The following is a 121896-nucleotide window of genomic DNA, read 5'->3' as shown; positions in this document are numbered from 1 at the left end:
TGTGCCCGACACTATTCTTGCATTGACAAGTACAAACAGTCCTGGCACTGGGCTTCCCCTCTTCAGACCACCCTGAGCGGCAGAACTCCTTGGGCTCTGTCCCTTACGGGTTAGAGACTGGGGGTATCTCTGACGGACCCTTCCAGGGCCTCTTTTGGACGCACTCCCGGGATCAGAGTCCGGGACGGGCACGAACTGTCGGCCTTCTGATGGAAAGGCAACAGTGTCCCCGGCGAACCAGCGGCGGGGGCGGCAGCTGGGTGTAGCTGATGTCTGAGGGGACGGCCAAGTACAGGGGTGGACGCAGGAGTCAGGGTTGCGTGGGAAAGGAAGCCTGCGCCGGCCGGACAGAGGCCGGAGGCAGGGCCGGCAGGGCAGGGCAGGGCAGGGAGCGGAGGGGCGGCGCTGGTGCCAGGAGTAGGTGCCCAGAGCGCGGCTTCTTCTCGTGCTGCCGGATCCGGGGCTGAGCTGAACTGAGCCAAGCTAGGCGGGGTGACGGGCCGGCCCGGGGAGGGGACTGTCTGGGGGAGGGCAGGGACGGCTTCTCTGCTTTCCTCTGCGTCTCCGCCCCGCTCACAGCCAGCCCCCGAGCCCGAGCCCGACCCTGGCAGAGGCTCTCCGCGCCATCCCACTGCCCTGAGCTCCATCAGAAGCGGGAGGGGCAGGGGGGGGCCCGTCCGGTGCCGCCTTCCCGCCCGGTTCCCCAGGCCCGTGAAGTGCCCAAGCTGCCCCCCCCCCTCGGAGCCCATCGCCCCCCGAGCTCGAGCCCGTGCCGACGGCACCATGTACGCTGGACGCCGACGGAGGAAGCCCGTACCCAGGACGTGAGTGCCAGGCCAGCCCGAGGGCAGGGAGGGGAGAGGACGACTCTCCAGAGTGGGGGGTGGGGGGGCAGGGTGGATAACTCCGCGCGGCCGCTCATTCCGGGGAGGCGGGCTGGGAGGCCCCGGGGAATAGATGTGGCCCCTCCACATACCGGGGCCGAGGTCGGTGTGGGGCCCCGGGGTGAACCTCGGGCCCGGGCATAGGCCCCTCTCGGGAAGCAGAGGAACACCTGAGGCCTCCGAAGGGGTCGAGAACAGCGGACCAGAGTCGGCGAGGGGGAGAGGGACTTTCTACTGCCCTGTCCATTCCCCCAGTCTCCAGTTCGTTCAAGTCCATTCACGATCCTACTCCTTACCAGGTGTATGACCTTGGACAAGTCCCTGCCACTCTCTCCGGACCCCACTTTCGTCTCCTGTAACGGGAAGGGTTGGGATGACAGTACCTTTCTGCTCCCTCCCTGAGCTGCATCTTTATTCTTAACTCACCCTCTTCTGTTGGGTAGTAGGAAGACGTCCCAGCCTCACAGTCCCGGGCTCTTTGCCTGAGAGTCGGGGGTCCGGGTTTGGAATGTGACTCTGACGCTCCCTGACTGGGGGACTCTGCTCAAGCACCTTCTCCTTTCTGCGTTTCAGGGTCCTCCCTGAGACTGGCGGGGTTTAGGGATCTGGGGATCCCAGACCTGCGGCGGATCCAAGAAGGAAATGTTTCTTGTGCCTTAGCGGGCTCCTGGGGTGCAGCTAGGATTTCACTTGGGGGTAATAGGGGCTCAAGAGACAAAGGATGCGAGATAGGGAGGGAGAGAGAAAGGGAGGGAGGATGGACGCTCGCCCCAGAAGCGCCTCCCCCTCCTCAGTCACCTCTGAACCGTAGCTACCGAAAAAGGCTCTGGATTTGGCATCAAAGGAAGCGGGTGCAAATTTAGTGGCTGCCACGGGGTTACAGGGGTGACTTTGGGCACCTGTCAGAGACTCAGTTTGGGATTGGACCAGATGATGGCTGATATTCCCCTTGTAGTAAGACATGGTTTCAAATACTGACTCTACCCATTACTTCTGTTGGGCTTTGGGCAAATCCCTTCCCCTCCCTGGACCTCAGTATAGGGATCCATGAAAAGAGGCTGTAGGCCACGGCCAGCTAGGTTTTGGGGGTAGAGTTGCAGAAGCCTCCTGCCACTGTTCTGCTTGTTCAGCGGGGCCTGGCCCCTGCTTGGCCTAGGTGTGGGGGGTCCTGTGCTCTGCTCCTCTGGGAGGAGGAGGCGCTGGGAGAGAAGCTGCCCCCTCCAGGGTTCACCAGAGGAAGTATTCACCACTATCTGAACCCTAGGTTCATAGGGTTCAGTGACAGCAGCAGCACCACCAATGCCAAGACCAGCACCACTGCCCATTTTCCTGAGAGGAAACTGAAGACTAGGGGATTTTCCCAAGATCACTTTAGCTCATCAGTAGTAGAACTGGAATTTGAACCAATATCCTGTGTTTCCAGCTCTCCAGCTCTCTACCACGTTGTAGCCATTCTGCCTCCTCCAGCTCTCACAGACTGTTTCTTGGACCGAATACATTCAGGCCAGTTACCATTCTGTGAGAGAGGTAGATGTTTCTCCTGTTCCATCACCACTCCCCTTCTCCATCCCTTTCTGGACTGAGTATGTAATAGCTACCATGGAGCTAGCATCTTCTCCGCCACAAGAGAGGGAAGAGGACCAGGAGTCACTTCTCTGTCCTCAGCAGAAGGCCTAGGCTGCTGCTCCCATTTCAGAATGGATTGGCTTGGATTTTTCCAATAGAAGGCTCCACCTGGAAGCTTTCATTTCAGAAAGAATATTTTCTCTCCCCACCTTCACAACATAGTCTGCCCCCCTGAGAATAAAGACAACTATTCATCTATGGCATCCACAGCAGGATGGAATCCAAATTCAAATTTTCATTGTCATTTGATTATAGAGCAGACAAAGGAATATCCAGCTCTGCCCAGATTGTGTGTGAGACCCACATGATCTGGCCATCTCTGCCCATGACCGGCGCCATAGGAAAAGTCTACAGCTTTCAGAGAGGGACATGGAGCTCCAGCCTTTGTTGGTCTTCACTCTGAAACCGTGGGGTCTTAACATGGGAGAAAAAAATGGACAGGTGTAGGGACAGAAGGTCTTGGCTCTGCCCTGGGCCTTCTTGGGAGGGGGTCTTGGTGATCTTGGATTTAGGAAAGGGACACTCTAGGTCCCAGTCAGGCAGGCAGTCCCTCAAGAAATGCCGTTTGAATTGAACTGGAACCCTGAGGAAAGCAGGCCATTTCCCCGTAGGAAGGGTGAGCTTCCCTATGATCCTTACTTTGGATCAGAGGACCCAAGATCAAAATAACCTGACAAACTAAACACCCAGCAGCGTGCCCATTAGACAGGGCTTCCCAGGCCAGATGATTTAAAGAAAGTTTGGGGCTGTGTGGCTTGAAGCCCACTAACAAATACTGGGTCCTCCTCTCCTCTTGTTTCCTGAGGACTAGCAATGGTTGGGAGCAGGAGGGGGAAGGCCTACCATTGTAATATGTCTGCCTTTGCCCCTCCCACCCCCCAACTGCAGGGCCAAGTTGCCTCCCTCTGAAGGTGTCAAGGCAAACCCATCCAAGCGGCACCGGGAGAGGCTGAACTCTGAGCTTGAGTGCCTGGCCAGCCTGCTGCCCTTTCCCAATGAGGTCATCTCCAGTTTGGATAAACTATCCATCCTTCGGCTTACTGTCAGCTACCTGCGGACTCAAAGCTTCTTCCAAGGTAAGCTCTGGGCCCTGCTTCACTCGAGATCTTGTTCAAGGGGAGTAGAAGGGGCAAGGGGGCAATCTCCAACAAGGAAAACTTGGTTGAAAACGCTTTGTTTTCTACTTTAAAGTGCTTTGGAAGTGGCCACTATGATTGCTATAACCATCATCATCTGTATTAAGCCCTCCTCCCAAATAAGACCTTCCTGCCTCATGGGAGCTTAGTGGGATTCCATTTCTTGTCCTCAAGAAGAACAAATTCAATTCTTTTTCCATCATGTGAGAAAAACATGCAAGGAATTCTGGAATTGCTGAGGCAGATCAGTTTCCAGTGTGAAATAGGGGACCCTGGACTATTCCAAAAAAATATGGCATGGAGATGAATTCTGAGTCCTAGCTCTTGGTAGTAAGTTGAGCGCAACCTTGCTGGAAGGCTAGCGAAAGCTTCAGAACCAATTGATACCCTTGCAGACAATATTTCTCCAGTCCAGTTATGTTCCATCTACTAGAAATGTTCACCTTTTGGAGTGTACTTTCTGTAATCCTAGCTTTTCAAATGAGCTAGAAGGAACAAGAAGAAGGAGGAAACCCTGTCTTAGGGGTTAGGGATTTCTCTCCCGAAGGAAAAAGCAATTTCAACTCTGAATGTCATAGATCATTTTTTTAAAAATCCCTCTCTGGAGGAAATCTAGATTACTAAAACAGAAAAATATAAATCCACCTATACATCTCCTCAAATAATGAGGCTTGCTTAGAGCTGGCAGCTACAATCCTAGCTACAAGATAGTCATTGTCTTGCCAGGCTCTTGTCCTTTCCGTTTTCACTTAAACTCCTTCTATGATCTCTTTATTTACACCATGCAGTCTATTTTCATACAAAGACAAACAGTTTTTTTTTATCTTGCTGATTCTATTTTCAGATAGCTCTTGTTTTCATTTTAAAAGAGATCTTTGTTATTTTGGCTGTACCTAATGTTTTCTCCATTTGGAAGTTATTCAGATAAACAATCAAAAATATTTATCAAGCATGCTTCCATTCATTGGTTTGAGGAGCATCTGTTTGTTCTGGGATGTCAGCTGTTCCTCCAGATGTATTTTGCCTGCTTGTACATATTTATATGTATTTGTCTATATGTGCATTTGTGTCAGGGATAACAACATTGGTAATTGGAGCTTACCACTTCACACCACAGAAATATAGAAAGTAGGTCTTCCAGGCATCGATCATTCCTCAATGTTTAGCCTATATAGTGACATTTGGCAAATATGCTTTCATTATCACCTCCATCTTCTTTTCCATTTTATACCTTAATACCTTTCCAGATCTTTTCCAATTCTTCCATCATTGACAGAAGTTCTGCCGTGTCCTTTGTCATACTTTGGTATAGATGATTTCAAGAATTGTATTGAAATGTACATGTGGCTAGAATGAAGGTCGAAGAGTGCTACTGGAAGTCACACAACAGTCTAAGGAGGCTCTTCTTTTCTACTTTGAATTGGTCTTTTGACATTGATTAGGAATCCCAAAACAACCTGTTATTTAGAAGAGCAATTGTTTTTATATTTTTCTTACATCTTTAAAAAATACAATAGATTTTGAATATTTTTATTTCATATCGGACTTCTGCATTGTATGAAGTGAACTTTAGAGCACATCTGTTTATTCTACGGTCTACATTCCTTCTCCAGGCATATGTTTGTACATATATTTTTGGCTCTGGGTGATGGATTTGGTAATGTGTACCAATTCATATTAAAGAAATATGGAGAGTGGGTTTGCCAGGGATTTTATTATATGTCCTATCTAGCGACATATTAAATAAACTTTCATCATTACCATCACCTTTATAATCCTTTCCTTTTTATAACCCTTATAGCTATATAAAATGATATATATGTATATATCCCATATAACCCTCATGTCTTTTCCTACCCATACTCATTTGATAAGATAACTATGCAGGGTCCTTTGTCATATTTCAGTTTCAATGACAAAGCGAAATTGAAAAGTCTTTTGCATAAAACATCTAATAGTAATATATAAAGTCAATACATTATATATCTCATGGCAGTGGAAATTTTATTGTCCTAAATTTCAAAGAAACCAAGTATGAACATAATTGGTTGGTAAATCTCTCTTTTTCAGACTTACTTAATACAATTATCTTGAGGCCATCAATGTATATTCCAAAAATATGTTCTTGAAAAGGATTTGTATTTCTGGCTGGAAAATTCGGCTGCATTTGATATCTCTTCATTTTATTTTGAATATTTTATCTAAATGGGAACTGAGCTGAAGACACTCCACTTCTAGAATGATTAGAGAGGCTTTTTTTCTTTAATGATGCCCATTTAGCATTTGCTTTTTTTCCCCCTAATAACAATCTAATTCCACATTTGGTAGGCTTTATAAGCTTGAACTCTTCTCCGAAATTAGTAAGCAGACTGCTGTCAAATGAAGCTTTTCCTTCCCCAACACTATTTCAGAAAGCATGTCTGAAGAATCAGAAATGAAATAGGAAAAGAACATGTGTTGAAAATAGAAATAATAGGAATTTATTTTTTGTTGTTGTTGAGTCATTCAATCATGTCCAGTTCTTTGTGACCCTATTTGGAGTTTTCCTGGCAAAGATTCTGGAGTGGTTTGCCATTTCATTTTCTAGTGGGAATTTAATAGAGAAATGCAATATTGGGATTTTGTAAAAAGTGTGTTTGGAACCATCAGTTATTTTTTTTTGTCTTCAAAAACCCATATGTGCTTTTTTTTTTTTTGAGTTGACCATGTTGTTTGTTGGAAGTCAGTGGTGCAGTGCGGCCATTGGGCTCTTCTGGGGCATTAATAATGTAAAACTTGCAGCTAAAGAATTACTCAAAGGGAGGAGGGGAGGCAGGGATGCCTTAAAACAACAGCTTTGAAAAGCTTCCTCAAGTCACTAAAAATCTCAATGTGCTTATTTTCCAATGGAAATGAAATTCATCCAAGATAGCCATGCATCCAACTAAGCAAAATGGAGACCAAAATGGATAGATCTAGGAAAGTTAGTCCTCAGTAATGGGGATCTGTAAGAATAAAGGATTTTTTTAAAAGCCCGTAGAGTCTTTAGATGAACAGATGCTATTTTTGTTTGATCAAATGAGAGTCTCTCCCAGTCTTGGCTTAAGGTTAACCCTCTGTAAGGGGTATCATATCCTTTAGCCCTTGTTTCCTCATCTTTAAAATGAAGAAGTTTGACTCTAAATTCCTTTCCAACTCAAAATCTACAATCCTATGATTCTAAGTATGCAGCCACATGAACAAAGGAGAGGTGATTGTGGATGAATCTAGGATGGAGTGTCTTGACTGATGAGGGTCTGAGAAGGAAGGAAGGAAGGAAGGAAGGAAGGGAGGGAGGGAGGGAGGGAGGGAGGGAGGGAGGAAAGAAACAAACATTCATCGAGTGCTTACAATGGGCTAGGCACTTATGCTAAATAATGGAGATACAAATACAAGCAAAAAGAAAGCTACTTCCTCTCCTCAGGAACACAACACATAAAAGGGATCTCAAAGGGGAAGGAGAAGGAGGTAGATGAAAGTACCTAACTCAAGTCCATGCTACTGAAGCCTGGAAAGTCTGGTCCACCTGGGTCCTTCCACAGAATAGGGACTGTAAAAACTTACCACTGGGAGAATGTTAAATCATTCACTGACATGAAGCTATAGATACTCGGAATGAACAAATAGATAATTATTCTCATTCAATTGATATAATGCTTTCTTCCCAATCATGGGGTAATTTGAAGGTTTAGACTCTACCTCCCCTCATTAATGGCACAGATAGGAAACAAAATATGCTCCTTGGATGACTAGCAATGTAAAGCTGGTTAGGTGGCACAGTGGATAAAGTGTTCTGTCTCGAGTCAGGAAGACATCTTAAACTCAATATGTCCAAAACTGAACTCATTCTTTTTCCTCCTAAACACTGTCCCCCCACTCCCAAACTTCCCTATTACTGTAGATGGCACCATCAACCTTCCAGTCCCTCAGGTTGACATAGTAGGAGTCATCCTGGATTCCTCACGGTATCTCACCCTGCCCCTCCTGTGTATCCAATATGGTGCCAACACCTGCTGATTTCTTCTCCGCAAACTCTTCAGAATATGCCTCCTTCTCTCCTCTGACACTGTCCCCACTCTGGTGCAAGCCCCCATCATCTCACACCTGGGCTATCTTAATAGCCTTCTGGTAGGTCTGGCTGCCTCAGATCTCTCCCCATTCCAATTCATCCTCCATTCAATCACCAAGTGTTTTTCCTGAAGTGTAGTTCTGACTATATCACTCCCCCTACTCAAACTCCAGTGGTCCTTATTGCCTCTAGGAGCAAGATGCTCTGTTGATCAGCTGTTAGGCATTCCAAGTTCTTCATAGCCTAGCCCCCTCCTCTCTTTCCAGTCTTATTAAACCTTACTCCTCAACACTCTGATCCAGAGATTCTGACCTAATGGCTATTCCATGAACAATGCCCTCTATCTCTTGATTCCAAGCACTTTCTCTGGCTTCCCCTCATGCTTCAAATGCTTTCCTTCCTCCATTCCAAATACTGACCTCTCTGGCTTCCTTTAAATCTTATTTAAAATCCCACTTTCTCCAGGAAGCATTCCCCACCCCCTCTTAATTCCAATGTCTTTATTCTGCTAAATATCTCCTATTTATCCTGTATATCGCTTGCTTTGTGTCTATGTTTTCTCTCAAATTAAATTGCAAGCTCCAGGAGGGCAGGGATTGTCTTTTGACTCTTTTTGTATCCCCAGCTCTTAGCGCCGTGTCTGGCACATGGGGGCATTTAATAAATGTTGATCAGTGGCTTGATAAGAAAACTGAATTCAAATCTAGCTTTGGACATTCTCTAGTTGTGAAATCCTAGGCAAGTCACTTAATCTCTGCTGACTTAGATTTCTCATTGGTAAAATGGGGACAATTATAGCCTTTAGTTTGGATAAAATGAGACACATAATGTTTATAAAGTGCTATATGAATGATGGCTATGATGATGGTGGCAGGTATTACAACTCCCATTCCTACTGTTGTTGTTCAGTCATTTCAGTCGTGTCAGACTCTCTGTGACCCCATTCAGGGTTTTCTTGGCAAAGATACTGGAGCAGGTCTCCATTTCCTTCTCCAACGTATTTTACAGATGAGGACATTGAGGCAAACAGGGTTTAGTGACTTGCCCAGGACCACACAGCTAGTAAGTGTCTGAGGACAGATCTGAACTCAGGAACATGAGTGTTAGATAACAGGATTCAGGCCATCCCCCCCCCCACCATGTTTTGCCACCCACAATGAGTCTTCACAGAGGAGTGAACATGAGGCTCCATGTAAGGCATTGGTTGGGAGGAAGGGTACTATAGAACCCAGTACCTTTTGAGCTCATTGCCAGTAAAACTTTTGAAACTAAAAAGTCTCATGGGCCCTGGATTCAGGAGGACCTGATTTAAAATCCTGCCTCAGACACTTGACACCAGCTGTGTGACCCTGGGCAAGTCACTTAACCCTCATTGTCCCACAAAATAAAAAACAAACAAACAAAAAGAAATTAAAAGGCTTATAACAGCCCAATCTACAAAACTGGATGAGGTTCTGGAGGGCAGGGTACAGAAGCAGTTTATTTTGTTTTGAAAAGAAACTCAAAAAATCCTTTGGAGAAACAAGGGAAATAGAACTGAATTGTTTTCATCCAGTTATTTTTCTCCTGTCAGTCAGATTCTAAGTATTTCCTGTTTGGGGGCTACATGAGGATAATTCTTTTGATGTATGATTTTCTAAGATCTCCTTCCTCAAGACTGAAGCCGCAAATAAGGTGTGTTGGGGAGGATACCTCTGCATGTGGAGTGAGCAGTCCTCCTCTAGCAGGAAGGTAAAGAAAGGTGTGGAATTTCATGGATGAAGGTTTGCTGTGGATGGTTAAGAATAAGTCCCTGAGAAGAGCATTCATTTGAGGCCCTGTGCACTATTCCTCTCACGCTGAAAGTCCATTTCTTTCAGATGGAGCCAAATCAGAAACTTCGAGTAAAATTAAAATTCCCCTTTTGTACTTTGGACCATGAGTAAAAAGTAATGAGCATCTCCTAAGGTCCACTATTACTCCTCTGAGCCAGTCCCCAGAAAAACCTGGGGTAGCCAGAGGACAGCAATCCAGGCCCATGATTCAGGATTCCACTTCTTTCTTTCCAGCCAAGTTCATGGGCATGGCTGGGGTGTGGCCACAGTCCTAAGGATTCTTGTTGAGGCATGAGATGGGGAGAGGTTGTTATCAAGAGAACTGCAGTCCTTAGCTGAATTGTTCCAATTTGATCAGCCATGGTAGGATGAAGGGAAATTGATCCACTCTGGGCTCTTGGACAGGGGGATGGTGGTTAGAAGACAGTCCATGGGATAGATAAGAAGCAACTGGGGCAGTGGGAAGAATGTGAACTGGAAGCGTGGGAATCTGGGGCTCTACCACTGACGGACTCAGTAACTACCTATAGGAACCTTGGAGAGAGACACCTGGAGTCAAAGACCTGGGTTTGAGTTCACTCTGACACTTGCTCACGTTGTAATCCTGGACAAATCATTCCAATTCTCACCTCAGTTTCCTCATCTGTAAAACAAAGGGTTGTATTAAATCCTCTTTAAAGCCCCTTCTAACTGGGAAACCAGGAACTCCAGGGCCCAAAGCAAGAGTTCAAGGTCAAAATCGGAGAAAATAAATTTGGAGTTGGAAGGGACCTCAGAGGCCATGTAGCCCAATCAACTTGTGTTACAATTAGGAAACTGAGGCTCAGAGAAGCCCAGAGTGTGACTTAGGAACCTCAGAGGTCGTCTGACTCAAACAGACCATTTAACAGCTGAGGAAGCAGACTGAGGAAGAAGTGATTTGCCCACATTTATAAGGTACGTCAGAATGGAGACTTGAATCTGGTCCTCTGACTTAGGGGCACCTTTTGCCAAGGTCACACAAATGTGTGTCTATATGTATGCATGTACACATACACATGCAAACACATATACACATGTGCATGCACACATGTGCATGTATATGTGTGCACATTTATACAATGCATGTCTATACCTAGGCATATGTGTGTATAAACACATGTATCATACCAGAACATATCATGTTTGAATATCAGAGTCAGGATTCACACCCAGATCTTCTGAAGAAATGCTTTCCTATTTTATTGAAATAAGTTTCTTTCAACATCTTTGCTCAATAAAAACCAAACCAAACCAAACCCCTGAGCTAAGAAATTGAAGGTCTGACAGGCATAATTGTCCTGGGAGAAGATTTGACTGTTTACCCACATTCATCTTTAAGTGTTTGTGGGTGGTAGAGGGCAGTGATCTAACCGTGCCCCTGGCTAGCTCTGAGACGCTGCTTAATTCCTGGAGCCCAAACACGCTTTCCTGCTGTTGTGCGCTGGATGCACTCACTCATTCTCCAAGCCCGGCTGCCTCTCGGTGGGAGGCCTCCCATGTCTAGAATCCACTTTTTGTGACCCCCTGGAGTGAGAGATGTTGTATTTTGGTGTCCTGAATAATGAAAGACAGCAATCTGGGCATGTGTGACAGCGTGTCCTGTCTGAGGTAAATTCTCAGCATGTAATGTTAACAGACAGGTCAGCCTGAGAGCTATTGACTAGATCTGGAGGCACTAGTAAAGAAATCATGTTTATTCCACAGAAAAGAAATAACCAAAGGTTTATTTAAAATTATGTTTAAAGCCCCCTTTTGGGGGTGCTCATACACATGCATCTCGATGTAACATCTCTTTTGCTCTGTTGCTGGGAGTCGAGAACGTCAGAGTACAGTGAAGGGGGAAATGAAGAGAGGTCTTTCCATGATTACTGTTGTACCTTGATGTATCTGGGATCTCCTCAGTGTAGATCGCAGCCCATTGATGGCTTCTCTTCCTGTATGACCTTTCATTGTGTCCTTTATGGAATCTGAAGTGGGGCAGGTGGGTGGAGGATGCAGTAATGAAGGCCATTTTGTCTTGTTTGTGGATTCCTGAGTGGTCATGGCCAGATGCTTCATCAGAAAGTGGCTAGCCTCCTGGTCACTCAGCACCAGAGTAGACCAGACCCTGGACAGTCTTACTTCTGGGAGGGAACAGAGAGCTTTTCCAGTAGGTATTTCCTGAGCTTGTGTTCATCTCAAGAGGGCCCTCAAGAGCCCACATCAACACTTCTTCTCCATTCACAATGAGCGAGGTGTGGGAGAAGTGGCAAAAGATGGTCATTATTGTGCCTAATCAAATATTTCTAGCCATGTCTTTGGACATCTCCTTTTAAGTATTAATGGTTTATAAGGAAGACACAGCCCTGGGTGGTTACAAGCAGATGTTTGGGGATTTTCCTCCCTGAATGTGTGAGTGTGTGAGGACTACAAAAGGGTCAGTAAGGTCAAAACCTTTAGGAAAAGGGCAAAAAAGGCCTTTGACAGGTCACTGGGTTTGTAAGGAAGACTCTTCCAATTAAAGTTACAGTCCCAAATAGCATTCACAGCGAGTTTGTATAGGTGCTCCACAGCGAGGTCATGGGACTGAATGTCAGGCAGATGACCCCGTGTGCTTGACGGAGCAGTCTGACATGGAAGGGGAGGACAATCAATGTTTGTGGAGTTTAAAAGACAGGTCTTAATAGCCCAGGATGTGCTGTTTCTTTTCCTGATAACCTCTGGCATGCCTCTCCAGAGGAATAGCTCAATCGTGAATCTCAGGACCACTCAGTCTCAGGGTAGGGTAGGGGTCTCAGAGTTCACTGGGTTTCACCCATATTTGACTAATTCAATTCAACTCAACAATCATTTATTAAGCTATTTTTATGTGTACTTGGCCCTGAAAATGGAAATAAACAAACAAAAACCAATACCTTCCCTCAGGGAGATCACATTACTAGCTAATCATCCATGTTCCATCCCCTTAACTTTGGCTGTCCCCCAAGGCCTGTCATGGACTCTTTTGTCTTCTCCCTATATCATCATTTCCCACGGACTCAACTGTCATATCTATATAGATGATGCCTAGATCTAAATAACCAGTACTAGTCTTTTTCCCTAGCATCAGTCTCATGCTAACTGTCTGAGATGAAGACATCTCAAACTGGGTGTCAAACATAAGGTAAATGTCTAAACCAAAGTTTATTATCTTTGCTCCTGAATCTCTGCACTTTTCAACTTCCCCATTCTTGTCAAGGACGCCATCATCATCTTTCCCCGTCACCTAGGCTTACAGTCTCAGTGTTATCCTGACTTCTTGGACTCATCTGGCATATCTAATTATTTGTTAAATCTTATTTTTGGGTGTGTTTTTTTGAATCTGTTCACTAGCCCCTTTTATTTTTTTAAGGTAATTTAGAGCATTTACACTTGAGGTTGTCAGGGCATCATCCATCATTCTTTATTAACATACTTATTTCGTCAGAAGAAGATACAAGATACAATCTTCCTTATAAAATTTATACCAAAACTTTCCCAAAATTTCCCATACTTTATGCATCTTATACTTTATACCTCAAGTTTAATAAGAACTCAAATCCTATCCCTATGCTTATTTAAAATAGGAATTTCCTTTTGGAATTGCCTATTCCCTTACCTCTCTACCCTCATTATTCTGCCCATTTTAATTTTATGTGCATTATACCTACAATCAATTTATTCATTCATTTTTAACTTCCTCACTTCTGTTCTCCTCAAGTCAGAGAGCATCATTTCACAGGTAATCTCACATGATAGTAATGCTGTGCTCTTAATCTTCCATAGCTAATTACATGAAAATAGTTCTTAGGTCATCACAACTGTAAAGCAGTTAATGATTAAAGCAGATTTTCATTTCAGAGTATTTTTTTTTGCAATTTTTCTTTCTTCCTTTAATTCCTTCAGTGTGTCCATTATCCATTTTATTGCATCTTGGAAAAAAACTTCTGTTTTTCTTTCTTTTGCTCTGCACAATATAATTTCAATTAATTTTTTCTACCAGAGTTTTGAATTTGCATCTTTATATCTATATTTTTTTCATTATGTCCTACTGCTTCTTTGTTCTGCACTGGTTTGCTTTTGATATGGTTTCAGTGGTGTTTTAATTTTCTTTCAAAGATGTATTGTAGCTTTATTTTTTCTCTCTTTTTTGAGTGGTATTTCTACTGCCCTTTATGAGGGAAATATAGAACACAGGCTCCTTTGAATTTTCCCACTTTTATTATCTTCCTGGAATTTAGAACTGCATTTACCTAAAAAGATGTCATACATCAGTATTCACACTCAGTTCCTATAATGGAGTTTAGAGCTTTTTGCATCAATGGAGGTTTATATAAATAATATTTTTTTCATTCATTATGTTGAGAGAGAGAGAGACAGGGAGACAGGGAGACAGAGAGAGAGACAGAGAGACAGAGATACAGAGAAAGACAGAGAATGAATGTGACTTTAAAAAGAAGTACACTTTTCTGCATATCCATTTCTTCATAGGCAAAATAGGGGCAGTAATACTAGCACTAGGCGCCTTACAATGTTGTTTTGAGGCAAACAGCCTTAAAACCTTAAAACCACATAGAAATGTAACTCCTTATTGTGATACAAACATTGCAATATGAGATTTTAAAATATCGCATGAGATGAAACCTCTTGTTGCCTTTGGACCCATGATAAAAGCCCCTGTATCAATCTCTTCATTTGCTTCTCTAAGAACCTATGGGGGGGGAGGGGCAGCTAGGTGGTGCAGTGGATAAAGCACCAGCCCTGGATTCAGAAGGACCTGAGTTCAAATCTGACCTCAAACACTTGACGCTTACTAGCTGTGTGACCCTGGGAAAGTCAGTTAACCCTCATTGCCCTGCCAAAAAAAAAAAAAAAAAAAGGACCTAAGAACCTATGAGGGGCCTTCCAAAGACCTACAACTTCTTTCTATTTTCTGGGTTCTGATATAGTGAGAATGTCCAGATTGATGTAATTCTGCTCTTCTAGAAGAGTATCCACTTGCTGCCCCTTGGAAAGCACTTCAGAGTTGGAAGACCAACAATGAAATTCCTGTTTAAAGAGGTTATAAAGACTGATTCTTAATATGGAGGCAAACAGAGAGGGGCCCTGTATCTTTCCACTTGATGTGAGAGGCTCCAACTTGTAACCAACTTCCATTTTAGTGTACATCAAAATCCATGCCTTCTCCCTTGTATTTGTATTTGCCCTCTACCCTTTTGAAAGGCTGGCTCTCCAAGGAGGAGAAGGAATTCTTGAAGCTGGCAGTCATTAACAATTTCCTGTTCCCCTTCCTTAAAAACAACACTGTCATTCTCCAGGTGAACTCAAACATCTTGTTTTCCAGATTCTTACTCCTCATTCTTGCTTACTACTCTGGTAAACCAGGAAAAAATGACTAATTTACTTGAATAAAATAGGAATGCTGACCTCTCCAACTCAAGACTTGTGATAACAGTAAAGCTTTTCTTTTTAAATGAGTATTTCTTTAAATTTAACATTCTTTTATTTTTAATTTTTGAGTTTCAAATCAATTCCCTTCCATCTAACCTCATCTACTGCTAATAAAACAAGCAATATGATGTAAATTACATATGTGAAATCATGCAAAACGTATTTCCATATTATCCATGTTGCCAAAAAAAGCAATACTTCAATTTGCACTCAGTTTGTCAATTCTCTTTCTGGTGGTATATATCATTGTTTTCATCATGAGTCTTTTGGAATTATCTTGGATCATTGTATTGATCAGAGTATCCAAGTCTTTCACAGTTGATCATCATTACAACACTGCTATTACTGTACATAATGATCTGATTCTCACATCACTTTGCATCAGTTTATATAGGTTTTGTTATGTGTTTTATGAACCCACATTTCATTTCTTATGGCAAAATAGTGCTCCAGGACAATCATATGTCACAACTTGTTCAATCATTTCCCAATTGATGAGCATACCCTCCTTTTCCAATTCCTTATCAATGCAAAAAGCTGATATATATATATATATATATATATTAGTCCTTTTCCTATTCCTTTGAACTCTTTGGGATACAGACCTAGAAGTGGCATTGCAGGGTCAAAGGGTATTGACAATTTTATAACCTTTTGCGTATATTTACAAATTATTCTTCAGAATGAATGGACCAGTTCACAATGACAACAGTTTATTAATGTATCTATTTTCCCATCATCCCTCTAGCATTTGTTATTTCTGATGGGTGTGAAATGTTACTTCAGAGTTCTTTTGTTTTGCATTTCTCTAATCACTACTTATTTAAAGCATTTTTCATATGACTATAGAGAGCTTTGATTTCTTATTTTGAATACTGTTTGTTCATATCTTTTGACCGTTTATCATTTGGGTAATGACTTTTATTTTGATAAACTTACTTGGCTCAGTTCCTTATATATTTGAAAAATGAGGCCTTCATCAAAGAAATTTGCTGTAAAATTTTTTTTTGGCATTACTTTATTGTCTATGGTGCCTTTTAACCAAAATATAGTTTCCCTGATTATCTCTTTTAATTGGGTCTATTTTTACTTTTGCTTTGTCTGAGATTATGATTGCTACCCCTGCCTTTTCAATTCTGTTCTAGACCTTTATTTTAACTCTGTGTGTTTCTGTTTCAAGTGCGTCTCTTAGAAATAATATATTGTTGGATTCTGGTTTCTAATTCATTCTTATAGCCATTTCCAGTTTATGAGTGAGCTTATTTCATTCACACTTACAGTTATGATTACTCTGTATTTCCTTCCATCCTATTGTCTTCCTCTCTTTTTATCCTCTCCATCCTCAAAAATCTGTTTTGCTTTTGATCACTTCCTCCCTTAATCAGCTTTCCTTCTCATCAGTGACCCTCCCCCCTCCTCTTGTCCCCTTCCTTTCTTATTTCTCTATTTGGTAAGATAGATTTCTGTATCCAACTTTCTCTCAATATAAATATAGATATAGATATAGATATGGATGTGGATGTAAATATGGATAGATATAGGGATAGAGATAGAGATAGATTTATATATAATTTCCTTCTTTGAACTAATTCCAATAAGGTTTAAGCATTTCTTATCACCCTTCCCCCATTTTTCTCTCCACTTATAAAAGGTCTTCTTTATGTACCTCTTTTATGTGAGAAAAATCTCTTCATTCTACCTCTCCCTTTCTTTTTCTCCCAATGTCTCTCTTTCTCAATCTTTCATCTTTTAGAGATCATCCCAACATAATTGACTCACATTCATGCTCTCCATTTATGTAGACTCCTTTTAACTGCCCTAATAATAAGAAAGTTATTAGAAGTTACGTAAATCATCTTACCATATAGGAAAGTAAACAATTTAATCTTCTCAAATCTCTTATGATTTCTCTTTCATGTTTACATTGTTATGCTTCTCTTGAGACTTGTGTTTGAATATCAACATTTCTATTCAGCTTTGGTCTTTTCATCAGGAATTCATGACAATCCTCTATTTCATTTTTAAACATTTTACAATTTATTATTATTTTTATTTTTATCCATTTTTTCTTCTGAAAGATTATACCCACTGTTTCTGGGTAGGTTATTCTTGGTTGCAAGCCTAGCTCCTTCATCCTCTGGAATATCATATTCCAAACCCACCAATTCTTTAAATGCAGAAGCTGCTAAATCTTGTATTTTTCTGACTGTCTCTCCATGATATTCGAATGTTAAGATCAGAGTCCACAAAGTGAATACAATCACCAAGTTGTCTTCTGGCTACTTGCAGTATTTTCTCTTTGACCTGGAAGCTTTGGAATTTGGCTGTAGTAATTCTGGGACCTTTCATTTTGGGATCTCTTTCAAGAGGTGATTGGTGGACTCTTTCAATATCTATTTTGCCCTTTGGATCTAAGATAGTGGAACATTTTTCCATTATAATTTCTTGAAATGTGGTATCTAGACTGTCCCCCCGCCTCATACACATTAGGTAGTCCAATGACTTAAATGACCTCTGTTCAACCTGTTTTCCAGATCAGCTGTTTTTCTGGTAAGATATCTCACATTTTTATTTTTGCAATCTTTTGATTTTATCTTATTGTTTCTTGATGTCTCATGGAGTCATTAGCTTCCAGGTGCCCGATTCTAATTTTTAAGGAATCATTTTCTTCAATGAGCTTTTGTACTTCTTTTTCCATTTGGCCAATTCTGCTTTGCAAGTTCTTTTTTTTTTTTTTTTTTTTTTTTGGTGAGGGGATTTGGGTTGTGACTTGCCCAGGGTCACACAGCTAGTAAGTGCTAAGTGTCTGATGCTGGATTTGAACTCAGGTCCTCCTGACTCCAGAGCTGTTGCTCTATCCACTGCATCACCTAGCTGCCCCCAAGTTCTTTTCTTTAGTGATTTTTTCCTGCCTCTTTTACCATTATGCCATTTCTGGTTTTTTAAGGTGTTATTTTGTTCAGTATATTTTTTGCCTTTTAACAAGCTGTTAATTGTCCTTTCATCATTTTCTTGTATCGCTCTCATTTCTTTCCCCAATTTTTCGTGTACTACTCTCACTTTCTTTAACTTTTCAAGGAATTCACATTGGCCTTGGATCCAGTTAGCATTTTTTCTTTTAGGCTTTGCTTGTAGCTGTTACCCCATTGTTTTCTTATGAGTTTATGTATTGCTCTTCCCTGCCATCTTAGTAGTTTTAATGTTTAAGTTCTTTTTTGGTATTATTTGTTAATTTTCCCAGCCTATTTCATTACTTTGGCCTTTATGTTAAAAGTTGGGCTCTGCTCACCTGGGGGTGGAGAGGCACTGTCTCAAGGTTCAGACATTTTTTTGTACTCCTGTTTTCAGTACCATTTTTTGTGGTTTGAAAATTTTTGGTACTTTCAAGGTGGTGTGATCCAGGGAGAGGTGTGGTCACCTAGTCTGTGCTCTAGCCTTTAACTATAAGATCTTTGGTCCCCTGCAGCCCCAAGCAGTAGCACTCTTCTCTGTCTTAGAACTGTGACCAGGGCCCCTGATACCTTGTGACAAGCTAAAGCACTCCTATTCACCCTGGAACTATGACACAGAACTGAGTATGGGCAATAGAGTTTCCAGTCAGTGCCACCTTCATCCCCATTCCAGCATAGGGGCCCCTGTAATCTGTTTTTGACCAATTGTCTCTTACCCTTAGTGTCTCTGGGCTGCAAGTTCTCTAAACTGCTGGTGCTGCTGCTGTCCCTGCTGACTCTAAGGCCCACTCTGGGTCCTGCCCCAACGTGTACTCTAGGCTTTAGTATCACAGACTTCTCTTGCTGACTTTCTGAATTGTCTTGGGCTGAAAAAATTTCTCTGACCTTTTGTTGGCTCTGCCACCTCAAAATTTGATTCAAGACATTGTTTTGATGCTGTTTAGAGGGGAATATTGGAAGGGTTTGATTAGGTTTGCTGCCTCTCATTCACTATCAACAACCATCACCCCCCCACCCCCCACCATAAAGCTGTTTTATTGACCAGACTTTGAGGAATGAGTCTTTTTATCATCATCTGAGTATATACACTTCTCCCCCCACCTTTTTTTTTTTTGCCATATTGCCACCATCATTGTCCAATAGAAAGTCATCTTCTTAAGCACGAGGACTGTTTCATTTTTTTCACTGAATCTCCAACTCTTAGCACAGTGCCTTGCACATAGTAGGTGCTTAAATGTTTCTTAAATTAGTGATTCAAAGCAAAGGCGTGTTACTCATTAACTTAAAATAAACCACCTAGAAGAGCTTCAGTCCTGACAAAGGACACAGTAGAAGCACATCCCTGAACTCAAATTCTTAGGAATTTGTTCTTTATAGTAAGCCTAGCTATGTCTCTATGCATCTTCTCCCCCTTGTTCCTAAACAGCCAATCTAGTTCCAAACAGAACAAGACTAATCATCCTGCTCCATGCCAAACCTCAAAATATTTCCTATGGAACCTCATTGTCCAGAGCAAGCTGGCTATATTGCCTAGGTAGTATTCTAGGAGTATGTCTGGAACCAGTTACATAATATCTCCATGTCCTTCAAAGTCCAAGTCAGGGTTGCATCAGCCAGGAATGCTTCACCAGCTCATGAAGACTGGGCTCATTGGTCAGTTTGGTCCTAGTAGACTCATGGTTTAGAGCGGGAAGAGACCTTAGAGACATCCTAGTCAAATCCTCTCATTTTACAGATGGGGAGACTGACTCCTAGACAGATGAAATGATCTAGCCAAGGTCATACAGTGGCAAAGCTGGGTCACCCAATCCCCTAACTTCTATGCCTCCAGAGCCAGTCTGCTTTTCCCTATACTATACTACATTCTTGACTACTACCATCTCCCTTTTAAGCCTTCCCTTTTCCAGCCTAATCAACCAAGATTCTATTTGCACTGGGGTAAATAGTAGAGACAGGATTCAAATCCAAAGCCTTTGACTAGACTGCATTACAAATGTCAATATAAAATGCCCAAATAGTGCTTTAAATACTGGGGTGATCTTTGGTTCCATATGGCAATAGAAGCCCATATATATGATGCCTGGAATGAATTCATACTCTTTACCATTAATGAGCCAAATTAAACCTCTTCTTATGTAGCCTTGCTGGGAATGCATCGGTCTAATTTTCTGAATTCCACAAGTGTGCAACATTATTACACACATTTGAATCTTCCTTCCTGACCCCGCCACCTGCCAGTTTTTTCTGCCATCAGTCAGCCTGTTTATCTTGGCCGGTGAAGGGCCTTCACCTCTGAAACCCCCTCATTGTGCTAGAAATTAGCTAAGGATTTGGAGGGAGGCGGCAGGAGGAGCTGGCCCATTGCGTGCATTGGCTTGAGCTCAGGGAGTGCCCCCGTGCCAAGAGAGATTACACAGGGCTCTGTAATTGGGCCGCCAGATTGCCTTAAGTAAACTTTGTATGAGGCCAATCAGTGATCCTGGGAAGGAGCTCAGTGGTGAAACAGAAACCACACAGCAGACCTCCAGGTGAAAAGTTCCCTGCCAGGCTGGTTTCCTTCTGTGGCTGATGAGGGGAGTTCACTCTGCACACAGAGTGGCAGGCCACCATTGAAAGTGCACTGAATGCCACTCAGGAAGGATTGCAGCAAAGCCTGATATAAAGGCTCTGATAAACCTCTCTGCTGGTAACACTGCTCCCTCCCCTTGGCTCAGGAGTGCGGTCACCAAGAAGACCTCAGCAAATACATCAGCCATAGAAACTCAGAGGAGGAAGGGTACCACAGGGCATTGAGTTCAAGCCCCTCCCCCCACCATGTAGATGAGGGCCTGAAGAGCCAGGGATGGGAAGGGGCTTAGCTAAGATCCCCCAGAGAAGGGGATACGAGGTCAAAGATTTGTTACGGCGATGAGGAATGGTAAAAGCACAGAGTTACAGGATCCCAACCCCAGTGACCATCCAACCCAAGCCATCCCTCAATAAGAATCCCCTGTAAGACATTACTCCTAAGGGGCCATCCAATCTCTCCTTCAATATCTTCAGTCAGGGGGAGCCTACCACCTAATCAGGCTGCTTAATCCACTTTGGGACAACTCTCACTGTTAGGAAGTTCTTCCTTAAACTGAGCTTCAGTTCTCCTCTTTGTGGCTTCCACTGATTGCTCCTTGTTTTGTCTTCAGGCCAAGGAAAAGTAGGCTCACCCTTCCAAGTGCTGTCCCTTCAAATACTTGGGCATGGCTACCAGGAGCCTACTGTGTTCTCCAAGTTAAACATCCCCATTTCCTTTGGTTGATCCTCATTAGCAATGGTCTTCAGGCCCTCTAGCATTTTCGCCACCCTTTTCTGACCACTGACTCACTGAGTTCTCTCCTTACCACACCATGGCAAAGTCCAAATTCTCAAGAAAAGCTGGCCTGTGTCATTGGGGCGTGGGAGTTGAATTCATTGGTCATCATTCAGTAGTCTTGATAACTTCCTGGTGTGGATTCAAACACCTAAGAGACTTAACCAAGAAAGCCCCTAAACAGCTTTGAGCCTGTTATTCTCCACATGGGCACACGCAAATATCTATGCTGTTCACATGTACACACACATACATATCCAGATGTTTTTACAAAGACCATTTTTAACCTGGTTAACTCTGGTTTCAAAGGAAAATGTTTCTAACACCTCCTTTGCTGAAGCTACGTCCACTTTCCCTGCCTGAAAATGTGAGAGATTTTCCCACACCACCAGCTTTCACTCAGCTCACACCCTAAACTGAACTGGCATCTTTACATGGGCTTCCATCAAACAGTGAACTGGAAGTCAGCTGAGTCTGAAGCTAGGGCAAACAGCCAATGACTGAAATTTCTGAAGACTTGGCTGACCATGAGACTGGCTTGATTTGGGCCACATTGATGTTAGAAGACTTTGATGGACTGGCCTGTGACATTTGAGGTTAGAGTAGGAATCATCCAGTGCCATCACCTGAAGGGCTAAGCCACTGTTTCAGTGTGAAACCAAGAAAAAACTTAGGAAAGACTTCATGGTGGAACAGAAACAGAATAATGGGAACTCTCATTTCAACGCCTGGCCACAAGAGGAGTAAGACTAAAGTCAGGCAGACTGGGGTGCCAGGAGATGAAATAGGTGGCAACATGCCCCTCAGAGTAGTCTCAGTAATTGGGTGAGAGAAAAAAGGTAGATATCATGGACAAACCTTAAGACCTGCCTGTGTAGCACCAGCTGTTTAAATGCACATCCATCTTTCTGGCTGCTAACCGACTCGTAACAATGAGCGAGCACTTGCCATTCCTGGCACACAGCTCTGTTCTTAGGTAACAAGGGCAGATTGTAGACACAGCAGAGAAGACAGGAAAATGAAGAGGAAGGAAGAATGGCAGTGAGAGATTGAGAGAAGAGGGAAGGAAGAGAAAGAATGAAAGAGTAGAGAGAGTAGGAAAATGGGAAAGATAAGGTTTCTGGTGGGGAGCACCACCAATGATTTTAGGGGGCCCTCAGGGCCTCTAGTCCCCTCTTAGATCATCTATTGCTGGGAGAGAGAATGTCAGGCTCTGGGGACAATTCCTGTGAGACCAGTCTACTAGACTCAAAGGCCAAAGGAGGCAGCGAGCCAGCCTGGGTTCAGAGGATGCAATATTTAGAGCTAGAAAGGACCTTAGAGGCCATCTTTAGTGACCTCATTTCACAGAGAAGGAAACTGAGGCCCAGAGAGGAGAAATGACTTGCCAAAGGAAACAAAGGAATTAAGTGGAAGAGTTAGGGCTTGAACTCAGATCCTTTGACCATAAATTTTTCTTTCCTTCCAGCCTATAGTATTTCCCAGCACCTGGAAGAATTCAGGCTTGGTCACCTACCTCTTTTACTCCTTTAGTTTAATAAAAATATAGAAAAGAGGAGATGAATCCATCTCCACCCCCAGGGACCCTATTTCTCCTTGGTCTTTGCCTTGCTCTCTTGGTCCCTGGTGTGTGTGTGCTGAACTCCAGGCCATGCACCCGATCTATCAGGGTGCTGACAGATCTGCCTGCCTGGTGGTGCCCAGCAGACTGCTTAATCCCTGTATAATCCTCTCTCATTCATTCACTTGACACTACATGCCCTTTACCCAGCAGGTTCAGTAAACTTTCTTTCCTAGCAGGGTTCATGCTATTCTCCTCAGACTTTGCTTTACTGGAAGAAGAAAGAAATGAGGCACCAATTATTATGAAAATGATTCTTTGCCCCCACTCATGATTTTTTCCCTAAATCTGTAAGAAAGCCACATTAGTCAGGGGTTGATTTTTGCATGCAAGGGCAGAAACAGAGATTCTCTAATCTCACCTGTAGTGCCCCCAACCCAATAATTTTCTCTACAACAGCACCTCATGCTTGGGTTATTGCAATAGCTGCTAGTGGATCTGTCTGTCTCAAGTTCCTCCCCACTCTAGTCCATCCTCCATTAAAGTTTGCCATATTATCCCCTACTCAATAAACTGCAGTGGCTCCCTATTACCATCAGAATCAAAATAAAATCCTCTGTTTGGATTTCAAAGCCTTTTTTTTTTTTTTTACATAGCCCCTTTTCCCTTTCTAGTCTTCTTACACCTTAATCTCTTATGTGCACTCTTTGATCTAGTGACGCTGGCCTCCTGGCTGTTCCACCAACAAGACATTCAACCTCTCTGCTCTGGGCAGGCATTCTGGCTGCCCCCCTTCCTAGAATGTCCTCCTTCCTCTGCTCCGACTCCTGACTACCCCAATTAAAACCCCACCTTCTATAGGAAGCCTTCCCCAACCCCTCAATTCCACTGCATTGCCTCAATACTTTCCTACTTATCCTGTACATAGCCTCGATTGTTTATATTTGTTTGCATGTTGTCTCCTCTGTCTTTTGCCTCTTTTCGTATTGCCAATGCTTAATGATGTGCCTAGCATATAGTAGGCACTTAAGAAATGTTTATTAAAAAAGAAATGTTTACTGATTAACTGAGAAGTAGCTTCTGCTCAAAGACCTTTAACGAAGAAAATCCCCATACACTATCTCCCAAGAAAATTCATTCCACTTTGGGACAACTCTAATTGTTAATTAATTAATTAATTTTCTTTGGAGATCCTGACAAAATATTCCTTATTCCAGCTTTCACTCATTGCTTCTGGGTAGGTTCTATTCTTTTGGTTATAAACCAAAAATATGTTTAATCCCTTCTCCTATGACTTGGAAATAGTTGCCCTTTCCTACCTGAAACCTCTCTCCCACAGACAAAAAACAAACATGGCTACTTGTTCCATGAAGTGCTAATGCATGCCCCTTTGCCATCCTGGTTGGACACTTTCCAAATTATCAATGTTCCTCCTAAACTATGGTGCCCAGAAGCTAACATGATATTCCAGATATGGCGGTATCAGAGTAAAACACAAAAGAGAGTTCCCTCTTTATTCCTGAAAGTCAGCCTCCTATGTCCCAGCTTATTAAGCAATTTTCTGAGAATTCTCTTACCTTTGTTGGGCTTCCTTCTCACTCTAGATGTTTATCCATCTTGCAGTTCACTAGAGACCCTGATCTTTTTTTTTTAAAGAAATTTTGCATTTAGCAATATCTTTGCCATCTTCTAATATTAGAACTTATTATTTGAACCCAAATGTAGAAGTTTGCATTCATTCTGAGAAGCCTGATCTTGCATCATTTTCTTATTGATTCTATTTAAAAGTAATTGATTTCATCTTACAGTTGTTTTTTTTTTTTTTTTTTTTTTTTTTTTTTGTCCTGTACCTGCTTTAGTGATGATTCTTCATTTGGAATTCCCCCAGCCTGAAATGGGCTAACTCTAAAAATCCAGCTCTCCTGCTAATCACTGGGCTCTTCTTGCCTGAAAGAATTTTGCTATCTTTGGGCAACACATGGGAAAGCAGGGGAGACTGGGCCTGATATTTTTACTCCACCAGACTATTCTTTTCCTCCTTTAATCAACATTTTTATTTAAAGGTTTGAGTTCCAAATTCTACTCTTCCTTTCCTCCTCCCCTCCCCTCCCTGAGGCAGTGAGCAGACAGAGGCTGTACTCATGCCATTACCCACCCAGCTGTTCTTCCAGGACACCCACTTCTCTGTCCAAAGGTTTAGGGACTAGCTTGCACCTGGACCCATACAAATGGCATGTTTCAGTCTCTCTCACCAAACTTCCCACCAAACATTTGGGCTCTGTGACCAATCGTGTTGCCCTTAACCCTGCGATGTCACCTATCCTGCTCTATTCTTTGTTCTGTACTGGCCAGAGGGAATTGTTAGTGGTGTGCCACTGGCAAAGAGAAGGTCGAACCAGGCAAAGGTCTTTCCTGGTTCTCCACATCTTCCCTCTGCCTCCTCTCTCCCCAAGGTGCCTGGTGGACTCGTGAGCGCCACCTTTCCTTCTTCTAAACGTCACAGCCTGTCTAGACCTGCCCTCCCTTAAGTACCTGAGAGGATGAGGTTCCAAGGCCCTCGAGGCTTCTCTGATTATGGGGCCAGAGAAAGCAGAAGGGTCTAATGGGGGTGTGAACATTACAATATCAGCAGCCCTCCTCTTTCAATATCCTTGGCCCCTCCATCATAATATTTGGAAAGGGAAACCTTTCAACACTGGCTTCTTTGCTGCTCTGTTTGGCATTTTGAGCCTTTCCTAAGCCAGACCTTTCTTGGCTTTTCAGTCTTATTATGCATCACTACCCTCCACATGCCCTTCAATCCTGCTAGCTGGCCTCCATTCCACTTTCTGGACTTCCCTGTACTTGGAATACCTCCCCCCCATTTCCATGTTTTAGTTTCCCTGGATGAATCCAAGACTCAGCCCAAATTCTGCTTTCCTCAGAAAACCTTTTTCAGTCCCTTCCCTCTCCCTCAGCCTCAGCTTCCCTAGCTGCTAGGCCCGGCCTGGCTGAAATGACATTCTGTCTTTTTTGTATGTATCTTACATGTACCATGTTATATACATTTTGTCTCTCCCATCAGAACGTGACTCCTCAAGACCAGAGACAATTTTGGGCCTTTAATTTTATCCCCAGAACTTAGCATAGCACCTGGTGTATGAGAAGAACTTAATTAATACCTGTTGACTGAATGACTGATTTTACCTCTGATCTTATTGGAAAGGCCTCCACTACTTCTCCATTACAGATAATGTTAGATTTTTGATTTAGATAATATTTACTTCATTAAGGAAAGGTACATTTTCCCTATGCTTTAATTTGATTTAACATGTGTTGCATTTAAAAAACAAAACAGGGGGCAGCTAGATGGTGCAGTGGTTAAAGTGCTGGCCCTGGATTCAGGAGGACCTGAGTTCAAATCCGGCCTCAGACACTTGACACTTACTAGCTGTATGACCCTGGGCAAGTCACTTAACTCCCATTGCCCCACCAAAAAAAACCCCAAAACTTTTTTTCTACATATATTTATATAACCATTTGATTTTTGGTTGCTTTTGTCATTAGTTTTCCTAATAATGAACCAATCCTGTATTCCTAGTATGAATCTGACCTTGTCATAGGGTATGATCTTTTACATTTGTTCTTGCATCTTCCTTGTTGATATTTTCTTCAATATTTTTTCATCTGTCCTGATTAGAGATAGAGATAAACATGTTGCTTAATCTTTCCTTAGTTTAGGTATTAGGGTTTTGGAGTCTACGGGCAGCTGGTTGGTACAGTAATTACTGTGCTAGTTTGGAGTCAGGAAGACCCAAGTTCAAATATGTGCTCAGACACTTATTACCTGTGTGATCCTGGGCAAGTCACTTCATCCTGTTTGCCCCAGTTTGTTCTTCTGTCAAATAAGCTAGGGAAGGAAATGGAAAACCACTCCAATACTTTTGCCAAGAGAATCCCAAATGGGTTCAAGAATACTCAGACATGACTGAATAACAACAAAAGAGCATGTAGTAGAGAGTGATATATCAGAATACTAGACAGATAGGAAGGGGCCAGATTATGTAGTACCTTATATGCCAGAGGATTTGATATTTGATGCTAGACATATTAGGGATACATTGGAATTCATTGTGGAGGGGGATAATACACTCAGACTCGTGCTTAAGGAAATTTCCTTAGCAGCTGTTCCCTTCTTATAGTCAAGTCTCAGAATTCTTTATCAAGGTTTTTCTTGGAGATCCTCTCATCCATGAAAACTTTCTTGAGCCTACCATCCCTCTCTACCTGAAAGTGATCAGGGAGTTAGGAGAAGAAAAGGAAGAATCATAAAGGGAACAGTTGCTCTTAAAACCACTCACTGAGCTACCCTATGAAGCCATGCCTTTAATAGGCAGTGGGGATCCATGGCTAACCTGCTTCTGCCTTCCTTTTGGGTATTGGTTGGCTTATCTTGCTGCTCCTCCTTCTATGATTTTGTAATGGTCCCACCTCTCACCTTCCTAAACTTCCTCCATTGTCAGCACCTAGGTTTGGACTCCATTATCTTCTATATCTCATCTTGGCCTTTTCATCCTAAGGCTCCATAGGGATGGGGTCATGACTCCTCTTCCCTAGAGTCCCTTGGTCCCTATCATGAGAGTCACTTCCTGAGGGTAGGACATGGACCATGTTCCAGAGCCTTGACACTAAGGCTTCATTCAGTCTTTGGGCTGCTAGAAATAAGCTCAGCCTGTCTCTCCAGCTTGCTCTTAAGTATGAGACATAATTATAACAGACAGGAGGGAGATGCATCCACCCGGATGTGGGGGAGGCCATTATCAGGTCTCCAGTTGGTCTTCACTCCATCAGCCTGAACTGGTGTGACAGCTGTGATGATGGAGAGACCCGGGAGACCTTGCAAGGCTATTTGTGGAGAGACAAAGGCAGAGGCGAGCAAAGAAGAGTCTGGGCTGATTCTTTGTATTCCAGAACTCTAGCTCTATCCTGAGCACCTGGGATGGTTACACAAAAAGCTTTTGGGTCAGTACCTTGGGAGCAGAGTAGATCCTGAACAAGAAATACTGCTATAATGTGAGGACTAGGTCAGAAAGTGGCAGTCTAAACAGACTATTGGAGAGAGAAAGACTGGTGCAAATTATTTAGTCCAGTCCCCTAATTTTACAAAGGAAAATCTGAAGGCCAGAGACCCACCCAAGGTCACACAGAAATTGAATGACGAGGCTGGGAATGTATACTGGGAGTGCTGAACTTATGTTCATTCTCCTATTGCATACTTAGAATCCATTCAAAGTGAAGATTAGCCATCTCTCAGAGTAACTCTTCTGAAGATGTTAGAATAGCTCCCAGATCTCTAACCAGCCATATGATCTATTGATGTATCTCCTGGATACTCCTGCCCTTCAAGAGGACATGGCCTATGCAAATGAATAAGGACAGTTATTCTATCCAGGATCTCTCTCATAAAGAATGAGGAATTGACCCAAACTTTTATGAGTTTGGTCCCACTAGGGAGACCACATGGTGTAGTGGGAAGAATGCTAGGTTTAGCATCAGAGAATCTGGTGCTCCAATCCTGGCTTGGCTAGGAACTATGACCTTGGACAGCTCCCTTCTCTTTGTGGATTCCCTATTTCCCTATCTATAAAATGAAGTGGATCAGGTATCTCTGAGGTCTTTCCTAGATCCAGTTGTGTGACCCAGTGTTCCTATGTCCACGACAGCAAGAAGGTTGTATATTCAGAATGCCTATGGGTGGGGTGCTGCTCTTGGCCCTGCTACTGCAATGCTGTTGGAACGGTGGGCCCTCCTTGGCCTCTCAGCCAAGAAGAGGAATGAATGTGGACCTGGGCTCACAAGAATTTTCACCCATGTGATTAAACCCACTGCTGTAAGCTGCACTAAAGAATACTGAGATATTCCCAAGAGGACATAAACACTCTTTTCTACCTTTATTCATTCAAGTAATTAAGGGACTTTTGTGTGTCAGGTGCTAAGGATAGAAAAGGGGGAAAAAAGAAAGTTCCAAGGTGCTCTCCTGGGAAACATATAAACAGAAAATTTAATAAAATATATACAAAGGGTGGCAGGGTCGGGGTGTGTGGCTATAGATACTGGGAGAATGAGGAAAGGGCCCCTCTAGGAGGTGGTATTTTAACTGAGCATAGGAGGAAGCCGCATGGAGGGAGAGGGCTAAGCACAGTCAGCTTTGGTTCTGCAGTGGTTAACAGTCTGCTTAGCCTTTTGCTAAAACCTTAATCCTACTAAAATGGGGATCAGGTGTCTAGTCTTTGCGAGAGGGCTGAAGAGGAGGGTTAGACATAGGTAATGTTTTTCTTCCAGAACTGAGCAGATTTTCCACTTCAATGTTTTAAGACACAAATAGGAGGTGACATAGGGAAGGCAAGGGAACGCTGGGCTTGGAGTCAGAAGACCTGGGTTTTAATCTGGGCTTTGGCAGTTAGCCTATGTGTGGCCTGGGGCAAATCCCCCCCCCTCTTGTAGCTTAAATTTCCTCATCAATGAAAGCAGAATAAAATCATTTGTACTATACAATTCACATTTTTGGGAAGATTAAGTAAGATTGTGGAATTCAACCCCCCAAATTAATTGAGCTTGCAGTGTACAGTCCACAACACTTAGCTATTAGAGGTACAGTGTTTAAATAGGGCATGGATCCCTCATTGAGCCTATGCCTCTTTGAATGAATGAATGAATGAATGAATGAATGAAGCATTTGTTAAGTACTTACTACTACATGCAAATCACTGTGCTAAGGTCTGGGGATACAAATAGAAAAATGAGACTGCAGGTCTCAAACATCTCTCAGTCCAAGGAGGAAGGCTGCAGCTGCAAGGCAGATGGCCCTCATTCCAGGCTGGAAGACTTGGGGTCAAGACCTGCTTCTGACGTACAATCTATAGAACTAAAACAAGACACTTAACCTCCTTGCTCTAGGTCAGATGTGTCAAACATGCTGCCCTTCTGAATATGGCCCAAGCCCAATTAAAACATAATTGGAAAATATTTATCAAAGTAAAGAGAAAGATAATAAGTCATAGATAATGTTACATTTTAAAATTGTCAATACACAGCCTGCAAGGATTCCTTCCTACAATTTAGTCCCCCCCCCATTTCTATTTGAATTTGACATCACTGCTCTAGACTCTTTCTTTCCAAGAGTTGCTAATCTGCATTGGTGAAAAGAATTTGCCTCATGAGATTTTGCCACATCAATAAAACCACAGATCTAGACCCAGAAAGCACATACAAAGGAAGCAAAGCAGTTATGTGGGTTTGAAAGGCATCACAGAACGCTAGAGCTGGAAGGGACCTCAGTGGGTCATTGATCTGATTCATACCCAGAAGGATAGAACTTCTAGGAAGGCTTGATGTAGGCTGTGGGATTTAAGGTGAACTTTGAAAGATGGGGAGACATCCACCCAGTTAGAGGGTAGGGAGAACATTGCAAGTATAGGGAGGGAGCTGCATGATCAATGCTTCTTCCTTCCTTCCTTCCTTCCTTCCTTCCTTCCTTCCTTCCTTCCTTCCTTCCTTCCTTCCTTCCTTCCTTCCTTCCTTCCTTCCTTCCTTCCTTCCTTCCTTCCTTCCTTCCTTCCTTCCTTCCTCCCTCCCTCCCTCCCTCCCTCTCTCCCTCTCTCTCTCTCTCTCTTTCTTTCTTTCTTTCTTTCTTTCTTTCTTTCTTTCTTTCTTTCTTTCTTTCTTTCTTTCTTTCTTTCTTTCATATCTCCAGCTCTTAGCACTGGGCCTGACAAATAGTAGGTGCTTAACAACTGTTTATTGATTGATTATGTGGAGAGGCATAGTGGATAAGAAGCTGTGCTCAGAGACAGGAAGACATAGGTTTCAGCTCTTCTCTCTGACATTTACTGTCTTTGTGATCCTGGCTAAGTCACATAACATCCCAGTACCCCAGGGAGGACTATATGTTGTATTATAATAGAATTAGCTGAAGGAACTCAGAATGTACAGCTTGGAAAAGAATAGTCAGAAGACATGGTAGTGGTCTTCACTTATCTGAAAGAGAAGAATGAATGAATGAGTGAATGAAAACAAAAATTTCTTAAGCATTTGCTGTGTGCCCAACACTATTCTAAGGACTGGGGATGCAAAGATGAAAGCAAAGGCAGTTCTTGCTCTTAAGGACCTTGTATTACAGTGAAGGGAGTTGACAGCACACATAGGGAGTTGTGGATAGGGAGGGTCACTTTGGTCCAGAAAGGTACAGGAATGGTAAGTGTGCCCATGGGAGATTAAGTTTCTTGATCCATCCTTGCAAGGAGGAATTGAGGTGGATTCCAGGGAAGATGCCAAAGGGCTTATCAAAGATCACACAAGCAACAAATTCTGGATTTGAACTCTGCTCCTTTCTGTCTAGCTTCAACCCTATTTGCACCATCTTATAGTCACTCAACAACCATTTAGTAAGTGATTACTATGTGCCAAGTGTTGTGCTAAGCACTAGGAATATAAAGCCTATCAGATCATAGTATTATGCTTTTGAACTGTGAGTTCAAGAACTTGGTCATTTATTTCATGGGCAGTTGGGATCTGTAGAAGGTTTTAGAGGTAGAAAGTGACATAACTATTCTTTAGAAAGATTAACCTCACTATGGTATTCAAAATAGTACTGTAGGCAGGGAGATAGGAACACTGGTTAAGAGGCTATTATGGTCTCTGATCTAGGCACAAGGAAATGAGCTGGCATGGCAGTGATGGAAATGAAAAGGAAGGAATTAGTGAAACGTTTTTTTTTTCCACAGGGTTTTAAAAGATAATTATAATAAAAAAATTAGAACCTAGTGCAAAGTGTATTTCTGATGTTCATCATTCCTACCATTGGCCAGACTGGACAATGTTGTCTATTTTAATAGTCTCATTGCCTAAAAAGGATGGTGTTCTTAACCTAATACCCAACATATTCTTTCAACAAACAGAAGAGCTAGGGAAACATATCATCCATAACAATTCCCTCATCTGCTGAATAATAGGAACCCCATGCATCCAGCTAACATGTACTGAGCACCTACTGGGTGTGTAATGTAATGCCATCCTCCTTTGGAGAAGTCTGGCCGCACACACACTGTGAATGAGGCGTGTGTAAAAGAAGCTGACATTCCCAGCAGTTACTTGGTAAACATTAGCTCAACACTGAAATACTTTCCTTTGCTTCACTGCAGTCACCCGGAAGAGCTGCTGTGCCAAGGAGTGGTCTGCAAGCCATAGCCATGATGGGGACAGAAGCTGGAGATGCACAGGCAGAATTGTGCCCGAGGGCGAACTTCTCCTCCAGGTTAATGCTTCAGGCGTACTTTCTCATTGGAGTCTGTCTAGCATGCTTGAAAAGATCTGTCTTCTCTTTAGTTGTTATTGATTGTTTAGGGGTTTTCCTAACAGTAGCTACCTTTTTGTGTGCAACTAAAGAACTGTTAGATTAAGTATGATTGGGCAAAGAAAGGCGGTGGGTGGGGTTGAGTCACAGCCTAAATTACAGTTTCAAAGCATTCTGACTAGCTTATCATGTCCTCAGATTTGTTTAAATTTTTTTTAAAAAGAATAAATTTGACTAATAATTGTTGTTTTACCATCACCTACAGTTCCCAGTGATCCCTCCTCCACTCAGAGAGCCATATCTTATACCAGAGAATAAAAAAGAAAAAGTAGATCATCAAAATGAATCAGTGCAAAAAAGGTTGACATTATCCATAGTGTGGCACATCTGGGAGGGAAGTGCCTTCTCACATTTCTTCTTTGGGGTCAAACTTGGTCATTATAAATTCATGTTTTTCATATAATTTCATTGTTGCTCATTTTAGTCATGTCCAACTCTTTATGACCACATTTGGGGTTTTCTTGTCAATGACACTGATGTGGTTTGTCATTTCCTTCTCCAGTTCATTTTACAGATGAGAAAACTAAGGCAAACAGGGTTAAGTGACTTTGTCCAGAGTCTCATAGCCAGAAGTGTCTGAGGTCCAATTTAAACTCAGGAAGTCCCAGCACTCTATCCACTATGCCACCTAACTGCATTTCCATACTATTTAGATTTTTTTACTCTCTTTCTCTGTGTGTGTACATATATATGTAGTTAGCTCATGCTGCTTATTTAATATCAGTTTATATAATTCTTCTCATGCTTTTCTGTATTTATTACATTAATAATATCTTATAGTCTATTAATATTACTTTATATTTATGTGCCATAATCTGTTTAGCAATTCCTCAATCAATAGGCATCTACTTGGTCTCCAGTATTTTGCTACTACAAAAATTGTTGCTATAAAGATTTTGGTGTATATGATGTTTTTCTTTTTGTCACTGATATCATTGCAGTATATATCTATCAGTGGAATCTCTGGGCCAAATGGGTATAGCATTTTGCTGGGAACTTTCAGGAAAGTTATTATTTTCCTGAATAGTTGGCACCCATGAATGAGGAAGCCAGGAGAGCCTGTCAATATGAAATTTCTGGCCAAGATATCTGTCTGTCTGTCTGTCTGTCTATCTGTCTACTCATTTATTTATTTAATACATTTCACATTTCAGTCTGTTTGATCTCAAGCTTCTAATTAGTTTAATTATAATTGACCTGGCCCAGGAATCATAACCATGTACTTTTCATTCATTCATTCATTCATTCATTCATTCATTCATTCATTCATTCATTCATCTATCCATCCACCCATTCGTTCATTCATTCAACAAGTATTTATTAAGTACCTACTATGTGCCAGGTGCAGAGGAGAAATGATGAGGGCCTAAGCAAGGATGGTGGCCCCCATTGGTGAATTTGGAGTGGTTGGTTGATGCGGAATGTCATGGGGGAGATTTCAGTTTTGAGATAAATATGACAAAAGGACATTGGAGTTTCTTTTCAACTTGGAAATCCTGTGATTCTATTAAGGCAGACCCTTTAAAAATGAACTATACTTTATACTTTTTAAATGACTTATCCAATGACCTCTGCATGTATATACATGGATCCACAGTGTGTGGATGTACTATTTATCATTTGTTCTTATTATGGGAAAAATGATGTATTGAATAGAGAGTAATCCTCAGAGTCAGGAAGATCTGCGTTCAAATCCTGCCTCTGACATATACTGGCATGTACCCTCTCCATACTGTTGGCTATTCTCTAAGATGAAGTTGTGTAAAAGTTTATGACTTGGATTGATAGATGGAATTTTATCACCAAGAATGCCCTCTTCCAATGAAGTCACAGGTCAATACAAACAACAAAAACAAAACCAAAAACAATTTTCTTTAGTATATGTCACTAAATAACAGTTTTATATGGATTCTGTTCAGTTGTGGAATAATGGAAAGACAACTTTTCTTGGAGTCACAGGACCTGAGTTTGAATTCTGTCTCAGCTCATTATTACCTCAGTGACATTGGAAAATCACTTCACATCCCTGGGTCTCAGATCCCTTATGTGAACAATCAGGAGGTTGAGATAGATGGTCTCTGGGGTCTCTTTGAGCTCTAATCTCCAGTCCTATAACTTATAATCACAGTTTTTATTGCTAACTCAGGACAAATAATCCAACCTCAGTGAAGGGCTTATTGAGATCTGGCCACTGACATTTCTGCTGACGATCAGCATGATGGGCTGAAGGCCAGGCACTGGGGGCACTAATTAACCTCTGGAGTAAATTCCCACCCACTGGGTCCTCCTCCATAAAAAGAAAGACCATTTGTATCCAGAATAAAGGAAAGTGAAGGGGAAAAAATGCAGACCTGGGCAATGAAGGGAAGTGGTGAGCTTGGCGCATTGTGCGCACCAGACCCTAATGACTTCCGACATGTCTCTACATTAGTGAGTTGGGGAAAGTGGGCCGGGGTTGAATGTCAAGGTTTCAAATCGCCATTAGCAGTGAAAGTCATGGAGCCAATGTTTTTAGCTCAAGTGATGGGAGAGCTGTACTTCATCGGCAGAGTTGGTGTGTGTGTGAGTGTGTGTCTCTGAGTGTGTGGCGAAGTGGGGGAATTGAACAAATATGTCTTTTTGTGAAATGCAATTATAATAGGTAATTCAATCAATCGATTAAATATTTTAATTGTTTACTAAGTTCCAGCCACAAGTGCTGGGGATACAAAGAAAATATGTTTTTTGAAAAAATATTTTAAACATTGTCCAGGGCACCTGAAACCAAAAGAAGCTAGTCTATAACTTAGGATGGGAAGCTAACCTTAGGAACCAAAGGATTCAGTCCCTGTCTTTCAGAGGTAAGGTCTAGAGAGGGAGATTTACTTGTCCCTGGTCACTCATCTTCCACATGGTGGGGTTGGGATTTGGACCCAGGGTTTTTTGCCTCTCAATCTCAGGCTTTTGCTACAAACTTGCTGTTGTAGGGTTGACAGATAGACTGTTTCCAGGTTGTTTGCATCTTCTCTCCAAAATGGAACCTTTTTGATTGGAAGTCTGTAAAGAGGAGTCCTCCTGGTTCTGGGGGCTAAGGACAAGACTGAAAAGTAGAAGCTTTTTTGTTTTATCTCTGTCCTAGCCCTGACTTTGGCTGAGAGGAAGCTGTTTAACTTGTCCTTCAGATGAGGAATTAATGCCCTGCCAAATAGCCATAGAGCCATTCTAGTATTCAGGATGAAGGAAAATGAATTACTTTCCCTCTAAAGTTGACTCTCCAATAGTTAGGATCTGGTTATACAGGGTCATAAGTATCTGTTGGTCTCACCTGTCCCTCCAGTGTTTCTCTGGAGTTCAGTTCCTTTTCACAGAATCTGAAAGTTGGAAGGGATGCCCAAGTTTCTGACTGTAGATGCCAACTGTAGTTATGCCTGAAACCTTTGGAAGAATGACAGTATCCAACCTGGAGGAGGAGTCTGGCACCCCAAAAGGAAACCTATTCTTTTAGGGACAGCCATTTCACACTGTTGATTCATCTTGACCTTGTAATCTTCTAAACTCCCCAGATGTTTCATTGGAACTTTTACTTACCAATGTCTCCATCACCTGCTACTTATGGAATTGATTATTTGAACCTGACTGTTAGACTTTATATTTATCACAGTAAATGCCATCTTTTTAGTCTTGCCCCCTTGTTTTATCATTTAAAGGTCTTTTTGGAACTTGATTCTGTCATCTAAGGGGTTCAGTCTTCTTCTTAGCTTTGGGTTACCAGCAACTTTGATTAGCATGCTGCTATACCTTTATCTAAGACAATGATAAAACTAGTAAACACAGATTCTTTTGGTTTAGTCATTAAGCTTCTTCTGAAACCACTTAACTGTTCTACAGTGTATCTCTGTTGAAATCCAGGCATACTATGCTTATGCCATTCCCTTGTTAGACCAGTCTAGTGTAGCTTTTTTTTTTAAATCAAGTTAGGCTGACCTCATTTGTTCTTGGCGAAACCATGTATCTCTTGAGATGATTGCTTCTCTAAGAGCTTCCAAATAATTCTTTTAATAATGCATACCAGAATTGTTGCAAAAATAAAAGCTCATTTGACCTTTCCATTTACCTCAGACTTTTCCTTTTGAAAATCAGGGCAAAGTCTGCCCTTCTCTTTTTATTTTGTATTGTTCCTCTTTTCTCCAGTTTTGCAAAAGTCACTGCCTAAGACTTGACAGTCACAGCTGCTGGATCTTTCAGTACCCTGGAATCTAGTTCATCTGGGTGGCTTGAATTCCTTTTTCTGGAATTTTGATTCCCTGTTAACCATTTTTATGCTCTTTCCCATTCCAAAGATCACTCCTTCTAGCAGAGAAAACAGAAGCAAAATAATAATTGAGTTAGTCTTTCTTTTCTCTGCTGTGAGTAATCCCTCAGCACAGTCACTGACTACCAGCCAACAAATACTCATCTCCTTTTTATCTGATGAGTATTGTGTGATCTTGCATCTGAGGGTACCAATGTCAATATCAATATACCAATACCAACTGCCCCTCAGACAAATGTAACTTAAAGACAGAAGTACAAACTAAAATTGGGTTTTCTGCAGGGCATTACTGTCGACCAGTTCATTACCATAGACTTTTCTGGAATTTGCAGGTTATATTTGAAAAAACAACGATTATAAATCAAAGAACTGCTTTGGACCTATGGGGAAATTTTATATTATTTATATTACAAATGATTGAGCTATGAACTTTGGGTTCTTTAAACTCAGTTAGAGATGAATCAATAAATATTAGGAGATCCTGCCTTGAGAAAGGAAAGTTAAGTACAGGAGTCAGAAGGTAGATGCCAAAGTTACAGTAGCTTTAATTTGAAGAGAGAAACTGATGATGAAGACTGCTTGAAAGGAATATAGTATAAAAGAATCAGAAGACAAGAGAGAGCACTTCTGATTGAATGAACTGAGAATGCTGACTGAAACCAGATAGGCTTAGCAGCTTTTTCTTTTTTAATTGGAGATCTTTGTAGCTGCTGACAGCTAATTGGAGGAAATTGGATTCTGACTGCTGCAGGAAAAGTTCCTGGGCATATTGACTTTCATCGCTATCTCCATGTTGAGAGATGGAAAACCTCTCATGCTTGAAAGTATTGGACTCTACTGCCCAGAATGAGCCATCTTTGGGGTGGGAGAAAGAAACTTCTCAGAGCCCCAAGAGAATATCTGAAGAGTTTATAGTTCTCTGGCTTAATGGAATTGCTTTTCACTGAAATAGGTTAACACTTTCTCAGTACCCTGCTAAGAGTGGCTTTGTGCTAAAAGTGTCTGGCACTGCTTCAGCAGTCCAAGAATTTCAGAGAAGCAGTCTTGACCAGCAGCTAATGTGTGGTACAGACTGTTCTCTTAAGAGAGCAAGGGTATCAAGGCCTGAAGTCCAGAACTATGAGTAGCCCGAGGAAAAGGATTAGAGAAATCTATGCAAAGTTTCTGTGGTTCTTCCCTGTGGATATTGTTTGCATTGGTGAGATAATGTGACCTAATTGTTATTGCTTTTGTTTTCTTGTTTAGCAAATGCTTCATGATTAAGAGTCAATGTTGTCATTGTGACTAATGTTGTTTAAATAGAATGCACACTGTTAGGAGCACAGGAGCTGTAGTAGTAAGAGCCCCATATTCTTCTGAGCTGAATTGTAATACAGTGGTGGCACCCAGGACTAATCTCCATTCCTTATACCTAGACCTGTGTTTGCCAGTACAGGATATGATGAGTGAGTTGAGTGAGGGAGAGGAATGGGGAAAGGGGGAAGGCTGGGGAGAGAGAGAAAGAGAAAGACACAGAGAGAGACAGAGACAGAGAGACAGAGAGAGAGAGGAGAGAGAGAAAGAGATAAAGTGAGAAACAGAGAGACAGAGAAAACAGTGAGACAGAGATAGATAGAGAAGGGGAAGGATGATGTCAGTACCACATTAGTTAAGGATGTCACACCCGTGGGTTACTGTATTAATGGTCTGATGGCAATGCTTGGGCTACATAGCTATTACATATTTTCAAGCATGTTTCATTCCTTTCTTCTCAGGTTCACACTTTCTCACACTCAAACGTCTTAATATTAGAATTCCCCTCAGGCTTCTCAAATTCTCTATCCCCTGTTTTCCCATTAAGTCACTTTTTCCTTTCTTTCATGAAATGTGTCATTCTCTCTGATAACCAGGAGACTAGAGAAATTCCCTCCATCCTGTATGTGTTTTGTTCTTACATACCTATTATTTAGCACTAGCCAAAACAAACATAGTATATACTCTGTAGATCCCTTAAAAAACTATCCCCTTTGCCTTTTGTGCCTTGCCAAGGGGGAGATCCCAGCAGGTCAACAAGAAATCAACCGATACACATATATGAAACACAAGGTACTGTAAGAGATGCTAAGGATTTGCTGTTCACTTGTTTCAGTTGTGGTCAACTCTTTGTAATCCCATTTGGGGTTTCTTGACAAAGACACTGGAGTTGTCTGCCATTGTATTCTTCAGCTCATTTTATGGAGGAGTAAACTGAGGTAAACAGGCTTAAGTGATTTGTCCAAGGTGACACAGCTAGTAAGTATCTGAGACCAGATTTGAACTCAGGTCTTCCTCACTCCAGACCCAGTGCTCTATCCACTGGACCACCTAGCTGCCCACTGGTAGAGATATAAGAACACACAGGAAAAAGACATAATATTTAGGAATCTCAAGGAAATTACTTTCTAATAAGGGAGACAATAAGGACAGAACTAAACATATACAGTGTAAATGTAACACAAATAAATACAAAGTCATTTTTAAGGCTAGCAGATAACTAACTTTCTTGGAATACCTCCTTTACTTAGGAGTCTAGCTGGCTTATTTGCCTTCAGTGTCTAAGACATTTTCTTGCCAACCCCCCTAATGCAAACAGAAGCTTCCTTCAGTTCTTCTCTAATAGAAATCCATTTCCATCCCACTTCTCCTATCTTTATTTCTCTTGTTTCTTCTCCCTGCTTTTTAGATTCCAGACATCTATCTCCATCTTTCTTTCAACTATTTTAGTAACGTTTTTCTTTCCCCCAGAGGGTGTGAGTGCCAACAAAAAAGAGGTGAAAATCACTGAAACTTTGTTCTTTGTTAACAATCCTTATAACTAAATAACCAGAAAATGCATTTAGTACATACCTACTATGGGCAAGATGCTATGCCACATGACTATGAAAGCAAAACCTTATTTGCCAAGGAGCTTATACCCTTTGGGGGGGGTAATAAACAGGCAAATAATTACAAAATAATTTGAGAAAGAGGAGAGCACCAACAACTGGGTGATCAGGAGAGCATCCATATGGGAGGTGTCACCTGAGATGAGCTTTGACAAATAGTGGGAATTCTTAGAAGCAAAGAAAGTGGGTTCCATGCATGGAGTACAGAATGTCCAAAGGCATGGAGGGTCCAAAGGGAAGAAGTTGATGTGATTGACTATAATATGATCCTGAATTTCTTTTGTCTCTCCTATTTCCTATCCACAATTGAAGTGAGAGATCAGTAATTTTATCAAGTAGGGTGATGAAGAAATGCCATTTAGAAATAACCTAAAAAGCTATGACCTCTTGAGATAAATGCATACTAGAGACCAGTGTGGAGCCTTGCAGGGTCTTCCCCTTTTCTCTGGCCTGCCATTCCCCTCGGCAGGTGGCAGTTGGATGGAGCTTATGGACCCCTTCTTAGAAGAATGCTCTTAAATGCCTTAAATAAGATATGGAAGATTGAAAAGTCTGATTTCAATCATAATGAAGTACACTTATCCTCTTTTTAAGTTCAAAGTTTCAAGGTTAAGAACCTCTGCTAAAGGGGAGTCAATGTTATCCTTCTATTTCAGGAAGAGGCAGGAGGGCTCCATTAAAAAGTGCCTCAATAAATCGAGGGTACAAGATAGGTCAAACTTAGGTTGTTTACTGATTGGCTTTGTGTGAAAATCCTAAGTGGGCAAAGGGAGAATCTGCATGATTTCTTGTACCCTAGAATAAATATCCATGGAAAATCATCTCAGCAGGAAATCACATTTTGCATCCTTCACACATATCACATACAGAGGCTATTTGCCTGCTGTGTGGTTAAGTAAACACAGTAGCTGCGTGCCATGTAAAAACTCCTAGAGCAATCTGGACACAGCCCAGGACAGCAAGTGTCCCAAGATCCCAGAGTGGCAGGAGACCATCAATCATTTATTTTATTTTTTGGCTTGGAGCCTGAGAAAAATTCTTCTAAGTCCAAACATCCCTCCTCCCAGAAGAGGGGGAATAAAAGCTAAAGGGGGCTGAGATCATTATTCCAAAAACTTAAGGTAAGATCAATACTTTTATTGTTGGTTATGGGGAGGAAGAGATAAAATGATCTGAATGATGTAACTCCATTGCAGAAAGGTGGTTCTAAAACAAAAGCCCTTGAATTCACAACAATGGCCATGCCTGACATGAATATATCAGAGGCTGCAAAGTCATCTCACTTGAGCCTCACAATGGGAACTATGGGTATCATTGGCCCCATTTTTTCAGATGGGTTGGAAACTACCCGAGAGCACCAGCTGCCCATGGCCACCCAGCTGTGCACTGAGAACTCTCACCTCCTTTTCTGTCTCTTTGTCTTCTTCAAAGGAAACCTGTACAACAATAACTGACCAACAGGCCAGCCTTTAGACTCAAGTCAAGAAGCCCTTCTTCTGGGTTTTATTTGCTTGCTGAATGTTGATCCAGCTGGACAGATGGACTGCTGATTGACTTAATGAAGCCTGAAATCAGATGGGTTTTTGTTCTTCGAAGATCTGTGAAGCACCTTAGGGAATTACGTAATATAATTCCCACATTTAACAGATGAGGCCCAGAGAAGCAGAGTCTTTTGTACATAGTAAGGTCTTATATGCCTCATTCATTCATTCTTTCATAGAATTGAAGTAACATCTCCTAGGTTACTCCAATAAATTTAGAGAATATTTGTAATGTACTTAGCACAGTGCCTGGCACACAGTAGGTGCTTAATAAACGTTCATTTCCTTCCTTCACTTCTTCCTTTGACTACCATATATCATACTGCTGACTCATCCTGAGTTACTAAAATTGCCAGATTTTTCTAGCCTATAGTTCCCCCATCCTTCATCTGTATTTTTGACTATTTAAACCCAAGTACAAATTTTCTGATATTGATTTTGGCCAAAAGAAGAGTTTTTACTTGCAAAGCACTTAGCAGACTTTAAGGTACAATATAAATGCTGTCATTGTCATCATCATTGCCACCACCACCACCACCATTGCTGTTTTTGTTGTTGGTAAATATCCTTTGACTTGAATGGAATTGCATGCAGGACTCTTGTTAATAAATTTGCAAAGTTTTCCCTTTACTTCTAACATATATTTCAATGGCCACAATGATTTTACCTCCTTGAGTACTCTTTCCACCAGGGCACATTCTGAGTCATCCTCATTTTCGCAATCCATGCAATTTACCTTCCTATCTTCATATCAACCCTCTCTCCATAGATTATCCTACCCAATCTGTTGGAAACCTCCCTGCAACTTCTGTGTAATTCCATGGAAAAGGCATTAAACTAAGAAGGAGTTGGGAGCTCGGGGTTGGAATTCTGACTCTGCTACTAAGTTGAGGAGAGACCTTGAGAATTTTACTTGCCTTTACCTTGGGGCCCCAGGCAATTCCTCTTTAAAATTCAGGGGATGCACCAGATGATTCCTTTCAGTTCAAAAATTTGATGATTCCTCCGATTCATAGCAAAGGAAAGCATGGGAAAAAACCAGCTACCTCCTCTCTCATTCAAGAAAATGTTGTAAGCTCCTTGAGAGATGGGATGGCTTCTTGCCTGTCTTTGTGTCCTCAGCCTAGCAGGTACCTGTCAAACAGTAGGTGCTTAATCAATGCTTGTTGCTTGATTGTCTGACTACAGAGATAAGAGGAAGAGAGAAATGGATACTGAATTTGTTTGTTCCTTCTCTCCTGTAGGCCCTGAATGGTTTTGTGCTGGTGGTCACCTCTGAGGGTTTAATCTTTTACTCCTCTCACACTATTCAAGACTACTTGGGATTCCATCAGGTTAGTGTGCCTCTTACTGAAAGCTTGGTATAAGCTTTGGTTCCATGTCTCCATCAGAGCCTGGCATTTGGGATGGTCAGGCACCCTGTGATGTTGTTGTTTAGTCATTTTTCTGTTGTGTTTGATTCTCTGTGACCCCATTTGGGCTTTTCTTGGCAAAGACACTGGGATGGTTTTGCTATTTCCTCTGCCAGCACATATTACAGATGAGGAAACTGAGGCAAACAGGATTAAGTGATTTGCCCAGGGTTACAAAGTTAGGAAGTATCTGAGGCCAGATTTGAATTCAGGAAGATTCCATCCTGATTCCAGCCCAAGGCTCTCTGTTCTGTGCCACCTAGCTGCCCCACCCTGTGATGTAGGAAATATATAATCCCACTGAAAATTTGTATTTCATCCTGAGAGAGAAGCTAAGAGCCTATAGGCCCCACACACCCTTCTGGAATTAAAGGCATTCAGTGTTCTATATGTAATGTTTGAATCCATTCTACCATGAACCTTTGGGGCATTCATTTTTAGATAGGGTGACAAATAATAGTTTATTGAAGGAATCACCTCATCAACACCAACAGAATTCTGCTGAGCTGCAACAATCCAGGAAGAAGTAGAAACTGCTCCCTGAAAAACTGGAGTTGGAGTAGTATTAGAGTACAGTGGTGACCAGACTTGTTCAATCACTCCTCTTTGCTCCCTTCCCTTTCCTACTAACCTGTTGTCTCAGTAGGTTTTCTTTTTTGTTCTGGGAGATTTCATCAAAGGATCTGCAATTCTGTCTTTAAAAAAGAAGCACTGAGGGCAGCTGGGTGGTGCAGTGGACAAAGCACTGGCCCTGGATTCAGGAGTACCTGAGTTCAAATTTGGCCTCAGACACTTGATACTTACTAGCTGTGTGACCTTGGGCAAGTCACTTAACCCCCATTGCCCCACACAAAAAAAAAGAAGCACTGGGCCCTTCTTTCTTCTTTCTAATTTCTTCCTCTTCCTCCTCCTCCTCCTCCTCCTCCTTCTTCTTCTTAAGGTTAAGTGACTTGTCCAGGGTCACACAGCTAGTAAGTGTCAAATGTCTGAGCCTGGGTTTGAACTCAGGTCCTCCTGAATCCAGGGCTAGTGCTTTATCACTGCCCCACCTCCCATTTCTTCTTCAGAACTGCATTTCCAATAAGAAATGCAGACCATTAAAGCATGAGATTAACACAATTTGTAGAGATAAAGTAAAAGTCCTCTTATCTTTATTTTAAATGTTTACTTTGTCTTCATAAATTGTGTTAACCCCAGGCCTTTACTCCTCTCAGCCTTATCACCAGAGTCCTGGCCCTTTCTTTTTGGCATGTTTTCTGCCCATGCTTCTGTTCCCTTCATGTGGTTGCTCAGCCTCCCCTTCTCCAGCTGTGTTTTTCATGTCTTCTATGGGTCTGATAGGATCTAGGTTCCTCTTGAAGTCTAACCTTGGCCAAGACTGACCAAATTGACTTTCAGAGGTCACCCAGATGACAAGGCCACCCTATGGTACCATTCATTCAAGGTGCTTGGTCACACCTTGAAAAGGGAACACTTCCATTACTATTTTTTACAGTTATAGTTTTACAGGTGAGTTGACATCTCACCTATCAGTCCCTTAGTGCTTAGGTCTTGGGCTTTCGAGAACCACTCCTTTACACCTGCATCATTCAACTGGGTTGAGATGCCATGTAAAATGGCCAACCAGTCAGGGAACACCATCTGGTCCCTGGCATTTTCCCCAACAGTTGCTTCATCACTACCCCTCCTCCCCTACCCCCATATACTCTAGGCAGACAAAACTGGACCTTCCAGAGACCATTCTCCAAGGAAAGTCAAACATGGGGCACATACCGTTGGTTTCCTGCTATAGAAGGTGAGGCTTGCCAGAAGGAAGAGTTACTTGACATAATTTTCTTAGTTATGATTGGGTGAGATCATTCAGAGAAGAACAAAAAAAAAAGAACAAAGTACTGGACACTGAGGACTCCCTGCTCAAGGGGACCAAGGGAGCCTTCAGTTGGCCTGATGGGAAGAAGAGAGAGGTCATCTGTCTTCCTGGGTTTTCCAAGGCTGTGACAGAGAATTTGCTTAAGCTTGTCAAACCTGATGACAACTACCCACTTCTGGTGATTGGTATGGAAATAAATGATCTGAGTAGAAGGACCCTTCAAGTATTTCTTAGGCTTATGAAACTGAAGGGCTTGGACTTATGAGTGACATTGTCATCTCTACTGCTAGTCAAAGTCAGGGACTTCAAAAGAGAGAGGTAGATTTAGGATGTAAACAGACTTTTAAGAGGATGGCATTTCAGAATGGGATTTAGATTTGTGGGCCACAGTTGATATTCTAGGAATGATGCACTTCTAGAACTCATGATGGAAAATGTTCTCCACATCTAGAAAAAAGAACAGGATTCTGAATGCAGATTGAACCAGACTGTTTCTACTTCTTGGTGGTTGTTGTTTTTCTTTTTGAGGTTTTCCCCTCATGTTCTGGTTCTTCTTTCACAAGATGACTACAGAAATATGTTTAATATGATTGTACATATATAATCTATATCAGATTGCTTTCTGTTTTGGGGAGGGAAGGGAGGGAAGGAGAAAAATTTGGAACTAAAAATCTTGTGAAAACAAATGTTGGAAACTATCTTTGCATCTAACTGGAAAATAATAAAATACTTTTATGATAAAAATCAATAAAATTTGCAGTGTCCCCCCAAAAGGAAAGATGAGCTTCTGTCTGGGGACACAGTTCACCTAACAAGAAGCAGCAAAAATATATATTAACCTGAGTTGTTGTGAGCTAGGTGAAGAGATTTTTAAATTGAAAATGGAGGCTTGAGAGAGAAAATTGCCCACCAAGGTCTAATGAGTCAGATAGCATGGAGAATAGAAGGTATAGCAGAGGAAGAAGAATATCAGTAAGAGATCCAGGATTTTCCAGGAGGGAATATCAGTGCTGAGAAGCAGCAAAAAAACCAACCAACCAACCATCCGTTTAAGCTCAGGTGCCTCTGAATAAAGGCACTAAATACATTACACACAAATCAGTGAAGGTGGTGGCTTAGATTCCAGACTACTCCCTCATCCTCATCCAAATTTGGAAATATGTGCCTTAGGCTTGCTCAAAGTCTGGAAGAGAGAGACACAGAGAGAGACAGAGACACAGAGAGACAGAGACAGAGATACAGAGAGATACAGAGACACAGAGAGATAGAGACAGAGACAGAGACAGACAGACAGACACACACACACAGAATCACTTTTTCCACCTGTGAGTTAACTATGCATGGCTATGTACTCTGGAGGATGAAGGGGATCACACTGAGATGGAATTCAATGGCCACCAACTCAACCCCCTGACCTTCCAGATCCTACCAGAATTTCTCCTTCTTAAAATGGGTGGGCCCAGGCCCCTGGCTATGTGATGAACACTACTATTCATACACATTCAATGATCCGAGAATCACCAACTACAATCCTTTTGGTAAATTGGAAGGCTATTGGGCCTGATCATTTTCCCTGCCCTCCCCTGTGCTCCCCAGATGCCCAGACAATGTTATCTGCTCTGTCACTACATCCTAAGGCACAAAGGGCTTTGCATCTGAACTCTCCTATAGAGTCTATGTCATATGTTCGATTGTAAGTTCCTTGAAGGCAGAGATAGCGTCCCTTGTCTCTTTGTGTGCCCATTCCTTAGCATGGCCTTCGTGATACTGTGTCTCTAGAGGAAAATGGAGCACACCAGTTCAACTACTAGATATTGGGTCTATATGATCAAAATTTGGAAACATTTGAATGACTGACTAGTTTCCTTCTTCTTCAGGTTATTTGGCCACACATAGACATGGACTTGGTCTTCTTCTTTGTTCTGTCTAGATCAAGCACCTGAACTCTTCCCTAGGAAAATAGTGACCTAAGTTGCTTCTGGGGCAAAGTTGTTGGGTAGAGACAGTCTCCACATACAGAAAGGGAAATTTTCCAAATGAAGTCAAGCAAAACTCTTCTTTAGAGGACCACCTCCCACTCCCTTTTCCCGGAATTCCAACAGCTTGAATTTAAGCAGAAGTTGGACCCCTCTGTCACAGACAATATGCTGCAATGGATAGAGAACTGTTGTGGGCAACAGGAAGATCTGGGTTCAAATCCAATTCCAAAAGGGCCACACAGGAACGTCTCAAGTTACTGTGTAGGCCTGAGCAGGCTGCTTGACCTCTTTGTGCCTTAGTTTCCTAATCTATAAAAAGGGGATCATAATACTTGCAGCACTTGTCTCAAAGGGTTGATCCAATGAATGTGAAGCACTTTGGAAACCTCACAGTGTTTTATCAATAAGTGTTAGGGATACCAAGACCATGAAGATTCATTTTCTAGGAGCTGATATCCTGGGATCTGGTAGGCCATAGAGAGATTTCAGGGGCTCTGTGAATTTGGATGGGAAAAACATCATGATAAGTCTTTCAATGTACTTGATTTCCTTTTTAATGTCTTTTTGTAAATTAAAAAACAGCATTCCCATAAGGGGGTCTGTAAACTTCACCAGACTACAAGTGGGGTCAATGGCATCCCTCCAAAATGTTGAAATCATCTCATCTAGGGGTGTGCCACGTTTACAAAATAGTGTGTGTGTTCAGAAAAGAATTCTAGAAGGAGCTAGCATCCAAGGTGAGTCTTGAAGGAAGCAAGAGCTCCCAAGACATAGAAAGGCAGAAGGTATGAAGGAAAATTTGTACAGAGGTCTGGCAATGGAGAGTAGTCAGTTTTCCTGGAACCTTGAGTCAAGAGGAATAATGAACACAAAGGAAGCTTGGAGAAGTCATCTGGAATTCAGCTGTGAAGGACTTTTCCTTCCAAGTTGAGTCTGTAGTTTACCTTAGTAGCAATAGGGACTTAATGAAAAAGCTTCATGTGCTCAGACCTAGGCTTTAAGGGATATTAGTTTGGCAGCTGTGTGAATAATGTGAAGAAGAGGTTGCAGAGGTTAGAATCTTATCATATGTGTCCCATCTTCCCACAATCCACTGAAACCCCTCCCCCCAAACTCTCTTAGGACAGGTGAGTTTTCATCTTTGTATGCCCAGCACCTAGCTCTATGCTTTGAGTTCAGGAGGGATTTAATAAATCTTTACTGAATGGATGAATGGATGGATAGATGCGTATTACAAAAGACACATCCCTTAACTAATGAGATGATATAAATCACTCTTTACCAACCATCTCAGTAGCTGGTCCAAATCGCCCATGATCACTTTCATGGAGACATAAATAAGAGCTGACATTGTATGAGCATCCTCTCATTTCATCCCGGCCACACCAGGTAGGGTAAGCATGACAGGAATTTTATCCCCATGTTATAAACAAGGAAACTGAGACTCCGAAGGTTAAGTGCCTTGCCCATGGTCACATAGCTAGGAAGAAGCCCTACCCAGGGCTTTCTTTCTGACCCTAAGCCCAGAGTTCTGGGCTGAAAAGGACCAGATTTATTATTGACACAACTGCATAGAAAAGACCTTATTGGTTAAAATATAAGAAATAAAACCTTTCCTCATTTTGCTGCTGACGTGTGTGTGTGTGTGTGTGTGTGTGTGTGTGTGTGAAGTCTGTACACACTCTGAAACTCTTCAAAGTGTGCTTCACATCCTCAGACTGAGGCTAATTAATCTCTACCATTTGAAGTTGGCCTCCCTTAACTCCTCTTCATTACTGAAGGCAACTGAGTTGAATTATGTGTTCTCTTTTGACGTGTTTACAAAGCCATCCTCCACATTGAGCGGCCTCTAAATAATCCCTCAGAATTAGAACATGCCATGCAGTGTTTTCATCACACAGCTGCTCAAACGTCCAGCTGGCCACAGATGATCCCTCCTGATGAGGGGTCTTCTCTCTTTTTAATAAAAGAATAGAAACTGAGAGATCAAAGGCCTGGCAATGGTTTGTGAATTCTGGTTAAATGTCAGCAATGGCCCTTGGGCGTCTCAAACCTTATTGACATTTCCTAAGCCAAGAGCTTCCAGGAGGCTTTGGAGGCTACATTGAAGCAGGTGGGAGTGAGCACCAGAGCACTGGAAGGAATGCTAGACCTTCCTCCATCCTGCTCATCTGAAACAAAGCCTGTTGGCCAGACAGCTGGGCTAGGTGAGGGCTGGGCTCTCCTGATGATCCACTGGACACTTGTCAAGCCCTCTGCCTTCACACTCCAGATGGAGGGTAGGTCAGGGCAGGATGACAAGGACACAGCACAGGAGCCATTTTTCTAGACGCTTGGGGCCTTCTCCTTGGAATGTCTGAAAAGTTATACACCTCTAAATTACTTAGCCTCAGAGGCTGGTGTGAGGAGTCCTGGGGTGGTTTGGAAGCTTTGGAGAGGGGATATTTCACATGTAAATTGAATAAATAAATGTCAACTTGCCCGTCCCCGTGACTTTACTCAGGACTTGGTGGACACAATCTGACCCCACTGTGGCATTTGTTTTCCTTGCCAGACAGATGTTTTACATCAAAGTGTCTTTGAGTTGATCCACACAGAAGACCAACCAGAATTCAGGCGCAATCTTTGCTGGAGGCTGCCATCAACTCCCAAAGCTGAGAGCGATCAGGCCTGCTCCGGTAGGTACAAGGACGTCTGCACTAATTCCGGCATGTTGTTTTCTCTGGAGGTCATTTGTCTATTGGGTTGGGATCCATGAGGCACTTAAATATCATTCCCTCATAGACGTCTAGAGCTGGAAGGGACTTGAGGGTCATTTATTCCAGCCCCCTCATTTTATGCATGTCTCCCTTCTGATATTACCCTCAACTTACCCTGTCTGTATCTTCCCCATTAGACTGTGTGCTCCATAAGGGCAGGGACTCTCTTGTCTTTCTTTGTTTCCCTAGTGTTTATCACAGTGCCAAGTGCACAGTATGTGCTTATTGACTGACACAGACACTGGTTATTTCTGTCACTGCTTGAATGTCTGTTTCTTAAAAGGCCAATGAAAAGATAAATCCAGCATGGATCTATATGTAGGTAGGTAGATAGATAGATAGATAGATAGATAGATAGATAGATAGATAGATAGATAGATAGATAGATAGGTAGGTAGGTAGGTAGTGTGAGAAACCCCATTTTAAAATTTCTGGGACACAGTATTGGAGAAGTATCAAAGGCCTTTATTTGTACATTCACGCACGAATGGGCCAACTCCCTAATGGAAATGGCAGTGATCCTGGGACTTGGGACCCTTTTATTACAATATGGCCAAAGGGGCAGCCCTCTAAACTCCTCCCCCATGTGACCAACCCTGGGTCTCTCTCATCATGTGATCCTAATTGCTGGGGAGGGGGAGGAAAGGAGACATTAGTAAGCACCCTTCTCCCAGCTGAAATTCACCTCCCTGACATTCCCCAGACAACTTCAATCATCTTTTGAGGGGGGCCTATATTTTTCTCACACATAGATAGATAGATGGATAGATAGATGGATGGATGGATGGATGGATGGATAGATAGATAGATAGATAGATAGATAGATAGATAGATAGATAGATAGATAGATAGATAGATAGATAGATAGATAGATAGATGATTTAATCTTTCTAAGGATCTGTAAGGTTTACCAAGTATTCTGCCTACATTCTCTTACTTTCTTCCCAGAATAACCCAGTGAGTGAAGTGTTATGATCTCTGCTTCCTTTGATTCCCCACTGGATCCCTGATCTCCTCAATCATGGCAGGCCTTCCCATGGGGCTGATCCCAGATTAGGAGGCATTGGGCCATTGAGGAAAGCACTGGATTTGGGCTCTGGTTCATCTCTAAGCTTTGCCACTTAGTGTCTGTGAGATGATGGCCAAATCATTTCACCTCCATGGGCCCCAGTCTCTTTATTGGTACCTCTTTGCTGAAATGATGATCTGCTGGTGAAAGAAATGATACAGTCTAATCCAATAAGCATTTACTAAGTGCATGCTGTGTGTACATAATTGTGCTTGGCCCCAAGGACCCAGAGGTAAACCAAAATCAGTCTCTGCCCCTAACTAGCTTATATTTTCCTCCTGCTTTGAAACACAACATGAGTATTTTAAGTAATAATTTGGGGAAGAGAAAGAACCAACAACTAGTATCATCAGGAAAGCCTTCCTACAGGAAGATGATGGTGGCTTGGTGATGGTAGAAGTAAGAATGGAAAATATTCCTTGCACAGGGGAACAGTGGGTGCAAAGGCATAGAGGTAGGAGATCAAATGACAAGGTTACAGACCATAAAAGGGGCCAATTTGGCTTGAATGTAGACTGTGTGTGAACTCCTGTTATGTGTAATGATCCTGAAAAAGGTATGTTAGAGGAAGCTTGTGAAAACATCATTATGCCAAGCTGAAACATTTCTAGTTTATCATAGAAGCAACAGGGAGCCAAAGATGGCTCTTGAGCAGGGTAATGACATAATCAGACTTGTGCATTAAAAGAATGATTTTGGCAGCTGTGAGTAGGACAGATTTGGAAAGGGAGAAACTAGAGGTGTAGAACAACGCACCTTGTGCTATGTTCACTGGTTAAAAATATACTCAGCATTTTATACTCACCAGCCTTAGATACATGGATGGCTATGACTGAGAGGACATTAGTGTTGGAAAGGAGTGCAGAGGTCATTTTATCCAACTATCTCCTCACCGGTGCTGAGTCATGGAGCTGAGCCTGAGAAGGAGTCTGGAGCTTATTAGGGAGGGGTGTGTGTGTGCGTGTGTGTGTGTGTGTGTGTGTGAGATATGTATATGTATGTATGGAGGTGGGGAACCACAGAATCCACAATTTCATTCCCCAGTCTTTGTCAAAAGGATAATATGGTGCCACATTTAAAGCAGCCCCGTGTCCTCTGAGGTTTGGCATCTCAGTGACATCCTTCAGTCTCCCAAGGGAAAAATCCCACTGGAAATATCATGGGCTAGTATAGGAATGGTGGGGATGTAGGGTCTGGTAGAACCCCCTGAGCCAGGACCTGGAGCCTCCCTGGTAAAGTCCTGCCCCTGCTGCCTGTTTCCATATCTATCCTATGCTAAGAGGACCAGCTCAAAGTTAAAAAAGGGAACAAAAAGACCAAGAGCTGTTGGTTATGTCCAGTATCAGAGAGCCGATGCCCCAGATTTCCTGTTTCTAATTGGTCTGGCCTGTTCTTTTGGTGTTGTAGAAACACAGCCTGAGCTCACATCCCCAGTCTGCTTCCAATTACTTACTTGCTTGAGAGTGATCCAGTGAATCTGGTCTTTCATGTTTAAATTAGCAGTGCACCGTTTGTTTGTGTTTGTGGTGGTGTATGGTGTATATGGTGGGGCCTGCTTAAATCCCACAAGGATCAGTCTGGTGTGTGTCTATCCTCCACTGAGGCAGATGATCAGATCTTGGGTCTAGAAGTCAAAGTGGCTGTTTAGTTCAATTCCTACCTGAACAAGCATTTTCTCCCAAATCCTAAGTCAATAATCATTTATCAATTGCATATTGTACTAGGCATGGTACTAAGTGGACACAAATAGCAACAAACAAAAAGACAGTACCTGCCCTGGAGGAGTTTACACACTCAATAAGAGGTCATCTGAGCTTTTCTTGAAGATAAACAATCTGTGAGCAATTCTTCCTTCCTTCCTCCTCCCCTCCCCTCCCCTCCCCTCCCCTCCCCTCTCCTCCCCTCCCCTCTCCTCTCCTCTCCTCCCCTCCCCTCCCCTCCCCTCTCCTCCCCTCCCCTCCCCTCCCCTCCCCTCCCCTCCCCTCCCCTCCCCTCCCCTCTCCTCCCCTCTCCTCTCTTCTCCTCTCCTCTCCTCCCCTCCCCTCTCCTCTCCTCCCCTCCCCTCTCCTCTCCTCTCCTCTCCTCTCCTCTCCTCTCCTCTTCTCTTCTCTTCTCTCTCTCTCTCTCTCTCTCTCTCTCTCTCTCTCTCTCTCTCTCTCTCTCTCTCTCTCTCTCTCTCCCCCTCTCCCATCTCCCTCCCTCTTTCCCTTCTTCCTTCCTTTCTGCCTTCCCTCTTCTTCTCCCTCCCTCAGTTCTCTCTGTCCACATAGGGAATCATGCCCTTACATCTGGGTGCTCTTCCCAAAGGAATACAAATTTTGATGGCTGAAACCTTACAAGCTATCTTGGGTTTTACAGGCTAGGTTTCTTTTTTAAGGACCAGGCCTTAAAACCAAATAGACCGGGGCAGCTAGATAGCACAGTGGATAAAGCACTGGCCCTGGATTCAGGAGGACCTGAGTTCAAATCCGGCCTCAGACACTTGACACTTACTAGCTGTGTGACCCTGGGCAAGTCACTTAACCCCCATTGCCCTGCAAAACAAACAAACAAAAAAAACCAAAACAAAACCAAATAGACCCCGGTCCAAGCCTCACTTGGTCTTTGTTTGGGCTCCAATGGCTCAGAGTGGGAGTAAATAGCAATTGTTTCTGTTTTGGCCAGAAACCCTGAGGCTCTTCCTCTCCCAGATGGATTTTTTTGACTAGGTAAAAAAGGCCTTTGCCTCTTTTCTTACCTAGACTTAATCAGGGAATGGGTGTTGCCTTATACAAAGTGAGACCTGGCAAACACCTTAGCTTGAAAAGGCCAAGGTTTCCCACTGCAAGGTCTCCAGTCATCCTGACCAATGCCTTGCTTCTGGACACAGATGGCTCTGGAGAGGAGAGTGAGGCTGGTGACTTTGCACAGTCCTGCCTCACTTCAATCCAATTCACTTCTAAGACATGTACATATTGGTCCTTTCTCTCTTTGATTTCCTCCTAGTTCTAGATCTTGTCAGGCAAACTGCTTCATAGCCACATCTCCCCAATTTTGAACTTATGATGTCAATCTCTGGAACCCAGCATAAGATTTTACATTAATTCCTATTAAAATTAATTTCAATAGATTGAGCCCAATCCTGTGGTCTGTCAAGATCTTTTTGAATTCGGAGTCTGTCACCTAAGGTGTTAGCTGTCCCTCCTTTTCAGTTTTGTGTTATTGGCTTCTACCTTTACCCAAGTCCCTCATAAGGGTTTCACATCAGAGGTCCTGGCATAGATTCCCTGGGGCACTCCACTAGAGACCTCATTTCATCACTGGCGATCTTGTCCATGTTGTTCCATGAACCTCCATAGAGAATCCTGCCAATACGTGGAGGGCTCCTTCCTGGTCCCGTGTGGTCTTGGGGAGCTGGTAGTGCCTCTTCTGTCTTGCATTCCTAATCATTCATTTCATACCTTAACAGTCCACCAACATTTCTGATTCTAACTGTCCTTACTGATGTGAAGCTTTTCAAGTTCCACTTATCTTGCTGCAGCCCATTTAATTGGTCCAAGCAGCTGCCCTTTCCCTTTTGGAAGGCTGGCATTTTCATTCTTTTAAGGCCACACCATGCATGATGGACAGATGAGGCAGGGCATTCTCCTATTTATTTGTTTATTTTAAGTTTTGAGTTCCAAATTCTATCCCTCTCTCATTCCCTCCTTCTCTCCCCCGTCTTGAGGTGGCAAGCAACCAGATATAGGTTATACATGAGCAATTATGTAAAACATGACCATGTTAGTCATTTTATACCAAAAAACTCAAGTAAAAAAAAAAGAAAGCACAAAAGAACATGCTTCAGTTTGTGCTCAATCAACACCAATCCTTTCTCTGGAGGTGGATAGTATGGCCATCATGAGTCCTCTGGGATTGTCTTGGATCATTGTATTGCTGAGAGTACTTAAGTCATTCACAATTGCTCATAGAACAATACTGCTGTCACTGTGCACAATGTTCTCCTGGTTCTGCTCACTTTACTATACAGCAGTTCATATGAGATTTTCCAGGTTTTTCTGAAATCATCCTGATTGTCATTTCTTATAGCACAATAATATTCCATTACAATCATATACCATAGCTTGTTTAGTTATTCCCCAATTGATGGATGTTCCTTTGATTTTCAATTCTTAGCCACCACAAAGAGTTGCTATAAATATTTTTGTACAATTTTTTTTCCTTTTCTCTTTTTCACAATTACTATTGTTAACCATTTCCCTACATCCTATTCCCTCCCCATGATATTTACTCTATTATCTATCTTCTTCACCCCATCTCTCCTCAAAAGGGATTTGCTTCTGACTGCTCTCTCCCCCAACCTGCCCTCCCTTCTTTCACCCCTCCCTCCTTATCCCCTTCCCCATCTACTTTACTGCAGGGTTAGACAGACTACTCCTCCCAATTGAGTGTGTATGTTAATCCCTCCTTGAACCAACTCTGATGAGAGTAAGGTCTTTGAGTCAATTCTGATGAGTGTAAGGCTCATTAGAGGTACTGCATTCTCAAAAAGGCAAGGTTATGGGAACTTGTAGTCACAAGCTGCCCAGGGTCACAGAAGGTGCCATGCAGGTGTCCAAACCTTAGCACCTCTCACTGCTGGTCTTGTGCAATAGTCTCCTACCTGGGAGACTCTCTCCATTCAACCAAAAGCATCTTCCTAAAAGGCAGGTCTGACCATGGCCCCCCTTAATAAATAAACTGTGGTGGCTCTCTACCACCTGCAGGTTCAAAGGCAAACTCTGTTTGAAACTTCAAGTCCTTCACAATCTGGCCCCTGCCTATGCAATTTCATACTTCCCCCTTTTAAGCTCTCTGCAGTAGAAACAAAGAGGACCTCCTGGATCATTCCTTACTCATTCCCCTCTAGCTCTAGCATTTGCACAGGTCCCTCACATTCCCCATACTTGGCATTCCCTCCCTCCTCACCTCTGCCTATTAGAATTCTGAACTTCCATTAAACCCTCCCTTGCACATGGGTCCTTCCTGGACCCCTAAGTGACATGCTCTGTACCCTACCTGGAAATGACTTTGTACAACATTGTATTTACTTTTCTGTGACATGTTCATTGATTGGGTAGGGGTATCTCTTAGTAGAATGTAAACTCCTTGAGGTCAGGGACTGTTGATCTTGTTTTTGTATTCCCAGAACCTAGCACAGTGACTGGCCCATAGTAGGTGCTTAATAAATTCTTGTGGATTGATTGGCTAGGGCATCTCCTCCCCACCTCCAACAGCAGAATATAAATGCATCAAGGGCAAGATTAGGGCTTAATAAGTGCTTAATAAATATTAACATGGCTCTTCACTACCCTGATTATTCATGATAGGATGCTGTCCAGCTTATCAACATCCTTCCTAAGGTGGGCTGCCCAGAACTGAACTCAATACTATGGATGTGGCTGATTTGGTCTCACTCCTGAAGCATTAGTCCTTAGCTCAGTATCTGGATGCAGTAGGTGATTAATAAATATTTGTGAATCGGTTGCTTCGTTGCCCACAGTGTGGGGAGCTTCATATGCAGTGACCTCTGTTGTATCATTCACGTTGTACATACCAAGGTGACAGGTGTGAACTCACGTTCCATTTCTTTTTCACAGAGAAAAAGAGTTCCATCCTCTCACCTACTACAAGCAGGTCATTCCTAACTTACACATGGCTGGGGATTGGGGGAGGAGCTGTATGGCCTTGGGCCAGTCACTGGACCTTGCTGGGCCATGTTGTGTTCATTTTGGTTGGAGATGGCCATGTTGACTCTAGGGTCATTCCTATTCCTGTGCCATCCAGGTGAAACAAGCTCCAGCCCATCTGATAGCAGTGACCGACTGGAGGAGCTCCCCCCAGAGAACTCAGCAGTTCTAGAACGGAACTTTGTCTGCCGGTTCCGTTGCCTGCTTGATAACTCATCAGGGTTCCGGGTGAGTCACAGCCCTGATGGGATCAGTTATCTAGACTGCTCCATTGGGAAAGTGTTTATTCCTAAAGCTTGATGCAAATGGAATAGAAGGAAGAGAATCCTGGGGTATTGGCAAAGGTGTCCATGCCCCACTTTTGCTAGCTTGGCTCAGTAGTTGCACCCTTTTCCGGACATTTTCCTTTGGTCCCGGAGTCATAAAAAAATGATCTGCTCTCTCCAGACCAAAGGATTGAGGGCTAGAAGGGACCTTAGAGGGCATTTCCTTGTATCCCCTCATTTTACAGAGGAGGAAATGGAGGTCTGACAGGGGAAGGGACTAGGGGTCATAGCACCAAAAGGGATCTTTGAGGCCATCAGAATATGCAGTTAGTGCTTTGAGGATGGCAAAGCACTTTACATTTGCTACCTCCTTTGAGCCGAGAAAGAAACTCTGGCAGGTAGAGGTTATTATTATCCCCGTTATACATGTAAGAAAACTAAGGCTGAGAAAGTTTAGATGACCTGCCCAGGGTCACACAGCTGGTAAGTGTCAGACATCAGATTTGAATTCAGGTCTTCCTGATTCCAACTCACACACTCTATCCACTGAACCATCTAGCAGCTTCATTGGAAGGAGGAGGAAACTGAGACTAAGAGTGGTTAAGTGACTTGTCCAAGGTCACTCAGGTTTTGTATTGTGAATCCAGGGCCCTTTCTACTGAACTACCCTGTTTTGATGTCTTCTGTCAAATAGATCTTCTGTTTACTATGCTTAGGAAATATTCAGTCATTTGGAAAGGAGATGCTTTGGATAATGTGAAGGGAAAAAGGTGTACCCCATGAAAAACATCTTCGTGGGTTTAATCTGGAGTCCTTTTAGCCTACCTAAGAAGCCTTCTTGGTCTCCCATAATGCCTTGATCCTTGAAGTCCCCTGTAATGCTGCTGATGATACCTGGGGGTGTCCTGATGAAGGTGGTGTTTTGTAAAGCTGCTCATAAAAGTGTGCTAAGCAGGACAATTGTGTTACTACCTTTTAAATTTTAATATAGGTTTAAAATTAAAGAGACTCTATGGAATTAATTCCCTATATAATCCTCTTTGTATATTGGGAAATTTGCAAAGGATTGTTGAGCTCATGATGAAAAGGAAAATTTTAAATAAAGTGAAAAATAAATGTCTGAAAAATGAGGTATTAGGGCCCAGGATGCATTGGAACCACGTAACCTGCCTTGCCACACCTATAACATAGAGAGGTCAGGTGTTACCTAGAAATAAACAGAAATTTCAATTAGGCCTGAGGGATCAAACCCTGCCTGGATGTGAACTTTTCTAACTGACCCTCTCTAAGCTGTTGTGTGATACAAACTCCCCCAAAAACAAAGGGCTTGAGGACTTCATTGCCTCCAGGCTGAAAACTGCAAATTGTTGGAACAGACAGGGTGTGGCCGATTGAATTGTGAAGAGAATTCAAAGTCCACTGGGGGTGGTATGTGGGCTACTTAGAGAGCCACACATCAGTGGATTCTTAGTTATTTTAGTAAACATTTCTCAGTTACTTTTTCATCTGGTTCTAGCTGCCCTCGGAGTTTGTAGTCTGTTTGCTGCCCTTCTGTCCTATGGGACCATGTAGGGAAGAGATGGGAAAGTCCTGAGGAGGGTTGAGCTCTGCTCCTTATTCCATAGGGAGGATGGAGTAGGGGCAATGAGGGTTGGTCAGCCACCTGTGCCCTACCCAGAGCCACCCACACCCACTGCTAGTACATGTAATGTGAGCATGAACATGTCATGGGATGAGTCTCTCTTGTTAGCTGGTGATCCTAAGCCCCATGTCAAACAGAATGGAGAAAGCAGGCATGAACGCAACCTTGGGTTGATTCATTCAAAGGTGATCATTTCAGGAACCGATCCAAGCAGATAATTACATATCCCATATATTTGAATATATTACATCATATTATAATTGATCATGTGATTCAATGCCAGCTTGTGTTCTATTATGTCATGTCATAGATCTTATATAAAATCAGTACAGTATGTTACAGGATACAATGTCCCATGTAACATACGATGTATACATTCTAATAGTCATGTGTAACTGTAAGCACACATCCATTGAAACCAGAACTCTTTCTTTGAAGGCTTTAAGCCTTCAAGGCCGACTGAAACCCCTCCATGGGCAGAACCACCGAACCAAGAATGGTTCTCCGGCACCTCCTCAGCTGGCTCTCTTTGCTGTCTCCACTCCTCTGCAGCCTCCCTCCATTCTGGAGATCAGAACAAAAACACTGACCTTCCGGACCAAGCACAAGTTGGATTTCACCCCTGTCGCCTGTGATGCCAAGTAAGCAGTAGCAGGGGGCTGGCAGGAGCCAACCCATATGGCCTTCTTTGATGCTTCATTGGGTGGGCAGGTGACCCTGTGTGTCTGAAGGCTGACCTGACCAAGCTTTATGGGCCTAAGGATAGGGGGCTGTTCTCTCCAACCCATCTGTAAAATGGGAGTGATAAGTTCCACCCTTTGAAAAGAGGAAGATACTTTCCTTGTTAGCCATAACGAGAAATGTGGGGTGATGTTGGCTTGTGCCACCACCTCCACTGTCCTTTTTCTTTCCAGAGGAAAGCTCGTGCTGGGATACACGGAAGCAGAGCTGCGCATGCGTGGGACCGGCTATCAGTTTATCCATGCTGCTGACATGCTCTACTGCGCTGAGAACCACATCCGTAGTAAGATTTGAGGTCCCCTTTCCTGTCCCCTGCTCCACACTGCCCCTGGACACTCTATGTAGCCCAAAGTAACCTAACTCTATTGGTTTATCATGCTCTAAAAGGTGAACAATTCTCGAGAAGTCAGAGATGATGCCTCCAGCCATCATCTGATTACTATTGTATGTAGTGATGTGATGGGAGCCAACTGACGGGCAGGCAGTGACATGGGGAGTGGCTCCTCACTATTTTCTAGCACTGCCCATGCCTTTGGTAAACAATGGGCCTGAACCTAGTGGCAGCTTCCTCTTTATAGAGGTATCAGTTTCTGGTATTTGGAGAATATCAATGAGAGTGGCACAAGATGATCAGGCATGGATGGCCTGTGGTTTATAGATCATCAGTGGAAGGAAATCACAAATAATCCATTGGGGTATTGAATTTATTAAGTCACAAAATTGGAGGGCCTCAGAGCTGAAAGGGACCCCAGGGGCATCTCATCCAAAGATGAGATGAATCCGTTTCTTAAGAATTCTGGTTCTGGGGCAGGGCAGCTAGGTGGCGCAGTAGATAAAGCACCGGCCCTGGATTCAGGAGGACCTGAGTTCAAAGCCAGCCTCAGATACTTGACACTTACTAGCTGTGTGACCCTGGGCAAGTCACTTAGCCTTCATTGCCCTGAAAAAAAAATTTTGAGAATTCTCATTCTCACCCAGAGCTCAACTACAACATTTCTGAAGAACTGGCGTCCAGCTTCTTCTTGAAGACAAACTGGGTTGAGGGACTTGCCTGGGATCCCACGGCTGGTAAGCATCTGAGGCTGTGTTTAAATTTAGGTCTTTGTGAGTCCAGGCCCAAGACTCTACCCGCTGCATTACCTAGTTGCCTTTGGCACATAGTAGGTGCTTAATAAATGCTTGACAATTAACCAATTGGTGAGAAGAAAGGAGGAAAAGATCTTTGTACCTGCCAGTGACTTCAAGATTGAGCTTATGCCCTAGACGAGGTAATTTACCTCACAGGCATGGCCAGAACATAAAAACACCCAAATTTGGAAATTTAGAATTGTCTTCAGGCCTTCTATTGCCTCTGCAAGGGACAGTGACCTCAGCCGAAGTTTGTGTCCCACTACGAAGTCCGCAGTCTACACCCTGCTCCCCAGCAGGAGCTGAGAAAGTGCTGGAGATCCCAGACATTAGGGAATCAGAGGGAATATTTGGTGGCCTTCCCTGACTGCCTGGCCTGAGCCCCCAAATCACTGTGCACTTATTTTGTGTGTCTACTGTATCATTTAAGAAAGGCAATGTAGGAGCAGTGGATAGAAAACAGGCCCGAGTCAGGAAGACCAGAGTTCAGGTCCAGCCTCTGGTCCCTACTGGCTGTGGGCCCCTGGGCAAGCTTTACCTCTTTCTGGGCCTCAGTCTTCTCCTCTGTAGAATGGAGCTTGGTAGAATGGAGCTTGGTTGAGATCTCTTTCAGCTGTGGATCTGAGATGCTATCTATGATTGCTCACTTCCTTCCAAAGCTGCAGATGGGGATGGACACAATGTCCTGTGCAGTCCTGAATTATCTGTTGCTGCTCAATCAGTGCAAGAGAAGGAGCTGCTGGGGTCAGTGGGCCATCTGTACCTGGAAGGTGCATTGAGGGAATGAGCCTCTGGCTTGAAAGTCACACATACAGATCCTCAGTTGCTAAAGCACATGTTGCTCTACCTCTTTGGCCTTTGCTTCGTCATCTATTAAATGGGGATAATACCACTTGCCCAAATTACTAGACAAAGTACTTGCAATGTCAGATGAGAAGCAGAAGAAGGAGATGCAGATGTTTAGCCTAGAGAAGAGAAGATTCAGGGTTCATCTTGAGAGCTGGCCTCAAGGGGCTGTCACTTAGAAGGTGGGATAGTATGTTCTGCTTGTCCCCCAGAGACAGAACCAGGAACAACTGGTGGAAGTTGCAAAGAGGCAAGTTTAGGTTTGAGATCAGAAAAACAAAACCAAACCTTTCCAACAATGAGGCACTGGGCAAGGCACCAGGGGTACAAGGACAAGAAAGAAATAATCCCTGCTTTCAGGGAGCTTACATTCTACTTTCTTGGCTGTAAAATGAAGTATCATGTGATTTTTTCCAATTAAAAAAACAAGCAACCAAGACGATCATTCAAAAGTGTTTATTAAGAGCCATTTAATTCAAGTCAACAGATATTTATTAAGCCTCTATTCTGTCTGCCTCCTAAGGGGCAAACATGATACAGAGAGCAAAATAAATCACATGCATAAAGGCTTCAGTGAGAAAATGAAAACACATATTTTGGAATCAAAGGACCTGTGTTCAAATCATGTCTTTTCCACTTACTTTCTGTGTGGCTTTGGGCAAATTGCAACCTCTAGGCCCTTATTTTCCTCATATGGAAAAGGAATGAAGTTGGCTACCTGATCCCTAAGATCCCTTCCAGCTCTAGATGTAGGAACTTTAAATAAAATGGAGGAAATGATAGCATTAAAGGTTAAAGGGCAACGCAACATGCCTCTACTTGACATTAGGGTAGCTGGGTTCCAATTCTGATTGTGATACTTAGTTGTCCAATCATGAGCCAATGACTTGTCCTCTCTAAGATTGAGTTTCCTCATCTGTAAAAAGGATACTGATGTCCATGGTGCCTCTCTCACAGACTTGTCATCAGATGTCTGGAAAGTGCTTTGCAAACTTTAGGTTTCTAAAGACGCATCAGAGAGTCTTATTAATCATAACCCATTCATATGTTTCCTAGTGATGAGAACAGGGGAAAGTGGCCTGACAGTATTTCGTCTTCTGACCAAAGAAAATCGTTGGCGATGGGTCCAGTCTAATGCCAGGCTCGTCTACAGAAATGGCAAACCTGATTACATCATTGCCACCCAAAGGCCTCTTGTGTGAGTACAGAGCTTCCCTTGCAGGTGTGAATTTCCTTCTTAGATGCCCAGGCAGCTAAGAGGGGAAGGTGGCCCAGGATTGATTAGCCATTAGCCAGTCAACATTGCCAAATGCCAAGAGATAAAGCCATTCTCTTGATACAAACTAAGAGCTCCATTCAGGGAAAGTGCATTTTTATTGTATTTCTTAAAATGTTGGTATTTCCTTCTCTGCAGGGATGAAGAAGGAGGAGAGCACCTTCAGAAAAGGTCCCTCCACCATCCCTTTACCTTTGCTACTGGGGAAGCACTTTTGTACCACGCCACCCACCCAGATCCTGGTTTTCCTGACCCTTTCCAAACTAAAGGAAAAGTTCCTAAATTCAGAAAGTCTCCCAAAGGAGAAAGGAGCCAGCTAGATCTCCCAGCTCCTAATTCACTTCGTGGGGCCATGATGCAACAAGATGCGGCCATCTATGTGTCACATGCAGCAGTGACGCCAGAACTTAGCTTCAGCACTGACATCCTTGGTCAGATTGGAGAGCCCTTTGTGGCTCAGGTAACAGGAGACATCCTGGCTGGGACTTCAAGGGTGATTTCCTCTGAGCATCAGCATAAGGAATTGGTTGATTTGAATCAAGGAGCTGCCCTCCTAGCTACCCTGGATTCCCTTTCTCTGGACTGTGATGAGACTTGTTCCAACAATGAGCTCTTGGGTGCTTTAGAAAACCTGGGGCTTAATGCTGAGGAGCTGGAGCTCCTGCTGCTAGATGAGTGGAGGGTGAGGGGAGGAGAGAAGCCAGGCCCTAGCCCATCTCTGAATGAGATGCTAACAAACAGGGAGATCTTGTCCCATGTTCATGGTTCCCTCTTGAACAAAAATGAGAATGAACAAGTTGGGGATCCTCTGGCTTCCTTGAGAACTCACTCTTTGTCAAGCCCAAGCCAAGAACCCGAAGTCAACAATTCCCATATGGCCCATCAATATCCACTTCATATACCACAAGAACCACAACCCAACCAGCTAGCCCAAATACTGTGCCTTCCAAATACAATGCAACACCGTGGTGTAAGCCAGAAGCAGCCAAGTCATCTTCCTTGGAAGCCTGGCCCATCCCAGCCTGAGACATATGAAAGGCCTAACCAGAACAGTCGTGAGCCATGGAGGCATCTGTCAGTAACATCTCAGCATCTTTCTGCTCTGTTCACACAGTCACCTACAGAGATTGAGCAACAGTGTACACAGTGGCCACCATCTAATAGTTCAGGCCTTCTGAGCCCATCCTTCCTCCATCAATCCTTAGAAAATCCTTACCAGCCCAAACAAAGTCAGCAGCAGCTGGAAAAGCATTTGGGGTCACAGCATGGAGGACACCAACCTATATTTCAGCATCAGCTTCATGTTCAACCACAACAACTCCGTGGCCATACATCATCAGAATCAGGGAGCCTTTTACAGCCTCATACTGACCTGAACTTAGTTATGAACAGGAGTCAGAGCTGTGATTCACCCAGTCAACAAATTCTGGGTGACAACTTATGGCCTAACCATGTCTCCAGGAATCAGGACCCAACTCAAACAAAGCTTCTGAGCCAGGCAGGAAACAGTACTGGACCACAGGTCTACTCAAGAAATGTTCAACGAGAGTCCAGAAAGTCCCAGACCCGGATCAATCAAAATAGATTAGACAGTGTGGACACTGGCAAAAGTCATGGGACTGGAGCTGAGATGGTGCCTGGCCAAAGATCCTTACTCCCTTGCACATGTCACCCCATCCCTTTAAAACCTTCTGCATCCATTTCTTCTGAGACCATGTTTCCATTTCAGAATTTCACTTCAGACCATTTTGTTAATGGAGAGGGATGCCAGGAGACACTGGTGAGTTCTCAATAGATCTGGGCATGGCATTTATGACAGGATGCCACTCAGAAAGGAAAATTCTCATTAGCTACTTTTCATTTTAGCTGAAAATATGGTATGTCCATGCAATGTGTTTGTATAGGTGGACTGGTCTTTTCCAGTCATGTAGCAGCTAATTATAAGTACAAGTACAGTAATTTATTGTCTCATACAAGACACAGTATATGTTGTGCTATGTGTGTTATAACAATCTAGTTGATAGAAAGGGCTAATAATGCCGCTGATACTAGGGAAAAACTCATTGTGAAAGCTGAAGGATCAGCTTTTTTTTTTTTTTTTTTTTGTGAGGCAATTGGGGTTAAGTGACTTGCCCAGGGTCACACGGCTAGTAAGTGTCAAGTGTCTGAGGCCAGATTTGAACTCAGGTACTCCTGAATCCAGGGCTGGTGTTTTATCCACTGCACCACCTAGCTGCCCCTAAGGATCAACTTTTTAAGATATCTCAAACAGGATGAGATTCAAAAGGATTAGGTTGCATTTGGGGGGAAAGAGACTTCATTATGGAATTGAGGATGACTAACCTAGAGAAGATATGACTCATAGGATATATTAACCAGCCTCAAGTACTTGAGTGACTTTGATATGGAAGAGATCAGATTTCTTCTCCTTGAGATCAGAAGGCAGAACCAAAAGCAATAGGTGGCAGTTGCCAAAAAAGCTAGATTCAGGCTTGATATCAAGGCAAACTCCCTAATATTGAGAACTGTCTCCAAGGGAAACCAGTTGCATTGGGAGCTAGTACATTCTACTTCACTTTAGGTCTTCAGAGAATGGCTGCCAGTGGCCCCTCAGTGGGGATGCTGCAGAGGGATATTAACCCCTGAAGTTCATTTCAGCTCTGAGACCATGGGATACTGTGATTACAGATGCTGAATGACCATTCAATGGAAGGTTGTTAGGTCTACCTGTGTGAATGACTACTGAATGTCAATCTGAAGAATTCCTCCTAACTGTGAGGGACGGGCAAGAATATTGTTACCATGAAGGGGCCAAAGTGCTATTCTTGTCTCCAAAGCTGAATAGCTTCTGTTTACACTTTGATGCACTTATGTCCTTTATTACACTAAGTCAAAGGATCAACTATCCTCAAGTGGATTGTTATATATACTATATATTGTGACCTACAAGTGGGCATCCAGTCATGGCCAAGAGCCTTTCTGTAAAGAGAACACTGCCTCCTGAGGCAGCTCCTTCTCCTTTAGAACGACTCTTATTGTTAGAAACTTGGAACTTCAAGGCTCAAATCTTCCTCCCTCCTAAGCATCTGCTTAGCCTCAGATGCTGAGCAGAACAAGGCCTTAGGGCAGCCCTTCAAATACTTGAAGACTCTGCTAATCTTCCCCCTCCCCCCATGCCCCAAGTCTTCTCTTGTCCAGGCTCCACATGCCCATGTCCTCTTACCAGTCCTTGATGACATGAACTTCAGACCCTTCACCATGCTGGGCACCCTCCTCTAGATGTTCTCTGGCTTGTCAAAGTTCTCCTTATACTATGTCACCTAGAATGGGACACCACATTCCTTTTGATGTTTGACCAGGGCAGGGGATAGCTGTGATAGCACTTCCTGATTATTAGAATTATCAGAGATCCTCTTAACGTAGCCAAAGTACCCATCTTGTTTGCCATGTCATACTGTTGATTCTTATGGAAGCCTCTGTTCCCCAGTCCTTGTCCCTTCTCTAGAGAAATAGATGTGATATCACACACATCAAGGCTCTGGGCTCTGGCAAGACGCATGAAATGAAGTAGCCAGTTTACTCATTCACTCACCAAGCATTTATAGACCATCTATGATGGGAAAGGGATTATACTGGGTCTATGCAACATCATGATTTAGGATAAAAGAGAAATTTCACTGAGACAATGGCAGCAGCAGCTTTAGTAAGGAAATGGAACTATGCAGATGGAATCGGGTCTAGAGATAGTGGGTTAGTATCCAGTATCCAATTAGCCTGGAAAGTTCTTATGGAGAATATTTCACTCCTTCAAATCTTGTCAGATGGGGGATTCTATCAGAGGGGTTTCTCTCTTCAAGACAACAGATACCAAGCCTTGAAGAACTCAGGAGATTATCATAGAATTGCTTTGTGTTATTTCTTACCATACTTCCCTTCTTGGACAAAACTAAATGGTCTCGGGGCAGCTAGATAGCACAGTGGATAGAGCACTGGTCCTGGAGTCAGGAATACCTGAGTTCAAATCCGGCCTCAGACACTTAACACTTAACACTAGCTGTGTGACCCTGGGCAAGTCACTTAACCCCAATTGCCTCACTAAAAAAACAAACCAAAACAAACAAAAAAACAAACAAACAAACAAAACTAAATGGTCTCTTTATTATCCTTTTTCCCAGTCAGAAAATATGTGTGAATTGGCCAACAGATCCTTGGAATCCTGGGAAGACTTCCTCCTGCCCAGTGGACAACCTACTGCCACCACCGAAAGACATTCCTGCCCCAAAGTGTTTCCTCAGTCATCACCTTCCTCCAATGGTGGCTTTTATTTTTGAGTCAAAGATTCAAATTAAGAAAACATGAGCACCTCAAAGCCACATGGTAGGATAAGCCAATATTTAGGTTAAGGAAAAAAAAAAAGAGGTATGCATTTCTCTCTCTGCTCATCTCTTTTCCCTTCATGCCTTTACCGTTAGCCATAGAGCTCTCATGGCTTGAGACATGTGTGAAATGGAGCAAGGTTAAGTGGAAGGATTCCATCTTTACTGCAATGTTCTACACATTTCATCTACTATTTGCTGGAATGGGGATGAGTTATAAGAGAGACATGTTCATAGACTAACCTACCTCTATTCTTGTTCATCAAGCCTGGCACTGGGCTCATATGGTTTATTAGCGTTTCTTAGAAACCTTTACATTCAAGGACGTAGCACCCAAATGTCCTTCTATTTAATATTTCCACAGTCCTAGGCAGAAATCAAAGGATTTAGAGCAAGGAGGGACCTTAGAGGACATCTAATCCAAACCCCATCACTTTATAGGTAGAGAAACTGAGGCTCAGAAAGGCCATAGTCATCAATTTAGAGTTGTGATAACTTACTATATATCACACAATCCATGAGCAGCGTAGCTGGATTAAAATTCAGAGCTTCTGAAGTCAAATCCCATGTTCTTTCTACTGCTGGTGATAACATTTTCTTTTAAAAGATAAGTACATACAAGTGAAAAAGAGAAAGCAGCTGGGGTTGGGCCAAATAACCTCTGAAGGGCCGTGGACCTGAGAGATCCTATGACATGTTTAGACTCAGGTTATTGACTGCTTGTCTCTTTCCAGTTGAGCTGTTCTCTCAAGCTCAGTAAGTGACTGTGTTGGTGGTGCAAACTTCCTTCCAGGCTTTTAGCTAATACAGCTTAAAGCCCTGTTTGGCTGAAGAAGCATAATTACAATCTAGCGTGAGTTAAGGCTGGGAGTAACCCAACTCACCCTGTGAAATGTTTCTGGATTGTACTAAGCTGATCTTTTAGTCTAGTCTACATAGTGTGGTAGATCTGATTTCAGTGGCTTTAAAATGGAGGAAATCAGAGCTTCACTGTGTCCATGGGGTTTGTGCAAGGACGTTGCACTATGGGAGAGACACCATTCTAATGAAATCCTTTTGAAATAAGAGCACATGAATGAGACTCAGAATGGATCTGCCTTCTCCTGCCCTCCATGGCCTGCAGGGAAGCTCCAGGGGGCTTTGGCAATGATTCAGTTACAAATACTAATTGCTCACATTTCTATAGAGAATTAGGGTATGCACAGAACTTTACAATTAATTTTATTTTACATGACTTTGAGGTAGGCGCTATTAGTCCCATTTTACAAATGATGAAACTGAGGTCCAGTAAGATAAAGTAACTGGTGTGCCCAGTATCCTACGCAGAATTTCAGCTGTAGGATTTGAACTGAAGTCCTTCTGACTTTAAGTCCAGCCATTCAACATCACCTTTGTCCAGAGTTTTGAAAACCAGTGTCTTTAAAACACTCAATTTGTTAAAGATGAGATGAAATCCAGCCCTAGGTTAAAAATTCTCCACAACCGTCCTCTCATCTCATTGTATTCTTGTTTCACACTTTGGGATGGATACAGTTTGTAGGTGATGAAACACAGATATCAAATTTCAATAAGTACGCACCTGTAAAAAGGAAAAAAAACCCACCACATCCATTGGGGTTGGGCCAAATGGACTCTGTCAGCTCCCAGGGGCCACAAGAAGGCGGCATCTATTGGGCAAGAAAGGAAATGGAATTGGCCAGAGCATCTTTCCATGATGGGTCCCATTGGAAAGGTAGGTCAGTGCTATGATGAGATGTACCAGATGGAAACTTGGTTCGGAACTAAAACCTTGCCTATATCCTCATGTTCCATGGACCACATTGTAGCCTTTGAAATGGTCTAGCCCCTTTTTTCATTCCTATCAATATTAATCCCCTTCACTGGTTCCAAAGTTAGAATTTGATGGCAGTCATGTTACTGCTGGTAATTGCACTGTGCCATCCACAATGGGCCCATATTGATGGGCTCCCACTTTTAGTCCCCACCAAAAAGTCTCCAAATAAAAGCAGGGGATAAGGATAAGGATGTGAAGAGTTAGGCCTTTCTGTCTGGTATTTTCATTGTCAGACCTGAAAAGAGAAAGAATGAATGAAAGAATGGATGGATGAGCTCTAGTTGGCTACATCTATACCCAGACAAATCTCAAAGGAAATATACGGTGATTGGGTCAAGGTCAAGGCTAAATTGCTGGAAATCTTTTCTTTGATAGATTTTCAAGTTAAGAATAGTGCTTCAGGGGGCAGCTAGATGGCGCAGTGGTTAAGCACCAGCCCTGGATTCAGGAGTACCTGAGTTCAAATCCGGCCTCAGACACTTGACACTTACTAGCTGTGTGACCGTGGGCAAGTCACTTTACCCCCGTTGCCCTGCAAAAAAACCAAACCAACAAGAATAGTGCTTCATTTAATCCAGAAATGCTGATTTATTTCATGGCACTGCATTTAAGGAAGGGTATTAGAGAGTCCAGAAGAGGTTAGCTAGGTTGTGAAGGGCCTCATGAGCCTTATAAGGAACAGTTCAAGGAACTGGCACTATTTAACCTGGAGAAGAAAAGATGCAAAGTGGGGAATGGTATCTGAGGGGCTGCCTTGGAAAACCAGGATTAGGCTTTTTCTACTTGGATCCAGAAGACAAAAATAGGAGAGGGGGATAGAAGATGCAAGGAGACAAATTTAGGCTCAATACACAGAAATACTTCCTAAACAGCTCCTAGCACCTGTAACTATCCCAAAGGGTACTGGACTGTTTTGAGGATCAAATGACTTTCACATTATAGGAAGTCTTCAAGAAAAGTCTGGATGACTATAGCTTAAGCATGTTATACATGAGATTCTTGTTCAGGAATGGGTGGACTAGTTGGCATCTGCGGTCCCTTCCAAATATCATGGAAAATGATCACTGCTTATAATTTAGGGTAAAAATCAGTAAAATTTTACTTTACCCATAGTTAAAAGCCATGGTGTGTAGAAGCATTGACTGAGCAATAGAGAAGTTTCTGAACATAAGCCATTTCTCACTGGTATTTATAGTATGCAGGAAATACATAGCAACGATGGGTTCACAAATCATGCACCATTGTCCTTGGGGGCAGTTGTAGGAATGGGAATGGAAAGATCTTAATGTCATTGGCATCAGATCCTGAGACAGGGTAGGCTTTGTCTTCTGGCTGGTCTTGCACAGGATCTGGGAAAAAGGAAAGCAAAATCCTGGGGTTTTGACGTGACTGTTGAGTGACATTCAAGTGTTGGTTTAGTCTACAATGGAGTTGTTCATGTTAAGGGAAAGAAACTATTGGACCCCTTTCTCCCTGTCACCACAGACTCTGAAACTCTGTGATTTGACCCCCTGAGATGGAATAAGGCTACATTTTAATTGTTTTTTTTTATTGGAAAAAAATAACCAAATAAATGTATGTCTTTAAAATGCCAAAATTGCCTCCTATGATATCACAAAATTGAAATAATGCCTCAAATTTCAGATGTTACAACTGTTCTAGAGTAAAGGCCTTGATGGATATGTATTGTTTCTGGGTTCAGAAGATACTGGATGACTTTTGAATGTGATGTCGGGTCTTAGGTAAAAAGGAAGGAAATTGGTTTGGCTACTTTTACCACTTGCCTTTTAATTTTTGTTGGTGTTTTATAGTACAAGCATCCAATTCCATCTTCACTTTTCCTATAATATGCTTTTAAAAAATGTCTTAAGACTGGGGCTTCACATTAGCTTCCAAAAGTATTATATGATTACTCAAGACTTAGGATACTGTGACTGCAGGTCCCAGTGAGGTACCCTCTGCAGACACAGAACTCTCCCCCATTTATATAGGGGCTGGTAGGTGGCACAGTAGATAGAGCAGTGTCCCTGGAGTCAGTAGGACCTGATTTCAAATCTCACCTCAGACACATTCTAGCAGTGTGACCCTGGGCAAGTCACTTTACCTCAATTGCCTCAAATATCCAGAGCCATCTCTGGTCATGCTGATGTATATCTTGCTACTGGACCCAGATGGCTCTGGAGGAGGTTCGAGACTTTGCACAGCTCTGCCTCACTTAAATCCAATTCAGCACAGGTCATGACATCACTTCAGTGTCACGGTCCTCTTTGAGAATGAAATACTACCACTACCAACAGCAACATTTATACATCATTATTTTCTTCATGAAATCCTGGGGACAACAAAATTCATCACAGTATAGACAATTTTCTGGTGATGAAGCTCTCCACATTGAGTTTCAGAAGTTAGTTAAGAAGAACTTATTTTTTTGTTGCTTGTTTTTTTCAGTCTTAATAGTATTTTATCTTTTTTCCAGTTACATGCAAAGGTAGTTTTAAACATTTGTTTTTGAGATTTTGCCTTTCAAATTTTTCTCCCTCCTCCCTTCCCATGAAAGAAAGCACTCTGATATAGGTAAGATATGTACAATCACATTAAACATATTTCCACATTAGTCAATTAACAAGAACTTATTAAGCACCTAATATGTGTCAGGCTCTGTACTAGCCATTGGGTATCTGAATGGAAGAAGTAGATAATCTCTGTCTTTAGGGAGTTTGCTTTTCATTGAGGGAGGCATACAACATATTCACTGATATATTCAGAATCAATGCACAGTGGTTTGGTGAAGGGCACCATGAACTGAGTGAAAAAATCACAGCCCATTGACTTAAGTGGTATACATGAGCTGAGTCTTGATGGGAACTAGGGATTCCAAGAGGCCAAAGGAGAGAAGAGAGAGAGAGAGAAAACACAGGCCTGGCTGACAGCAAAGGCACTGAGATGAATATGAGGTCTACCAAGCAAACAAAGCTGGCTAGATGATTGAGTCCATGAAAGGAAGAAATGTGGAATCAGCTTGGAAAGAAAAGCTGAAACCAGGCTGTGAAGGACTGTAAATGTTGAACAAAGGAGTTTGTATTTTATCTTTGATCCAATAGGGAACTGCTAGGATTTCTTGGGGGTTGCGGGGAGGAGAGGGTAGTGGGGATGAGGTGGCCTGGTAACTTGATTTGACAGCTGTGCAGAAGGTGGATTGGGAAGGGGACCAGGGGCTTCTCATGGAGAGGCCATGCAATCCATCATTTGGCTCCAGGATTCCAGGCAGCCAAGCCATCTAATTGCTTCAAAGGACAAATCAGACTATCTAAAATAGGACTAATAGATATTCCAAAAGAAAAGCAAAAGGAAAGTTGTCTCAGGACCAAACTTGGAGCAATAATGAGATGAATTTTCTGGAGTTAAGAAGAACCAATAACCTTGTCTTCAAGAAAAAATAAATACACAGAAAGCTCTCTGTGAAAGGTCTGCTCGGCAAGAACCCAAGGCCCATCAGAGCTAAACTTTTGTTCCCAGGAATAAAGGCAGGATTCTCTGGGCCACATAAAAGAAGGGGCATTGGCTTCAATTATGACACCATGTAATTATTTACCATCATTAAAGGCAGAGAGAGGAAATGGACCAAAATAGGCATGCACTGAGAGCAATTGGTCTGGGCGACCATTCTTCCTTTATACTTAAACATCGTCATCGCCCCTTTAGGAACAGAGTTCAAGAACTCTGAAGAAGGCCTGCCCTTGGGGATGGGGAGGCCTGGGTAAGAAGCTTTAGATAGTTTCAAGGGCATTCACCTCATCTCATTCCTCCTTTTGACTGTCCCACCCAAATCCCTAACTCTATGGCTTCAAAGTCAATAAGTACTTTTCCAAGCAGGCCTCAGGGAAAGGACACACACACACACACACACACACACACACACACACACACACACACACACACCCCCAAGGATCTTCATGACTTGATGCTGTCACAATCACAAATGACTCTGGAAGAAGAAAGGGACCCCATAACTCCCCAAGTATGATGTGATCCTGTCAGCTCAGATGAGGTGGGGACCCTTTCCAATTCTCTCACAATCAATCATATTGCATGTAATTCTACTTGAGAAGAATAATGTTGGACCATTTACAGAACACCAAAAGCTTGGTTCTGCCAATGTACATCTTGAACTAGTTCTCAGTCTATTAATTGCCATCCTTGAAGGGCAGGATTGGTACTTGGAATTTCCCAGATTCTGCATCTATCCAAAATATTCCTCTTCTGTCTCTGAAGTTCTAGAATCTATTGCTTCCTCTTCCTGATTCCTGCTGTCTAAGAAGAAAGAGGAAGAAGGAGGAGGAGCAGGATGGCCAGGTGGCCTTTATTCAGTTCTTCAACGCCTGAAACATGCTTTCATATATTTGATCTCTACAACAATTCTGTGAGGCCAGTGTTATTGTCATTAATATAATTAGCACAACAACTACATATAGGAATGTATAGATTATAGAAGGCATCAATATCCCATTATCAGAATATGAAATATCAAGGAGAATGCAAACAACAGACCTGAAGAAGCTACTTGCACTAGTAGGATGGGATTAATAGATATTTGGTGAGAAGTAGATGAGACAAGCTCCCAGCTTTCAATTTTACAGTTCTATGATTTGATGAGTTGATGTTTTATTTGGAATCTTTATAAAACTTGAGCTTAGTAAGCACAAGAATATGGCCATTTCACATATTACCATTAAAGAGTATAATGCAAGCAAAAATAATGGGAAAGGAAAATAAAAGTATAATTTAAGCAAATCTACCTAAAAATCTAGATAGCTGTTGAGTCAAAGAGGGAATCCAAAAAATAAGACCGTTTAAAAGACATATAAACACCACATATAAAAATCACAGAATTTTAGAAATGGAAGAAAAAACAGTGGTTCTATTGTCCAACATAGTTCTTTAACAGAATCTCTTGATAACAACTAGCAAGTAGCTCTCCATTCACACACAAGTCAATAAGCAATTATAAAGTCTTTACTATGTTCCAGGCACTGCGTTAACCTCTGGAGTTATACAGAAAAACACAGTCCCTGCCCTCAAGGAGCTCACAGTGCCCAAGACATGCACATAGAGAGTAGATGGAAGGTAATCTGAGAAGGGAAGGCACTAACAGTCTCCAGTATTTGTGGGAAGATCTGTAATGCAACTGAAAATTTTGTGTCCTGATGCAGATTGTTATACTTTTAGGTAGCTCCAATTGCTACTAAATTTTTCTTTATGTCAATTCAAAATTTACCCAAAGCTCCTAGTTCGATTCAATTTGATTCGTACTTACTAAGTCTCAACTATGAGTCAGGCATTATCCTAGGTGCTTGGAATATCAACATGGAAATAAAATAATCTATGATATCAAGGAGTTTACATTATGCTAGTGAACAAAATGTGCACAAATAAGTAAACAGGGACCATGTGCGTGTGTGTGTGTGTGTGTGTGTGTGTATGTATATGTTTGTGTAAGTGTATATATATATATATATATATATATATATATACACACAGAGAATGTGCATGCGTGGATGGATGGATGGATGGATGGATGGATGGATGGATGGATGGATGGATGGATGGATGGATAGTGATAGGAGAGGCACTAACAATAGGGATAACAAGTAAATGCCTCCTATAGGAGGAAGAACATGAGCCAGATTTTGACTTAATCAGCCAATCAATGGATTTCAAAAGGTTGAGGAGAGCCCAAGAGAGCATTCCAGGGCTGACACCAGTCTGTGAAAAGCACAGATGGAGGTCATGGAATGCTGTATACAAGTTGCATTTTATGTCAGAAGCAATAGGGAGCCAAGAAGATTCCTGAGCTCCAAGAGATGTGTTCAGACTTGGATGTTTTTAGTTGGGGCCAAGTAAAACAAATCAGATCCATCTTCTGCAAGTTAGTCCTTCAAGTACTTGAAGATAGCCACCCTGCTGCCCAACTCTAAGTCTTCTCTTGTCTAATCTAAATATCCCATATTCCTTTCCCTTATCTTCATATTGAATGAATTCAAGATTCTGGTTGTTTTCTTTGGACACTTTTCGTTTCATCAATTCTCTCCCAAAATGAACACAATATTCCAGACATGTTCTGACAAGGGTGGAAAATAGCAGGGCAATCATTCCATTTTGACATTCCTAGCTACTCTATCTCATGCCATCTGTATTCAATTACAAGTCTCCTAAAACCCCCCAATTTTTTTAAGAATATTTGTTTTCTAGCCAAGTCTCCCTCAACTTATACATGTGAAGTTAAATTTTTTTGGGGAAGAGCAGGGCAATGAGGGTTAAGTGACTTGCCCAGGGTCACACAGCTAGTAAGTATCAAGTGTCTGAGGCTGAATTTGAACTCAGGTCCTCCTGAATCCAAGGCCAGTGCTTTATTCATTGTGCCACCTAGCTGCCTCAAAGTTGTACTTTTGAACCTGTGTAAGGTTTTACATTTATTCCTATTTAGTTTCATTTTATTCAATTTAGTGTAATGTCCTAGACTTTTAATAACTTTTTGTTGCCTTATATATTTTAAAATACTATTTTTTTCAATTACATGTAAAGAGAGTTTTCAACATTAATTTTGAATCCCAACTTTTTCTCCCTCCCTGCCTTCCCTTCCTTCCCCCTTCTGAAGCCAGCAAGCAATCTGATATAGGTTATACATTACAATAATGTTAAACATATTTCCACATTAGTCATGTTGTGAGAGAAGAATCAGAGCAAAAAGAAAAAAAAACGCAAGAAGGAAGAAACAAACAAATATACAGACAAAAACACAATAAAAAAGAAAAAATAGTCTGCTTCAATCTGCATTCAGACTTCATAGTTCTTTTTCTGAATCTAGAGGGCATGTTCCACCATGTCAATACACTACCACGAGTTTTTGGCATTGTCTTGGATCATTCAATAACTTTTTAATATTAATCATCTTATCTAGTATATTTGCTAACCCTCTCACTTTTGTGTTATCTGAAAATTTTATAAACATGCCATCTATTCCTTTGTCCAGGTCCTTGATGAAATTGTTAAACAAAGCAGTGTCAAGCACAAATCCCTGGGGCCCTAACCTGCAGTCCTCTGGCCCAGGTGGCCTGGAACCATTAATTGTTAGTCTTTGGATTCAGTCATTTCACTCGTTCTAAATCACCCTAACTAAACTGTTGTCCTGACCACATATCTCTATTTTTTCCACAATATTGAGAGACTTTATTAAATGATTTGCTAAAAAATCTTCACATATTCCCTCTCTCTTTTTTTGTAAATTCAAGTTCTTACATAAGTTTTAAAACTATAAACATGACCATTAACAGCCATGAACACTCCCATATTGAAAGCATGGACAAAAAGAGGATTAAATATAAATCTGCCATGTGTACCTTAAAAAAACAACCCTCTACATAAACTTAACATGGTAGTAACAACACTGCCCTTCTTTTCTCTTTCCCCTTCTGAATGTCCTTTGTTCTCTTCTGTTTATTTTTAAAATGTCATTGATTATCTATTCTTCTTTAACTTCTTCAGGAAGATCACTATCACAACCCCTGACAAAAGCCTTATATAATAAAAAGCATAGTCAAGTAATACAACAAATTTGAGTTGCATTGTTTATGTCTGAAAATGTGTATCTCCTGTACTTCTAGTCCATTGCTTTATAACCAGGAGGTGAACAACCTGCTCTTTCACTAGTCTTTTTAGAGTCATCATTCATCATTGGCTTGATCAAAGTCCTTTTTTCTTTCAGAGTTTTCTTGTATAGTGTAATTGTTAATCTCTAAATTGCTGTCCTGGTTCTTCTCATTTCATTCTATAACAGTTCATATAAGTCTTCCCATGTTTCTCTTGTGACGTTTAAATTCTAATGTGTGGCCGCCTTTTTGTGTTTCCAGAGTGTGTGTATGGGAATCTAGCTAGGATTTACTTATAAGTTAGAAGCTGTAAAGAATTAATTGTTATTTGAGTCTAGTGGGTCCAGTCTTGTAAATTGCCTAGCAGCTTCGCAAAGTCTATCATAAAATCTATTAGATTGTTCATTAGGCTCCTGAGTGAGTTTTAAAATTTTTTGCCAGTTGTCAGATTTCTTAGAACAGGATTCCATTCCTTTCAGTAGCATTTCCCTAGCATTTTTTAATTCTTGGAATTGCTGTGGATTGTTATCATCCCAGTTTGGCTCCTGGAGAGGCCATTCTGTAGAATCTTCCCCGGAAGCCACTAAGGAATTTCCTGCTGTGACAATATCTACAATTTCACTTGGGGACAGTATAATTTCCAAAAGACAAGTGACATCAGCCCAAGTGGGTTGATATGTATTAAATATAGACCTTAATTGTGAAATTACTGACTTCAGATTCTGATCAAACCTAGGTATAAGTTTCTTCCATGCACTCAGATCCTTTGGACTGAATGGGCTATATATTTTATGCTGTGCTCCTCTGCGGGTTGTAACATCCTGTAGGGGGAGCAGTTTCTGTTGATATAATTCTAAAGACTGGTCTAAATCTGTTTCTGAACTCAAGTCATCTCCAACAGAGGGACCTGTTCTGGTATCCCTCTGAACACGTGGTCTACTATGGTTATACCCCTTTTTCTCTTTACAACTTTTTTGGAAAAAATACCACATTGCAGTAATGACAATAATGAGAATAAAATTTATAGCCATTTGAGCTATAATTATAGTAGTATAGTAAAGTTTGAATTTAGTTGTAATGCTTCCAGTAATATTGGATATGTGTTCAGTGGGAAAGATATAAACTCTCCCATACCATTGTTCCAAAGATTTTTACTGTGTTTGTGAGGAGGAAACCAGCAATGCCATGAATAAGTATTGAGCAAGCCAATAGTTTAAATCGGGACAATATGCTGTCCCAAAATATGCCAATTAGAATATACAAGGTGGAAGCCAAATATTCAATCATGGTGCAGTTCAGAATGAACCGGCTTTTCTCTGACCAGCAAGATAACCGCTAAGGTTTTTTAAGAGCAAGGGAGATTGTCTAAGGGGGAAATGGGGGAGGGGCAAGAAGGTCCCCCAGGTTAGTTGGCTCGTGGCCAAATAAGGGGGAGGGGAGGTGAGTTAAAGAAATTCACTAGGTTAATCAACTTCTGGTTGAATCACCAAAAACTGTGGGGACCAATTTTTAATTGGGGAATGTTAGCTAAGTGGCTCACTGCAATATTGGGGCAAGGAAGGAGACCAGCAGTCTCCCTCAAAACAGAGCAGGATTTATTTAACAAGAATGAACTTAAAAAAAAAAAACAACAACAACAAAAAAACACAAAAAGGACCAGTAGGATCAAGGGAAAGGAAATAAAATGGGGAAAGGGAAATTATACAACCTGAATAACACCACCGCCCAGGAATCAGCTGGGAATACACAGCAGTGTCCTGTCGCCTTCCAGCTTCCAGCTAGAATGCCAAATCTCCTACCTTCTTCCCAACAGACCCCAGACAGCCCCCAGCCAGTTGGCTGGCTGCTCTGACAGTCACATGACTACCCTCACTAGGCTTCCAATCATTTTAATTTTGCCAGGCCCATGTAAGTGTTGGCAAGTGGTGATGACATGAGGTGCCAGCGCCATGGTGACCCCTACAACCAGTGGGTGGAGCACCGTGAGGTTTGTGGAGCCCCAGAGGCCAGTGTGAGCGCTGAGGGTTGTTTTTTTTTTTAATTCTAGCCAAAAGATGGGGTCATAAAAGCCTCAAATAACAATTCTTTACAAAGCTTTAGCAACAGTTTAGACATTAAGCATTTATTAAAGTATGTTAGAGGTTAGTAAAGAGAGAACATGTGGAATTCAGAAAATTGAGAAAGAAAACCTATCTACCCTAGAGTTCAGGATGGAGTCCTTCTTCTCCTTCCCTCAGCCACCCACCTGAGGTTCCAGAACAAAAGAGGCCAGAGCCAGGGAGCCAGCTTCCTTTCCCACTTCCTGTCCCCCTCCCCTGGAAGGGGGGGGTCCTTTAAGCCGAATGGTTGAGGGTGGTCTCTTGTTGATGTAGTAGTCCACTGCCTCTGAGAACACTCACTCTTGGGAGTCAGGCAGGTGTTTGTTTTTTTTTATTTAAAAAAAATTTATTTATTTTCATTTTCAGTATTTGTTTAGATAAGATTTCAAATGTCAAATTTTTCTCCCTCCCTCCCTCCCCTAGATATCAGGTAGTCTGATATAAGTTATATTTATATATAGATATACACACACACAGATATATACATGTATATACATATATATACATATATAATAACATTAAACATATTTCTGCATTAGGAATGTTATATGAGAAGATTCAGAGCAAAAAGGAAAAACCTCAAAAAAGAAAAACAACAGTACCAAAAACAAAAGAAATAGTATGGTCCACTCAGCATCCACATTCCACAGTTTCTTTTTAAAATTTTTCTGAATTTGGAGAGCCTGTTCCATCATGAGTTGTTTGGAACTTTCTTGTACCATTGGATTGGTGAGAAGAATCTAGTCTATTACCATTGATTAACACATAATATTGATGATACTGTGTAAAATATTCTCCTGGTTCTGCTCATCTGGCTCATCATCAGTTCATGCAAGTCCTTCCAGGTTTCTCTGAACTCCTCCAGGCAGGTGTGGTTTTAATTTAATTAACTTTAAGTAGGCTAATCATCGAAGTCAATTGCTCTCTGTCAGTCTCACTTAATTCAATCAGTCTAGATTAATCTCCTCTGGTTGGGGCCTTTGGGCATTGACAAAAAGTTCATTAAATATTACACCATGAATCTGTCCCTTTCATTATTTCTTACAATTAAATAATATTCTACTACATTCATATGCCAAATGTTTTAAGCAATTTCCCCACTGATGTACACCCATTCTGTTTCCAATTTGTTTAATATATCAAAACCCTGTTATTATAAATATTTCAGTATACATGGGATTATTTTTTTAGAAATTTCTTTGGGGCATAAGCTGAGTAGTGATATTGCTTGTTCCAGTGGTATGTATTGGGTGCAATTCCAAAGTGTTTCCTAGAATGATTGGACCACTTTACAGGTCCATCATCAGTGCCTCAGTGTGTCTGTCATCCCATGATTCCTCCAGTGACAGTCCCTTTTCCATCCTCTGTCAATGTGATGGATGTAGGGGAAGTATATCTACAGCATTCTCCTGATCTACCAACTTATAGCCCTAAACTGAGAGAAATAAAGTGAGGTTGAGCATCCTGGCAAGCTGTGCTTGGGTTTTGTGATCACTGCTGCCTATTCTAAATGTTCACTAACCATCCTTTTAATAATTGAATCTCCAACACAGTCAGGAAAGTCAAGGTCATGATACTATAGTTTGCTGATGCCATTGTCATCATTGCTTTGAACATAAGAAAGTCTGCCTTTCTGTAGATATATGGTGCTTCTCTTGTTTTCCAAAATCTCTCATATCCCTGAGAGGGGCTCAACAATCCCATTGGTCATTTCTGTTTTTGCTTGAGATTGTAGTTCATCTGAACCTGGTTATTTGAACTCATCTTAAGCATGCAGGTTCTTTCTCTCTCCTTATAAATGCCAGGAGTAGAACAGAGGTCTGTACATAATGTTCATTGATCTAACCAAGGCCTTTGATACTGTCAGTCATGAGGGCTTGTGGAAGATCATGACAGAATTTGGTTGCCCAGAGAAGTTCATCAGTATTGTGTATTAGTTCCATGACAGTATGCTTGCACAGTTTCTGCACAATAGACAATGCTCTTACACTTTCCCAGCCACCAATGGAGTGAAGCAGGTCTCTGTCCTTGTTCTCATGCTTTTTAGCATGTTGTTTTTCTGTGATACTGTCAGATGCCTTCAATGAGGATGAAAATGGCATCGAGGTCAGCTACTAAACCGACAGTAAATTATTTAACTTGAAAAGGCAATGAGCCAAGACTAAAGAGGAGGGAGAGTTGGTATGTGACTTTCTGTTTGCAGATGATTGTGTACTCAGTGTGGCCTCTGAGGCTAAGATTCAACAACATATGGATCAATTCTCTGCTGCTTTTGCTAATTTTGGCCTAACAATTTATCACAGGAAAACAGAAGTTCTCTACCAGCCAGTACCACACCATCCATACATGTAACTATCAGCAAATGAAGTTTTGAATATTGTGGATAAGTTCACTTACCTTTGGCAATATCCTTTCCAGAAGTGTACATATTCATAATGAGGTTGACAAACACATTCTCTGAGCTAACACAGCATTTTGGAGGCTTTGAAGGAAAGTGTAGGAGAAAAGAGGTATTTGACTGACTACCAAACTGAAGGTCTACAGAGCCATTGTGCTGACCTCATTGTTGTATGCCTCTGAAACCTGGACAGTGTACCAGTGACATGCCAGGAAACTGAATCACTTCCATTTCAATTGTCTTAAGAAGATTCTGAAAATCATATGACAAGATAAGGGTTATGGTCAAACTGAAGTGCTAGGCACTCAAACTCTACTTCAGAGAGTACCACTTCAATGGGTGGCCACATTGTTCAAATACTCAATGTATGTTTGCCCAAATGATTATTTTACAGAGAATTCACACAAAGCAAGTATTCACACGGAGGTCAGAAGAGATACAAAGACCCTTTCAAAGTCTCTGTGCAGAACTTTGGAATTCATTGTGAGACATGGGAGACACTGGCACAGGACTGTCCAGCATGCCCACTTTAAAAAAGGCAGGGTACTCTAAGACCAAAGCAGAATTGCAGTAGCTGAAAAGAAATGTGAGATGTACAAATTTAGAGACATTTCCATTCCAAATACTCACACAACCTGTGGTGGGACCTTCTGAGCTCATATCAATCTGATCATTCCAGCATAATGATATCATTGTGATCCTATTCAAGAACAAAGGACAACCAACCAAGTACTCTCTCCTTACTTATATTGAGTATCAACTCCCAATTAGTCATTTTAATTCCATTCTTTCTATTTCAAAGGTCATTTATTTTTGCAGTGAACGTCAAAGAGAAAGAGAAGAAAGGAAGGAAAGAAGGAAGGAATAACAGCAAGAACAGAAAGAAACAAAGAAAAATCACAACATGGGCAAAAAATAAAGCAATTAAAAATGGATGATTAAATAATATTCTTAGATTAATAAAATTTTGTAAATGGACAAATCCATGAGGGGGTGGGGTAAGTGTAGGAGGGAGAACATGAATGACCCAAATGAGAAAGAAGGAAGGAGAAGCAGTGATAACAAGTAGCCCTCCTCTTCCTCTTCCTTTTGAGAGCCCCGGCAAGTGAGAAAGGGGAAGGTGACAAGCCTTCCCCTTTGAGCCATCAGCACTCAGCTTTCCATATCAAGTCAATGTCTCAGTGCCTGCTGATGGCTGTCGGGATAGATATTTCCACCAACCCAACCCTGATGTTTGCCTCCAGCACCTAAGTGCTTCATACAGTATATATGGGCTGGCTCTCTGCATCCTGAGCAGCAGAGTGGAACAGTTCACATGGGAGGCTTCTCATCTAATAAGCAAAAGCCCAGTGAGAGAAGCTGTCCATGCCAGCTGCCCCAGCCCTCTCTCTGCCACTGTTCCTGTCACCACTGAGCCTAGAAAAGAGGTCTGTGATCTCTAGAGCTTCACATCTGGCACAAGCCTTTGGAGTGTACACACAACATAGCAGGATGGACAGAGTGCTGGATGCAGTCAGGAAGAGTTGGGTTTGGATTGTTCCTCTGTGTGAGTGCAGTTATCTAAGCTCTTTGAGTCCAGGGATGCTCTCCAAGAATGTAAATTATAACAACAGATATATAGCTAGAAGGAAGCATGAGAGATCTTCTAGTTTTGCCCCTTCATTTTTGAGCTGAAGAAATTGCATGTCGGCAGAGGGAAGTGACTTATCCAAGGTCACAAGAGTAGAGGGACATAGATAGAATCTGAATTCCCATTTTCTGACTCCAGATCCACTTCACTCTCTGTTGCACCACACCGCCCTTCTAAGTTACAGGGTTTTTGTAAACTGCATCAATAGAGGAAATTCCTACACCAACAGTATGTCATTGATGTTCATATATTTTATCTCTTTCAATACTCAAAATATTAATGTGAGGTAAGCAAGGCCAATGTTAAAATCATTTTACAGATGAGGCAACTGAGGCTTGAAGAAAGACATGACTCAATAAGAAGTGATTCACTAGTAAGTATCAGGATTGGAACCGGAGCTCAGGTCTTAAGGCTCTTCTCCTTTAATCATCCTTTATGCTAATCACATTAGGGCTGAGCTTTAAGATTTGCAAGGTACTTAGCATCACAAAGGATACTGTAGACTTTATTATTCCCATTTTACAGAGGAGGAAACTGAGGCTCAAAAAGAGATTTTCTTAGAGTCAAATCATTAGAATTTTGAATGGTGATGATGGTGGTGGTGATGATGATGGAGGAGGAGGAGAAGAAGGAGAAGAAGGAGGAGAAGGAGGAGGAGGAGAAGAAGAGTCAAAGAAGAAAAGAAGAAGAAAAGGAGAAGGAGAAGAAGGAGAAGAAGAAAGTTGTTGTTTTCCCCTGCCCTGGAAATAGTCTGTCCATTTTGCTAAAGCTCTTAATAAAGGTAAGAAGTCATGGGAAAACAAAACAAAACAAAACAAATCCCCCAAACTCAAATCTTATCCTGGAAGACAGGCTGCTGGATCACCCTGGAAAGGAAAAATGGTGGGCATGGAAATTCCTGCAGAACTGTCCCATACCATATGCTCCATGTCCACCCCAGATCCAGGAACACATTCTCCACAGAGAAAACAGGCAGGGGAAGGAGATCTTTACTAGGGAAAAAACTAGTCCCTAGTCCCTGGTTCCTCTGGGCCTGAAGTGCTCAGTGAAGCACTTCTGTGTGTCATGCCTGGTGTGTGTTAAGCCCTGGGGTCCAAAGACAAAAGAGAACAGTTCCTGCCTGTGGGTCAGGAAGGGTCAGAGGGAACCTTGCTGGTGTTAATAAATCCCCCCACAGACAAAAACCATTCAGCAGCAAAGTCTGCATCAAGAGCTTTTATCATGAAAATAGAAGGAAAAAGCCACTTTAAGAGCCCAACATTACTTCTTGAGGTATGACCTGCATCAGTCCCAGGGAAAGAAAAAACGTAGGCAAATATAGGGTGGGGATTGGGCTGGTCTTATGCTGGCCAACTGCAGGGGAGCAAGGCTGGACTAGAGGAGGGGAGGCATAACACCCATGGGGACTGAAGGACCATGACTTTGGGATTGTAAGGGGCTCTAGGGGCAATTGAGACTAATCATCTCCACCCACACACCCCTCACAAAAGAGGAACCTGAAGCAGAGAGGGGAACAGACTTGAAGTGAATGATCTCAATGGCCATTAAGTCCAACCCAACCCAATTGAGACCCTCGCTATTGAGACCCCTCTGCTTGGAGCCCTCCAATGACAGGGAGCTCCCTCCTTCCCAAGGCAGCCCAGTGCACTTTGGGACAGTCCTCAGAGGATTTCCCTGGCACTAAGTCTGTTGTTATCATGGCTCTTGGTTCTTTCCTCTGTGGAAAATCAGAATGAATATTTCAAAAACTAATTTGGGAAAGAGATAAGATCTGAAGACACAACTCCAATTGTGTTCTTTGAGCCTCTTCTTCTTTCTTTCTTTCTTTTTTTTTTTTGGTGGGGCAATGGGGGTTAAGTGACTTGCCCAAGGTCACACAGCTAGTAAGTGTCAAGTGTCTGAGGTCGGATTTGAACTCAGAAACTCCTGAATCCAGGGCCGGTGCTTTATCCACTGCGCCACCTAGCCCCCCCTTTTTATATTATATTTTATTTTTGAATAGAATTTTATTTTCCAAAATATATGTAAAAACAAATTTTAATATCAATTTTTTTAAAAAATTGTTCCAACTTCTCTTCCTCCTCCATTCCCAACCCCCACCCACTAGAACTTAAGCATTTCAAAATAAGTTATACATGAGTAGTCATGGAAAACATTCTCACATTAGCTAGGTTGTGAGAGAAAACAGTCAAAAAACTCCCAAAACTTCAGACTGAGGAATTGTCAAAGAGAAAAAAAATTTTGTTTTAAAAAATGTGTTTCCAGGGGCAGCTAGGTGGTGCAGTGGACAGAGCAGCAGCCCTGGAATCAGGAGCACCCGAGCCCAAATCCGGAGCCTCTTCTTCTTTAAGCTAAAGACTCCTGTAAATACAAAGGATTGTAGCTTTCAAGCTGGTAGAGACCCCAGCAATAAGCTAGTCAGGTTCGCTCATTTTATAGATACGGAAAGAGAAGCCCCAAACTGGAGCAATTGTATAGCCCTAGAAGGTGCCTGGAGAAAATGATGAAAGCTTGGTTGATTGCCGTTGGCATGGAAACAGGAGGGAACCATCCCTTTAGAACTGGAAGTCATCTCAGAAGTAATCTGGTTCCTTCCCGTCCTTTTAAGGATGAAGGAGGGGATGATGGTCTAGAAAAGGGAAGTGATTTGTTTAAGGTCATGTAGAGAGCGAGTAGAGGACCTGCAATTGAACCTTAGCCCTTGACTTCATGCACAGCCCCTACCCCCCAAAAGGAGGGCACTGCTAACAAGCTAGTCGTAGCCACCTTCCCGTCCCCCAGACTTTTAAACCTTTCCCTGCTGGCCCATCCTGGGCCTAGGTCACCCTTGGAAGGGGAAAGGGGGACTGTCTGACTACAGACTTCACCACCTCCCCCATCGATATCTTGCTTGTATCATTTGTTTTCCCCCATTAGAAGGTAAGATCCTAGGGAAGAGGCTGCCTTTCTTTTTGCTGTATTGGTATCTCCAGCCCTTAGCACAGGGACTGCCAGATAGCAAGAGCTTACTAAATGCTTATTGACTTGACAATCTGTGAGTCTGAGAAGACTCTGATCAGGTGAGGAAGAAGAAAAAGCTGGAGCCCTGGGTGAGGTCAGGGCAGTGAAGGAACCACCTCATTCTGCAGAAGCCAGCAAGCCCCAGCTCAAGTTCAAGATGCTGGGCTTTAGCAAACTCACAATTCGAGCAACTCAGATTGAGGCTGCCCAGGAACTTGGGAGCGTGGGGAGGCTGCCTTCCGCCCCACTGACCCTGGCTGCAACTCACTGTGGCCTGGCAGAATGCCAACCTGTCAGGGAATAACAGCAAACAAGGATCAACTCTGCTTCCTAGCTGGAGACTAAAATAACTATGAAATCAGTGCCATGAGGCAGGACACAGCGGGTCAAGGGACCAGACAACTTCTTCAGCTCTCTGCAGGCAGACCAGACTGTTGCCTCCTCAAGTGGTCTGCTTTGGGGCCCTCTAAATATCTCATAGAGTCATAGAGCTGAAAGAGACCACAGAAATAATGGGCCCAGGCTTAGGGCTGGCAGTGATCCCAGAGGCCAGACAATCCAATCCTCCCATTTTAGAGCCCAGCTCAATGAAGTGTCTTAACTATCACAGAATAATAGATTTAAACCTTTAAGGGACCTCAGATTCCATCTAATCCACCCCCCTTATTTTACAAAGGAGGAAACTGAGGCCCAGTGAGGGGAAGGGATCTACCCAAGGTCAAGGCCACATATGTGAGAGAAATGGGATTTGAAACCAGGTTTTCTGAGTCTAGAGCTAGCACTTTTTCTGCCAACTACCGCTCACAGGGCAAGAAAGCTACCTGAGGTGAACCAGCCAGGCCCTCAGAGGGAGAGACAGGAGGCAGTATGTTCCAGGCAAGTCAAATCACCCCAACCTCCTTAACCACCATTTCCCCTCAGACCCTGATAGAGGCCCTGAGCCCAAGAGCCTTGGGAATAGCAAATGGATCGATCCAACATCCTTAGGACCACCCTTGGAAGCAGCCCCTGTGGAGATGCCCCCTGGCAACTGCTCCTGCTGGGGCTGCAGTCACCCACAAAGGAACATTCTTCTCACCAAATACCTTGACCTTGACAAATGGATCAACATCAGAAACAATTTAGTTGGTGGAAATGATGTTGGAGAAGAACCATTACCATCTGCTTTGTGCTTATTACTTAAGGACCATGGGGCCTTTTCTTACTGGCAGCTAAAGCCTTCTATTTGTGCTGTCCCCCTCATTAGAATGTGAGCTCCTGGAGATTGGGGACTCTCCTCTCTTTGTGGTCCCAGGACAGAGCTTTTCACACAGTAAGTGCTTAATAAAGGCTTCATTCATTTATTCATCCATCCATCCATCCATCCATCCATCCATCCATCCATCCATCCATCCATTCATTCATTGCACCGTGTCATGCTGCCCTAGATCCCTCCTTAATGGATGAAGAATCCAAGACCTAGCTAAAGGAAAAGATTGGCTGAAAGCCACAGAACAATTTTCATAAATTCCATTTAATCTTTAGAGGAATTTATTCATTTTAAAGGTCTTTTCCTTTAAAGGTACCGCTGCCCATGGCTTGGTGATGGGGTACTGGGATAGCAATAAGAAATGGCTGCTTTGAAGGGAAGCCCTCCCTGGACACTCTCCCCCTGGTGGTGATAGGGGAGAGCTGTCCAGCAAAGGGGTGCTTACTTGGATTCTGAAGCCTAGGTCAGGCTGGACTCCTTAGGCACTTTTTCTCATACCTGAATCCCAGCTGCTACTTAACTTCTACTTAGTAGATCCCTGGGGATCTACCATCTGGCAAAGTCATCCTGCCCACCCCTGTCACAGGGCCCTGCTCTCCTCTCCAGAATTCCAGTCAAAGGCTTTAAGTTCTGGAAAGGGATGCTGAAATTGCCTAGTCTCAGCTTATTTTAGAGATGAAAAACAAAACAAAAACTGGAGGCCTTGGGTGTGTGTGTGAAACAGAATTGAATTGTGGAATCTTAGATGTGGAATCCATCTTAGAGGTCACATTGTCCAACCTCTTTTGACAGAGGAGAAAACAAGTCTAGAATGTCAATCTAATACTCGTTCCAGGACGCAAATATCTGACTCTTCATTTCTCTTTGGCTTGAGGGCCCAAAGGAACCTTTCCAGGTGACTTTCCAGTTTTTTAAGACCTACCAGAGCTTGTCCTTCATGAGGAGGCATTGAAGGTGAATTTTGTTTGGAAAGAGGGAAATTCAAAGTCAACAAGGAATTTTGTCCATCAAGTTACCAACTTTTGAATTGAAAACATTCTTTCAGGTCATCTTGTACAGGTTGGGAAACAGAGGCCCAGAGAAGAAAAATAGGTTACTTGTTCAAGCCCATAGCTCCCCCCAGAATTGAAATCATAAATATTATGTCTCTTAATCATATAATCAGAGAGACTTGGTTCTGAGACCTTTTGGCACAGTGAAAAGAACCAACAGAACTTAGATAATAGCTCTGGGGTCAGATCCCTTATCACAATATAGTTCCTACTATTTACCAAGAGGTAAATTATGACCAGATCTATCATGAGGGAAAAGACTTGATAGGTCAGAAATCATGGTGCCTTAAAGCTAGGTGAGAACTCTGAGCTCCTCTAATTCTAGTCCCTCTCATGTTATCAAGGATAAAACTGGGGGACAGAGAAGACAAGTGAGGCTCTGTCAAAGAGAGAATGAGATTGGTTCTCAAGTGAATTACCAGCTAGGACCATCAGAAAAGGACTCTTGGAGGTGCTGACACCAGCTGGGCCTTTAAGGGATCCAAGAATTCCCATGGGCAAAAGTGAGTAGGAAGAGGGGAAGCTAGGTGGTACAGGGGATAGAGGACCGGCCCTGGATTTAGGAGGATCTGAGTTCAAATCCGGCCTTAGACATTTGACACTTACTAGCTGTGTGACCCTGGGTGAGTCACTTAATCCCAATTGCCTCACTAAAAAAAAAATGAGTAGGAAGAGCATGCCAGGCATGGGGGCTGAGTCACTGAGGCAGGAGATACAGGCCTCTGTGTGGGAAATAACAAGGCCAGGAAATTTTGCTGGAACAAAGACTATGAGAATGGGAGCTGTTGGAAATCAGTGGGGAAAGGCAGGCTGGAGTCCAATGGGGAAAGGGCTTTAAATGCCAGACATGGAGGAGACTCTAGACATGGAGTAGCATGAACCCAAAGAAGAAGCTTTACAAGTGGCTCATCATCTTCTTTTAGAGGGCCTTGTCCCTTTAAGGAAGAGCAAGGAATTCAAAGGCCAAACCAATCAATGCAGTCATGATGAAAGAAAACTCTCTTTAGCACTTGAGGACCACATTCTGCTACTTACTCTCTGTATGCCCTAACTCAACAGAGGAACAAAATTTAGAGTAAGACTTTATCTTTGCACACACCTGGATTTTTCAGACAGTATATTGGGTTTGCTAAGAAAATGTTGCTATTCCCTTTGTGTGAGATTTTATCTCCCACCTCCATGCCTTTGCCTAGGCTGTTCCCCTTGCCTAGAATTCTCTCCCTTCTTCCTGTTAGAATCTTTCCTTCCAAGCACATCTCAGGTGCCATCTCCAACATGAATGAGGCCTTTCCTGATCCCTCTAGTAGTTAATCTTCTGATCCATGCAAAATGCCTTTAAAGTTAGTTTTTCTATCATTTGTATGTACTTACTTCCCCATTGTCTGTATATCACAGTAAGAAGAAAGCAAGCAAACATTTATTGTGTGCTTCCTATGTGCCACTAGAATGTAAGTTCCTTGTGGGCAGGAACTATTTGGTCTTTTATCCTGAGTGTGCCAAACATACTCAGTGCTTACTAAATACTCATCTAATTAAATTGTATTAAAATTATGGCAAAGAGAGATTCGAGGATCAAGTCCTTGATTTCCCACTAGAACCCTGAACTTGTAATAATTCTCCTGATCTGGCCCAAAGGGCCACTTAGCTGCAGAGTATTAGTATCCTTTATAAATTATCTCTGGGATAAAGCACTGGCCCTGGATTCAGGAGTACCTGAGTTCAAATCCAGCCTCAGACACTTGACACTTACTAGCTGTGTGACCCTGGGCAAGTCACTTAACCCCCATTGCCCTGCAAAATTAAATAAATAAATAAATAAATAAATAAATAAATAAATAAATAAATAAATAAATAAATAAATAAATAAATAAATAAATAAATAAATAAATAAATAAAAAAAATAAATGATCTCTGGTAGTGGGCAGTGAATAGATAGATTATTTTGATAAATATAATACATGGACATTAGTTGACAATAAATAGATAAATGTTAATTGGCCAGTGGGATAGCATGAGGGAAAGCCTGGTGTCATGGTTAAAACCCCTGCTTCAGTGTCAGAAAAATCTGTATCAAGTCCAGCTTGGGACATGTCAGCTGGGTGACCCTAGAAAACCACTTCACATCTCTGGGTCACTAGGCAACTTTGTAAGACTAAGTTACAGAGGAGGAGTCAATCTGCATTGATAGAGGGACTTCCCATACTGGAATTCCTACCACCAATGAAATCACACACACACACACACACACACACACACACACAAGTACACACAAATGAACATATGCACCCATACACCCATGCATGGATACACACCCATTCATACGTATACACAATGGGACTAGACTATTTGAATAATTCAAATCACCACACATCTACAAATTTGTTCTTGCTTATCTATTCTACCCTTCTCTCTGAGTCTGACCAGACATGCTGAGCAACAGCTCAATTACTGAATCTGAGCTCATCTTTTTTCTCTTCTCTGCCCTCCAGCCACTCCATTGAGAAAGAGGAAAAGGTGAGGAAATGGTTGAAATAAAAGCCAAAACACTGGGTTAAGAGACTGGTTTTCCAAAAAAATCCCCAAGCAATACTCTGCCCTTGTGTGTGTGTGTGTGTGTGTGTGTGTGTGTGTGTGTGTGTGTGTATGTTGGGGGGGGTGTCCAAGGCTTTCATCCAGGAATATCTGGAAGCTTTTTATTTCTTTTATCTCCCAAAGTGAGAATTAAGCTTCATACAATTATTCTGGCACATATCATTACAGGATTTAGAATTTCAAGGCACTTTAGAGATAATCTTATCAGTTGTTCAGCCATTATTTTCAGTTGTGTCCAAATCTTCATGACCCCATTTGGAGTTTTCTTGGCAAAGATACTGGAGTGGTTTGCCATTTCCTTTTCAATTCATTTTATAGATGAAGAAAGTGAGGCAAACAGGGTTAAGTGACTTGTCCAGGGTCACACAGCTAGTAAATTTCTGGGGCCAGATTTGAACTCAGGGAGTCTTCCTGACTCCAGGCTCCAGGCTCCTTCCACTGTGCAACCTATCTGTTCAGAGAGATTATCTAGTCTAATTTATTTATTTTCCAGAGAAGAAAACTGAGTTCCAGAGATATTCATACCTTGCCCTAGGTCACTGAGGTAGTAAATGGTAAAAGTGGTACTCAAACCCAAGTGTGTAGCCTTCAAATCTACTGTTGTTTCTTCCTCAGAATGAGGAAGATCGAGGGCAATGGCTTTCCCAGAGGAGCCTTCCGTGTTATGCACACACATATAAACAAACATCCACACCTCAGAGTGCTCCCACTGACACTGAAGGCTGCCTATTGTGGTTGACAATTTAATTCCTGGGAAAAAAAAGCTCATTCAAGTGAATGGCAGGCTGACTGTTGCTGTCACAATATTGAGATTGCAGGGGCTTCCTCACCAGTAAGGTTAGCCTTCCTTCAGGCAGTGATGGGATTTAAAAGCTCAACTTGTCTGGGGTAAAAATGCATAGCATTCCATGAAAAGGAGGAGAACACAAAGGAGCCACTGACCTGAAGTTTGTCCCCAAATGCTACCATATTGCAAAAGATGCTACTGAGATGTGACTTTGGCCCAATTATCTAGACTAGGCAAGTGTAACCCTTGTGCTTTTTGTACTCTGAAACACAAGTGAGCAGGCTGGCTCACCCAGGAGCAGTTCAAATGAATGCCCGTGTTAACTATGATGCTGAGACTTCCCAATGATCCTTCTGCCTTCCCCATTCTCCCCCTCCTCCCTGATCTCTTCCCCTTCCTCCCCCTCAAAACTGAACTTCAGTTCCTTCTGATGGAAAAGAACAAGATGGACTATCTTACCTCTGAGGACCCATCAGCTTTAAATCCCATGAACAACCCAATGAAATAGTGGATATTATTATCCCCATTTTTACAGGTGAGGAAACTGAGACTCACAGAGGTTAAGCGACTTGCATAGGGTCATATAGTTTACTAAGTGTCTCGGGCAGGATTTGCACCCTGGGCTTGCTAATGCCAAGCTCAATGCTGTATCCAGTAAATCAAGTGGCTTCCATTGGGGAAAGTCAGGGTCATTCCATCTACCTCAGCAGTGGAAGCACCCACAGGGCAAGATGGATAAAGCAACATTAAGGCTGCCTCTGTCTTATTGCAAAGTAAGGTGTTTATATTGCATTTTAAATAGTTCAATGGTTTCTTCTAATAATGGGGGGTGAGAGAAGGAAAGAGACAGAGACATAGTGAGACAGAGACAATGTGAGAGACATGGTGAGACAGGGAGACAGAGTGAGACAGACAGAGAGACAGAATGACCCAGAGACAGAGTGAGACAGAAACAGAGTAAGATGGAAATAGAGTGAGAGACAGAAACATAGAGTGAGACAGAGCCAGAGTGAGACAGACAGTGATGCAGAGACAAACAGAGTGAGACAGAGATACTGTGAGACAGAGACAGTGAGACAGAGTGATCCAGAGACAGATGGAATGACAGAGACAGACTGAGACAGAGAGAGACAGAGACAGTGAGACAGAGACAGAGAGACAGAGATAGAAGCACAGACAGAATGCCGCAGAGGGGCAGAGGAAAGGAAAAAAAAAAGGGAAAGAGAAGCAAAAGCAAAAGCTGAAGCATGCTCCCTTCGGGCTCCAATTCCACTGGTCCCAGGCTGTGCACGCTATCTCAGTGCCCTTCCAGCTTTCAAATCCTCCTTGGTCTCTGGGTTTTTGTTACAGGGTCACAAAGCAGACAGGGCAGCACCAGCACCATAATCTACCAAGTGACCCATCAGATGGAGCAGGGTCTTTGGTCCTATACTATCCATCAGGGGCGGCAGCTACAACTCCATCCCACTTCCTGTGACCATCCACCTGCTCCATGCACTGGACACCCCCTGAGTGCTTGCACCCCTTGAGCTACAGCCCCGGGGGACAGGGAAGATGCTGGTGTCCTCACAGAAATATGGAAGTTTGAAAAAGGGAGGCTTTAAGATCTATGACCCTCTCCCCTCTCCCTCTCTGCTCTCCCTCATTTATTTTTTTTCTCCCTCATCTCTAAGAGGGGAGTGTCACTGCTGTGACCTCCACCCACACTGGTTGTGGAGAAAGCCCTTTGTGAACCCCAGCAGGTATAACAAGGAGTTGTTAGCAGCACCTGGCTGTCTCCATCCCTCAACAAACCAACCTTCTTTTCTTTTGTTTTGTGACTCCATCTAGTGGTGATTACTAAGCCCAGCAGCCTCTCCCAGCCATCCTTCCAAGGATGCTCCTCACCTGTGGGCTATCTCCCTCCTACCTGCTGCCCTCAGCCTGCAGGCTCCAGCTTCACTATCCAAGACTAATCAGAGCAACCTGTGCTGCATGTGGACTGAAACAAGACGAATTTGCTCTGCCTAGGGAGCAAGCCGCTACCCACAGAGGAAGAAAGCAGCATTTGCTTCTCAGGGAGGAAGAAAGGGAAGGTCAGTCTTTCCCCCATTACTTTATGACATACAGTTTGATGTGGTGGAAGAAGTACTTGGTTTAGAATTAGGAGACCTGGGTTCAAATCCTGACATTCTTGCTTCTGAGTTTTGTGACCTTGTGCAAGTCTGATCCTCAGTTTCTTCATCTATAAAGTGTTAGACCATTTGTTCTCTGACGTCTCCTCTTAGACTGAGATCTATGATCCACAGACAGTTCTTTCCCCCGCTCTTCATTCATGGCAGAAAGAAGGAGGGAGGTGGGACAGATTTCGAGGGGACACATTCCAGAAATCAGGGCATAAAGCCTAAAAGAACAGAGTCTGGACATTTCTTGTTCATAAACTCTCTCATGTGCAGCCCCCCTTTCTTCACTTACATGGCTATTATCCCACTGAAGGCTCTTAATTGCCACAAACCTGAACTATGGGAATAGCCTCTTAATCTCGCTGTCTCTCTCTGTTTCTCTGTCTTTCTGTCTCTGTCTCTCTCTGATATCCTCCTTAGCAGTTGGTAAAATATTCTTCTTAATATATCCCTGTGACTATGTTAATTAGACAAATGAAAATTAAAGCAACTTTTAATTGCCATCTCACACCATCAGATTGACAGTATTGACAAAGTGGACAATGAAAACTGTTGGAAGGGGGCTGTGGAAATTTATTCTTTGATCCCCATATTATCTAGGATTTCATTGGGAAGTCTTCATTTGGTTGTGTCTTTTGTTTGTGCTTCCTGAATTCATTACTGTTTTTAGAGAATTGTGGTCTTGCAAGCATGGGTTTTCTATTTATGCCTTTTAACACTTATTTGCAATATTTCTGTGCCCTCAAATATAGACATTTTTCTGTAAAAGTTCCATGTGGTATATAATGGATATCATATCGCTTACCTTTTCAATAGAGGGGGAAGGGACTGGAGAGAAAGAGAGAATTAAGAACTCAAGATTTTTTTTTTAATGAATTTTGGGACAGCCTAATTGTTAACAACGAACACTTCTCCAATTGTTTAGATAGTATTTGTGTGAAATGTTTTATAATCATCTTCATAGAGTCCTTGGATTTGTGTTATTAGGTATACTCCTAAGTATTATATATTGTCTGCAGCTATTTTAAATGGGATTTTTTTTCTATCTTTCTGCTGGGTTTTATTAGTAGTATATAGAAATGTTGATGATTTATGTGTTTATTTTATATCCTGCAACTTTAGTAAAGTTCCTAATTATTTCAATTAGTTTTAGGTGGTTTTCTAAGGTTCTTCAATTATCTGCAAAGAATGATAATTTTGTTTACCCACTACCTATTTTTATTCCTTCAATTTCTTTTTCTTCTCTTATTGCTATAGTTAGCATTTCTAATAAAATAGTGGATAATAATGGTGATAATAAACATTCTTCTTTACCCCTGATATTATTGGGAAGGCTTCTAATTTATTTCCATTAGAGATGATGCTTGTGCTCAGTTTTATAAAGATACTACTTATTTTAAGGAAGGCTTCATTTATTCTCATGATTTTTAGTGTTTTTAATCAGAATAGGTGTCATATTTTATAAATAAACTTTTAAAAAATTATTGAGATAATAATATGATTTTCTGTTATTGATATATATGATCAATTATGATGATAGTTTTCTTGGTATTGAACCAGCCCTGCATTCTTGGTATAAATTTCACCTTATCATAATGTGTAGTATTTGTGATATATTGCTGAAATCTCTGTGATAATATTTTTAAAATTTTTTTCATCAATATTCATTAGAAAAAAATGGTCTATAGCTTTATTTCTCTGTTTTTGCTTTCCCTGGAATAGCAATCAAACCAATATTTGTGTTATAAAAGGCATTTTGTAGGACTCTCTCTTTACCTATTTTTCAGGTAATTTATATAGTATTAGTACTAACTGTTACTTAAATGTTTTGTAGAATTAATTTGTAAATCCATCTGACATTGGTGATTTTTTTTCCTTAGGGAGATTTAAAAAAATGGTTTGTTCAATTCATTTTAATAAGATCAGGTTATTTAAATGCTCTATTTCCCCTTCTGTTAAATCTGGGCAATTTATTTTTTAGTAAATATTCATCTATTTCACTTAGATTGTCAGTTTAGTGTATAATCGGGCAAAATGACTTCTAGTAATTGCTTTAATTTCTGGAACACTAATGCATTGTTGGTGGAGTTTTGAAGTGATCCAACCATTCTGGAAACTATGCCTAAAGGGGTATAAAACTGTGCATACATTTTGACCCAGCAATACCACTACTAGGCCTATATCCCAAAGAGATCATAAAAAAAGAAAAATACCCATGTGTACAAAAATATTTGTAACTGATCTTTTTGTGGTGGCAAAGAATTAGAAATTAAGGGGATGCCCATTACTTGGGAAATGGCTGAACAAGTTGTGGTATACAAAAGTAATGGAATACTATTATGCTGTAAGAAATGATGAGCAGGCAGATTTCAGTAAAACCTGGAAATACTTAAGTGGACTGATGCTGAGTGAAGTGAGCAGAACCAGGAGAACATTGTATATAGTAGCAGCAACATAGACTTGGCTCTTCTCAACAATATGATAATCCAAAATAATTCCAAAAGACTCATGATGGAAAATGCTCTCCACATCCAGAAAAAAAAACAACAACTATGGAGTCTGAATGTAGATTGAATCATACTAGTTTCACCTTTTTGTTTGTTTGTTTCTTCTTTCTTGTGGTTTTTCCTTTACATTCTGATTCTTCTTTCACAATATAAATAATGATTGTACTATATAAGCTATATCAGATTGTTTGCTGTCTTGGGGAGGGAAGAGAGGAAGGGAGAAACATTTGGAGCTCAAAATCTTACAAAATTGCATGTTGAAAACTACCTTTACCTGTCATTGGAAAAATATGAAAAAATAATATTTTTAAAAAAATGTTTTAATTTCATCTTCATTGGTAGTGCATCCACAATTTTCATGTTTAATATTGATAATTTGATTTTCCTCTTTCTTATTTTTAATCAAATTAACCAATGCTTTATCTATTTTTGGGTTTCCCCTAAAAAAAAAATCTTAGTTTTATTTATTAGTCCAGGTTATTTTTTTCTTTCAATTTTATTAATCTTTCCTTTGATTTTTCAGGGTTTCTATTTTTGGTGTTTAATTGGAGATTTCATATTTGTTCTTTTTAGTTGAATACCCAATTCCTTGATATGCTCTTTCTCACTGTTGTTGATTTATGTCTTTAGAGATATGAATTTTTCTCTGAGTACTGCTTTGTCTACATCTCATAAATGTTAGTATATTGTCTCATTGTTATCATTTTCTTTAACGAAATTATTGTTTCTATGATTTTTCCTTTGGCAAACTCATTCTTTTGGATTAGATTATTTAGTTTCCAATAAACTTTTTTTTTTGTAGGGCAATGGGGGTTAAGTGACTTGCCCAGGGTCACACAGCTAGTAAGTGTCAAGTGTCTGAGGCTGGATTTGAACTCAGGTACTCCTGAATCCAAGGCCGGTGCTTTATCCACTGCGCCTCCTAGCTTCCCCTCCAATAAACTTTTTAAGAAACATTTTTATTTAAATTTTGAGTTCCAAATTCTATCCCTCTCTCTTCCCCTCCCTAAGATGGTAAGCAATCAGATATGTTATACATGAGCAGCCATCTAAAACATTACCATATTAGTCATTTTGTACAAGAATACTCAAATAAAAGAAAAAAAGAAAGTAAAAAATAACATGCTTCGGTGTTTTCAATCAATATCAGTACATTCTCTGGAGGTGGATAGTGTGCTTCATCATAATTCCTTTGGGATTGTCTTGGATCATTGTATTGCTGAGAATAGTTAAGTCATTCGCAGTTTTTCATCAAATAATATTGCTATCATTGTGTACAACGTTCTGATTCTGCTCACTTCACTATACATCAGTTCATACAAGTCTTTCCAGGCCTTTCTGAAATCATCATGCTTGTCATTTCTTATAGAAGAATAATATTCCATTATAATCATATACTACAACTTGTTTAGTTTTCCCCAATTGATAGGCATCCCTTTGATTTCCAATTCTTAGCCACCACAGAAAGAGCTGTTATAAATATTTTTGTACAAATAGGTTTTTTTCTCTTTTGAGGGATGCCTTTCCAGTTAATTTTAGTCTATTCTTCTAAAGTCCTTTATTCAATGTAATCTTATTTCCTTCTGATCTCAAAAGGGTGCATTTAATGTTTCTGCTTTTCTGCATTTGTTTTTTGTTTTTATGCCCTAATACATGGTCAATTTTTGTGAAAGTGCCATATGCCACTAAGAAAAAGTTTTACTGCTTACTATTCCCATTCAGTTTTCTCCAGAGGTCAAATCTAACTTTCCTAAGATTCTTTTCAATTCCTTAACTTTTTTCTTATTTATCTAGCTCTGAGAGGGGAAAGTTGAAGTCCCTCACTAGTATAGTTTTACTTTCTAGACATTACCTCAGACAAACTGAGACTTGGGGAAGACAGTTTAAAAAGACCAAGGTTTCCCATTGCATCAGGTGCCATCTCCAGTTGTCTTGACCTCTGTCTAGCCACTGGACTTCAATGCCTCTGGAGAAGAGTGAGGCTGATTACTCTGCACAGCTCCAATTCATTTGCAAGTCAAGACATCACTGTGCTGATATCTTTGGATCTCTCCAAGAGTGAAGGATTAACAATAAACAAGTTTCATTTTCTGTTTTCTTTTGTATTTTCTTTAACTTTTCCTTTAATAATTAAGCTTCTATACCATTTGGTGCATATATGTTTAGTACTGATATGACTTCATTATCAATGGTGCCTTTTAGCAAAGTATTGTTTCCTTTCTTACCTATTTTAACTAGGTAATTTTTTTCTGCTTTTGCTTTGTCTTAAATCATGATTGCTAGCCCTGCCTTTTTTGTTTTTTTACTTTAGCTGAAGCATAATAGATTTCACCCCAGTCCCTTATTTTAACTTTGTTTATATTTCTCTGTTCCAAAAGTGTTTCTTATAAATAATTTATTGTTTGATTGTAATTTCTAATCCTTTTTGCTTTCTGCTTTTATTTTTATGGGTGAATTCATAATATTCACATTCACAGTTATGATTACTAAAATGTGCATTTCCCTCCATTCTATTTTCTTCTGTTTCTCTCTAAGTCCCTCTGTCTTTCTTAGTCTCTCTTTTTCTCTCTCTGCTCTAAAAGATATATAGATAGATAAATAGATTTCCCCCTCTTTGAACCAATTTAGATGAAAGTGGGGTTAAAGTATTGCTTATCCCTCTCCCCACTATTTTCCAATACATTTTCTTTTTCTTTTCTTTTCTTTTTTGTATTTTATTTATTTTTTTCCATTACTTGTAAAGATAGTTCTCAACTTCTGTTTATACAAGCTTTCCAATTTCAGATTTTTCTCCTTCCCTCCCCCCTACCCTAGACAGCAGGTAATCTGATATAGGTTACATATATATATATATATATATATATATATATATATATATATATATATATGTCCAATACATTTTAAAAGCTTTTCTTTGTGGACTTCTTTTATGTGAGATAATCCCCCTCCCATTTCCCATGGCTTCCCTCTTTCTCAAACATCCATTTTATTTGATTATCTAAACATAATCAACTCACTTCTGTGCCCTCTATCTATGCAGAATCCTTATAATTGCCTTAATAATAATAAAGTCCTTAGGAGTTATGTGTATCATCTTCCCTTATAAAAATATAAACAGTTTAAGCTTATTGAATCCCTCATTTTTCTTTCACATTTATATTTTATGCTTTTTTTTTTTAGTCTTCTATTTGAAAATCAAATTTCCTATTCAGTTCCTATCTTTTCATCAGGAATCCACGAAGATCCTCTATATCATTAAATATCTATTTTCTCCTTAAAAGATTATAATCATTTTTGCAGGGTATATTATTCTTGATTGTAATCCTATCTCTTTTGCCTTTCTGGATATCATATTCCAAGCCCTTTATTTTTTGACATAGTAGCTGCTAAATCTTGGGTGACATTGATTGTGCTTCTACAGTACTTGAATGTTTTCTTTCTGGCTGCTTGAAACATTTTTCCTTGACCTGGGAGCTCTGGAAATTGGCTATAATATTCCTGGGAGTTTTCGTTTTGAGATATTTTCCAAGTGGTGATCAATAGATTTTTTCGGTTATTATTTTCTTCTTTGTTTCTATGATATTGAGGCAGTTTCCTTGATAATTTATTGAAAATATGATGTTTTTTCTTTGATCATGGATTTCACAAAGTCCATTAATTCTTAAATTATCTTTCCTTCATTGTCCAGTTCAGTTGTTTTTCCAAAGAGATATTACATTTTTAAAAAGTATTTTGACTTTGTTATCTCATTTCTTTATGTCCCATGGAATCACTAATTTTTAAGGAATTATATTTTTCAGTGATCTTTCAGGAATCTTCCCCCTTCCCACCCCCCACTCCCTATTCCCCATCCCACCTAGTTTGGCTAATTCTGCTTTCCAAGGAGTTCTTTGCATCAGTGAAGTAATGCTCCTGTTTTAATATTTGGTGAATTATTCTTTTTAAGGTGTTATTTTCTTCAGTATTTTTGTGCCTCTTTTACTAAGCTATTAATTCTCTTATCATAATTTTCTTACATTGTCCTCATTTGTTTATCTAATTTTTTCCTCCACCACACTTATTTGATTTTAAAAAATCATTTTTAGCTTTTCCAGGAATTCTTGTTGGGCTTGTATCCAATGCACATGTTTTGAGGCTTTCCTTGTAAATGTTTTAACATCATTGTCTTCTGAGTTTGTGTCTTCATTTTCCCTCTTCCCATAGTGGCATTTTACCATCCAGTTCTTTTTTGTTGTTTGCTTAATTTTTGGCCTATTTCTAAAAATTGAACTTTATGTTAAAATTGAGATTTTTTTTTTCTGGTTATGGTAGACACAATCTCAAGCATTAGGCATTTTTGTGCTACTGTTTTCAGAGCTATTTCTGGGGTTTGGAAGTTTCTGGTACTTCCAAGGTAGTAGAATGTGGGGAAAGGTGTGGTCACTGCTCTCCTCATCCTAACTCTGGTCCTTACCCAGGAAGGTCCCCTGATCCTTTGGGACCATTTGCGATGCTGCTCCTCAGGGCGCCTGCTCCCTTAGGACTGAAATTGGTTCTCTCTGTTCTTGAACTGTGACCTAGAAGTCAGTATTGGCAATGGAGATTCTAAACAGTGTCTGATCCTATATCCAGTGTTAACACAATTGTCCCCTGTATTTTTTTTTTCTGGCCTGGTGCCAGATCCCCTTATCAACTGTGGTTTTAAAGTTCCTTAATATGCTGCTTTTTTGCCACCACCAGGCCTCACCATTGTTGTTAAATCCACATGGGGCTCTGTGCCAGGATCCACTCCTGTATCATAGATGTGTCTTTTCAACCTCCAAAGTTGTCTTGAGCGAGAAGAATGTCTTACCTTGACCTGTTGCTGGTACTGTCACTCTAGAATTCAATTTGAGACATTATTATTATTATTATTTGGTGAGGCAATTGGGGTTAAGTGACTTGCCCAAGGTCACACAGCTAGTAAGTGTCAAGTGTTTGAGGCTGTATTTGAACTCAGGTCCTCCTGAATCCAGAGACGGTGTTTTATCCACTGCGCCACCTACCTGCCCCTTGAGACATTATTTTGAAGTTGTTTAAAGGAAATTTTGGGAGAACTTGGCTGAGTGCTCTCTCTACTGTGCTGTCTTGAATTTTCTCTGGAAGTGTGAACACCATGATTATTTTCTTTAATACTATTTTTCATTAAGTTTCCACTCAGGTCTGTGCCCCTCCCACATTTCTGGATATTGATTTCATTCAGGAAATCTGATTTCACTTCTCCTGAGACAAGATGCTATCCATGGGGGCACAATGCTATCTTAGAAGTGTGGTCTCTTTACTTGCCAAATCTCTGCAGATTATTCCCTGTCTCCATCTTCCATTACAGAATCTCCATGAGAGTATTTTTAATCAGGCTCACCTCTTACCACTGAATCAAAAATTTTCTCTCTCTTTTCCTGTTTCAATTCCTTCATTTCTCCCCTTGTGTATTTTCCCATAACTTCTCTTCTTCCTGAGAAACTACAGGATTTATTTCTATTACCTGTTTGCCATTGATATGATTTGGATACATCACACATCCTCCCTCAGTCATTTTCATATTGTCCTCTGACCTTCTAAAGATCCTCCCATTCTGCAGTTTAGTCCCACAAAAATGCTTCATCCTTTGACAGGACATTGTAAGGTTTAGTTCTATTCGTTCCAGGCCTATTCCTCCACCATCACTTTGTCTATTTGTCCATACCTATTTTGTGTACTTTGGGAAAGAAATCTCTTAACAATCCCTCATTGTTCTGTTGTTATTGTTGTTTGAAGCATTTCTGAAGCATGTTCAGTTGTTTCCATCAAGACTACCCTTTGTGAACACATTTGGGATTTTCCTGGCAAAGATACTGGAGTGGTTTGTCATTCCTTCTCTAGCTCACTTTACAGATGTGGAACTACGGCAATAGGACTAAGTGACTTTCCCAGGGTCGCACTGCTAGTAAGTGTCTGAGGATGGATTTGAACTCAGGAAGATAAGTCTTCCTGACCTTAGGGTTGTCATTCTATCCACTGTCTACTTATCTGCCCCCTATTTTAAGTCAAGGGCCTTTTTCTTTCTAGTTTTTTCCTTCCCTTTTTATGTAGTAATTTATTTCATTACTTGTACTTTATTTGGTTGCTTTATTTATTTTCCTTTCTTATATTTCTGTTGCCAGGGGTATTTGAAAATAAAATATTCTTTTCATGTCACTTTTTTGGAGGGTAGTATTGGTGAAATTCTCTCCATCTCTTGGGAGAAAAATACCTCTGGGAAGGGAGTCAGATTACTGTGAGTCAAAGATAAGATGCTAAACTAAAAGCAGAGAGATGTCTTAGCATGCTGAGGAATCTACTCTCACCTATAGAGTCCTGGGATACAGATTTAGATTTCACAAATTTTCAGGCCCAATTAGAGAATAGAACCAACAGCATTCTGGATCAATGTAGGATAGAAAAGGAAAGCATTTCTCAGGAAAGGAAGGGGTAGAAAAAGACAGAGATAAGTCAAGGGAGAAATGGGGAGTATTTTGAATGTAAATGACAGGATTCATTATTGGGATGGAAAAATATTCCCTGTTCCAGGGCAAGAGATAAGGAAAAGCTATTTGATAGTTTTATAATTGTGAAAGAATCCCTTGTAGGCAAAACTGCAAGGTCTCTTACCAATGACAGCAAGTAGTTGTGATAACAGTGGATGGAACTGTCTACTTCACCTTGTTGTTGCATATTTTGTTATATTTTTTTAAATTCTCCATATTTTACACTATTAGGTGATTAATTGTTTGGGAGATTTCTAAGTTATTAGTCCATTAAGATGTCACAAAATAATTGTTGCTCTTATTTTTTCCCCCTACCGATTCCCCTCGTTGATACTTCAGAAGAATCATGAAATCTTGACTTCTGTCTATGATCATTAAATATTTAAATTCCTTTACTTCCTTTTGCCTTATGGAAGTCTCTTTTACAATAAATGTTTTTACTTGAGTCAGAGATTTTACATGTACAAATACATACACATACACATATACACGTTTACACATACACATTAGTTCAGTTTCCATAAATTGCTGTTGTACTTAGGCACTATTAAACTCCTGGAAGATTCTGCAGGTTCAGAGTTATTGAATTGCTGTCTCCCCCCTTGGATTTGAATTCCTGGCTTTTTTTCCACTGAATGCTAATGTGATTTTTTTTTGGCATTATGTTTTTTCAGCAATATTTTCAGAAACATTCAATGAGGACAAAAATGACATCAAGGTCAGCTGCATCAATGACAGTAAATTATTTAACTTGAAAAAGCTACAAGCCAAGACCAAAGTGGAGGGAAAGTTGGTGTGCACCTTTTTTGTTGAAGATGATCTGTGCACTTAATGCAGCTGCTGAGGCTAAGATGTAACAGAATATGGGTCAGTTTTCTGCTGCTTGTGCTAATGTAGGCCTGACAATTAATACCAAGTAAACAGGTTCTCAACCAGACAGTACTGCACCAACCATGTGCAGAACCATCAGTTACCGTAAGTGGGGAAATTTTGAATACTGTGGACGAGTTCACTTACCTTGGTAGTTGTTGTTGTTTGTCCTTTATTCTCAAAGAGAACCATGACATCAAGAAGGTGGTGCCCTGACTTGCAAGCAAATTGAATTTCTGAGGCAGGGCTGTTCAAAGTCATCAGCTTCACTCTCTTCTTTTGAGCTATTTGGGTCCAGTGGCAAGATACAGATCAGGATGATTGGAAATATTTGTTGTTGTTTGTTCTTCATTCTCGAAGAGGACCTTGATATTGGGGTGATGTCATGATCTGCACTGAATTGAATTTAAGTGAGGAAGGACTGTGCAAATTCACCAGCCTCACTTTCTCTTCCAGAGTCATCTGGATCCAGTGGCAAGGTATGTTATCAGGATGACTGGAAATAGCCCTGGACATTTAAGGCAATTGGAGTTAAGTGACTTGCCTAGGGTCAAACAGCTAGTAAGTGTCAAAGGTAAGATTTGAACTCAGGTGCTCCCAACTTCAGAGTTAGTGCTTTATCCACTACACCACATGGCTGCCCTTGTCAAGATGGCCACCACCTTCGTATGATGAGGTTGATACATGCATTGCCAGAGTTAGCTGTGCTTGGGAGGCTCTGAAGGTAAGTGTGGGGGAGAAGAGATATAAGGTTGCTCACCAAACTGAAGGTCTATAGAACCATTGTGCTGACCTCATTTTTGCATGCCTGTGAAACCTGGACATGATGCCATCACCATGCCAGGAAACTGAATCAGTTCCATTTGATTTGTCTTTGGAAGATCCTGAAGATCACCTGGCAGGATAAGGTCCTAGACACTGGGGTTTTTTCTTGAGCTAAGTTGCCAAGAATTCAAACTCTACTGCACAGAGTGCAACTCTGATGGGTTTGCTACATTGTTTGAATGTCAAATGTACATTTGCCTAAAAGATTGTTTTATGGAGAAGTCACACAAGGCAAGTGCTCCCATGGAGGTCAGAAGATGTGAGACAAGGACACCCTCAAGGTCTCTCTGAAGTTCTTTGGAATTGAATGTGTGACATAGGACATACTGAAAAAGTACCACCTAGTGTGGTGTGCCCACATCAAAGAAAGTGATGGGGCAGTGTGGCATGAGCATGAACAAATCAGAATTGCAGAAGCTCAAAAGAAGCGAGATGTGCAAATTCAGATACCTCTCTATTCCAAATGTTCATAAGGACTATTTGTGCCTGGCCTGTGGTAAAGCCTTCTGAGTTTGCACTGGTCTGCTCAGCCACAGTCAGACACAATGCACCTTGACTCTGCCATAGTGATGTCACTTTGGTCCTTGTTGAGCACTAAGGAAAACAACTGGTTGCTATAAGTTGTTTTCCTGTAATAAGGTCATGAGTAGTATAGTTTGGCATGACCCTGCATTTGGTAAACAATTACTAGTGGCTTTTGTGGCCCGCAAATTTGGTAAATACTTATTGAGGACATGTGTTCCAAATGTGGTAAATAAAATAAGCTTTGATTGGTGGATCATTCCAGCATCTCTGCCAAGAACAACCCAAATCAGGTCATGAAGAGTCAGACATAACTGAAATGACAATAACAGATGAGTCATCCTCATCTTTTTTTAAATCACCAATCAGCATTTTGATTCAATTTGTAAATGGAACCTTAGGTTAAACCACAACCCTCCCCACCAGATTCTAACTATCAGTCTCCTTCCGGGTGGCCACAAAAATGACTCCTATATTCCCTGCACTTGGGGCTTCATGCCATGGGAGACATACAGTCTTCAGCCAGGCTATGAGGGAACCCTGTCATGAACATCTATATGATGCATACTGACCATGACCTATAGGAATCAGGCTGATGGTTTGGTCCCAGTGGGGTTACATTTTCACATGTTGATGAACAGTTTGATTCTATGCATTTAAAAATGCAAGTCTTGGGGCAGTTAGGTGGATAAAGCACTGACCCTGGATTCAGGAGGACCTGAGTTAAAATTCAGCCTCAGACACTTGACACTTACTAGCTGTGTGACCCTGGACAAGTCACTTAACCCTCATTGCCTAGCCAAAAAAAGTGGAAGTATGATTAGGATTTCCATATTAAATGATAAATCAGTTTTAAAATGTAATCGGGAATCATCATATTATACTCTCCCCTTTCCCTGGATCAACTGTTTCCCCCTCTGTCTCTTCCAGGTCAATTTTCTCTTGATCATTTGTTTCCTCCTTCTCCTCCCCTACTCAATTGTTCCCCCCCACCTTCCACTTCTGCAGCTCAAATGTTTATTCCTTCCCCCTTCCCATGTTCTTCCACTCAAATATTTCCCTTTCCCTCTCTCCTGTTTACCTATCTCCCCTCAAGGGTCTTTCCCTCCCCTTGCTCAACCTTCTCCCCATCCTTCAGTTTAACTTTCTCCAGCCAAGGATTTTCCCTTCTTCCTTCTTGAGAAGTCTCCTCTACTCTTTATAGCTATTCTTCTCTTTAATCTTTATTTCCTTTTTTTCTGTTGAAGAAAGAAAGCCTAAATCCTCCTAATCTTCTAACTCTATTTGCAGATAGACTTCTCCAGAGAGAGTAAATTATAGGCCTTAACCCAGGTCATCTGAAGCCCAGCATTCAGGAGATATGTCTGTGTGGGGGCATCTCTATTTTGGGTAGAGCAGAGATTGGAGACAGCATACCCTGTAGGCAACCCAGCTGAAAGGAGACAGGATAATCTGAGGGAATGTTAGGGTTACACAGTTTCTCAACTGTTGGAAGCAAAAGTACAAAAACTAAAATGTAGGAAGCAGAGTAACAGAGGAAAGAAGGTGTTAGGGGATAGCATTATCTAAATTCTTCTAAATTCCACCCATCCATGTATACCACCCTCCATTCTCCCCCACCCCATCTTCCTTTGGGAACCTTAAAGTCTGCTTCTGAGGGAAGAAGGATCATACAAAGAAGGAAGAAGGCAGATTGGTACAAGCGGAAAATTTGATAATATTGTTCATCTTTTCTTGATTATTGAAGACTGACATTATGAAAGCTAAAGGAAGGAAAAAGAATAAGCATTTATTAAATGTATGTGCCAGACACTGCTAAGTGCTTTACAAAGTGTTATCACAGCTGATCCTCCAAACAACTCTGGAAAGGGAGGTGCTATTATTATTCCCACTAAACAGTTGAGGAAACTGAGACAGATAGAGGTTAAGTCACTTTCCCAGAGTCATGTCTAGTCTGAGGCCAAATCTGAACTCAGGTTATGAGCATCAGGTATTGTTTATTCTCTGTTATAACTATAAGGTCATCATAGACAGAATTGGAGGGCACATGAGGAATTATCTAGTCCTACCTGCACATTTTCTAGATGAGAAAACTGAGGTTCAGAGAGGAGATTTGCATAACATTCAAAGTAAGCAAATGTGGTGGAGCAATGACTGTTGGGCCTGTCCCTGGCCTCTCGGGGATATATGGGGCATTTTACTCTTCTCCTCAATGGCCCCATATGGCTATGCTTGCCCCTGCTAATAGTGCTTTATATCATCCCCTGAGATTTGCTGCTGAGCATGGGCTTCTTTCCTGGGATGGAACAGTCATTGGGCTTGCTGCTTCTAACTGGAGGCTGGGAAATAAGGCTGTGTGTGTATATATATATATATATATAATTGCAGAGAAACTCTCCCTACTTTCATTCTTGGCTTTCAGTAGTATTTCAAACAATTCATGTTGTAGTAGCATGAATGAAACCGTTAAAAAAATCTAATAACATATATATGTATATATATATATAATATATATATAATATAATTTTCAGTTATGTTATGTTATGTATTTGGGGGGACAATAAGGGTTAAGTGACTTGCCCAGGGTCACACAGCTATTAAGTGTCAAGTGTCTGAGGCCAGATTTGAACTCAGCTCTTCCTGAATCCAGGGCTGGTGCTTAATCCACTGCACCACCTGGCTTCCCCAACTAATATATGTTGATACTATATCACCTACATGTATCCCTTGTAGGGGCCACATTTAATATGGGGAGAGTTAATTGGGTGGCTCACTGTAATATTGGGGTTCAGAAAATAATGAGGGACCTCTAGGTCCAAAGGTTCCTCCCCTCTTGGCTGCCTTTTTTAGTTATTTGTCCCAGGCCAATAAGAAAGGAGCTCAACAGCCTCTTTTCCACAAACAAATCAGGTTTTATTTAATGGGAATAAAATATACAGCAAAGGTGAAATTAATAAAGTCAAGGACAAGGGAACAGGGAAAAAGGAAAATGGATAATCTCCCTGGTTCTAGCAAAGGCTGTCTCAAACCCCAAACGTACTTTCAGCCCAGCTAATTCAAAGGGCTAGATTTAACTCACCACCAGGGTTCCATAATTTCTATGGCAGCCAGTCCTCTCTGAAGCTCCTTCAAGGCCAGAGAGTGAGTGAGAGGGTGTGTTACTTCCTGTTGGGGTCCCCTTTTCTTGCTCCCCCAAAGGGGAGGTCCTTCAAGTTATGTGGCTGAGATTGGTTCCCTGTTGATGATGCAGTCTATAGCCTTTGAGGACACTCCTTCTCAGGGTTGGCCAAGTTAGACTAGGCTTAATAGGGCAGGCCAGGTATGGCTCAAGATCTAATCACCCTAAGTGGGTACTTAGTAGTTTCTCATTCACATCCAATTCAAACACTACTAGATCATTCAAGTTGGACCCCTGGGCATCTGCCAAATTCCATTATTTTACCATATCCTCCACCTCTGAGAAAATAATCCTGTATTAAAAAGGAAGGGCTTCTCACCAATGCAATGGTACAGAAGAGTTCCAGGGAACTCATGATAGAAGAGGATCTCCAAATCCAAGAAAAAAAAAGAAAGAAAGAACTGTGGAGTATAGATGCTGATTGAACCATATTATTTCTTTTGTTTTGGGTGCTGTTGGTTTTTTTTTTTTTTTCTATTTTGAGGTTTTGCATCACTGCTCTGATTCTTTCTCTTGTAACAGGATTAATGCAGAAATAGGATTAATGTTATTATGTGTATATATATATATATCTATATGTATATGTATAGAGATATATAGATATAACCTATATCAGGTTACCTGCTGTCTAGGGGAGGGGGGAGGGAGGGGAGGGAGGGAGAAAAATCTGAAATTGTAAAGCATGTATAAACAAAAGTTGAGAACTATCTACATGTAATAGAAAAAATAAAATACCTCATACATTTAAAAAAAAAAAAGAAAGGGAAGGGGCAGCTAGGTGGCACAGTGGATAGAGCACCAGCCCTGGAATCAGGAGTACCTGAGTTCAAATCTGGCCTCAGACACTTAACACTTACTAGCTGTGTGACCTTGGGCAAGTCACTTAACCCCAATTGCCTCACTTAAAAAAAAAAAGCAAAAAAGAAAGGGAAGCAGGCAGCTAGGTGGCATAGTGGATAAAGCACTGGCCCTGGATTCAGCAGGCCCTGAGTTCAAATCCAGCCTCAAACACTTGACACTTACTAGCTGTGTGACCTTGGGCAAGTCACTTAACCCTCATTGGCTAACCAAAAAAAAAAAAGGGAAAAAAGCTAAGGGGGAGGGAGACTAATATTTTAAAAATCTGGTGTTTCATCTCCAAGATGTGAGGGAAAACCTACTTTTGTATCTCCATTGTCATTAAATCTATTCATTCTCCTTTGGCAGTGTTCAGTTTTGATTGTGTTGTTGGGTAGTAACAACATATTATGTTGTAGCCATTGTGTGTTCCATTTTCTTACTGCTGCTTATTTGATCCTGCATCAGTTCATCTAAATCTTTTCATTGTATCTCTCTGTTGATCATGCTTGTTGTTTCTTTCAGCATAGAACTAGGTCATTACAGTCACAAACCATAGTTTGTTTAGGGTTAGAAAATGGGTCAATGGACATCTCATGTGTGTCCTATTCTTTCTACCAAAAAAGTTCTTCTCTAAATATTTTGATGTGAGGCAGAACTGAGATGGCTGAGTAGCAATGATCCAGCTGAAGTTTTGCCCACTTCAAACAGACATAGCAAATATACCAGGCAAAGGTCTCAATGAGAAATCCAAGAAAAAAATCAGAGTCACTTTTCTAGCCCAGCTAGGCCTATGGAGACAGAAACAACCATGCAAATCATTGAGGTGAAGGGAACAGGTGGACACTGCAGCAAGAAGACATTCCAAATGAAGTACAGGTCTAAAATTGTACTGCCACGGGAAGAGTTTGGCAACTCTGTTGACGATTACTCAGTTCTGGGTTCCAGAACCTGGGAGGATTGAGAACAGAACCTGTCTCAAGGGGATGGTATTGTGGGATTGGGCAGCTGGGTGGTGCAGTAGATAAAGCACTGGGCCTTGAGTCATGAGGTCTCCTCTTCTTGAGTTCAAATCTGGCCTGAGACACTTACTAGCTGTGTGATCCTGGATAAGTCATTTACCTCTGTTTGCCTCAGTTTTCTCATCTATAAAATGAGCTGGAAAAAGAAATGGCAAATTACTTCAGGATATTTGCCAAGAAAACTCCAAATGAGGTCACAAAGAGTTGTACAGGACTGAAAATAACTAAAGAACAAATGGGCCCCAGAGTGACAGAGTGACTTTCCTAAAGTGATTTTAGAGCTGAAATGTACCTCAATGCACAATCAAGCTCAGCAGGATGATTTTATACATCAGGAAAAAGCCTTAGGCCAGATTCCCTGAAAGCCAGCCTGAGCAGTAGGGAAATAGGAAACCCTTTTACATTCAGGACAACATAATCAGCACACCTTTGGAAGGTCATTTGATGCCACTGCTTCAGACTTTCTCCTCTGTCCATTCTGAACACTGCCACCAGATATCAAGGACACTCTCTACTCCTTGAGTCAGTGGGTTCTACTACTTTGGACATCTTTGCTAAGAGGCCCAAAATTGAAAACACTAGAACTTTCAGCATTGGCAACGGTCAAGAACCAAGTTGCTAAGTAATAATCTTCACCACTGAGCTTCATACTCCTGAGGTCTGTGCTGTTATTATCCCCATCTTGCAGTGGAGGAAACAGAGACAAATAGAGTTAAGACTTGTCCAGAGACAAATAGCTATTAAAGCCTGAGGCTGGATTTAAATTCAGGGATTCTCTGACTCCAGGCCCAGCCTCCTCCCTGCCCCTGGGGGATTGAGAAGAAGTTCTCTAAGATCCCCTCAAACTTGGCTGGTTTCACTATCACTTTATTTTTCCAATTAACCTGAAGAAGAATCATAGCATTTGAGTGCTGGAAGTGACCTTGGCAGCCATAGTCCAACCCCCAAATACAAAATAGAATGTTCATTTCTTCCTTTTCTGTCAAATTGTGTTTAGATCTAACTTTTCTCACAATTTATTCTCAGATGGTAGTGTTTTAGCACCACCGCCACTACAAGCACCCATTTTTCCTCTAAAAACATACAATTTTCACCAATGAACCAGTTAGTAGGAGTCTTCTAGAGCTTTGCTCCAACTTCCAGCCACATATCTTGGTCTTTAGAGAGTGTGCAAGAGTGAGGAAATGGGGATTGGTCTCTCAATAAGACTATAATAGTCATCATTCAAATTACTGTTCTCTGGACCTGTTTGAGGAAGAAGGTCTCATTTTCCCCCCCCCTCCCCCACCCCAAACAAAACCACATGTTTCAGGGAAACCCTGAGGTGGTCCAAATTAGGTCCACTCCTAAGCTGTGTCCATATAAGGGAGGAATTGAAAAATTGTCCCTGTATCACCTTCCCCATTGGCTAAGAAATACTGCCTTCTGATTAGCCAGTTTTTGTGCATAGATTGTCACCCTTGAGTTATCAGAACAATGATGAAAAAGGGAAGGGTCCATTTATGTTAAGGATTAGGGGATAAAAGGGGGCCTGTGAGCCTCCATTTTTGGTCACCTACAAGCTGCACACAGGGTGGCCCATTTTCAAGAGAATGACAATAAATGAGCCTTTGACACATCACCACTGCTGAGTTCCAGAAAATTATTGTGGGAGTAATTTTCTTCACAGCAAGTAATTATTTTAATTAATTATTTAATAATAATAATAACAACAACAACAATAATAAAACATTAAATTAATTATTTAAAGTGGGTTCTTAAGTTGGAGGGTCAGCATTCTGAATAAAAGACAAAAGGGCTCCCACAACCACAAGAACCACAGAATAATAAGAAGTTCAGGCCCAATACTTTTCCCACCACACCATGTGGTCTGATTCCTCCAAAATCTGGCCAAGACACCCACTGTAGTTTTTTTAAGATGAGGCTCTAATTTAATCCCTGCCAAAGCACATAGAGAGAAAAGCACCCACCTGCTCTAATCCCAAACAATTCCTCTGTTCCTGTTCCCATCCCATTTCTGCTGCAAAACTCCTTCTTTCTCATCTTTCCCTAATATCCCCTTCCCTATCACACTTTTTCTTTCATTATCTCTTAACACCTCTGCTCCATGGAATCACAGGAACCACCCAACTTCTTACTGTCCTATCCATTTATTTAATCTCATTCCTACCTTCTAACACATTTGCCTCCTGGGGGTGGGAAGGGAAGTCATCTTTATTTTGGTGTCAGATTTTTAATACTGTCCATTTCAGCGTGTTCCCCACTCTGTCATTTGTTCCTGTTTAAAAGAAATGATACGGGGCAGCTAGGTGGCACAGTGGATAGAGCACTGGCCCTGGAGTCAGGAGTACCTGAGTTCAAATCCGGCCTCAGACACTTAACACTTACTAGCTGTGTGATCCTGGGCAAGTCACTTAACCCCAATTGCCTCACTAAAAAAAAAAAAAAGATAAAGCATGAACTTTGATTAATTTATTTATATAGGTAAGCTCCTTAATTAACATGAGAAATTATTCTTTTTGCAGCAATTGATAAAATCATGACACACACCAACATGATGGTAATGAACAATATTGATTGTGACATGGGACTCAGGATAAATCAGAATAAGTTTCTTCTGTGAGAAGCAAAACCAAAGGATGTCCAGATAACAGGACAAACATATCAGGGAATCAAGGGACTATTAAAGTTTTGATTGACCAACTAGATATCAGAACAGACATACAGAAGGAGTGAGGGGAGATAAAATTCTATAACAGGAAAGTCAGTTAGGTGTGGCTACTACCTGATCAGAGCTAGGAGACATAGATAACCCCAAAGGTCAGGACCATCATATCTTTCTTTGTTTCTTTGTTTCTTTCTTTTTTTGGCAGGGCAATGAGGGTTAAGTGAATTGCCCAAGGTCACACAGCTAGTGTCAAGTGTCTAAGTCTGGATTTTAACTCAGGTCCTCCTGAATCAAAGGCCAGTATTTTCATCACTGCCCCACCTAGCTGCTCCCAGGACCATCATTTCAAAAAAAAAAACCCCTTGACTCTCAGGAATATGACAAGCATTCAAGCTTTCCCCACTGCACCCCAAAAGGGAATTTTCCAGTTTTCAAGTGGACACCCCATTTATCCTCTATAAAAGCTTTTGTTTTCCTTCTGTTCTGGGAGGAGGAAAATGTTTTTAAGCCCTCCTCCCCCAGGGGTGAAGTCTTTGACTTCCCACTTGGTCACTTTCTCTAGTGCCAAATAAAAGGCCACTTTAATTCGAATTGGACTGCTTGTAAGAGTGTAATTCTTTTTTAAGGAATACCTAAGAACGACTGCTCCTTCCCCATGATAGATTGCATCAGAATATCAACCTTAAATTAAAAACTTTTTTTTTTGAAGTAGTCTCTCACAGGCTCTATGACTCAAGGACCTAAATACAAGTGAGAATTTCAGAAACCATCAGTGGTGCTATATGTATGTAAGGATGTATACATCTGTATATATACATCCACACACACTATAGATCTCTATCTATAGCCATACCCATATATATGTGGATAAATGCTATTTTATCCATACTTGTGATCTTGTGTAGTGTGATAGACACTCCTAACTTTTTAGAAGAGAGAGCCTCAATTTCTTGACTATTTCTATTTCCATACTGCTCAGCTACCCCATCCTTTGTCATATAAATCCTTCAGTTCTTTCTATTGATATCCCTGTACCATGATTAGATTAAACACATTACCCAGGTAAGCCCATTATAAATTACTGTTGCATTTTGAAGAACCAAATAGCATACCTTTCTAGCTACCCTTCTACAGCTAGAGCAGCTAAATGATTCAGCTTTGGACCTGAAGTCTCAAGTACCTGAGTTCAAATCTCACCTCAGACACATACTAGCTGTGTGACCCTGGGCAAGTCACTTAACCCCAAACTGCCTCAGTCATCCTGAAGCATATCTTGCCACTGGACCCAGATGGCTCTGGAGTAGAGAATGAGGTTGGTAACCTTGCACAGTCCTCCCTCACTTAAAGCCAATTCACTGAAAGTCATGACATCACCTCTTCAAGAATGAAAGATAAACAACAACTCTTTCACAATTAAAGGAAGCACATGCTGAAGAAGTTGGTTCCCAGATCTCCCCAGTGGATACAAATTCAATGGGATAAGCTTGCCATTGCCAATTCATACTGCTCCAAGGACTTCATGCCTTTCCTCCTGGAACACTAGTGGGGGGGCGGGGCGGGGAAATCAAGGTATTAGAGAGAGAAAGGAGACTAACTGCATGGAACTGAATTAGACCAAAATCCTGCCACTTATACCTGAGCAGGTCCGGCATTAGGACAAGTTGCAGGGAGCTACCTTCTCAAGGAGGCTATGAATGTTCTCTCCAACTGATGGTTTCCATTGTAAGGGGCTAAAATTCTAGCTAGTCTGTCTAAAATATCTAATGAGTGGTCGCCAATAAATTATAAGCTTTAGCAAGAGTTAGACTTTTAAGCATTTATTAAGGAGAATAAGAATTTGGTGAAGAGAAAGAGAAAGAGAAAGGCCTAAATTCATCTGTCTATTAAAGAGAGAGCACATCCTGATGAAAAAGGGCGAGAGCACCAGCTTCGTCCCTTCTTCCTCCCACAAGCAAACGTCCCTTCCTGACGCCAAAGAAAAGCCACATGGCTTGCCCTCAGGTGTCTTCTCCTCATGTAGGAGCTTTTCTACAGTAGCTCTCCAGCAGGTGGCGTCATTCCAATCATTACACCATATAAATATAACATGTGACTTAGAACATGCCGATCTTTCTACCTTATTCCAAATACCTTTAAAGGATGGGGAGGAAGGGAAGGGAAATTAGCCATAAGCATTCCAAGAACAAGTATACACACAAAATAAATTCCAGATCTATTGAAAGGCAAAGCTGCCTGATATTTCCCACAGCTAGCTAGCTGTTGACTGGCCTGGCAAGAAGACATGCTCCTAGCCCCAACTCAAAGCTCAATTCCTACATCATGTCACAAGGCATCAGGCAATTAACCAGTATTTTATCATTATAGGACTCAGATTTATCATGATACACATTTCTCTCCTCATTTTCTTACCTCCATTCACTGAACCTAGGGACTTCCAAGAATGGTGAACAGTTCTTTATTATCCAGATGACTTGGGCCACAATCTAGTCTTTCACAATAGAAATCCTTGTTTTTTTTCTTTTCTGGTGAGGCAATTGGGGTTAAGTGACTTCCCCAGGGTCACACAACTAGTAAGTGTTAAGTGTCTAAGGCCGGATTTGTACTCAGGTCCTCCTGACTCCAGGGCTGGTCCTCTATTCACTGCGCCCCCTAGCTGCCCCCAAATCCTTGAATTTAAATCTATCCTCAGTTCTTAATAACTACATGTCCTTGGACATGTCTTAACCTGCTTAATTACTTTCCTCAACTGAATAATGGAGACCATAACATGTCTCTGGCAGGGTTCTTGTGAGGATCAAATGAGATAACATTTGGAAAGTGCTTAGCACAGTGCCTGGCACCTAGTAGGTGCTATAAAATGGTTACTTTTTCCCTTTCATTTTGCAATGGAGGAAATTGAGTCTGAAAGTGAATGAGTAGTAAGTAGCAGATGCAAGATTTGAACCCAGCTCCTCTGACTACAGAGAGTTCCATCCACTGCATCAAGTAGTCTTGTTAGAGAAGAAGGAAGAAAGAGATCTGATATATAGTTCTATCTACCTACATGGCACAGCCTAAATAATCTTGAAGGTCCTTTGTGGTCTTGGTTGTTTTCTAGTCCATGCCATCTAAGTTTGAACTGAGTAGGCAGAGTACCTGTAGAGAACACCGTCCTAAAAGCCAAGGAGGTCAGGGAGTGATTCCTCAGGCCTATATATCTGTATACAGTAGGTGCCTAATGGAGAATATAGATGCTATGCAATCCCCTACATTGAAGAGGTTGGGCAGTCTGCTTCTGCAGACATGACAAACGTAATGGAAGTGAACACAGGTATTCTTTAGCCAGTTCTCAACTGCTAACCATGTGATGGGAAGTCAAACTGCGTAGTGGCTGTGTGGTACGGCGCCTCCAGAGAGGCAATCTCCTGGCTGTGACTTTTTCCAGACTTGTTTGCTTTGGAGAATGACCATAAAGTGTTCAAGGTCTCTGAGTAGGGTAGGAACCTTGGATTCTCTCTCACTCAGAGCCTGGATGAAACTGGGAGCACATGACCATGGCTTAGTTTCATCATATTTTGGGTCCATCATTTTCTGCTTTTAGGTGGAGACTGAAGGCCATTATGACCTTGTGAGCTTAAAAGGGTCAGGGGAGCAAGCCAGAAGGAAGTGCGGGAGTGAGGTCCATGCTTAGCATCCAGTCAGTCCAGCATTGATGGGAGGCAATCGGCTCCTAGCTCAGCAGGAGCTAATGTGAAGACTTTTCCATCTGCTATACTACATTCAGATGTGAACCTGGTGGGCTAAATGCTATGTAGATATCGTGTGGCCTGAACCCATTCTCCCCAGGTCATACAGAGGAGAGTATTTCTCCAGTGTTTGGGGACAATTTGTGTTTTTGCTCTATTTTTGGAATAAATACTCCCTTTGTAATGGCTAACCGATGTTGATTGGTTAAATGGAACTGGGGACTAGTGACTACTGGCTAAGTGGAGAGGGAGGAAGTATAATGTAAAGGGACCTGAACTGCAAGCACCAAAGAAAAGACAACCTCTCTAGTCTCTTGGGGAAGGCTTACATCTAGCACCTAGAGGAGAAGTTAGTTGTTGGCCAGATTCTCACCACTCTAGAGGTAAGAGTATTCACAACAATTGCTTAGTGAATTAAATGGAATTAACTCTCAAATCTGATGTCCCATAATATCTCAAAATCAACTGTTAGAAAGAGAATTCCATCCCTTCCCTCCCCCTTTACCAAATTTCCCTATTTCTGTCAAGAATACCACAACTGGGGGCAGCTAGGTGGCGCAGTTGATAAAGCACTAGCCCTGGATTCAGGACTACCTGAGTTCAAATCTGGCCTCAGACACTTGACACTTACTAGCTGTGTTACCCTGGGCAAGTCACTTAACCCTCATTGCCCTGCAAAAAAAAGAAGAATACCACCATCACCTCCCTTTCAGTTAACAAAACAAGAAGTCAACCTTTGATTTGTTGCATTTGCTCATTTCCCAGGCACAAACACTCTAGCTTAAACTTTAACAATTGGCTCTGGAGAGTCTTCAGCTGGCTCATCACTCTCCCCTCAACAGGGAGGAAGGAGGAGATGTCTGAGTGATGTGAGATAAAGAGATGGAGAGGAGAGGACGATATCTGTGAATAGCTTCAGTTATTTTAGTGAAATATGAGGTGAGGTCCCTGACTGAGAATTTGGGTGGATGGTGGCTCAGGAGACATACCCTTTAAATTACAGAATATTTTTCTAGGCACAAATGACAATGTTCTTATAAGGGAGAAAGGTCTCAAGAAATCTGTCATTCATAGAATTATACACTTAGGGGCACTGTTCCCCTACTAAAAGAAAGCTATACATATTTGCTGCCTACACAAAGTTGCCAGAGCCCCTGTAAAGGTCTGCTACTTTTTACATAAACAAAATGCAAATTTAAACAAAGCAGGACTTGAAGCAGTTCTTGTAGAGGTGGCTACCTGTCAAATGTCTCCTACCTTTAATATAAACTCTGCTTACCCAAATGTTAAAAAAAGAGTTCCATTGAGAAATAGCTATCACGCTCCTCAACATGTATTTCCAGTCTTTATCCAGACCCAGGAATGATCTATTATGCTGCCGCAGGGCTAGGTTGTAGCTGGCATGATACAGAGGCTGACTGGAGTACCAGGTACCCAAAGCTCTCATCCAGCACTCAGCCCCCTTGTAAGGAGAAATGTGATCTTCACCTGTAAAAAATAATTGTTATTGATCTTTCTTCCAAAAGAGCTCTCTTACTTTAGGAATGTATCCCTACTACTCAGGGAGCATTCCCTGGTGACAAAGAATAAAAATAATGGCAGGGGAATTGGGAAGGGGGAGAACCAGACAGCACAGTAAAAGTAACCAATGCATCAACTGAAGCTGAGAGTTGATATAATATTCCTTATGCACACCCCCACCCCTCTGTCAAGAAAAGAGGGAAGCATGCTTTTATATCTCTTTCAGAGACAAGCTTTCTCATTATAATGACACAGGAACATCTTTTACCAAAATATTTTTTCCCATAAAGCATTTTCTATGTCTGAGACTTTATGTCCAGATAATCCTATCCTAAGGAGTTTTATTTTTATGACAAATTCTGGTGCTTGAAAAGTGGAAAAGTCATCAGTGGGAAATCCTGAAATGAAAAATAAAGCTGGGGCAATTGATCACTCAGAGGCATCTTTGGAAGCTGAGAGTGATGGGCAATAGGGCTCTAAAGCATTATATACAATAAAGATAGGTTTGCTAAAGAAAATAATACCGGGTCGAGTGTATACCTGATTTTGTTTAATTCATCACACATTATTAAGTGCCTACTACATGCAAGGCATTTTGCTAGGTGTTGGAGATGCAAACAACTTTATTGCACAGATAAGAAAATACAACATATATAGAAAATTGTAACAAAGAAATTTCGTGGGTGTTTCATTAACTGAGGAAATATATGGAAAATCTTAAGGAAGAGAAGAGCTGGTGCTTACCCTGGTTCTGAAGAGGAGCTCCTTTGGCCCCCAAGGGGCTTTTACTTGGGTGTGGAAAACCTTGAACACTCATGGAATCATAACTATTCTTTCATGTGGATTCCATTGGCAGCCACATAGTGACTGCCCATCGAAAAGGGAGTTACAATGAACTTAGTGACTGCCACTATTTAGAGAATTAGGTTTGCCAATTGCCATTTGACTTCATGATCTCTCCACCTCTACCAAAAGTACTGTATGATCTGTATGTCTGTGTGGATAGTTTCACACAAATCTACACTTGCATATAGCTTTCTTGCCATCTTTTGCTCCCCTTTCCCCCTCTCCTTCTCTTTTATTCCTTCTCCCCATTTCACCAATACTTCCCTCTCTCCCCTTGTTTATACCTCACTCTATCTTTCCCTCTATTTCTCCATCCCTCTTTTTCTCTTTAACTGTCTCTGTTACACTGATGACACTTAAGTGCTATATGCCACTATGTGTGTATGCATGTATGTATGTATGCATGTGTTAGTGTGTGTATGCAGATATAAGGCCAAATGACACCAAATATTTGTGTATGGGCATATGTACAGATTTAGACAAATGCCATATGGCACTAAAAATGCCAAGATGCCAAGATTCCAACCCACAAACAAATAGAGAATCACAGTGTTGAAAGGGGCTTAGAGTTCATTCCATAAAACCCTTATCTAGAGCTTGAATTCCCTCTAGAACAACACTACTGGCAGTGGTGCATCCAGGCACCACTTGAATATCTCTAGTTATGGAGAATTTAGTAACTCCCAAGACGTTACATTCCATTTTCGGACAGTTGTAACCGTTAGACTGTTTTCCTTTACTGTGCCCAAATACATGTCCACTCATTCTTCTCTCTAAGGCCAAGGAGAACAAGCTTAATCCCACTGTCATTTTGGCCATCTCTTAAAATATCTGAAGACATAGAATTTGAGCAACTATATATATATATATATATATATATATATATGTGTGTGTGTGTGTGTGTGTATGTATATATGTATGCATATATATGCATATATAGGTATATATATACATATACATATACACACACACCCCTACATATACACGCATGTATGTATGTATTTTTCCCTCCAGTCTAAAAATCTCTAGTACCTTCAAGTAAAACATATAGCAATGAGGTAATAAGATACCAAAGAAAAATAAGGTACCCTGAAAAATCAATCTTCTTCATATCCAGGCTATTTATAGAGTTGAGTCTCACCAGTGTAAGGGGCTAAAATTCTAGCTATGCTATCTAAAATCTAATGAGTGGTTGCCAATAAATTATAAGCTTTAGCAAGAGTATTTAAGTGTTCAAGTATTTATTAAAGAGCATTAGGATCAGAGAGAAAGGTAAAAATCTAACTATTTCTAAGAGACCCCATCATCCGACCTACCGTGGTGAGGTCAGGAACCAAAAGAGAAAGACCCCTCTACCAGCATCTGCTTCCTACTTCGTGTCCTCCTCCCAGAAATGGGAGGCTTCTCAAGTTGATTGGCTGGTAACCTTGATAGATAGTACCCACGAGCAAATATCACTTCCTGACGCCAAGGACCTTGACCGCATGGCTTGCCCTCAGAGGCCTTCTCCTCATGGTGGAGCTTTTCTATATTAAGTCTCCAGCAGGTGGCATCATTCCAATCATTACACCAGCATGGGCCTCCCTTGCTTTTGCCTGCTCTGAAGTCTTTACAACTTGTGGGAAAGTATTGGTATCTCCAGGGTCCTGGGTACAGGGGAAATGAAGGTTTGAAATGGTTTCAAGAACCCTCATTGTTCTTACCATCCTGTAGCTTATTGTTGTGTCTCTTGAAATGTGATATTTACATTGAATATGATACCTCAGGTGTGGTGGGCTTTGCTCAAGTTGTCACGAGAAAATGTGCTCCTTCAAATTGAATTGTGTGCCTCTGTTATTGCAATCTAAGATCCCAAGAAATCCTTTGGCAGCTACATTACATAGCTAACATATTGAGCAGGTTGGGGTTTTGTCCAGATCTACTGGTGATTTCATTGGTGAGGGAACTTCAAATGTAGAAATATTCATGGTTAATTTGTCACTTGCCTTGAAGCTTACAACTGAGAGAGTTTCCTGGGACACTGAGAGGTTAAGGGTCTGGCCCATAGTAAATAAATAAATAAAGAAAGAAAGAAAGAAAGAAAGAAAGGAAGGAAGGAAGGAAGGAAGGAAGGAAGGAAGGAAGGAAGGAAGGAAGGAAGGAAGGAAGAAAGAAAGAAAGAAAGAAAAGTAGTATATGTCAGAAATAGGACTTGAATTCAGAGGTCTGTAACTCCAAGGCTGATTCTCATCTACTGTATTTCTCACAGAGTATGTGTATGTTATATTATGTACATTTGTGTATTTCTGTGTGTACATATGTGTGTATGGTATATGTTATATTATGTGCATGTGTATATTTTATAATTAATTGTGTATGTACAAACATGTATAGATTCGTGTTTGTTGTATAATTATATGTGTATAATTAATTGCATGCATGTATATATTGTCTGTGGATAATATACATAAATACATATATGTGCATGTATATATGTATATACACAAACACACAAATATAAGTATATATCAATGAAAAATAATTTTTGAATCATTTTCTTTTTTGATAATTTCACACCCTAAAATGGCATGTTAGAGAGATGGCATAGCATGATGGGACTAGGGCTGGATTATCTATAGGAAAATTTCTTTGAATTCCAGCTCCTTTACTTATTAGCATTGTGACTTTGCATAAGTTGCTTCTCCTTTCTTAGTCACCACTTCTTCACTTGCTGTGAGAAATGAATGTTTCTCTCATATTTAATAACTAATTACTGTATTAGTACTAAGGTTTCCCCCCTGCCCCGCCCCCCCCCAATTCTACTTCCTCAACCAGAAATCAACCAGTGTGGGGAATTTCTCTTAGAGATTTTCCCAGGCCAACCTCTAATCTGATAGTTAAAATAAATTCTAAATTTGGGCTAAGGGGTATATTCCTGCTCATTTTGTTTGCTTAGACAGTCCTGGGAAAATGTTGATTCTCCCTATTATGAAGATAGGTAAAATGGAAATTGATGTCTCTTTGACCAAAATTTGAGTGACATAAGTCACATACTTCAAGGTGGCCCACCTCCCATTTGATTGACCAATTAGAGGTGATTAGGCATCCTTCAGGTAACACCTCCTATTTGAAGGGCATATAAACTCTGACCCCACCCCATTAGGGGTACTTGATCTAAAGGAGATGATAAAATGACCATCCTTTTATGAATTACCTGCTGGACTTATTAATAAAATGATTAAATTGCCCAGAAACTATGTCTCTCAAATTTTTAATTGTCATGCTTATAAAATTTTGGGATTAAACTAGGTAATTTATTGGTTGTTTCTATATCACCTATACCTTATTTTCTGTTCTTTGATATAGCACAACATGCTGCTATCTATGTATCGATCTAATATTATATATATATATATACACACACACATACATACACTTACAGATGCCCCCCATACACACACACCCCCCATACACACACACACACACACACATATAAAACATCTCCTTTGTTTTTGGCCAATCACTTCCTTGGGGTATCTACCCATCAATAGAATGTCTAGGTCAAAGAATATGGACATTTTGGTCACTTTATTTGCATAATTTCAAATTGCCCTCTGGAATAGCTATGCCAATCCACAGCTCCACCAGCAATGCATCAGTGTGCTTATTTTTCCACAGTCCCTCCAATATTGACCATTTCAAAGCCTACATGATGTCTAAAGTCCCTTCCAGTTCTAATATTCTAGGACTGAGCCTTTGACATCCAAGGTCTCTTCCAATGTGAAGCTTCTCTGATACTATAATATATCTGCATATCTTGGGGAATCTGAACATGCAGATAATATTTTGACAAAGTTTTACAAAGGAGAACAAAATAGAACTATGAGTTATCATTGCCATCAGCATCTAATGGTTGTCTAATGAACACTGCTTCCTCTGCCTCTTCTGAGCAGTATCCTAGCTATGCTTCACAAAATGTCAGCTGTTGCTGTCTTAGATTGACAGAACTGGAAATAAATCTATTGAAGAATTTCTTCCATAATTGGATGGCATCATTTCTAAATAATCTTCTCTTTGTAATGAAAAGGAATTGTTGTTGTGAATAAGTCCTGTAGCCACACTCCACAAACCAGGAATAATGCCTTTGAGCAGATGATTTCTGAACATGAATAAAATGGCAGTCTACATTATTTTTTAAGTAGGTCAAGGGCATAAAGGACAATGTGGCTAACTGCCCTATTGAGGTATAATTATACTGATGGATGAAGTATACCTTTATATCCCCCAGCAGCTAACATAGTCCCTTTAATATAGTAGAGAGATTGAGAAATATTTTCAGATAAAAAGTCTTTTT

General features: G+C 41.5%; 1 protein-coding gene across 1 annotated transcript; it reads left to right on the top strand.

Annotated features, from left to right (window-relative positions):
- Positions 1 to 783: 783 nt before the first annotated feature.
- LOC122755554 (aryl hydrocarbon receptor-like) lies at positions 784 to 69425 on the top strand. Its single transcript, XM_044004153.1, has 12 exons — positions 784 to 824; positions 3399 to 3671; positions 18914 to 18928; positions 32133 to 32163; positions 42242 to 42331; positions 48813 to 48936; positions 55892 to 56022; positions 58141 to 58343; positions 58617 to 58726; positions 61474 to 61615; positions 61832 to 63473; positions 65869 to 69425. The coding sequence occupies exons 1-12, from the start codon at positions 784 to 786 to the stop codon at positions 66022 to 66024; spliced, it is 2958 nt and encodes a 985-aa protein (XP_043860088.1). The 3' UTR covers positions 66025 to 69425.
- Positions 69426 to 121896: the final 52471 nt, after the last annotated feature.

This window comes from Dromiciops gliroides, chromosome 4 (genome assembly GCF_019393635.1).
Source record: "Dromiciops gliroides isolate mDroGli1 chromosome 4, mDroGli1.pri, whole genome shotgun sequence".
In the NCBI taxonomy this organism is placed as follows: domain Eukaryota; kingdom Metazoa; phylum Chordata; class Mammalia; order Microbiotheria; family Microbiotheriidae; genus Dromiciops; species Dromiciops gliroides.
This window is presented reverse-complemented; position numbering and strand designations above follow the sequence as displayed.

Coding starts and splice junctions, on each gene's coding strand:
- LOC122755554 (XM_044004153.1), top strand. CDS start 784: ATGTACGCTGGACGCCGACGGAGGAAGCCCGTACCCAGGAC. Junction 42,332..48,812: donor ACTACTTGGGATTCCATCAG/GTTAGTGTGCCT, acceptor TTTCCTTGCCAG/ACAGATGTTTTACATCAAAG. Junction 58,727..61,473: donor CGCTGAGAACCACATCCGTA/GTAAGATTTGAG, acceptor TATGTTTCCTAG/TGATGAGAACAGGGGAAAGT.